Source organism: Lepidochelys kempii, chromosome 1 (assembly GCF_965140265.1).
Source record: "Lepidochelys kempii isolate rLepKem1 chromosome 1, rLepKem1.hap2, whole genome shotgun sequence".
In the NCBI taxonomy this organism is placed as follows: domain Eukaryota; kingdom Metazoa; phylum Chordata; order Testudines; family Cheloniidae; genus Lepidochelys; species Lepidochelys kempii.
The window spans coordinates 342,384,763-342,528,941 of NC_133256.1; the positions used below are offsets into that span (position 1 = coordinate 342,384,763).

At 49.4% G+C, this 144,179-nt stretch overlaps 1 protein-coding gene across 1 annotated transcript; it reads right to left on the reverse strand.

Moving 5' to 3' along the window:
* Positions 1 to 366: 366 nt before the first annotated feature.
* Positions 367 to 90,693, reverse strand: PODXL (podocalyxin like). Its single transcript, XM_073328856.1, has 11 exons — positions 90,163 to 90,693; positions 64,267 to 64,311; positions 62,552 to 62,596; positions 60,837 to 60,881; positions 30,693 to 31,334; positions 28,098 to 28,360; positions 25,948 to 26,019; positions 13,657 to 13,804; positions 10,678 to 10,739; positions 9,930 to 10,097; positions 367 to 2,867 (listed from the first exon to the last, which is right to left on the reverse strand). Exons 1-11 carry the CDS (start codon positions 90,203 to 90,205, stop codon positions 2,673 to 2,675), a joined length of 1,728 nt encoding a protein of 575 aa, XP_073184957.1. The 5' UTR covers positions 90,206 to 90,693; the 3' UTR covers positions 367 to 2,672.
* Between the last annotated feature and the right edge of the window lie 53,486 nt (positions 90,694 to 144,179).

The following is a 144,179-nucleotide window of genomic DNA, read 5'->3' on the forward strand; positions in this document are numbered from 1 at the left end:
TGAGAGGTAAAACGGTAACAGAATTGAGGGAACTGTCTGCATGCAGGTGAGAACACTATCCATGTGCTTTTCTTTGCACTTACATTAACTTTTCACAATAGCTGACTCCATATTTAAGAAAATATCCTATACGCACATCTGTTTGAGGCTTTGCAGTTTGTATCTCTTGTAACGTTTTAGATTAAATATTAAGTCAAGCCTTCAGAGCTTGATGCAACCTTCATTCACCTTTCCTACCTTTGAAATCTGTTGATTTCAACTAGGTGTGTGAATTGGCAGAAATTCACCCGTGCCAACTGGATCTGGATAGGACATTGGGCGAGCTCCTCCCCTGATTGATTGCTGAGTTCTCTTTTCCCTTGCAGCTTGGTAGAGCTTTCAAATGAACTGATTGCACAAAACTCTGCCAGAAATGGGACTAGCTCTCTTCACTCAGACCAGCTCTAATTTTGGCACCGACTTTAGGTTCCCAGTTCCACTGGGCCCTAACATATTCTTCTGCTTATGGCACAGGGAGATTGCTCGTGTGTGTTTCAGCAGGTCAGTTTCGGTCTGTAAAACAGCCTCGGTCTGTTTTCTTCTAATCCTGTGTTGGGGGCCTTTGCAGTGTTTCTGACTGATCTCAGGAGTGAAACAAATGTCCTTAAAGGAAACCTGCAGTGATTCGCTGATGAGAGAAGCGATTACTGCCCACCATGGAACAGGTGACTGGTTTGGCTCTTTCTAGAAATGCCTGTTGCCGTTTTGCTGTCTCTCTAATAGTGACTGGATTTGCTCTGAGAGCTGCCGGTGTTACTAACGCTTTCCCCCTAGGAAGGCATGTGTGATGCCGCAGGGTCAGAGCTGGGGGGGGGCCTAGCCCTGTTCTGGCACATGACAGATTTTCAGGTGTGTAAGAGAATTTTTGGGTTAACAGCAGCTACTTCACTAAGTTTCTCCCCAGCACTAGCCCTTGCCTTACATAATGAGTTTGAATCTCTCCTTTCCATTCATACATTCTTGTCAGAACTGCATTTCCGGACTCTGCCTGCACACCACACCATCAAGATGGTAGTTTCCTATTTGCCTGCTGTTAGATGCCTTTTATCATCGGTGAGAAACTTCAAGGCGCGTTTTGAGTGAGTTTGTCATTAGCTACAATGATGAAACAGGGAGTTCAGTCCTGCTTCAAATGCAGATCTCACTAAGGACCCTTACTGCAACCCTCCCTAAATAAGTGGTGAGCTTCCTACGCACTTGCCCTTTAAACTTCTATGACCTTTGGGCTAGGAGCTAAAAAAACGGGCTTGGGAATTTCATTTGAATGGCAGAGGCAGAGCAGGTACCTCTTGCTTAGCCTGTTTATGGACACGAGTCCAGCCCAGAATTAAATAACTCTGTTTTATTCGCTGTAGTGAGGACACTATGGTATCTGAAAAATGCTGCATTTTAATGGCTTGAGAAGGCAACATAACACGGCAACATCTACCTACAATGGCTAAAAAACCCCAGCAGAAGTGCAGTCTTGGAGCCTTAACATCACCCCTGTCCTGAAGGAAGGGTGTATCTGCAGTGTCAGTCACACTGCAGGCCAGGAAGGGCCATGTAGGACAGAGGGAGTATTAGGGACCCAGGAGTGATCACTGGTGCGTGGCGGGGGAAGCTTTGGTGAATGCAAAGCATTTTCCATAGGGATTCCAGGGAGACTTGGCAAATGACCAGGCAATCATGTGGCTTGGGATGAGGGCAGTCGCTGCTCTTTCCCTTATCTCCTGTGACTTAATAATTGGCACGACTTTAAAGCTTCTCTGCATATAACAAATGGGAAAAACAAAACCACAGAACACCTAAGTGACTTCTTTGAGGTCACACAGAATGGACCCCCCCAAGTCCCCCGATTATCCTACCCCCAAGCTCTCACCACTAGATGGCACTGCCCCCTCATTTGATTGGAGTGGAACCTGGAGGTCTGACTATTGAGCTGCAGGTGACGGTGGAGTTTACATGGGGGAAAGATCCTCCTTCTCCTGGGGAGCAGTGATGGAAAAAGAACAAACAGGATGCAGAGGCTCACAATGTACTGGGCACTGGCACCAGGTGATGCACATGACAGCAGAGCAAAGAGCTGACAGTAGATCGCGAGCCCTTTGCCTCCAGCCCTTCTACCCTGAGTAGCATCCTTCGCTAAGGCAAATCCGCTATGATGCTAACTCGGTTTCTGGAGTACCCCATTAGGCACCAGAGGCTTCTGATCATTCTGTATCCAGGGTTCTCAGCCCGGGCAGGGGGTCATGACCACTCTGCCCTTCCCATAATACTAGATCCAGCTAGACAGAAGGGGTACCAGTATGGAAAAGGATGAGAAGCCCTGCAAGAGGCCGTCAGCTCTCATCCTTTTATGATGGCCAGAAGCTGAACTTTCTTGTCTCCTCTAGTCAAGGCTTAAATACAGGCACTCTCCCGCTATAGAAGCAAAAATACAACCTAGTCTGGACAGTGAATATGTTTTGATTGAATGACGTTTGGGCCAGAGCAAACTCCAGTCATGGTCTCCTGCCTCAACGGGGCATTCAGGCACCAGTGTGTCTCCTTGCTCCACAGGATGCTCCAAGCGATGGCACTTGTGGCTCTGATCATTTTGGGGCTGCTTTTTTGTTTTGTTTTTTGTTTTTGCTGGTAGAGTTTCATGTCACTTATAAATGCGTGTCCTCCTCTCCCTCCAGCTCCTCTTTTGTGAGGTTGTCCATGGGGACAATCCAGCTGTCTCCCAGCTCCCCGTTCAGGTTCACCTTCTTCTCCTGCATCTCTGAGGAGGTCTCCATCACCTCCAGGGTCGGGTTGTCATGGTAGCCATTCTCCATGGTCTGTAGCTCTTCTGTCAGGCGTTGCTGGAAGGGGACAAGAGAAAAAACAAACACAGAAATCTGTGGTGAAAACGAGTGTGTGGTCGGTCTGTGGATAAACGTACAGCATTTCCTAGCTGCCAACCTTATCCTCACAACATCTGTCCACACTGCACAGTCATCTCACAACCAGACATGTTAGTGTGACGTTCCTGGCGATGACCAAAACTAGACTAGTCAGGGGTGCTGTAGGTCAGGGTGGAAGTGCGCAGCAGTGGGGATGGAGGGGCATGGACTGGAGCAGGCCGGGGTACTGTGGGTCAGGACTGAGGTACCGTGGCGGGGCTCTGTGGAGAATCTTATAACACATCTGCCAGCTATGCCTGCCTTTGACGCTAGGCAATCAGTGAATTTTAAAAAGAGAGTGAGTCTGAAGTGCAGTGCAGCTGGTGGCTCGGTTCTACCTCAGCTCCTCACGCCCAGGGCCAGAGACGGGCAGTCTCCCCGGCTCACCTCACTAGCTCCTGATTCCTTCAGCGACGCCTTTCCTGAGCTCAGCGGCACATCGTCATTCAGAACTAGCCTGCTCCACTCTGTTTTCTGCACCTGTCTTCCTGGCATTCCCAAGGCAAGAAAAACCCTGCTCTTCAGGTCTGAACCTTCTTTAACTGGGGCCACCCTTGGTTTACAGTGCACTTAGTCACAAAGTGCCTCTATATAAATAATGCCATGGAGTCCTATCTTAGTCCTCTGTTACAGAAGTCATAGATGGGAAAGGACAAATAGCCCATCCGCTCCATCTCCCCTTAGCCATGAAGAATTGTTCTCCATTCTATGCTCCCCACTGTCTTTCTTGTCCAGGCTCGTCCCAAGGCATTGGGATTCACTATTTCATGCCTGATTCACCTCATCTTTCTAGTGATATGGTGCCTGGAAATGAATCTGATGCTCTAAGAACGGTCACACCAGAGCGGCAGGGATTATTAGTTCCCTGCTCTGGCTGTGATGCCCAAGCATGTGCAGCTGGATATTACGCCGGCTCATCTTGCAGCCGTGTCTCATTGCCCACTCCCGTCTAACTTGCTGTCCATGGTCCCTCTGTTGTCTCTTTGGGCATTGTTGCTCCTCGCAGGTGTCTTGCACTGGTCAGGTGCCTGAGGGAGCATCCCCCAGATATCCTCACATGGGTCTTTCCCAGTGCATATTTCTTTTCTGCCCATGTTTCCGATCTCTCTCGGGCTCTTTAGAGGATTTGTTTGTCCTGGTTGGTTCTTACCACTTCTTCCAGTTTTGTATCATCAGTCTGTGTTCTGAATGGGGTGTTCTAGCCATGCTCCTAGCTCAGCTATGATGCTAACAAGCCATCACTATAGAATGTGGATAGACTTCTGCCCCAGCTACATTGGTTTACCGTTACCTGGGGTTTTGCCTTTTACTAGTTCTTCGAGTGTTTCTATCCAAGCCAGTTCCAATAAGACTTTAAGAGACGCTACATCAAATGCTTTGCTAAAATCCATTTGACATAGAAACATAGAATATGAGGGTTGGACAAGACCTCAGGAGATCATCTAGTCTAACCCCAAGCTCAAAGCAGGACCAACACCAACTAAATCATCCCAGTCAAGGCTTTGACAAGCTGGGCCTTAAAAACCTCTAAGGATGGAGATTCCACCACCTCCCTAGGCAACCCCTTCCAGCGCTTCACCACCCTCCTAGTGAAATAGCGTTTCCTAATATCCAACCTTGACCTCCCCCACTGCAACTTGAGTCCATTGCTTCTTGTTCTGTCATTTGCCACCACTGAGAACAGCCGAGCTCCATCCTCTTTAGAACCCCCTTTCAGGTGCTTGAAGGCTGCTATCAAATCAAAGAAATGCTATCTTCTCTGCTGCAGACTATATAAGCCCAGTTCCCTCAGCCTCTCCTCGTAAGTCATGTGCCCCAGCTCCCTAATCATTTTCGTTCCCCTCCTCTGGACTCTTCAATTTGCCCACATCCCTTCTGTAGTGGGGGGACCAAAACTGGACACACTACTCCAGGTGTGGCCTCACCAATGCCGACTAGAAGGGAATAATCACTTCCCTCCATCTGCTGGCTATGCTCCTACTAATACAGCCTAATATGCCATTGGGCTTCTTGGCAACAAGGGCACACTGCTGACTCATATCTAGCTTCTCGTCCACTGTAATCCCCAGGTCCTTTTCTGCAGAACTGCCGCTTTGCCAGTTGGTCCCCATCTCAGTCCAGAAAGCAAAGCAATTAAGTTTCTGACAGGATTTCTTCTTTATGAAACCCACCGATCATGCTGCTTATTGCTCGTGGCTCTGTATAGTTACTTGGTGTTCCCCTTCTCAGTTTGACACTGGGTGGAAATTGGCCTTCTGGGCTGGTAACAGCCAGGATCACCCTTCCTTCATTTTTTGGGAAATCGGCACTGGATTATACTTGCTCTTCCCCTACAAGCTTCTCCCCTGCCCTGTGGACTACAGCAAACTGGCCACCGGGATGACTGTTCTACCAGCCTGAACGTGGGCGCTGAACCCTCCCGTGTAATGCGGCCTATAACAATGAAAGACACAGCAGGGACCAGGGGCCAGAGCACATGTCAGAATGGTGGGTTCTATCCAAACCTCTGGCACTGACCTGCTGTGGGACCTTGTGCTTCTGCCTCTGATTTGCCTACCTTCCACACTCCGTCTGTCTTCTCTATATGGAAGAGTTGTTGTGTGGGCGGGATATTTGCTTTGCTACAGCCCAAGGAGCAAATTTAAGCTGCTACAGTTATAAGCGAAAGGAATTACTATTAATATAGTGGCATAACGTCTGCCCCATCCCAATCCGGGCACTCATTCCTGTGTGTGGCTTTTTTTTAAATTTAGCTTGTGGTATTTGGGAAGGGGCTTAAGCTAAACCAGAAAAGTTGTTCTTCTACCAGAATCAGAGTGTGCACACTGGCGGGGTGGTGGTGGGGTTATACTGGTCCGACTACATGGACATAACTGGCACAACTTTCCTGTGTAGCCCAGACCTTAGGCAATAAGCTCTTCAGGGCTCAGAACTGCTGTTGGTTATGTGGCCGTACAGCACCTTGCACAAACAGGGCCTACTAGCTGCTACTGTTAGAAATATTAAAAGCCAGGCTGCTGCCATGGCAACTCCTCGGGAGCCAGCGGCTGGAAGTGCTGCTTTGTAAATAAAGCCAGCAGCTCTCATTGGTGCTCACACAACTCAGGCCGGCTGCATTCACTTCCATCACTTACATACTGCAGCAGGAGACTCTGCGGCGCTGCGTCCGCAAACCGCCCGCTTCTGAATGTTTCCCTGGAGATAGATGGGGAGCTGAAGCGGGTGTTGATCCCAGCAGAGCATCACTCAGCCCAGCCCATCTCCCCATATCTCTCAGAGCAGGGTTTCTTAACCCAGGGGTCGGGACCCACAACTGGGTTGCCAGAATGTTTCAAAGGGTCGCGTGGCCGCTCCTGTCCCACAGGGCTGGCTGAGCTCGCCTCCCTGCTCCAGGCACTGCACCCTCTGGGGTCCCAGCGCCCCTCAGGGTTGGCCCAGCCGCCATGATGACGGGAGTCTGGGTAGGCCAAATTTGAGTGTGTGGCCCTGCCACCCCCTGAGCCAGGCCACCGCTCCACTCACACAAATTTAGTCCAGTCAGGGGTGGGGCCAAACCTGAGCCACGCGGAGAGCCAAGCCCAGCCAGCCCCACAGCACTGGAGCTGCCGGAGCTGCCACTGTGGGGTGAGTGCTGGGCAGGACCCAACCCTACTTGGGGGCAGAACAGGTGCTCTGATGATGTCTAAAGAAGGCCTGAAATGTATTTGCCAAGGGGAGAAGAGAGATCATCTGCTTGTCTTTTACATTAGATCTTCAGGCCTCATCTGCCCCGGAAGACTCCTGTGCTCTAGTCCCTTTAGTCCCAAGAGGCTGAGAGCTGAACCGTGTAGCTCAGCTACATGGGAAGGGTTTGCTCTGATGTAGCTGCACCGGTGGAAATCCACGGCGCACGGCTCCTCAGCTGATGGGCAACGGTTTCAAAGAGGGGTAACTACAGCAGGGAAGGGATTTTCAAGTCTGGGTGCTCCACACCCATTGCTTTTTGTCTCTGCTAAGAGCGCCTCTGCTCTAATGAGTGCTTGGGACTGAGTGAGTGAGTGAGAGTTAAAGATGGCACAGCCTGCCTCTTCAGGTGTAAGAACCCACGATACTGATCAGAGCCCCAAGGCCTCCAGCCAAACCCAGGAAGAGCAGATGGGCTGTTCCAATTTCTTAGCTAGCCTTCTAAGTCACCACTAAGGCCTGTCTTCCTCAGGGCAGAGAGAGCCTTTCTTCTCAAGGATGCCAACCTGACTCCAGCCCAGGCCCACGATTACGGATACCTGTTACTGTCTGTGCCTGGCCAGTGGCCCTTTGGCACATGAGTGTGCTGAGCTGCAGTCCAATTCTTACCAGACAGGTGTCCACATTGCCGTGAAAAGGACCTAAAAATCACACTTCTGCCTGAAAATGTGTTTAAACCTTTGAACGACAGTAGGCAACACCCAGTGCTGACAGGTCATGGTGTATAGTCAGTGTCACTCCTTCCCCCATACAGCGAGTTGCACCTGTTGCTGGGCCTCTCTCAGAGCAAGAATAGTGAGAGAAACTTGTACGCTCTAGTTCTGTGTGTACAGTGCCTAGCACAATGCAGTCCAGGGCCAGGACTAGGGCTCCTAAGCCCTACAGCAATACAAGGAATTCACACTGATGGGGGGCTCCAGCCCAGGTGGGTTCTGTAACTACTTCTAATGCCTTTTCATTTTTATAGTTAATTTCAAGCTGACAGTGTCCCTTTAACATCCCTGGATTTGGCCTTGGCACAGTGACCAAAAATTAAATGGACCTAGAGACCAGCCTGTCTTTTCGCTCCTGATCACAGAGGTGGGGCACATGAGAAGCAGCCCCGAGTGTAGGAAGTTGATGCTGTACCGTTCTGTGGATAAACAGAGGACTGTGGTCTCCGGGGCCAGTGATGTGGCACCTTTCATCAGCACATGGGTCTCTAAGGCCTGGTCTACACTAAAGGTTAGGTCAATGCAAGGCTGCTTTATGTCGACCTCGCTGTTCTTTCCAAACTGGTTTTGAAACTGAAGCTATGCCTACACTTAACACACTGCGACGCGATCGCCGTAGCACTTCAGTGCAGACGCTCGCTACAGGGATGGGACGGCCCCTCCCCTTGCTGCTGTTAATCCACCTCCCCAGGTAGCTTGGTCAACGGAAGAATTCTAGTGCTGTCTACGCTGGGGCTTAGGTCAGCTTCACAACGTCGCTCAGAACTGTGGATTTTTCACACCCCGACACGTCATAACTGGGTTGACCTCACTTTTCAGTGTAGACCAGCCCTGAGTGATCACCTGTTATAGACATTTCTAAGCCAATTGAAAAGAGGAGTCTAATTCTCTGACAAATCCCACACTACCCTCAGGATAACTTGTGAAGACCTCTAGTGGTTTTGTCGTATCATAGGATTCTTGCACATGACTGTCAAATTCCTTCTCTTTTGGATCCAACTTTTATCAGTAGCAGTTGGAGCTGTGTAAACCTAGGGAGCAGTGACTTGTACTTTGCTATCTTTTGGCTCTTTATGCTGATTCTACCGCCAGCCTTTTCGCTCACAAGCTTGGCACCAGGTGTTGCCTTTATCTGTTAGGTTTGAGACCCGACTCTGCAAAGGCAGAGCAAAGGGATTTCCCTAGCAGTGCTAAACTAAAGGGTTAAATTGCTACCGCAGCCTTGATCTGAAGTGCGTAGGGCCGGTGCCCTCCTGTGGACATCAGCCGTCTCTGCAAGTCACATCTGCCTTTCCTACAGCACAGAGCGATGCAATGACTCTCCAGCAGAGCCAGTGAGGGGATAGTAGGAGTAACTCAGTCCAGGCCAGTATTCAGATCGGTGGGGAACCTTTGGGCACAACGTTCCAGCCTGTTCTGCTGTGAGCCTGATCCTCTCAGGGAAACTCAAAGGGACATGAGCAGGAGAAACGTCTGACGCCCTGTCAGCCTACTGTAAACCCTACTGTTCTGCTCACAACAGACTCACCCACCTAAGGAGGCACTCAGGCCTCGAGCCCCAAAGGTATTTAGGTGCATAACTCCCGCTGGGGCTTTGATCCTCTGCTACCTTAGCTACACTGTGAGCACCTAGAGGGATGGAATGCAGGCTCGGGGAAGGGAGCCAAGCTGCCCATCACTTCAAAACCAGCTTTTTGGGCTGCGTGCTCAGGGACTGACCCTGTGTGAGCTGGGCTCCAAGGGAACATCTCGGATTTAATTTGGACGGGAACCTGAGGGAAAAGCTTGCCACCCACTTAAAAATGTCAGACATGTGGGAACTGTCAGCCCATCTTGTCCCATATTCTGTTTCTGATAGAGGCGAGCGTTAGAGCCGTTACAGGAGAGCGTATGAAATTGCATAACGGGCAGATTGTTCTATAACTTTCCCCTGGGGGGCGTCTCCTGGTTGATTTCCTGAGGGGGCGGAGTCTGGGGTACAGCTGGTTGAAAAATTATTTTTTACCAGAAATTTAAAAACCCCAAAAACTTTTTGAAAGAAATCAAATCGCTCTGCGGGGGTGGGGTTTCATCAAAAAAAAAATTCAGGGGAAATTTTGAAGAAAAAATCCCCAAAACCTGTTTTTTGATGACCAAAATTTTTACCCATTTTTGTTTTTCTATCAGAAAGCCAGTTTCATTGCCAACAGAGTGATTCCCCAAGAGCATTTTTTTGTGCTTGACCAAAAGCAATTTGCATCAAAACCAGGTTTCCTGGGACGAAATTCTGACCAGCTCCTGCCAGTCTAATGTAAGGAGTAGGGGGAGGGGGATTACTCCCTATCATTTCTCCCAGCCCAGCTATGCTGACCGAGCCGGCACCCCCCCCCCCCCGCTTGTGGCAGAAGCCTAGGCCCCGTTCGGGCACAGGTCCCTTCTCCCCCGCCAGGCAGGTCACCCCAGCCTTCTGTCTGCTGATTGACTAAACAAAACGCCCCTCCCGTGGAGGGGGCCAGGGCTGTAACGGGAAGCCCCCGCGGGCGCACGGAGGCTGGGAGCGGCTTACCTGATCCTTCCTACGGGCGACCCGCTGGTGGCAGCAGCCGTAGATGGCCGCGATGAGCAGCAGGGAGCAGGCCATGCACACGATGGTGATGATCAAGGGCATGCTGAACCGGTCCTCGGTCTCCTCCTTCAGCCACTTGCTGGCATAGGTGACGTTGCTGATGCCAAGCTACCACAAGCAAGAAGGTTGAGGGGGCAGATCCAGCAGCACCCACACTCCCTTCCCTCAGGGCCTAGCCTCCGCTGACAGAGCACCCGCCCCCCCAGGTGTCCCCTACAGTCCTCTTTCCGTGGCACCGCAAGTGGCCCAGCTCCTGCCCGCTCTCCCCAGCCTGGGCCTGCATGTAACAGCTAGCTGCCCGTTCAGCTGGGCGCATGCAACTGTGGCATACATCACCCAGCGCGGCGGGGAGGGGGCCGCTACGCTGTCCTGCCCTGGCAGGGACTCTCTGCAGCCTGCGCAGAGGGGGAGGGATGGATGTCCAAGGACAACAGCTGGGCTGAGTGACACTCCACCCCTGTGGGGAACTGGCTCCTCTTCGACACAGGCTAAAGCCCTTTAGAAATGGAGATGCTGATTGCCCTGGGGCTGGCACGGCAGGGAGCAGTGGGACTGTCTCCAGCGCCTTCCAGCCCCAGAGCTCCAGCCAACGTCCTCTTGGCAGCTGGCCCTGAGCAGCGTTCGCCCAAAGCCTCCTACCAAGAAATGGGAAGTGGAGTTTGTCCGGGGGGGGGGAGGACTCACTCACTTGCTGGAGCTCTCCCTTCTTCGTCTCCAGCAGGTCAAACAGCTCCTTGGGCGCGGCGTTGGCTGTAGGGAGAAACCAGCCAGAGGTGAACGGCGGCCCCTGCGTAACGGCTGCGAGCGGTTGTGCCATGCGGAGTTCGGGCCATTCAGCCTCTGTCTCACACATGAGGAAACGGTGCGACTTGCCCCAGGCCCTGCAGTGAATAAATGGCAGCCCCCTCCCTGCCTGTGCCACCATGATCAGTGCCTTGGGCCTCTGCAGAGAAACTCAGGATTAAACGGGGGAGGGAGACCGCCCAGCCCTCTCTGCTGTTAGGCTTGGTGCATGGGGTTAAGGAGGCCACAGGCCCCAGGAGGCTGTGCTCCTGGTTGTGCTTTGCCTACGACCTGGATGCTTGTTGGCTTGGAGCCCAGGGCTGTAACTCTAATACCTTTCCGCAGCGCGACACCCAGGCCCAAAGCACAGTGGTTCAAAGGAACGTTTAACCAGGGAGATTTTGGGTGCCAGAGCTCCAGCTGGGGGAAGGGCTGCCTGAGCCCTGCATGGGGCGCTATGATGCAAGTGCTGCAGAGCGGGACGATAACAGAAATCAAAGCAGGAGCAAACCTCACAGGACAGCTAGTCCCTGCCCCCGCCTGGGCTGGGCTGGTCCCTCCACGGGATCCCACAGCGCTCTGTCCACTCCAGCAGTCCTGTTTGTGCAGCGGCTTAGGGCCACGTGGTGAGCGGCTGCAGCCCAGGGGCTGGGAGCCGGGGCTAGCGAGATCAGCTTTGGGGGTTGGTTTCCAGCCTCACAAGCACCAAGTGTTTCAAACAATCACCCTAAGCACGTACTTGAGTCCCTGAGGGAAGTCTACACTACAGTTGAATACCTATGGCTGGCCTGTGCCAGCTGGCCTGTGCCAGCTGACTTGGGCTAAGGGGGTCGCTCTAAGGGGCTGTGTAATTGCAGTGTAGACGTTCGGGCTTGGGCTGCAGCCTGGCCTCTACGACCCTGCGAGGTGGGGGGGGATCCCAGAGTTCAGGCTGCAGCCTGAGCCTGAATGTCTACCCTGCAATTAAACAGCCCCTTAGCCTGATGCCAGCTGTGGGTGTCTCACTGCGGTGTAGACATACCCATAGCCCAAGAGGGCAGCTCCAAATCCCAGCCCCTGCGTACCCTGTGCCCATGCCGCGGGAGGGCTGTTACACCCGCCGGCTGTTTCTGGCCATCAGGCAGTGCTGTGTGCGATGGAAGCAGACAGCACTGGGGAAGGTGAGACAGGGAGGGTGGATGGCTGAAGAGCAGCTCACAGGCCAGGAGTCACTTCCCTGCCCCCAAGGACAGGCGTCCTTCATGGAGCACGGGAGGGATCGGATTGTTACCCGCAGTTTGGCAAACAGCCTCTGCCAAGCAGCGGGCTCCTAAATCTCCTGAGGAGGTGGGGCTCTTACTGAGGTGACCATGCAGCTGCAGGGGGGTTGGGAGACGCCGTAGCAGGGCTGTGTGCCCAGAGCGCCAACTTGGATTATCTAGGTCTGCCTGAGCTTTGAGATCCCCTCTCTGCACACTCGCCCGCATGAGACCACTGGCCAGGTCTGGGACCAGCAGCTCTCCCTGGTGGGTAGAGGGGGGAGCACCATGCATCACTCTCACTTTCTCTCCCCCGCCCTCCCCCCGCCCGCCCCTCGCCATGAGTGGCATTAAACAGAGAGGCAGGTGCTACCCTCCTCAGCTGTGAGAGCAAGTCCCCGCTCCAGTACCAGCTGCCTCAGAAGAGAGTAAAAGAGCCCCTGTAGGGGGCAGTTACAGAAGAGCCTGCCCCAAGGGGAGATCTCTTCCTGACCCCAGACAGCTAGCGGTTAGCTTCTGTCCTGAAGCATGAGAACTCTGGCCTGTCCTGCTTGTGTAAACTGGCTGTAAGCTCCTGGCCTTGCTGAAAGAAGGGGAGTGCATCTCCAGGCCCTGTACAACACTGTCCTCACCTCTGTGGGTGCCCAAAGGAGGTCAGTCCTTGTGGGGCACTTTAACCATTGAAGCACCTGCAGCCTGGACTGAAACCTACCACCTCATTTCACGTCAGCAACCCAACAGCCATCGAATTGACGTTCGGTCACGCCTGAGCCAGGCTGGATTTGAACTGGGGCCCTTGAAGTGAGAGATCATTGCACAGCTACTCTCCTGCGCCTCCATGGGGTGAGGCTTTTCCTCCCTGGGCTGGGCTCTGTTCCCTTGTTGATATTGACTAATGAGTCATAACCTTACTGGAAGATGAAATTAAGCTGGTCCCCACTGATCCACCTAGCAACTAGGTTTGGTACCAGAGCAGTGGCCTAGCGGTTCACTGATTACTGGGGCCACTGGGCTTCCATCGCAAGCCAAAGGATGACAGCGGGAACAATGGCGCGGAGCCCCAAACCAGCCCTTAATGGAAAGTACGGGAGTCCCCAGTAAGGCTGATTACACAGCTCCATGATTTCCACCAGGCTTCCCGTGCTTCTCCTGTGCTTCCTGAAAAGACTAAAATAGTGGTGCCCAAACTTCTTCTTGCCTCCCCCGCCTCCCGCAGTAATGGAATGTGTCCGCACCTCCACCTTCCCCCACCAGGCCTGAAGCAGAGTCATGGCCAGGCTGGGGCCAAGAACAGAGGCCTGAGGCCAAGCGTGCGAGCTCAGGCCGAGAGCAGGGGCTGGCGGCTGAGCCACAGCCTGGAGCAGGGCTGCAGCTGGGTGCTGGGAGTGAAACCAGGACCACAGCTATGGCTGAGGCCGGGGCCAGAGCGGGGTTGGGTGGGGCTCCTCCCTGCCCTCCATCCCTCATGGGGGGCTGGCCCGGGCCACTGCCTCCCCCCGCAAGCTGGACATTCCTCCATGCCCCTGTAAGGAGGGGCACACCCCACAATTTGGGGACCACTGGGCTTAAAGGTCTTTAGCAGTAAGATGCCCCCAACCTCTTCCCTCTCCCTCCTGCAGAGCCCGTGGGCAGCAAGCAGGGCTCACTTTGCACAGAAACACCGAGCACAGCAATCCTGTTGGGGGCATTCCCAGCGGTGTTCAGACGCACGGTGCAGATGTCTCGGCTCCGGTTGAACGTGGCCTTCACAGCTTTGCAGAGCATGTTGTGCAGGGAGGGATCCCCAGGGATGCCCTGCAGGGACAGAAAGCACACATCAGACAAGCCAGGGCCAACTGCAGCACACAGCAGATACAGCTTCCAACCAACCTTCTGGGCTCCAGGTCTGCCTGGGTCCAGCTCCCCAGGTCAAATTCCACCCAGCACTGTAGTGCAATGAGCCTGATGGTTCTCAGCCCTGTTCTGGGGGCGAGGGCAGCTGGTTACATCACAGAACCACACCAGCACTGGGCACACATTGGCCCCTTTGTGGGTGGAGTGTGACCAACCCTCTTGCCCCAAGAGGTGGTACCAGTGCTACGGTGACCGGACACCTTTGAAATGGAGGCCTGGCCTGATTTAGTTTATCGCTCTACGGTACTTATACGCCCCCCCCCCCAAAATAACCCCAGTATCTGAGCGCCTCCCAGTCCTTAATGCAGTTATCCTCCCATGCTTTGATGGTTTTAGCCTCATAACACGGATGGGAACGAGACACAGAGAGGCTAAGTGACAAGTCCAAGGTTACATGGGAAATCTGCAGCTCAGCCAGTAATGACCCCAAGTCTCCCACACGCCATGCTAGAGCCCTAACCACTGGGCCAGCTTCCGCTGCACTAAAAGAATATGGTCGGGGGCTTGCTTCTGAGACACTAAAATAGTGGCAACAGTTTCCTGCCTGGGGAGTCCTGGTGATGGTCTTGCTGCCAATAACCAAAAGAGTGCCCTGTTCTTTGCAAACACCACTCCCCTCAGACCTGACAAACTCACTACACCAAACAGGTCTCGCAGGGTATTTGCCAATAAAGAGATGCTCCTAACAGGTCTGGATTCATAATCATGGTGAGCTGTACATACGATAGTTGATAAGGTATTGCTATTGAACGTATGCTTTATGGACTTGGCGTACAAGTTAAGCCACCTGAGGATAATGTATCTGCGCAGAAAGCAGGTGTCACCTGGCCCTGCTGAGCCAGCAAGGTAGTGCCAGGTGCTATTTGTTGACACCCCCCCCCCAGCTCCAACCCAAGACCATCAATGGAAAACCCCCAGCGACAGCTGCAAACAATTGAAACCACTTGGAGGTGAAAAGGAGCATTATAGCAGGCAGGCGTTGACCCTGGCTGGGAATAAAGACAAAAGACTAATTCAGTGTATGGCCGGGGGCGGGGGGGAAACGACACACATGACCTACTTTATTAACTAGGAAAGGGTGTAGCCCCAAGTCTGGGTTGTTATCATTTTGTTTTGTATTGTAGACATGTTTCCACCCCCTCTCTGTTGTTTCTCGCTGACTCTCGGTTCTTTCTTAAATAAACCGTCTTTTATTTCATGACACATGCTGCGTGGTTTACAGGAACGGGGATTTAAGGTAAAACTGGGGCCCTCAGCTCCTTTGGGCGGCACAACATCTGGGATTTCTGCAAGCAGCCGGGGCTGGATAGCACAGGAGAACGATTCGCAGGGACTCAGGGCCTGGGACATCCCTACTACTAACCTGTAAGGAGAAGCCAGGGCGGGCAGAGGCCAAAGGAGAGGGCTTGCGAGGATGGTGGTGGCAGAGATCCCCCTGCATGTTTTGCTGAGACTCTCACACTTGGGAGGCTTGGGGTAACAAGGCTGCTTTCAGGCCCAGGTGCCCCGAGAGGCATCACAAGGTTGCCTTCCTTTCTAGACCCCCACCTCCAACTTCTCCAATGATCCACATTGGCTGCCTCCCTCCCCATGTAAACATGGGACCAGTCTCACTCTGGTCTTGCATAATATCCCCAGAGGAGACTGAGCGCTGTTGGGCACCCCACCACTGGCTTGTTGAGCGGCAGTGGGCTTCTTGCCTAGGGCTTTTTCTCTGCTGCGCCCAGATGCCCCAGCTGCTCAGGGTCCCATGAGCGTCCCTCCTGGCTGTGGCTTCCACTGCCTCCCCGCTTCATCTGCCTTGTGGCTCAGCCCCAAGGCAAGGAAGAGTTTTGAAGCAGTTTCTTTATCACAAGCCAAATCCACTTGGCCGGAGTTCTTCACCAGGGCACGGCCGGCCTTATCTGAGGGCTGCAGCTTTTGGAGTTACAGAAATAGCAACTCCCCGGAGGGGAGCCAGATCACAGGGGTGGGGGGGAGTGTTTCAAAAGGCAAAGCTCAGCCAAGGGAGAGGGTGCGAAAGCCGCCCTGCATCACAATAACCAAGTGCCGCTTGCACGTCCCTGGCCCCGGCTTCAAACGAGCTGGGCTGTGCGATTACTGAGACATGGGTCAGGGGAAAGGATGGGGCAGGGTAAACAGAGCCCTGCAAGAGAGCAGGCCCGACGGATTTGTACAAAGAGCCCCAAGCCCCAGAGGCAAGTAGGGCCCCATTCAGCTCCCATCCCACAGGGATGTGTGAGCAAATGGTTGGGCTTGTGACACGGAGCGTGTGCTGGGCGGGTACCTGCTCGTCCCAGGAGAATGACCAGCCAAGCAGCGAGCCAGCCCCGCCAGCTGGCTTTTAGCGTGTTCCGGCCCGCCACTGGCAATGTACTCTGGTTAACACCACCCTCCCCGCCACCGTGGGATGGGGGCTGCCCTCCACCCCATGGTTATAACCCACAGCACCATCAGCCCCCAGGGAAACCCCAGCACAGAGAGGGCCGAGCTCAGACTGTGCCAGCCAGTGCGGCAGCAGCAGGGGGAATGCTGAGCTGGGGCGCAGAGTGTGGAGGCTGGCAGGAATGCCAGTGGGCACCTGGAACGGTGCCAGGCAGGGCTGGGGAGCAGAGCCCAGGAAAAAGGGGGTGTATGGGAGCTCCTGGAACAGTGAGGGGGGGGGGAGCTGAGATGGGGAGCCCAGGCAAAAAGGGGGTACCTGGAAAGTCCCAGAATGGTGGGGGGGGGGGCTGAGCCGGGGAGCAGAGCCCAGAGGAGAAGGGGGCACCCAGGAGCTCCCGAAATGGTGAAGGGGGGGGGGCTGAGCCAGGGGGAGAAGGGGGCGCCCAGAAGCTCCTGGAACGGTGCGGGGTGGGGGGGGCTGAGCCGGGGGGCAGAGCCCAGAGGAGAAAGGGGAGCCCAGGAGCTCCTGGAACGGTGCGGGGTGGGGGGCTGAGCTGGGGGAGAAGGGGGTGCCTGGGAGCTCCCGAAACGGTGCGTGGGGTTGGGGGGGGAGGCTGAGCTGGGGGGCAGAGCCCGGGAGAGTAGGGAGCACCCAGGAGCTCCTGGAACACTGCTAGCCAGAACTGAGGTGGGGAGTGGAGCACAAACACTGCTCCCCCGTCTCTGTCTGTCTGTCTCCAGCCCCTGCCTGACCTTATGCTCCCACCGTAGCTCTCTGGGGGTAGGGACCGTCTCTCTGTTCTTTGCACACACAGAGCCCAGCGCAACGGGGCCCCACCATCTCGGTGCTACCACAACACACACCGTACTAGGGCAGCCGGGGAAGCAGATGAGCAGTGATGCTGCTGCTGGGAACTGGAGCACAGGGGACAGTGAGGTGGGGAGGAGGCAGCCGGTGTGAGCCCAGAAGAACCGAGCTCCCTAACCCCTCACCTCCTAGTTAATTCCCTTGAGCCGTCCCACTCGGCCTCCCTTTAACTCCTGGGCTAGGAGGAGCCGGGCCTAGCCACACAGCAGTGACCGAGAAGCTGATGCTTCCTTTGCCCGTCCTCAGCCCCGTCCCGTGGAGAGGCAAGCCCGGTCTCTCTGCCAAGCCCCTGGGCTGGCAGCCACCAAGAGCAGAGTTGCTTTATTCCTGTCCTCTGCACCCCTGACCTCCCAAGGAACAACCTCGCCCCGTCTTGTCTAAATATTTGCGAAAAGGCGCCCGTGGCGGTGACAGGATGCACATGCTCCAGAGGAAGGAATGTTCCCCAGCTGCTAGCATGGGGGAGTTCGCCTGCATTGTTAGCCCCCCAGCAGGGATGAGGGCCCTTGGCCTCAGCTCCATGAGACCGGGGAGAGCTCCAGGTGCTGCCCATCTCCTGCCCTTTCGCTTTCCAGTGGGAAAGTCAGGCCCTGGCAGGCTCTTCAATCGCACAGCGAGCTCCTCTGAGACTCCCACCTCCCTCTGACCCAGCCAGCCCTGTCCACTGGTCGAGGCAGGGATCTGGACGTGCTAGGCCTTGGCTATGGCACTCAGCGCACTTGCTGCTGAAGGACCCACAGCAGCATGCCTAGGGGCCTGCTAAGTGCCACGCGGGGCCATGCCTGCCCTGCTGGCAGCTATTGTTCCTGGGCACACTGCCAGGGGGCCAGGCGCAGCTCCCGTAGGAGGGCCGGACGCCCTATCCTGAGAGCTGACAACGGAAAGACGAGATGCAAGCAGTGAGCGGAACCAGCAAAGCGGAGGTAGGGCGCTCGGGTGGCCCCCCGCGTTGGCTAATGACGCACAACGGGACGGGGCTAATCATTTACTTATCTTTTTAAATGACCCCTTTAAAAATTCCCTCTCAAACCACAACCCTTTGTGCTCCCTTACCATCTGCCTCTGTCCCTCCCCGCCCCCCCGCCAAAAAAGGGCCTCGGCTTGGTATGCTGGGGGAAGGGGGAAAAGGGGGAGCAGCACTGGCTGCCTTTCCCCCCTCTCCCACCTGGCATTACTAGGTCCTCTCCCCACCAGGGACATGGCTGCTCCAGGGCTTGGGGTGCTAGCCTGGGATTTAGGAGTTCTGGCTTCAAGTCCCTGTTTGGCTGTAGGCCCTTGGGTGAGTGGCTCAGGGGAAGGTTTTCCGAAGACACCTGTTCGGCCCCTAACGCTCGTTGTTAGTGGTGCTTTTGGAAACCTTCTCCCCTTAGGGGCTGTGGGCCTCCGCCCCCCAGATCATAGCACGGCGCGAGCGCCCAGGCACCTTGCAAGGGGAAATCCTCTAAAGACTGTGAGGCGCTCAGCTAAGCTGGGGAGGGGGTTCAGATGAGAACCTGACTCTTTCAGTGGGGCCCGCTCCATCGCCGGGGGGGACCTGTGACTGTTGGAGGAGATCAGTGAGTATCAGCCTGCTGGATGCTGGCTCCCAGGGGCGCTGACTCCTCTTAGGCTCTCTGTTCGAAGGGAACTTTTCCATCCCTCCATCCCAGCTGAACGGGCTGAGGAAATCAGTGCTGCCCCGAGATCGGCTTTCTCACACACCCCGTGAGCTGAGTCCTGTCCCACACAGTCCACTGGCAATGGGACAAAGGCAAATCAGGGTCCCCCCCTGCTGAGGGACAGACAGCAAAGAGGACACCAGCATGGGGAAAGGCGTGAGGACAGGCAGAGCCCTGCCTGCCTCTGGCACCTCCTGCTGTGGGATCTCACAGGTCTCAGGCAGGCTCAGAGCACACCAACAGGATGGAGCCCTGCCGTTCCCCCACCTACTTTGAGACTCACTTTGGGGCCTCCGGGACTTTGGCTTGAGCGACGACTCTGAACAGCTCCTTGGCAGTGGGGCGGCATGAGGGCTCGGGTGGCTTTGTGAATGCTGATTGCCAGAGACGCTGGTGCACATAGGGATTTAGGGGCCTACAGGGTTAGGCAGCAGGGAAGTGGCAGTTTTGAAAATGCCAGCGGTGTTTAAGAAGTGGCCGCAGGCACCTACCTATCCCGCTGAGGAGCTGGGCTGAAGTGGCTTGCCCCAGGTCACACGGGCAACTTGTAGCAGAGCTGGGAACTGACCCCACTCTCTAGTCTTGGTCTCTTCCCCTCCCTGGCTGCTACAAATGAGCCTGGCCCTGCAGAGCCATTGCTGGCTCGGATGGAGCAGCGAGCGCAGCCGTGTTAACATCAGTGTTGCCAACTCTTACGGTTTTTTCGGGAATGGAAGGATTTTGGTTGGGGCTGGATCCGGGCTTCGGCTGATGTGAGAAGCTCCAGTCCTCTAGTGACCCACCAGAGCTGCTGCAGAAAGAGCTCTCTCTCTCCCCTTCCCCAGGGAAACGCCAAGGGAGGAGGGAGCTAGAGACCCCAGCAGCTCAGCTCCTCTCCTTCCTCCTGTGAGCAACCAGGAGGGGACGGTGCCTCTGCTCCTCCCACTCCCTGCAACACCTCCCTGGGGAGGGGTGAAGAGTCCCTGGGAAGCACCCAGCCTGGAAGGAGGAGAGGGGTCCCCACTGCAGCCCCCCAGGCTTGGGAGAGGGGGTAAAGAGCCACAGGAGGAGCAGAGTGGGCTGAACTAGGGAGGTGGGGGCTGGGTGGGATGAACTGATGGGGCGAGGGCTGGGGGTAAAACTGATGGGGTGCTTAGGACAGGCTGAACTAATGGGGGATGCAGAAATAACAGGGAGTTGGGGGGTTGAACTGATGGTGGATGGAGGGAAGAACTGATAGGGTGAAGTAAGATGGGCAGAACTGATATGGGGACTGGCTGGGACAGGACTGATTTGGAGGTCAGGGGCAGAATTAATTGCAGGGCAGGGGATGGGGAGATGTTGGGGTGAGAGCTCCTGCAGTGGGGGATGGGGGGCAAATCCCCTTACTCAATACATTTGGGAGAGTGAGAGGCACTAATTGTCTCACAGACCCACGCTGGGGCTGGGCAGGGGGAGTTGAAAAATCAAAGGACAGGCCAAAAAACCACACTACCGTCTTTTTAAAAAATCTCATGATATTGTGGGCTGTCCTCCTGATTTGCTGGGGTTATGCTGTTTGATCTCTTGACGTTCCCAGTACTGCAACATTCCCAGAGGGGCCTGTCAATATGATGCTGAATGCCGCAGGAATCGGTCTCCCTAGCAGCTGGCTAATTCTGCAGCACTTACTTAGCGCTGAATAAGGGTGCTGAACTATTTAAACCCTGCATGGGACTCACCAAAGTAATGGAAAGCCTGGCCCCCTCAGGTGAAGGGGGGGCCCACAGAATCCAGAACTGAACTGAAAACGGAGGGCAAAGAATAAGAAACAGGGATGGGGTGCAGCTCACAGGTCAAACTGAGGGACCCAGAGGGGAACGCCATGCACAGAATGCCAGACAGAGTCCACTGCTCCCACAAGGAGTCAATGCAGTCGGCTGATGCCATCCAAGGAACTCTGCACAGACAAGGGACTGGCAAACGGGCCTCCAGTCACAGGAACACTGCCTCCCTGTCCTGCTTTGATGTGTGGCTGTCCTGGCCAGTGCCAGGCGCCTGACAAGGAAGCCTCAGGACTTTGTGGGGCCATGGATGGGTCAGCCCAGGAGACCAAAGGGCTCTGGTTATCTGCAAATGTCATTTAATCACTCTGCTCGGACATGCCCTGGAGTGGCTGCCTGTATGGGCAAGAGGATGGTCCTGCCTTCATGGCCCATTCGGTCACTGCTGCCTCTACAATGACTGCCGGTGGCTATGGATGCCTCTCCACTAGAAACCACCAGGCTCACCACCTACAGGCTCCCAAAGAGCCATGGGACAACTTTAAGTCCCTCCTGACCTGGGCTGGGGTGGGTCTGCTGCCCTCTGAGGCAAACATCTCTGTTCCTCATCCCCAGTCTTCTGAACCTGCCAGTCCCCCATGTTTTCCATCTGCTCCAATGCCTCCCTGCCCCTCGGAGTATTTTACATTCTTTGGCTGGAGTTGACAGGGCCTGACGGGCTGATCTAATCTGGTTCCCACACTGGCTGGAATCTTAAACTAACATCCCCAAATGAGGTAACAGCACTTGAATCAACAAACCGCCCTAAACAGATGGACAGGGAGAGAGAACAGAGATTTCCCCCCTCTGCCACTCTCCAGCTCAGTGAAGTAACTCAGTTCGGCACTGAGCGTGGCTGACGTGGGAAAATCCGGGCTTCAAGACAGGGCTTATAGCATAGCAAGCTTGGCGTGCGCCTGCCCCAGTCGGAGGCCTGCTTTCCCATGTCAGTCGCTGTGGGGGTGAAGCTGCCAGGCTGCGACGATCCACAGATCTCCAGGAAGCAAAGACCTGCTCTCCCAGCCCTATTCCTTTCCTTTTCGGGGGGTGAGGGAAACAAGTTGTCACGGGCCCTTTAAACAACAAATCAAATCAATGAGATGAATGATATGGTGTTTCTGAGAGGCCCTGCCTAGGGAAACCAGCCCAGCTCCGGACATTATACTGAGCAAGGGGCTTCCCCTTTAAAAATTCTTCTTGCTACCATTAAGGATCTGGGTCTGCACCGTTGTGTGATACTGTTTTCCTCTTCCACGCTTTGTCTGGGTTGTCTAGTTAAATCACAAACTCTTTTGAGCAGGGCCCGTCTCTCACTATGTTCATGTACACCGCATAGCACCCTGGAACCCCAATTTGGGCTGGGGCCTGTAATACACATTTGAATCAATTCTGGAACGAAACAGTCCTCGTTGGTAGCTCTTGGTTTGCTGCTTTCCCTTGTGTTACAAAGTGCACGAGATTCTTTCACCTGACTGTCAAAGGTTTGGCTAGAAACTTGTTTATCAGATCATCAGAAGGGGGAAGCAGATGCTGCAGGTTCTCAGTTATCTGCTTAGCTTGGGAGACATACAAATCGTTCTGATTTTCAGGAGTTCCTGTCATAGGGCGTTAAAGGCAGCGGAGCGGGAGGCGTTCCAGGAGCTGGTGAGGCAGGCACCTTCCAATGCTTGTGGGATGCATAATCAAGATCTTACTGCAGCTGCTTAAATATTTAATTAGCGCATCGTATTAACATTTCAGATAATTGCCATGTCTCTAAGAAATTGGAGTTGCAGACTTCCTGATGAGACTGCCAGACAGTGCGAAAGTGCAGGTCCCATAAGCACACAGGAGATGTGGACGAAGCTAACCTATGATGTTCACATGCCGACTACCCGGAAATGAGCCAGAGGGGAGGGTTGGGGAGGTTGGCTGTGTAGAGACAGACACCATCATCAGGAGAGGACTAAGTCCAAGTCCCTGCCGCTAAACTCCTTTAGCTGTGAGTAGCAGGCTGCTACAGTCACGCTCACACACACTAAGCTAGTGTCCCTTCTCTGCACACACACCTCTTCTGAACATCTGAGGTCGATGGGAGTTCACGTCCCTATCTAGGGTGTGATTTTGTAACAAAGATGTATATACAGACAGACACCACAGGGTCTCAGCAGGGATCAAGCCCTGGGACTGTCAGCACCAAAGCACCAACCCTGCCACTTAGGCTAAAGGAGGAACTTACTCCTTGAGCTGTACGAAGCAACAAGTTCTTACAGTCGCTAGGGTCTGCTGCAGGGAGAAGAGAATCCCTGGCTACAGCCAGCGTGTTAGACAAACAAGATTAAAAAAAGTGACAGCCAGTTTAGGTGCAAATTTTAGAGTTTGTAAATAAAATACAGGAGAAACATTTTCATGAATGAATATGTACACAGGGTGGTTGAAAACTAGAGGTTATTTTTGGTCTGGATTTAAAGATTTAGAGATTTAACAGAGATTGGGATGGGACCTAACCTGGGGAACAGATTATCCCACATCTGCCTACAGCAGAGTTCTTACAGCTTCCACTGCAGCACATGGATCTGGCCAGCGTCAGACAGGATACTGAAGCAGATGGACCTTGGTTCTGATTCAGTCTGGCAAACTATGTTAAACAGCCCCCTGCAGTTTGCAAACCTGTCTAGTGCTACTGACTGACAACATGGAAGTGAAACTAACTAGAAACACCAGCAAAACAGGCCAGTGTATCTTCATCCTCCAGTCCAAGTGAAATATACCAGTGGGGAAAAGTAAAGAGGAAGGTAGGAAGAGCCAGACTGGATCAGCCCTGAGGTCCATCCAATCCAGGATACTGTCTCTGGCAGTGGCCAATACGAGTTGTTTCAGAGGAAGGTGCAAGAAACACTAAAGTGGGCAGTTCTGGACTAACCTACCCAGAGAAGTTTCCTCCTGACCTCCGCAGTGAGAGGCTGGCTTATGGCCTGAAGCATGAGAGTTTATCCCTTCCAGACATGTATTGTTATTTTAAATCCTGTTTAACTATGGATGCTTTATCCATATTATCCATGTTAATGCCGAATGCTTTTTGGAACCCTAAGCAATTAAATCATCAGAGGGTGTTATTAGCAACACAGATAAAGACCCAGATGGGGTTTTTAGTCTGATAGTATCCATTTAAGGAGCTAATTTCCCCCCAGTAGTGGCAAGAAAGAGAAGGGGTGACTGATGACCAGGTGGTGGCAGCAGCGAGTCATTTCCCATCTCAGATGTTGCCTCTCAGGCTGCGATTTAGGTGCAAGCTTGCACCAACCCCACAAGAGTGCTTTCAAGGGGCCCACTGGCCAGCCATCAAGCTATTGTATTGCTTGAGAGGCCAGAAGTGGCTCAGAGGCCCTGCATCTCAGAAATGTGCAGGGCTGCCACTCACAGAGTCCCTGCCATTTTCAGGCTCTCGTTTATGTATGTTTTTTAAGCCTGCATGGTAGGAAAGGGGATTGACTGTACTTTCAAAACTACTTCCGGGTCCATCCCTAACATCCATCCCCAGAGCCAGGGGTTCAAGCTGGACCCAACCGGGAACATCTTCACCTCTCAAACCAAGCACTCCCGCCCCGCCCCGCCCCCCCCCCCCCCCTACACACACACGAGTGACAGACAGGGATTAACAGGCTGACAAACAGAAGGGGGAAGGTCTGCTTCCTGGTCCTGGCAGCTTCAGAACTGCCATGATCTGTATGAATGACGATGTGTACTGCACAACAGACTCTTTCATCAGAGGATCTCAATGCATTTTACAGACATTCGGGAATTGCATCTCCCTGCATTCCAGTGAAGTTAGGATTATTCCATTTTACAGGTAACAGGAAGTTTAACTGACCGCTCTGAGGCCACGCAGGGAGAGCCACGAAAAGGACCCAGAAGTCCTGACCCCCTCTGACTCGGTATTTATACTATCATGAGAACCACCGGCGCCAGAAACTAGAGCTTTATACTGTCCGAGAGCAACTCCGAATCTGAACTGTGCTCCAAATCTGAAGCAGCTGCTAGTGTTCTGTGGCAAGTTGGCTGGTCGCATAATGCTGGCTCCTCCTCCTCATTTCCAGGGTGCTACATCATATTACAGACAGCGAGAAATAAACTAAATACTTTCCCAGATAAGCAACTGCTGTGGTAGCCACTAGGATGTTATGTGACAGTGAATGACAAGTGAGGGGTCCCTGAGCTGTGGTGTGGGACACATTAAGAAAGAGTCGAGTACTTTTGGTAGAAAAGGTAAGTGCCGGGTTCTCCTTTCAACCTAAACCAGTTTTACAGCTGGTAACTCCACTCACTTTAGTGGAGTTGCTCCTGATCTTCCCCGGTACAAGCAAGAAGAGAATAGGGACTTTTCTCTCTCCCTCTAGGGTTTTCTCAGAAATTAGCTGTTAAAATCATGTCAGAACTGAAGTGGAGGGAGAGGGAGCGAGAAGGTAATCTGAATGGTGTGGTTTACTGGTCCACCCTCACAACCTGCCATGGCCAGAAATGAATCTCATTTCCTGCTGGAACCCCAGTTTTCCAGAGCTGTAAGGCATGTGGGCCTAGTTCTAACTGTCTGCAAGATACAGGACTGTAACACTGTGCCTGGACCCTTGGTCTAACAGGGCTTTTTGGACCTTAATATAGTGAGTCCCAGATTGCAGGTCATTTGCTGTAAGACGAGCAGTCATGCTACCTTCTGCCGTGACGTTGCTAGGTCTCATAAAATAAGCAAGGTCTGTCTGTGCTAGTACTTGGATGGGAGATCTTCAAAAACCAACCAACAAACCACCTAGCTGCTGCGCTGAATGGTGCTGGTGACTCGGGGGGGGGGGCACTGTTCACTCAATATTGAGCGAGCTCCCCAGCATGCTATTGGAGGGCAGTGCGCCCCTGGAAGTATCATCTTGTAGATGAGATATAAATCCAAGGTCCTGACCACTTCTGGGATGAAATTCTGGACCCAACCAAGTTAATGGCAAAACTCCAACAGACTTTAACAGAGGCAGGATTTCACCCTGGTCTTTAAAGCTCCATCTGCACTTTCCCCAACCAACTTGGGTTGGTTAATGCTTGTTTTCTGACCATCTTCCTACTCTGCTGATTATAGTCTGCCTATCTTTAACTCCTGCACCAGTTTCAACTGGATATGGTCTCTTGCCTTATTGGGAAGTATTGCTGTGTACTGTTAAGCAGTTGCCATTTTCCACCCCAGAAGTGATTGCATTTCAGTAGCTGGTGAAATCATTCCTGTGCCTACAGCTTGTCAAGCGCTTTGAGATCCCTGGGGTTAAAAGCTGCAGGGAAGTTGCTGTTGTAGCCAAGGACAACGGGGTGTTGTGTGTAAAGGGGGGTACTCACACAGCGTATAGGCTGGTTCAGGGTTAGAATGATTGCTGAGTCGCTGGACAAGTTCTGGTTCTCACAAATGAACTGAAAAAAAAAAAAAACAACCCAAGTCATTTCTGCGTGGTGGAAGGACAGCTGGTCGTTGATGCAGCAGACTGATCAGAGACACAGGGTTGCAAACACTTCAATCAGTTCTATAGCCTGTGTTAGGCAGGTCAGACTAGATGACCTAATGGTCCCTTCTGGCCTTAGAAGCCATGAATATGAATCAAGGGGCAGAGATGGCAAAGGCCTGGCAGGTCTACGGGGCCCATCTCCCAACCCTTTATAGGTAAGTGTCCTGAACAGTCTGGGCACTTCTAACCAGGAAACTGTTGTCTGACCTGTATTTGCTAGCATATGTGCCAAAACGGGCTTAGGACCTAGAGCAAGGGGTCAGGTGGAGAGATCTGGGTCTCACCAACGTGTTCCTGCCAATAAGTGGTTCGAGTCCTACACTCCGTCACGTGATTTATGGGAGTCAGCCATGATGCATGCCCACCCATTGTGAAAACAAACCCCCCAAAACGTTTCCCTCTCCCTGCTTCCTGTTATCACGGCCCCCTCTCCTGTGCTCACATCCTAGCCTCATCATCTAATTTCTGTTGTTGTTTATAGCATGCCCAATTTCTAGAGCAAACAAAATGACCAGATATGGCCTCTGTCCAAAGCCATAACAATCTAATTCCTCTCCAAGTCAGTCAGGGCTGGATTCACAAAAGTACCCGGGTGCCTAAACCCCAGATTTAGAAACCCAAGTCCCAGTTTTGGCTCCACGGCAACCCTCAAAACTGCCGCTGAACCCAGGAGATGCCAAAACTCCCTCAGCACCTGTGTTTGCCTTAAAAATTGCCGCCATGCCTATGTTCCTGCCTCTGGGCCTCGGCACTGATGCCTCACTCTAGGTACCTGGGCCTCTATCTCCCACTTAAACTTGGCCGTCTACGTCATCTGTGGGGCCAATCCGAGAGGTGTGCTCAGAGATCGTCTACCAGACTGGGCCCATCAGGTGAGTTCAGTGGAAGGAGGGGAAGAAAAAGAAGAGCTCCCACATAACAGCTGCAACAGGAGAGATTGAGGAAGCCCTACATCAGTGTATCTGGTAGCCTAGTAGTTAGTGGCACTCACCTGGGATGTGGAAGACACCCCCCCCGCCATTCTCCCACTCAGGCAGAGGAGGGACTTGAATTGGGATGGGGGGGGGGGAGTCTCCCACATCCCAGGGGAGTGCTCCAACCACTGGGCTGAGTAGTGAGGGAGGTAGGACCTTTCCCTCTGCTGCTTGGCTTCTTGCAAAAACCGTAGATGGCTAACCCCACAGCTGGGACTCACAAGCGGAGCTAGGCACCTCCCTGCAGCCCAGACAGCTCCAATGCAGGGGCAGGGCTTAGCACCGCCCCCCCCCCCGCTTGGCATCTCCCATTGGCCAGCTTAGGCGGCTCCGTGCCTTGCATGCTGGCTTTTGTGAATTACAGTGTAAGGCACCTGTCTGTCCCCATTCATTGTATAGAGAGCCTGGGCACCTACCTCCTGTGATTTTCTCGGCACCGAGTCACTCGGTGTCACAAAGCCTAAGGACCTTTGGGAATCCAGGCCTCGTGCCCTCCATTATACTCCCCATCCCACCCCGCAAACGAGATGTCTTTCCTGAATAGCTTCCCAACAGTAGTCCTCCTTCGCCCCTATCTCCAAATCTATACACTGCGGGGGGGGGGGGGGGGGTCTGTCCATTCCTGTCTTGCGGGCTCATGTGTTTGTAGAGACTTCCCTTGCAAGAGATCACCCCCTGACGACAACAGAGATACATACGCAATGACACATGCCATAAGGAACCCCTGACCTATGCATACATTGGGTGCTACTTCAAATGAATACGCTGTTTTGGGAATAAAACACAAGCCCCTGCTCCTTGAGCAGAAAGAGGGTCTCTATTTGCTGTCAGCAGCAGTAGTAGGGCTTGTATCTTTTCTGTGGTCCAGCCACCAGAGAGAGACCTGATCACACATATTGAACCTGGCATGTTCCAGCGCCATAAGGCTTGACAGTCTTAGGCCGCCCAAGAGGACTGAGCCTGTTCTTCTGCTGGCTTTGGGCACGCCCACCTACACCCAGGCCCTTGTTACCTGACTTTTGGGCAGGGAGTCAGTGGGCTTGGATTCCCTGCCAGGAGTTGGAGTGTGGCGGTTCAGTGATGTGCTGGCTGTAATAGAGATCACAGTTCCAGAGCTTGAGGCTGGTGGCTGTGATATAACACCCGACTGCCGTGTGGTTGGAACTGCAACTTTCCCATGTTTGGTAGTACTTTCCGTAGATGCCACAGGTTTCACTGACTGATGTCCATTCTGGGGGGTATGTTCCTTGTCCGCAGTAGCACCTGAGCCCCTTACTAGACATCAGAACACAAACAAACAAGACGTTGATCAGTTATAGCGAAGCCCGACCAAAATGCGAAGAGCAGACAGGCGCCACGAGGAGCAATGAACGGTGAACTGCAAAAGGAAGCTTTTGCCTAAACTTTACATGACATTTATTGGCAGCCCTACCTGTATCCTGAAGTTTTTTGTCTAGGAATTCCTTAGTGGTGTTTATTAAAATAAAAGGGGTGGGGGGGCAGGTTAGAGAATACTGATATGTAAAAACTTGCTGTAGATTGTTATATTCCCTTGAGATGAAACCTCACCACTCTGGGGCCTGAAGGCTGCCCTGCTTTATGCCAAGTTAAAGCCACTCTCTGAGGAGATCTGCCAGGGGCTGTGATGGGGGGAGGGTGCCAGCTGAATGCCTCCCATAAATCCCCCTTATAGAAGGATCTCGCTGATTTCTTCCAAGAGAAAACTGACAAAAATCGTGACCTTCCCCGTCCCCTCAGCTCACCTCCTCTCCTACAACTCTCCTCCTTCTCCCCTGTCACAGACGCAGCAGTTTCTCATCTGTTCTCCTCCCCTAACCCCTTCACTTGCCCCAGTGGCCTCCTCCCACTTTATTTCCTGATCTCCCTCATGTCTAGGCTCATCCCCTCCCTTATGCTTCTCCTTAACCTCTCTCCTCCGACTCCTTCTCCTCACAACACAAACATGCTTTGGCCTCTCCATTTTTTTTTTAAAAACCCACCACCTCTGTCCCCACTTGCTGCTCCAACTACTCCCCCCATTTCCCTTCTCCCTTTCATCATGAAGCTCATTTAATGCAGTGTCCACAGCTGCTGTCTGGAGTTCCTCTCCTTCCGTTCCATCCCAGACCCTCACCAGTCTGGCTTCTGCCCCTTGCAATCCACTGAACTCGCTCTTGACAAAGTCTCTAATGACCTGTTCTTAGCCAAAGCTCAGAACCAGTCAGTGCTCCATCCTCACCCTCCTGGAGCGGTCAGCTGCCTTCGATACAGTCAGTCCTGCTCTTCTTGAGATCTTGTCCTCCCTTGGCTTTCATGACTCTGTCCTCTCCTGGTTCTCTCTAATCACTCCTTCAGTGTGTCCCCCTCCGACTTTCTATGAGGGATCCACAAGGCTCTGTCCTGGGTCCTCTTCTCTTCTCCCTCTATCCTTATCCCTGGGTAATTTCATCCGTAAACACTAATTCAACCACCATCTCTATGCTCTCTACCTCTCTACTCCAGACCTGTCTCCTTCTACTCAGAATCAAATCTCAGCCTGCCTCTCTGACACCCTGTGGATGTCTAGCTTTCAGCCTAAGCTCAGCATGGCTAAAAGAACTCTTAAACTCTCCTGCAAAAAAAAAAAGGAAAATCTCCTCGTAACCTCCTCTCTTGATCACAGGCCTGTAACCTGGGCATCATCTTTGATTCAGATCTCTGTCTAGGTCCTCACATCCAGGATATGTCTACGGCATGCCGATTCTTCAAAAAAGAACTACGTAAGTTCATGGAGGATAGGTCCATCAATGGCTATTAGCCAGGATGGGCAGGGATGGTGTCCCTAGCCTCTGTTTGTCAGCAGCTGGGAATGGGCGACAGGGGATGGATCACTTGATGATGACCTGTTCTGTTCATTCCCTCTGAAGCACCTGGCATTGGCCACTGTCGGAAGACAGGATACTGGGCTAGATGGACCTTTGGTCTAACCCAGTATGGCTGTTCTTATGTTCTTTCTGTATAACCTCTCTAAGATGCAGCTTTTTCTATCCATCCACACAACTAAAATTCTCATCCAGGCTCTCATCTTGATTAGAGCAATGTCCTTCATTCTGGCCTTGAAAAATACAACCTTGCCCCATTCGTATCCAGACTGCTTCTTCAACGATCGTTTTCCTAGTCCATTGTGTTGACCATGTTGTCCCTTTCTTGGCATACCTCCACTGCCTTCCCCTTCTCCATCATGTCATACATAAGCTGGTTTCCATGGCATACTTGCTACATTTTCAAACAAGCACAGACGGGGCCCTGGTAGGGACAAGCGAGGAATTTGGCCTCTATGCTCCATTTGGTCCTGAGCCTCTTTTGCTGAGGCTGTCAACAAGGGGGGCACTTGCTAGGGTGGCTTTTGTGATAGGGACCCCTGGCCATTGGACTCCGAGACACCAGGTGATCTCATGCAGGCCGCTGAACGGCTGCTGGGTGGCAGCGACTGCAGCCATGGCCAAGCTGAACTCGACACGAACCCAGGACCTAATCTAGCCTGGAAAGACTCCATGACCCATTTTCTATTCCGGAGTCAGCCAGCATTCCCCCAGCCTCCAAAGCCTACACACAGTCCTGCTCATACCTGTAACGGTTTCTGGTGTTTGGAGCTTCTGCGACGGAGACACGGCGGCCGGATCAGTGGCGTCTCCGGAGCTGGGGATGTAAGCAGTGATGGTAGGGCTCGGGGCAACAGCCATGGGAGCAGCTGGGGTGGCCACGGAGCTGGGGACGGCTGCGGAGGTGAGGACATGGACAACTGGGACAGTCAGGGCACGGACAGTGAGGGGTTCTGCAGAGCCGGCAGTGGTGCTGACCACTGCTGCTGTGCCCTCAGAGGGAGCACTAACTTCAGTGGGCGGGGTGTTGGTGTCGGCAGGGGTCAGAGTGCTTGCATGAGTGCGGGATGGGACACCGGTGGGGGGCGGGGTGCCGGTGCCCGGCGAGGTTCCAGCATCAGCGGAGGATGGGGCATCGGCACCACCTGGTGTACCAGAGGTGGGGTGGGGCAGGGCACTGGCAACAGGCAGGGCCTTGGTGGAAGTCGAGGCAGTAGGCAGGATGCCGGTGGAGGGTGAGGCGTCAGCTTTGGTGGGGGTCAGGGCGTGAGTGGGGGTCGGGGCACCTGTTGCGTCAGTGGGGGGTGGGCTGCCCTTGGAGGTGGCATTGGCAGACGGGGCACTTGTGGTGGAAACAGCAGTCGTGCCTTCTTGTCCAGCTGCACCTCCTAAAAAACACAAAAGGGCCAAATGGTTACAAAACGAAAGGGAGGGTTTCCTGCCTTCCCTCTAGCCCGCCCCTCCACCTGCTCTTCCCATGCACCAGGTCCAGCGCGGACACGTGTGTAAATAGCTAATGTGCAGGAATCAGCCCCTGCCCACTGCTGAGAACACTCGCTCAGCACTTCCCTGGCAGCCCCTATAGGACCAGCTTACTGTGTGGGATTTTCAGAAAATGCCCTAAGGAGCAGCGTGGCAGAGGGGAAGGCTGAGGACGAGGTAAGGAAAAGAAGTGAAGAAACCAGTCTAAAGGGTACAAGTATCATAAATTGCATAGAACTTGGAGGGAGGAGCACAGATTGCAGGAGGGAAGAGTTTGGAGGAGGCACCAGGAAGTCGGTCTGTGGGCACATGGCTGGAATGCCAGGTGCAGACACAGCATCTCTGTAAATAGTTCTTACTGAAGAGCCTGTTGAATTTGACACGCGTTGAGCCCTTTCATATTACCACCTAGACTGGGGCACATGAAAAAACACGTAACAAGCCAATGGAGGAGCACGTGAGACTTGCCCTTGATACCAGGCAGGCTCTTTCCCTCTTGCCACCCCTCTGCATTTTGTTCCCACGTCACCTCCAACCCAATCTTCAAGAATACCCAGTTGAAGACTGAGTCTACAGAGAGGATCTGTGGCAGAGGGCAGCAGCGAGACAGCTCAAAACCACAAAAACCCAGTTCAGAGGGGTGGGCAAAAGAATAACACCAAAATTGATTTAAATTAACAAAAAAAAACAAAAAAAAACAACCGAGCAGCAAACCAGACAGGATACCTTGCACAATATACATTCACCAATGGCTCCTGCAGCTGTCTCCTGTAGCCATTCTCCTCTGCCAACCAGGGGTGCTGGAACAATTTGTATAGGGGAGGTGCTGAGAGCCACTGAATCAAACTGTAAACCCTGTATATGATGGAAACCACGTCAAGCCAGGGGGTGCAGCAGCACTCCCAGCACCCCTCATTCCAGCACCTAGGCTTCCAACTGCCTGAGTAGGGTACGTCTACACTTTCAAGCTGGGGGTGTGATTCCCAGCTCACGTAGGCATACGCATGCTGAAAGCGGAGTGGAGCCGCGGTGGTGCAAGGTGCTGGCCATGCCAAATACATAGGGGGTGGCTAGCCCTACTCACGCTGCCATGGATACAATGTATTTTTAGCATGCTAGCTAGGAATCGCACCCCCAACGCTAAACACAGACATACCCTGACAGACTCTCCCCCAGCTGGAAGACCAGGGGTTTGATATGGAGAGAAAGGAAGTCCCCGCCTTAGGTCTCTACTTGATTGACAGCCCCCTTAGTCAATTGGCTTTACACTAGGCTCACACCCGGGTATTTTGCTGGCTTGGGTCTCACTAAAAGCCTCCCCACCAGTACCATCGCCACCCTCCAAGCCATCAGTCCTGCTCACTCTCGTCCTTGCACGGATTAGGGCCTGGGCTGAGTTCCCAGCTCACCTGCTGAGTGTCCTTGGGCAAGTCACTTCACCTCCCTGTGCCACCTCTATTCACCATCCCAGCTTTCTGTCCGTCCTGTCTTGTCAGCATTTTGGGGCTGGGAGATTACGCGTATGTGAAGTGCCAAGCACAATGAGGTCCTGATCTCCGCTGGGGGCCTCTAGGTATCGCCATACATATTAAATAATAAGAATATGTTGGGGATCTGATTTCCCCCAAAGCTGTGGTTGTTGACCCTGCCAGAGCCAATCAGGTGTCCGCCTGGATCGCAAATGGCCTGTGTCCATGTCACCTCCAGCTGTAGTCATTTCATACCCTCCACCCCCTCACATGTTCCTCCCCAGAGGGGAGCTTCCGTTAACTCATTCCCAGATACAAAAATCTGCAACCTGTGACTTTTCCTGGATGGATGAGAGCTGCAGTTCTCACTCCTCCTGCCCATCCTACGTATCCAGGCTCCCTCGCACAGGGACAGCAGTCTCAAGAGGGACACGGGCTGGAATGTAAGCAATGGAATTCCCCCCCCCCCCCCACCCGCCACACCCTTTGTTGCAGCTGATATCAAAAGGCATAACAGAGAGAGAGAGGAAGCGGAGAACGAGATCTCCCGCCCACCCGCGAGCCCCTGGCAGGAGTGATCTATCTATATAAGAGGCATCTGTTAGGTGGGACCGTCAACCCTGACAAAAGGCCATTGTTTCAGCACAAACCCTGTGATGCAGTCATGGGATGGTGAGGAGCCTTGGGAAGCCCCTTGTTAAACACCCCTCCCCCAAAAATTCATCAGAAGGTGGGGGTGATTTTTTTTTTTAAACCTCTGATGGAGCTCAGCTCAGCCCTGGCATCTGCCCAACCCACCCCACCCCACTCCCCGTCCAAGGACAACTTATCTCTGGGCCTCAGGCAGATTCTTCTGAAGAGCAATTTTTGGCGGCTGGAATGGAGCAGATGCCCTTAATGGTATGCAGGTCCTTAAGCTTCCAGGGGAGAGGAAGTCCTCAACCCCGTCACTTCTCCCCATCTCAGTTGACACACACCACGTCCTGGGATGTATTTTCAATACACTCATGTTGCCAGCAAAGTGCAGCTTAGGCTAAGCCTTGGCTAGAAAGACCAACCAGTGGCTGAGTCTTTGCCACTGGTAGGAAGCCAGTGTGTCCATACCCATGTTTGCTCTAATTTACTTTTTGCCATCCATCTATTGGAGAAAGTTATACTGATGCCCAGCAGGGGCAAGGAAGCTCCTATCACCGTCAGTTCAACTAATGGACTGCCAGCGAGGACGCATCTCACTGCTCCTATGCTAACAGGTTAAACAGTCCTCCTGCTGCTGTTTCACAGACACTGCTAAGGAGGCCAGACTGGACATTTCGGGGTGATAGCATCAGGGTGAGGTTAGTAACACCTCATTAACTGGACTTCCATCTCTTGTAGCATGCCAGGGAAAACTAAGAGATACCCCGTTAGTCCCCAGGTTTGTTGGAAGACAGTATCTTGGAGGTGGAATCGTCATGACAGCTTAACAATAGTTGCGACAAATCCAAATCCTGAAAGCAAAAGGCATGTGGCATGGGAGGCTTTGAAAAGGCAATTAAAAATTCACACACACGCAGCAGTTTGAGGTTAAATAGTCTGGGAGGAATAAGTGCCCTGAATAAAAGCATAACATGATCATATCAGTGTGCATGAGAGATCATTTGTCTCCCTCGAGGGAAGTCCTAGCGTGGATAAGAGTCTCTTACCGAATGCTAGCTACAGGAGTTACCCCCTCACAGCAAATGAGGTGGGTCTCTGGTTGCAATGCTGAAAGTGCCAAGTTCAGTCCTCGCTGATGACTGAGCCTGATTCTCTGTTGCCCCGTGTCTTGTGTAGTCATTCATGGCAGCACAAAGTGGATGTGAAACGCTCCTGTTCTGAACTGATCGTACTTGGCGGTGGTGCGAATGACCATCCGAGCGGCTGGGCAATGAAGAACCTGCTTCTCTGAGCTTCATGTTGTTAGGGCTTGTTCCGTTTATCCAAACCCAACAGAGGGCCACATCATTGATTGGTATAAATTGGCATAGCTAAACTAAGGTCAACAGAGTGATGCTAATTTACACCAACTGAGGATCTGGCCCGGAGTTTTAAAACTGAAGCTCTGGGGGAGGAGGGGGAGAAGGGGGAGGAGGAGAAACTGTGGCAGGATTTATTTGGAAAGGGCCCCCGCCTCCAGACGAGGGAAGAGGCGGGTCCCCTGCTCCGGGAAGAGGTAGGCCCCTGCTCCGGGCACGGAAAGAAAAGAAAAACACACCAGAGCAAAGCGCCTAGAAAAGGAACGTCCCGCCCCTAATGCCATCTAAAGCCACCCCTCTCCTCCTCGCTCCTGCTGCTACGTTCTTTCCCCATCTAAGCCCTTTAATTTCCTCTCTCTGTAACTCTCCCTCCCCCCAGTCACCTCATCGAAAGAGCTCAGATTGGCTCCAAGTCTATTAATAGTGGGAAAAGGAAACACAGAAGAATAACCTAGGAAATTGTGGGCGACACACCCCACTCAGCCTGTCAAGCAGGCGGAGTCCCACTCACAGCGTTGCTGGCCAAGAGCCCCTGCTTCTCTTGAGACCTGATGGGAGACCGAGGGGCATGAGGTCGTGCGGTTAGTGGGAGGGGAGAGACAAACTGGGGCTGAACAGACCTTTGGAAATGCCTGTTTCTCCTTTGCAGCCTTTCCTGCTTAAATAAGAGCAAAGGGTTGACGTCATTAAGGGGAAGATGGGATTTGGAAACCCAGCATTTACAGGGGAGGGAGCGTAGCCTAGAACAGGGGGGTGAGAGTCAAGAGTCTTCAATTCTTTCCCTTTCATCACGCAAGATCCCACAGTGCTTTGCAAACATTACTTACAAAGAGCCACTCCACCTGCCACTGAATGGCAGCCACCGCTGGGCAGCAGCTGTGCCGGGAAGTGAGGAGGAACATAATCTCCAATTGAAACCGGAAGGGAAATTAGACAGAACATAAATTACTCATACTGGAATGTGGTCAGGGCACCGGGGCAAGCGCTCCAACTGCTGACTAACGTGAGTCAGGATATTTACTGATCACATGTGGGCAGGACCACAGTTTTATGGCATTGTAGAAAGACAGCATATCTAGCACAGCGCCCCCTGTGGACCTGCTAGCACACTGGTCACAGTAGTTATATTAGTCATACTCTAAGCCAGTGACACTCAGACTGAGGCTCGGGAGCCGAAAGTGGCTCTTTAATGTGTCTCCCGCGGCTCTTTGCAGCACATGACATTAAAACACGGTGTGATATAACTATTAACCAATCAGGATGCTTTCACTATGTTAATAACCAATTGTAGCTGATAAAAGAATAATACCTGGTCAGTCATTTTGCTGTGGCTCTTTGAGATAATGTTGATCGCTACTTTGGTTCCTGAGTATCACGGCTCTAAGCCAAACGATGGGGTTACAGCGCAGACAATAACCCAGTGCCATTTACCCCATAGAAAAGCAGGTGTCCACATAACAAAAAACCACTCACTAATTGGCATTAATTAATCCCTTTGCGGCTGACCTCATGAGAGGCGATTAAGAGGTGGAGAATGAACTGATCCCCTCACCTCTTCTACTCTGCCCCAAAGAGAAATCACAGCATGTGAGGTCCTCCAAGCAATGATACTTGGCAACACACAGCAAGCACTGTCAAAGCACTTTACAGACAGTAGTTCATCTGTCCAATTATTGCATTGTACAATATTAAAGACAGGGCCTGGCACCCGATAGAATGAGAAGTACAACATCTCTGGAAAGGAAGCTACCATGCTTGGATTCAGATTTAGTGCAATGGGGCCTGCTTTCTGTAGGGGGGGGTCTGTTTACCCACCCCACCCCACGACAAGGACTCACTGATGCGGACCTGACTTTTGAGTCAGAGCTGTTTAGAGCTAGTGTTTGAGCGACACAGAGACAATCAAATCAAGGCAATAAAACACACGGTGTCGTCTCTGCTATCAGACAGGAACAAGTCCAACGCTTGTGCCCAGAAGGCCCCACCTGATAAACCCTGACTGTCTGAATCAAGGGAGAGATAAAGGCAGGGCATTCTTCCGATCCTGAAGCGTCCTGTTCTTATCGCCCCAGTTCAGATGGAGAGCTGGTAAGGGCTCTCAGTGGGTCAGATTTCAATGGGCACCAGCTGCAGAGACCGTCTCCCTTCCTTTTGCCCACCCCCTTCAACAGGTTGATGAATGCTCCAGGCCACCAGGCCACCGCGGGAATGATTTAAACCAATGATGTCCACAATCATGAAAAGGGACATTTACCCACAGGCAGCAGCCGCATGGCCAGCCCTCCCCAATCAACCTCCACATGTGAAAACAGAGAAGAGACGCTTCCAAGAGGGTGGCCTTGTGAGTCAGGCACTCAGAGGGCTTCAGGTCCCAGCCCTGCCACTGACTTCTCCTGTGAGCTTAGGAAAGTCACTTTGTCTCCCAGTGCCTCAGTTCCCATCTGCAAAATGGGGCTAAGCATCCTTCCTTGCTCCCGGCGTCTGTCCTGTCTGTTTGCACCACACGCTCTTGGGAAGCCTGGACTGTCTCTCGCCACGTGTTCGTACAGTCCTTAGCACAGTGAGCTACTGTAAACCAACATCAGGGTTAAATCTAGCCCCTTGCAGTGGGTGAGACTAAATGACCCTTCCAGCCCTATGATTCTACAGTCAACAGCGATGTCTCTGCTAGGATGGGCTGGGGATTTTAGTCTCTGTCACCCGGCAACTGCAACAAGGGGCTGGCTTGTGATGGTGGGTTTTGTTGGGTGAACATGTGGGCCCTAAACTAGACTTAGACCCTCAGCTTGTTTGACAGAGGGTCACAGCGTGGACAGAGCCTGGTGCCGGGAGCCACGAACTCCACTTTATGAGTTGTGTGTGGCACTGGGCAACTCAAATTTAGTGTATTTTAGCTTCCCTCTGTGTAAAATGGGGATCATAATAGCTCAGGGATGCTGGGTGACCTGATGCGTTCATGTTTATGCAGCACCTTGAGTTTATAAAGCACTGTGTAAGTGCAAACTATTTTTATCGCCACCAAACCCCTATCAGACGGCAGGGACTTTGGTCACCACCCAAGCTGGACTGATTCAGGCCACTGACCTAGAGCTAAAAGCCCATCACTGATTCCCTGAGCCAAACACTGCTCCAAAAGAAATAGACTTTACACCTTCAGCCAGACGTCTCCCCTCATCGCACCAATTCTCTGGTACTTCTGGACAACTTCCCTCTGTGGGAGAAGTGTTCCTAGCTTCCCGCGTCCCCTTAACACAGAGTCTGCTTAGTGTGGCAAAAACAGGTCCTATGAAAACCACCCAGCACCCAGAGGGCAGGGACAGCAGCTGTAGGCGGAGGAAGGACAGCCCAGTGCTAAAGGCTGCAGCCTAGACTTAGAAACCCTGGGTTGGAGTCGCTGCTCCACTACAACTCAGTGTGACCTTGGGTGAGTCAACTCATCCCTCTGGGTCAGCTTCTCCAATGGGAATAGCGCTTCCCTGCCTTGCAGGAGTACTGTGAGGTGCTCGTGTACTAGGCTGATGGGGTACCTCAGCCCAGGCCATTTAAAGGTAATCCTGCTTTTACATTTTCAAAATATTGGGGGCGGTGTGCCTAGCTTGGCTTTTCTGCGCCTAGGAAAGCTGGCTCCCTCCCTCCCCCCAAAAAGGCAATTTAATTTTCTTTAATATCAAGCTTGACCTTCCTCCGATTTCACTACAGTCAGGTGATTGTTAATGGAAAATGGAGCCCTTCACTCTTTGGTTGTGGATTCAAATCCTGCCTGTCACAGGGTGACACTGACCCTTTAAAAGGGAGCAGGGCTGGTGCACCTGTGACTGGTCAGCTAACCCCAGCTGAGCTTTGAAAGAGGGCACCTGGGTTTAGAGAGAGACTCTGTCTGACTGATGGAGGGAAAGCCTGGGTGAGACCCGCTGAGAGCCAGCCAGGAAAGGGGCACAGAAAGGGGGGGCATGTGGCTCTCACTGCCTCCTCCGTGGGAGCCCTAGAGAGCAGGAATGCCTGAGTTCCCTTCCCCACCCTGGGGATGCAGGTGTAGCAAGACTGCCAGAGTGCGCTGGGAGGGGGTGCAGAAGGGCAGGGAAAGCCCTGGGAGCTGTAGCCTGGGGCAAGTTGAGGAACTGGATTTTTTGTTGACCTAGCCTAAGTTTGGTCAATAAAACTGCATGAAAGAGCCTGTGGATCTGGCAGTGAGGCTTTAGCAAGCTGGGGGCAGGTCCCTGCCTTGTGACATGTCCCAGGTGGGAAGGGACTGGACAGGATCATCCTCAGACAGCTATTCAGTCAACCTGTGGGTCTCAGTTCAGATGCTGATGGACAAGGGTTGCAAGAAGTGTCTCACCTGGCCCCCTTGATGGCAGCCTCAGCAGCATGACCAAGGACTGAACCTCAGGTCAGAGCTGATGGACACTGGGGGGGATAATGTGATGGGAGCTTGCCCAGATGCTGCCCTATAGATAAATACAGGACTTCCAGGTCCAGTGCTGTGACTCCAGGGCCTTTCCCCAGTACTCCCATGTGCATTCTGCACTTAAAATGTCAAATTAAGTGGGGAAGAGGCAAAAATCAATAGCCTCATCTACAAAGAGTTTTTTTTGTAGCCTCATCTACAGAGTTCTTCATGTGATTGCTAAATAGGAAAACACACACACACACACACACATATACCCCACCATTCTACATCTCAATCCCCATGTCATTTAGGAAATTCTTTTAAAGCTTCTACAGTGCTGTGGTTCGATTTCGGAGTTGATCAAGCTTCCCCCCATTCCAGCCCATCACCATTCCCAGGCTGCTAAACTAAACAGCGAGGGACCCCAGAATAAAAACCCTGTCTACCTAAAACTGCACCACTCAGGAAATGACAGAGGAAAGGCTGGGACCGGAAAAGCAGGGAATGCAGGCCAACAGACCAGCATGTCCCTACTGAGCCTCCTGTTCTCACTGCAGCTCCATAAAGACAAGAGACCCAGGCTTGAAACCCTTGTGAGGGCTTGTCATTTTAGGGGGGTTTCCCCCATGGAAACAAAGTGGTGCCAACCTCTCATAATTTCACAGAGTCTGAGGCCAGAAGAGACAATTTTGGGTTGGCCTTCAGCAGTGATTCTCAACCCGGGGTACGTGTACTCCTGGGAGTACGCAGAGGTCTTCCAGGGGGTACATCAACTCATCTAGATATTTGCCTGGTTTTACAACAGGCTACATAGAAAGCACTAGCGAAGTCAGGACAAACTAAAATTTCATGCAGATAATGTAAGTACAATATTTATATTCCAATTGATTTATTTGATAATTACATGGTAAAAAAATGAGAAAATCAGCAATTTGTCAGTAAGAGTGTGCTGTGACGCTTTTGTATTTTATATCTGATTTTGGAAGCAAGTAGTTTTTAAGCGAGGTGAAACTTGAGGGTGCACAAGTCAAATCAGACTCCTGAAAGGGGTACAGTAGTCTGGAAAGGTTGAGAGTCATGGGATCAGATGACCCTGGCATCTACGATTAGATCATATAGTTAATCAGAGCTGGTGCTGATCCACTGTATCCCCGTTTCAAACTGGTGCAAAATATCCCTCATGTAAACAAGCCCTCTGAGGAGTTTTGCCATTGAAGTTTGTGATGACGATGCTGGTATAATGAGCTCTGAAACCCTTGGATTCCTGCAAGTGCTACACTGGGGCCAACAAGAGAGTTTCCAAGTAAACCAAAACATTATTGAGAACTTAGATCAGAAAAAAAGACCTCCACCACCCAGGTTCACTCTACAGTAATCATGAGTCAAGCCCCCAAAATCAGGAGATCGGCACTACAGTGATACAAATAATAAAACTGCCTTGACTCCACAGGCCAACTACGTCAGCCTCATTGCCTCTTCCTGCCCCAATCTTAACAGAGACCAGCCACAGGGGAAGAGGTAATTGGGTTCGTGCCTTGCTCAGTAGCAATAGGTTATGCTGCAGGCAGGCAGACAGGCAAAGTGGTAGGAAAATCTGTGCTAAGCATGCAGAGGCCAGGGTCACACACTCATAGGCCTGTGTTTGTCCAGTAGCAACCTGGCCACCAGTTTGCATTCTGGGGTGTCACACCAAACTGGGCCTCTCCTGAAATCTGACCCTCTTTCTCCAATCCCACTCACTGTATGACGGAGCTTCTTCACAATACACAAGAAAGGCCTGAAAGGTTGATCTGTTTAAAAATGAGGCCGTTGGGTGAGTTTTTCTGCTTGGTTTTATGTTAGGAAGTGAACTCCTCTGTAACCTGCTTTGCCTAGAGGACTCTATGGAAGACTGAAGATGTAGGACATCCAGAGTCACCATGGAGGCCTGACCAGATTAACTGAGATGGGAAGCAATTTTCATTCAGACTCGCTGAAATGCCAAGTTCTACCCCCATTTGCAATCCCTGCAAACTCAGGGTTTGTTTCTGCGAACACCTATTTAACTCAAACGCCTGAGAGGAAAGGTCTCTTTGTTAAGGATTCTGCACTCTGTAATTAACGCTGGCATTTCCTGGCTCGAGAGTTGAAACAGTGGTCTCAATGTCACATTAACAGATTGTGCTGTGTTTTAATTTCCTGGTTTGTTTTTCTAAAGAATGGTACTTCAGCTTTGTACCTGCAGAGACCTACTCCTACATTCAGAGAAAGAGACCAAGTCTGGTCTCACTCCTCATTGACACCAGGGTAACTCACTGAACTCAACCTTCAGGTGGGCCAAGTTTATATTCAGCCACGCTAAGGAAGGTGGCTCTACCTTTCCTCTCTCCAAATCCTGGGCCATCTCCTGACTGAAACGGCCCCTAACAGACTTTAGAGCAGCTGCTGGGTTGCTCTAAGTTACATAACCTACAGCTAGAGGCGGAGGCAGGTAAGTGCAATATGCTCTGTCCTAACCCCTCCCTGTACCTAGCCTTGAGAGTGGGAGGTGGGGGGTCAGCCAGCCAGCTATGCCTGCTTTTGGCTGCCTCTTTAGGGAAACTCCCAACCGTCCTACTGCTGTCTCAAGAAGCAAAGCAGCTGGGGCACAGGATTGAGCCCAGTGGAGTCCCATTAATGTAAGCAAATGGAGGATCTGGCTTGGAGAGTATACTGTGTATTCCTGTATCCAGGATGTAACTAGCTGGATGGGATGGGGAAATGCAGGGCTGTACAAACCTACCTGTACAGCACGCATTTTTCCTGTCCTTCCCCTGTATTCAAGTCTTCCACGTACTTCCCTCCCACTTGCCATGAGGTTCTTCCTAAGGGACAAGTTCATCCTAAAGGACATTTATGATTCTCATGCCAAGGAGAGATTCCAAGGGTGGGTTTGTACACCGAGCGCCTCTCCTACCATGCACTATCCCAAAGTGCTTTACACTGCAATAGGCACTGGCAGAACTGAGACCATGGAAGAAAACACAGCAACACAAAGCCCACATGCAGCTTGGGAGGTTAGACCAAGAGGGACGGAGGAGGTAATGGACTGGAATTAGCACGGACTCCCTTTCAAAAGTCATCCTGGACTCTGGACAGCAGTAACTGCAGAAAGGCAGAGGGGACCTCTGCTTAATGGCTCATCTGTGAGACGAGGGAACAATAGGGAAAATAAATAAAGGGAATTGGGGCCTAGGATGGAATTTCTGCCCAGAGCGAAGGAGCAAGATCCAGCTTCAACTCCCTACGGTGACTAAGGCATACCACGGAGCTGAACCCACATCACAGGCAAGTGCCCAGCCACTGGGCTATTGGCTGGGCAGGTGGGTGTGTCTGTTTCTCTCTCTCTCTCTCTCTCTGTGTGAAAAATTTCAAAAGGTCTCACCTGAAACCTCAGAATTTTTCACAAAACGGAATTCTTCATTTTCAATCAGCGCTGGAAAACAACGGTGCAGGAAACGTCACACGCTGGGACTGGCTTCATAGAGGAAGCGTTGTCTGTAGGTGTCCCATATTCAGTGTTGCTGATGTCCAGTATTTACAGTGGGGGGGGGGGGGAGGCAACACGTTTGTACGAGACCTGGCATGAAGGAGAGCTGAGCTCCAGCACATGGACGAGGAGGAAATGACCACACACAGCTCGAGAGTTACAACACATACATAAGGGGAGCACAGCTGTGCCCTATCGCTTGTAGCACAAACACAGAAAAAATAAAGGGGGGGGGGGAGAGAAATTCACTGAGATTAGCAGATCCTGTCGTGGAATAATACCCTGGTGCTCCAACCCACTTGTCCTCTGAACCGAGCATGTGTAGGTAACTCTGTGTGCAGGCCCGACCCTTTGTACCTCCCTTCCCCCTTCCTCTAGATTTATGGGCAGGGATCGCTCCCCAGCAGTGGCTATTCCCTTCAGAACTCCCAGCTGCCTGATCATATCGCACAAGAGGAAAAGGAGAAGAGTCTGGACCTAGAGCGCCACAGGCATGTAAAACGCCCGCTGACGTGTCTGGACGAAGTTCAGCAGGGACCTAAATGCTGAGGTGGGCTACACATCCACCTCAGCTGGCCAGTATGCAGGTGTCGGTGACAAAGCCAGGTCACTTTGCAGTGGTTTGGCATCCAGGGGACCTGACTCTCCCCTGCCTTGCTCTTCCTGTACTTGCCTTGCCCCCACCCTCATCCCACCCCCAGTGCCGCTGAAGGGGAACGGGTGGTGTGAGGGCGGGGGCTCCGGTGGAAGGAGTGGTGCGAGGGGGCGGGGCCACGGTTAAGGTGACGGTGCCCCTCCCCCCACTTTTAGGGACCTTCTGTCACCCCGGCTGAGGGAAGGGAGGTACAAGGGGCCTGACCTGCATACACAAACACACACTTTGCCTCTGACGAAGGGTGCCGTCATCCCCAGCTAGAGCCATTCAGCCCTTTATCCCGCCACACCCACCGTCTGTCTTTATTTTAAGCCCTGATGAATGACGCTGGCCACCCTAGCGTTCTCACACTGATCTCATCCATCTTCCTGGTGAACGCTGATGTCAACGGGTGGAGTACATGGACTTCAATGGAGTTATGCTGGTTTACCCCAGCCGAGGGCCCTGTCCCTACGTGAGACTTCACCTTCGCTTTTCTCTTCTACAAATTACACACAATAGTTCTGTACTTTCCCCAGCCTTCAGCTACGGCCAGAAAATGCTTTCGTAGCCTTCTCCCTGCAGGAGGGCTTGAATGGCAGACATTTCTGCCTTCCCCTCTCATCTTTGCCGGCACATGCGGCTTGCTAACTCGGGTCTTGCAGGAAGTGGCGTGGGTGCTCTGTCCCCTGAGTCAGGTCCTAAGGCAGAGGGTGTTGTCATGCCCACACTGTCTTTTGGAGTTAAAAATCAAACCGATCCTCTTTGGTCATTAAAACTCCATGGCACTTCCACAACACTAAGGAAGTCCTGTGATTAAGAGGCAGGAGCTCTGATGTCCTGGCCAAATTCGAATGGTGGTGTATTTACTTTAAATTCCTGTAGTTCCGACTGGAGACAGAACAACTCACTTCCTGCCCTGCACTGTTGTGTAGCGCTGCGGGGTGCACTGTTAAAAAGCTGCTGTGCTCTACCCCAGAGGGGGCTGCATTTCGCTTGTGGCTGCAGTGACTAATAAAGATACATAGCGAGGCAGAGATCGTAGGAACTACATCTGATGGGCGTCTCTGTGCAAAGTGATCATTTCAAAGTACCTCAAAGGCTCTCAGGCAAATGTCGTTCTTTTCCGAGTAAAATACCAGCTCTGCTACGCCACCTACTTTTGCTGCAGTCACTTGAGACAGGTTTCACTGCAGAGAGTTTAAGAAACTCTTGGGGATATGCTAGGACTAAAGATGTTCTACCCGAACGTAAACTCCCACGCCTGACCCTGCAGCCAAACATCAATGGGAGCTTTGCTTGCTTGGGTCCACAGGATCAGGCCCTTTGCTACAGTCACATTGTTTAATGACCTTTGGTGGCTGGGGGTTACTCAGCCAGAAGCCTGGAGATTTCCTGTTAGTGTCTCAAAGAGGGCTGTACATTTCCGTGCAGTCTTTTGTCTGTGGATGCTATTTATAGTCCCACCTTTTTGCCTGTAGTCCCCCACCCACCACTCCTTTGCAGTGGGCTTTACCCAGTCCGTTTTGTTAGCTATATATTTAAAGGCTATGCATGCTGAACCTTCAGGCATTGACAGGACACGGTTGGCTTGGCAAGAGACCATTCTTTAGGTGGGGAAGAGTGTAGGAAGGGAAGGACACAGCTAACTCTCCCTCCTATTCAAAACTATTTAAAGACTGTCTGGCACAAAAGTCCCTTCCCAATGAATGGCTCCAGTGACCATCTCGCTTTAAATCTGCGTAATCAGATCAACTTCTATTGTTGGCAAATGCATAATGGCTTCATTATTTAACTCTTGTGATAGACGTTCCAGAAATAGGAAACCCCTATTCGCTTTATTTCGGTAAAAAGGAGCACTTGGACCAGTGTTCTGTTTGATGAAGAGCTTCTGTTCTCCCCCCTTGTTGACATAATACAGGTCTCAGAGATGGATGAGACCTGGTGTAAGAGATGACCTTACCTAACAAACTGTTAATGCAGAATTCTTCCCTATGGTTTATCTGTGATACTGGTAAACCAAGTGGAGCTCTGGCCAAGGCCACAGGCGTTAGCTAAGAACTGAAGAACTCATAGATGGAATCCAAACCAGTTCACCTCTATGTTAGTTTTGTTCAAAATAGGGATTAGTCTTATAAGAATGTATTTAGTATTTAGACTCTACAAAACGCTTGTAAATTGCTGCATGCACTAATCTCAGTCCTCATCCTAAACGGAAACCTGCACAACCCTTTCAAAAGACGAGTCTGGGACCTTCAATTTCGTAACTGCTAGACACTAAAAATCATGGACTGAACCGAGGGCAGGTCTACACACAAAACGCTGCAGTTTTGCCGCTGTAGCACTTCAGTGAAGACGCTACCACACCAACAGGAGAGCTTCTCCCGTTGGCGCAGTTAATCCACCTCCGTGAGAGGCAGCAGCCTTCCCATCCACATAGCGCCGTCTACACTGTGGGATGCATCGGTATAACTGTGTTGCTCAGGAGTGTGGACGTATTACAACTGTCTGTAAGCCACTTGGCCCCTCTTTTTGTGCTGTGGCTGCAGAGATGTTAACAAGCCTCTCTACCTTGAATGGTCTCTTAAGAGAGTGGTTCTCAACCAGGGGTACGTGTACGTATGCAGAGGAATTCCAGGGAGTACCTCAGCTCATCTAGATATTTGCCTAGTTTTACAACAGGCTACATAAAAAGTACTGGTAAAGTCAGTACAAACTAAAATTTCATACAGACGATGACTTGTTTATACTGCTCTATATACTGTACACTGAAATGTAAGTACAATATTTATATTCCAGTTGATTTATTTGATAATTGCACAGTAAAAAATGAGAAAGTGAGCAATTTTTTGGTAATAGTGTGCTATGACACTTTTGTATTTTTATGTCTGATTTTGTAAGCAAGTAGCTTTTAAATGAAGTGAAACCTAGGGGTACACAAGACAAATCAGACTTCTGAAAGGGATAGAGTAGTCTGGAAAGGTTGAGAGCCACTGTTTTAGAATATACGCTGTTTGTGCTAAACAATCTGTTCCACCTTACATTTAGCAGTGATGCTCAGAGTCCCTTTCCCAGACCTGAAGAAAAGTTGGTCCAATAAATGATGTTATCTCACCCACCTTTTCTCTTTAATCCCATCCATAATGCCTGTATTCCAGACTATAAGGAAATACATACATGTGCATTATAACTTTGAAAGTCTTTGTTCTGAACTTGTGAACCCAGGTAATCATCCCTGCTGCCCACTCAGGAGGCCTATCAAGATTCAGGCTTTGTCTACACTGCACTTTTGTCAGTAAAACTTTTGTCGGTAGGGGTGTGAAAAAAAACCACACACCCCTGACCGACATAAGTTTTGCCACAAAAGTGCTGCCATGTCAGCAGGAGGAGCTCAGCAGCTACATGGGAAGGTCTGTAGTGTAGACATAGCCTAAATGGGCCATTATTCACACCCCTGGGGGACATAAGTTATACCAAAGTAAGTGGCAGTGCAGGCCTGGCCTTAATGTAAAAGCTAAAACAGGGTCACAAGAGAACTTTTCATCTCTTTGCTGATTGAACTGTCATAGGTCCAGAGACACTAAACTGAAGCAAGAGATCCCCTAGGGTTATCCCTGGGTTTGCCCTGATACAGTTTGCAGACATGCCAACTCTTCCAAATTAATCGCCAGAGATGCAATTTCTAAGTAAAATTAAGCCCAACTCATGATCTTGTGATAGAACTCTCAAATGTCAGGATTTTTTTTTTTTTTCAGCAGCTGGTCTCACTCTCAGCCCCAGTCCGGGGGGAAGGTGGGGGCCTCCCACTCTCAGCCCCAGTCTGTGGGCGGGGGGAGGGAAGGCTGCAGCTCTCAGCCCCAGTCTGGTGGGTGGGAGGGCTCCCACTCTCAGCCACAGCCCCAGGGGAGGTGGGTCTGCCCCTGTCAGCCCTAAGGCTCCTCTGCCAGCCTGGGAAGTGGGAGAGGGGACCCCACTTCAGCCCCCAAGACTTGGGGACTGTGAAGAACCCTAAGAGGATCAGAAGTGAGGCAGGGAAGGCTGAACTATGGCCTGGGGACTGCAGGGGGCTGAAATGAGGGGGGCGGGGGACTCTATTGATGATGGGTTCGGAGCAGATGGGGCAGTGCTGGGAGGGTGAACAGAGGGTGGGGGGGGGGGGTCAATGGGTCAGGGGGGCTGAACTGATGGTGTGGTGATGATGGGGGCTGGGGGACTGAACTGAGGGGACTGGGGGCTGAATTGACAGAGGTTGGGTGAGGACAGAACTGATTGCTGGGCAGGAGATGGGCAGATGTGGGGGTGAGCACTCCTGCAGCAGGGGCCAGAATCATCTTATCCAGTATATGTGGGAGAGCGGGCGACACTTACATGCACAGACATTGGGGATGGGCAGGGGGACTTCAAATATCAAGAGATTGACCCAAAAAATACAATATCATCTCTTTAGAATCTCATTGATTTTTGGGGGTCCAACATGATTTTTGATCACCTAGAGTTGGCAATACGGATTTTGAATTAACATATCACTACAACTCTGTCACTCTTAGGATTTACGTTTGCTTGAACCTGTAAATAACTCATTTCTTTTTCCTAGTTAATAAACCTTTCGATAGTTTATTACAGGATTGGCTACAGCGGTGGTCTTTGGTGTAAGATCTTGGGTACCAAGTGATTGGTCTCTTAGGACTGGGAGCAACCTGCATATTTTGTGATTTTTGGCATAAGTGACCATTTATCACTAAGTTCAACTTGCCTGTGTAGCAGGATAAACTAGAGAGCCCAAGGGGACTGTCTGTGACTCTGTGGTAAGACTGATATAGTGATCTACGAGTTCACGTTACTGGGTTGGTGAAACCTTATTACAGAACATACCACAAGTTTGGGGTGTCTGCCCTGTTTTTGACAGTCTGCCCTGAGGTAGGCACTCGTGGTCATGAAGCACTCCAGACAGCATGACATTATCCAGTGTTTTCTCCAGTCTATGTACAAATAACACAAATGAAGGGGCAACCGCCACCTTCCCCACAAGAGCAAGGATGGTCTTGTGGTAAAGGCACTGAACTAGGGTTTGGGTTCAGTTCCCAACTCTGCCCCAAAACTCCTGTAAGGCCTTGGGTAAGTCACTTAACCTCTCTCCATGTATCCAGGTGCCCCATCAGTACAAGGGGGGGATAACGTCCTGTTTAATTAGACTGTAAGAGTATGGGGGCAGGAACTGTCTCTCGTGTGTTTGTACAGAACCTGACACAATGGGGCCTCAATCTTGGTTACGTGCTACTGAAATACAAATAATTAATAAACACTCTCTTGGGCCACGTGACAGATGCAGTGCTTTGGAATATTTCTAAGATTATTATGGCAACTTTATAAATGTTGGCTGTACCTTGATGGGCTGGCTGGGGATTGTATTCTTGGCTTGATGGGCGAGTGACAATCGTGGGGGGTAATTACTGCAAATCCCTAATGCTGAAACAAGGCAGGTCACAGTCTGTGGAAGTTCTGTCCCACAAGGAAAAAGCAGAGATTGGTTTGACTTGGTTCAAAAGGCCTGTCAGAGAAAGAACTTGAAACTGTCTAAAATATCCACCCTGACCAGCTAAGAGGGTCACTCACACTCAATCCAAGATCTGACATGAAACTGTGACCAAGAGAGACAGGTCTGTAACTCCTATCAGGGTCTCCATGTGGAAGAGGGGTGACTGCCTGGCACACTAGACATATATTGTTTTAAAGAGGTTTTCTTTGCAAGACTTTTGTTCTGAATAAATAGTACTTTGGTTTATGAAGACTGGCCGGCCACTGGTTAACCCTGTCATTGCCCTGGAGAGACCAGGACTGCAGGTGCTGAGCTGAAGTCAGACCCACACAGATCATCACAGTCAACTGCAGGAGTCTGCAGCCTAAGTCCCTGGTTTGGAGAGAGAGGTCCCCACCCCAAGAAAGGTGATGGCTAAAAGCCCGAGACCTAAATCTCAGAGGGGCCACAAAGCGGTCAGAGAGGGGCAGTTAACGCAGGAACTGTGAGAGGAGGCTACTGCATTTGGGTAGATCCCATCCTCCCAAACAATTGCTCCCCTTCTGTGCTTTGAACACCCTACAAAGAAGCTGCACTGTGCTTTAGGCTGTGACAGCAGCCTTGGTAAACAGAGACCCAGAATACTCATGCTCAGCTGGACCTGATCAGCAGTAGCAATGTGCAGAGTGAAACCTGTTTTAAGCAACCACTTAAAGGATTAAGAAAAACTGGGTCCTTAACAGGGGTGGGGTCCTAATAAATGTGGCTCAAAATTGTACTCCGTGCATTTGGGGATACTCTGGAGTGTCCCTTTTGGGCAGGTTTACTGCACTGTATATTAATTATTATAATCCCAAACTCTCATGTAATGCTTTTCATCAGTAGTTCTCAAAGTGATTTACAAAGAAGGTCAACATCATTATCCATATTTTACATATGAAGCACCTTTCATCCAAGAATCTCAAAGTACTTTACGAAGACGGGTAAGTGCTAGAAGTTGGGTGACTTGCCAAAGTTCACACCAAGATCAGTGGCAGAAGAGAGTATAAACCCAGGAGCCTAGAATCACACAGGTTCTTGCTCTGAACAGCCTCTGCCTCTTGATTCCTTTCACCTCCCCTGCAAGAGGTGCAGAGAGGGGCTTCGAGCGGAGACAAGCCAGAGGTACAGCCATGAGCGGGTTCCTTTCTGACTCATCTGACTGGTCTGCTGCCTATAGACCACGAGGGTCTTGGTTTGGGTTGGGGTTGCACAACAGGGAAGGAGAAAGAGGCTTCTCATTAATTCTTTGCCCATCAACAGGCCAGAATAATGGCCCAATAAAAATGCTGAATCATCTACCAAGATAGATCCTACCCCGGAATCAGCCATTGTTTTAATTATTCAATTAACTGTGACTCTGACAAGGTGGAGGAACCTCAAATAAGACTTCGCTGCTGTGTTTGGCTCCTGAACGGCATCACCCTTCCAGCCAGCCTGTCCTGTTGTCGTGAGTCATCAGAGGAATTAAATTTACAGGGCAACTGAGCACCGCAGTTGGGAAGGATTCCAGGCACTCGTGTTCGTGAGGGAATCCAGCACCCAGGTTTAGTGCTCAGGGGTTCCTGGGCAGATGCTGGATTTTAATGGTGCAGTTTTGAGCTGCGAGATTCTCGCTTTCGTGGAAGATGGAGGGCTTAGCATCACTCCCCCCAATATAAAATGAGATCTAGACGCAGCTCACAGGGGGCTCAGGTAGTGCAGGGAGAGAGACTACATGAGCATATCACCTGGACAGTTGCAAAGGCAGCCTGGCAAAGTTTGGGCCTCAGGAGAGTCTCTTTGGGGGGGGGGGGGCAGGGAGAGCTGAGTGGTGTCCAGGGAGCACTGAGGTAGGGGAGAAGGGTGCATGAATGGGGGCTAGGAACAGCACAGGGTGAGACAGAGGCACCAACCCCGCCAAGGCAATTCTGGAGCCTTCTATAAGGGCGTGTAGGGTCAGCACTAGAGGATCCTCAGTGCTTCTCTTCTCACCCTGCCCCCTAGATTCCTCTCCTTCGCACCCTGATATGGGGCCATAGGAGGAATGCTATGTGGGCAGTGTGAGGTGGGGGACAGAGAGGACAAAGGAAAGAGGAGGGGAAATGAAGGGGCACATCCTCCCCTAGCCCAAGGTTAACTATCCCCATCTTTCTTTTAGAGAAGTTGGCTGGTTTGCAAACTCCACGCCCAGGTTCCTCTCAAGAGCTGGCTCACGAACCTGGCCACTGCTCACAGCCGCAGGGGAGTTGGGCTTTAAGAAAGTATCTAAACAATTCCGCTCTGGGGACCTTACTGTCTGGTTCCCACCATTCGGCACGACAGTGAAATGTTGACACAGTATGTCTGCGAATTTCCTGAAGGAATGCTGGGCTGGGATAGCAGCAAAGGGGGCTGCAGGCCGGTGCACAGGCCGGGCTGCATAAGGGCCCACAGCTGGAATAAGACAGCGTACCACTAGGCAGGCGCATGCTGCATTAGCAATGCTGGGTGGAGCTAAGGCTGGAATTACAGTGAGTGCTACTGGTCAGAGCATGGTATATTAGCAGGGCTCTGGAATAGCCATTGTGTTTGTGACCCAGCATCCCTGTGAAACGCACCTATGGGTACTATGTAAGGAGCGATGTATCTGTACCAGAAAAAACTGTGTTCTTAAGCATGTGAATGAAAAGCAGGGCTTAGATCGGTTTCTCCAGACAGGAGATAAGAAATGTGTCTCTCTCTGTCAGGATGTAAATTAAGCATTGTAAGAGGACACAATGGATAGCCATTTACATATGAAGTTAAATGTTAACAAAGAGAGGAGAGGTCAATAGGAAAAGAGCACACAGGAAAGAACAAGCCATGGGGAGGTAGGGGTTAGCGGTGAGTAATGACAGTGAACTTTGCAGGTATTTTTAGAAGCAAGACGACTTCCTAGCTTCCTGTACCTAGTTCTGGTTAAACTTGGATTTAAACTTGGAGAGTGGTCAGTTTGGATGAGCTATTGCCAGCAGGAGAGTGAGTTTCTGTGTGTGTGTGTGTCCCCCCGGGAAAAAAAAAAGGGGGGGGGGTGAGAAAGCCTGGATTTGTGCTGGAAATGGCCCACCTTGATTACCATGCACATTGTAGGGAGAGTGGTCACTTTGGATAAGCTATTACCAGCAGGAGAGTGAGTTTGTGTGTGGGGGGATGGAGGGTGAGAAAACCTGGATTTGTGCTGGAAATGGCCGAACTTGATGATCACTTTTGATAAGCTATTACCAGCAGGAGAGTGAGTCTGTGTGTGTATGGGGGTGGGGGGGTGAGAAAACCTGGATTTGTGCTGGAAATGGCCCACCTTGATTATCATGCCCATTGTAGGGAGAGTGGTCACTTTGGATAAGCTATTACCAGCAGGAGAGTGAGTTTGTGTGTGTGGTTTTTGGAAGGGGGTGAGGGAGTGAGAGAACCTGGATTTGTGCAGGAAATGGCCCACCTTGATTATCATACACATTGTGAAGAGATTTCAGAGGAACAGCCGTGTTAGTCTGTATTCGCAAAAAGAAAAGGAGTACTTGTGGCACCTTAGAGACTAACCAATTTATTTGAGCATGAGCTTTCGTGAGCTACAGCTCACTTCATCAGATGTTTACCGTGGAAACTGCAGCAGACTTTATATACACACAGAAATCATGAAACAATACCTCCTCCCACCCCACTGTCCTGCTGGTAATAGCTTATCTAAAGTGATCAACAGGTGGGCCATTTCCAGCACAAATCCAGGTTTTCTCACCCTCCACCCCCCCACACAAATTCACTCTCCTGCTGGTGCTAGCCCATCCAAAGTGACAGCTCTTTACATAATCAAGTCGGGCTATTTCCTGCATAGATCAAGGTTTTCTCACATGTGAGATGTGAGAAAACCTTGATCTATGCAGGAAATAGCCCGACTTGATTATGTAAAGAGCTGTCACTTTGGATGGGCTAGCACCAGCAGGAGAGTGAATTTGTGTGGGGGGGTGGAGGGTGAGAAAACCTGGATTTGTGCTGGAAATGGCCCACCTGTTGATCACTTTAGATAAGCTATTACCAGCAGGACAGTGGGGTGGGAGGAGGTATTGTTTCATGATTTCTGTGTGTATATAAAGTCTGCTGCAGTTTCCACGGTAAACATCTGATGAAGTGAGCTGTAGCTCACGAAAGCTCATGCTCAAATAAATTGGTTAGTCTCTAAGGTGCCACAAGTACTCCTTTTCTTATTGTGAAGAGAGTGGTCACTTTGGATGGGCTATTACCAGCAGGAGAGTGAGTGTGTGGGGTGAGAAAACCTGTATTTGTGCTGGAAATGGCCCAACCTGATGATCACTTTAGATAAGCTATTACCAGCAGGACAGTGGGGTGGGAGGAGGTATTGTTTCATGATCTCTGTGTGTATATAATGTCTGCTGCAGTTTCCACGGTATGCATCCGATGAAGTGAGCTGTAGCTCACGAAAGCTCATGCTCAAATAAATTGGTTAGTCTCTAAGGTGCCACAAGTCCTCCTTTTCTTTGTACCTAGGAAGTCAACAGACAGCACATTTGCATTCAGGAAAGTGGTGTCTCAACCAGCCTGGGTTGAAAATGTTGGAGAACTTTGGGTGAGATAAGTTCACCTCCTGGCTAAAGGAGTTTAAATGCAGTCTCTAGAAAGCATGTTTATGATTTGGTTTTATATGTAACCTTTTGTTTCCAATATTCTTTCTCACTGTCACTTGAAACTGTTCTTTGACAATAAATGCATTCTTGTTTTCACGATAAATGTCTCTCAGTGCTGTGGTGTTAAGCAAAGTGCTGGCTCGGAGTTGAATCTTTCAGGCTGGTGCGTACCATTCCTTTGGGAACAGCGGGCCTGGTAATTCTGTGAGCGTGCAGTGGAAAAGGGACTGGACGCTGCAGGGAGGGCTCTGAGTCCTATGGGGGTGCACCGGCCCCGAGAGAGCGAGGTCCGCAAAGGCCAGGAAGGCAGTGCTTGCGTCGCCCCGGGCTGTTGGTCTCAGAGAGCTGATCCGCAGCAGGCGCAGACAAGACTCCGTCACGCTAAGGGCAGGCTGTGGCGAGGTGCCCCTCAACCCTGGCTACCTTTGGGGAGCATCCCAGCGCTGCTGGTCAGGAGTGGGGTGCATTGGTCAAGCTGGGTTCTCTGCACACATCTCATCTCTGCCGCTACACAGGCAAGTGATTGATCACCAAACCAATACACGCTTTGTCGCATCAGATTCTGTAGCACTTTAAGATAAAAGACAATTCAGAAAAACCTCTTCCCTGACCCAAGAATGGCAGGATGGAGCACGGAGTAAGTTTTGGGACAACCCTAAAATATTCATACTTTCTGAGGAGGATCTAATCATTCAGATGCTTGGGGAGACACCAAAGCGTACCTGTATCGCTAATTATAAAAGCGCCACATCGCAAAATTGTTACTCAGGCAAAATTGCCACAGACTCCAACTGGAGTTCCTGTGCGTGCTCTCTAAATCAGGCCTCAATGGTCCCAAACCATACGCAAAAAATGGAGTCTTATTACAATAGCACCTAAACACCCAGCTGAGATCAGGGCCCATGGCGCTAGGCACTGTACAAACTCACCGAAACCGTATCTGCCCCCAAAGAGCTTACAATCTAACTAAACAAGACAGAGTGAGAGGGGAAACAGGTACAGAGAGAAGAAATGACTTGCCCCAGATCAGCCAACAGGCTGGTGGCAGAGCTGGGAATAGAGCCCAGTTCGCCTACTCCCATCTTCTAATCAATCAATAGACCATCATGGCACTGCATGACCACCTCTCCCAAGGTAATGTCTCTTCCATGTCCTTTCCCATAGGGAAGCAGACAGGGGTTCATGGGGAGACGGGAGGAAGAAGGAAATATATTTTCAGGCCTCCAAAGAAGTTGAGATTTGAGTTCTGGGAGAGGGTTGGGAGTTGGAGTCATTCTTTATACTAGCTGAAGTCATCTGCCCGACATGAAGTCATCAGCCTACCCCCCACAGCCTTCCACTGCACACGGTAAGTCCTGTAAAAGCCTTTTAAGCTAAATCTCCCTTTCTTAGTGTCCGTGTCTTGTATCCCTTGCCCAAGCCAAGAAGCGGTTTCAGACCACGCTTGCTCGAAGCACAGTCCAGCTTCTGATTTTGTAAATAAATTTCAAGCCACTGGGGACTGACCCAGCCTAGAAGACAGAGCTGTATGTCTGTCCATAGACAGGCAGCCTCTCTCACCACTGCCCCAGCCACCCACTGTAGCAAGACTGCTGACCGCTATTCCTACCTGCATGCCTCCAGCTTTCACCCTGACCACACCACACGATCCATCGTCTACAGCCAAGCTCTGCGATACAACCGCATTTGCTCCAACCCCTCAGACAGAGACAAACACCTACAAGATCTCTGTCAAGCTTTCTTACAACTACAATACCCACCTGCAGAAGTAAAGAAACAGATTGATAGAGCCAGAAGAGTTCCCAGAAGTTACCTACTACAGGACAGGCCTAACAAAGAAAATAACAGAACGCCACTAGCCGTCACCTTCAGCCCCCAACTAAAACCCCTCCAACGCATTATTAAGGATCTACAACCTATCCTAAAGGATGACCCAACACTCTCACAAATCTTGGGAGACAGGCCAGTCCTTGCCTACAGACAGCCCCGCAACCTGAAGCAAATACTCACCAACAACCACATACCACACAACAGAACCACTAACCCAGGAACTTATCCTTGCAACAAAGCCCGTTGCCAACTGTGCCCACATATCTATTCAGGGGACACCATCACAGGGCCTAATAACATCAGCCACACTATCAGAGGCTCGTTCACCTGCACATCCACCAATGTGATATATGCCATCATGTGCCAGCAATGCCCCTCTGCCATGTACATTGGTCAAACTGGACAGTCTCTACGTAAAAGAATAAATGGACACAAATCAGATGTCAAGAATTATAACATTCATAAACCAGTCGGAGAACACTTCAATCTCTCTGGTCACGCGATCACAGACATGAAGGTCGCTATCTTAAAACAAAAAAACTTCAAATCCAGACTCCAGCGAGAAACTGCTGAATTGGAATTCATTTGCAAATTGGATACTATTAATTTAGGCTTAAATAGAGACTGGGAGTGGCTAAGTCATTATGCAAGGTAGCCTGTTTCCTCTTGTTTTTTCCTACCCCCCCCCCCCCCAGATGTTCTGGTTTAACTTGGATTTTAACTTGAAGAGTGGTCAGTTTGGATGAGCTATTACCAGCAGGAGAGTGAGTTTGTGTGTGTATGGGGGTGGGGGGGATGTGAGAACCTGGATTTATGCAGGAAATAGCCCAGCTTAATTGTCATGCACATTGTGTAAAGAGTTATCACTTTGGATGGGCTATCACCAGCAGGAGAGTGAATTTGTGTGGGGGGGTGGAGGGTGAGAAAACCTGGATTTGTGCTGGAAATCACTTTAGATAAGCTATTACCAGCAGGACAGTGGGGTGGGAATAGGTATTGTTTCATATTCTCTGTGTATATATAAAGCCTGCTGCAGTTTCCACGATATGCATCTGAAGAAGTGAGCTGTAGCTCACGAAAGCTTATGCTCTAATAAATTGGTTAGTCTCTAAGGTGCCACAAGTCCTCCTTTTCTTTTTGCGAATACAGACTAACACGGCTGTTACTCTGAAACCAGTAACAGTTATGTCTACTTCGTCTCTCTACTGAGACTGTCAGCCACTAGGACTTCTTTGCATCTATGCATTAAGCTCTAGACTGAAACTAGCAAGCCACGATTCAAACAAGTGGGATTTCCCCACCTAAAGTTAGATGTTAGAGTTGGACTCTTTCACTGCAGCAGATGGTAAATTCCTTCATTGCCAGAGGAAGTGCTTCAATATACTTCCGCAAATGAAGCAGAAGCGAGTGAGCCAGACGCGGGAGGTCAGGAAACGTAGCTAGGTCGTACATCATAAACACGGGAAGCTTGATAGACCAAGTTCCCCGTTGGTGTAATTCCACGGGTGTCAATGGAGTTATATTAGGGACAAACTTGGCCTTTATGTCTCAGATAACTGGCAATGGGACATGGAGCCTTTTACCCACAGGAAGCTGGCTCAAAGCCAGGTCAAGTCAGCTCAGCTGGGACCAAAAGCTGTTACCATCAGACAGCTGTTTAGCGGTAACCCATACGGGAAATGAGTTTGTTGGTCTCAGCCAATTGCTGGGGAGACTGAGCTGCCTCTATCATCAAACCACCAGCATGTTTGGCTCTCCTTGAGCCTCTTGTTGGCAGACTCACTAGATGGGGCCCAAACTGAATTGGGTCTGGACAATTAGCTGCCCATGGACCCCATGCACCCAGAGGCAGGGCATCAAAGTTAAAGCCTATTAGCAGGACATTCTAGTCTAGGGAGGCTTGCCGGTGCTCTGCCTGTTCTGGGGCTAAATGCAGGAATCCAGCCTGCCTACCTGTCTGCTCAACACTTTGTTTTATACCTTGCTGGTCCTGGTCCTTAACAGGAGAGGGTGGCCTTTTTGCTAAACCACAGCTGGAGAGCAGAGCTCTGTTCCTGGCTCTGCCAATAACTTCCTCTGTGATCTCAGCCCCCTCTCTGTGCCTCAGTTTCTTCATCTATAAAATGGAGCTAGTAATAACTTGGGCGTCTGTTTCTAGGGGTTTATTCATTTCATTTTTCAGGGCTTATTTTTAGTAATCTTTGAGTTTTATGTAGATGTCCAAAAATTGGGGCTTTTTGGAGCTCTCTCTTTGAGCATACTGTAATGAGTAATGTAGATCATACACATTACTCATTACAGTAGTATATACTGTACAGCAGTGGTCTCCAACCTTTTTACACCCAAGATCATTTTTTGTATCTCAGGGCAACTCAGGATCTACACCACGCCACTCACTCCATCTCCCCCCAGTTGCTCTCTCTCCCCCACCCTCACACACTTTCACCGGGTTGGGGTTCGGGTAGAGTGACCAGACAGCAACTGTGAAAAAATCAGGACGGGGGTGGGGGTAATAGGCACCTATATAAGGCAAAGCCCCATATATTGGGACTGTCCCTATAAAATCGGGACACCTAGGTTTGGGGTGGGGGGGGGGTTGCAGGCTCTGGGCTGGGGGGTTCACAGTGTGAGCGGGGGCTCTGGGATAAGCCTGGGTCAGGGGGTTGGGGTGCAGAAGGGGGTGAGGGGTGCAAGCTCTAGGAGGGTGTTTGGGTGCAGGAAGGGTCAACGGGCTGGGGCAGAGAGTTGGAGTGCAAGAGGGGGTACAGGGTGCTGGCTCTGGGATGGGGGGGTCAGGGCTGGGGCAGGGGATTGGGGTGCAGGACGGGGTATGGGGTCCTGGCTCTGGGAGGGGGATCAGGACTGGGGTGCAGGAGGGGGTTCGGAGTGCAGAAGGGGGTATGGGGTGCTGGCTCCAGGAGGGGGCTCAGGGATAAGAGTTGGAGTGCAGCCTCCTGCCAGGCAGCACTTACCTCTGGCGGCTCCCGGTCGGCAACAGGCACAGCAAGGCTAAGGCAGGTTCTCTGCTTACCCTGGCCCCACACCACTCCCGGAAGGGGCCAACACATCCCTGCAACCCCTGGGGTGGGGAAGGCGGGGAGCACTTGGCTCCCCACACTGCCCCTCTCTGCAAGCACCGCCCCCGCAGCTCTCCCAGCAGTGGCCGCTTCCGGGAGCGGTGTGGGGCCGGGGTAGGCAGGGAGTCTGTCTTACTGCACTGCTGCCAGAGATCGCAATCAACTGGGAGATCATCTAGGATCGACCGGTTGGTGACCACGGCTGTACAGAATAATCTCGGTCATGTTCCCTAGTTCACTTGAACTGTTTCAAAGTATACTACATTCAAGCACGCTAGGGAACCTTCAGCGTGCACCAGCAAGGTCTACATAGACCAGTTAGCGTGCGACATGTTAATGTGCTTTAGAAATCACATCCTCATAGTCCACATTACTGCTCTGAGTGGACAAATCCTTAGATACAAGTACCTTTTTCCGGTGTTTTTCCAGTATTTATTGGATAAACACCGATTTTATATATATATATTTTTAATAATGGGTGTTTTATTGGTGTTTATCAGTTAAAACTGAAAATCAGAAGCCTTATAATACCTCAATCTGCCTCAGGGTTGTGAGGGTACCTTCTTTGATATTTAGCACTTAGAGCTCCTCAGATGGAAGGCACTGCAGAAATCCAAAGCACCGTTATTCATTGGTGTTCTTTGTCCAGGGACATGGTTTAACAGGGTACACGCACATCTGTTCAAGCTGTACAGATGTTTCTGAAAGCATGGAAATCTGTTCCCCACCGCAGTGATCACAGAAGGGTCAAACTGCAGGATGGGAATGAAATAATAATAATAAAAATGACAACAAACATGGCCTTAATGTAAATTAGCTTGCAAAGCTTTACAGTCACTTCCCCGTTCACACAGCTGCTAACAGGGATATTCCTGCCTCAGAGCTCTGTCGTCTTAGGCTGTTGAGTTTCTGTGCCAAGACAGAGATAAGCCCTGGAAGTCAGTGCCCCAAGATTGCTGATCTGAGCTGGATCATGAGGGAACCTTCTCTAAAAAAGACCAGCTGGACGCACTTTTCCTAGCGCATAGACCCCTAAGCATGCTCAAGAGAAAATCAGCTTATGGCTTTGCATTGCTGCAACCCCTCATTAATGAGCCCCCTTCCTAATCGGATTGGAGTTGTCCCATCACACATGCAAAGAGGACGAGCAAACAGAGAAAGCAATCATAGGAAAAACAAAACAGAGGGCAGAAATCCTATTGCGTTTGCTCCACTCTAACACAAATAAAAAGCAAATAGCTGGCATTCTTTTTGCATGGCTGTTCCAGAACTATTTCTAATTAACTGACATTCTCAAGGACGAGCCAGCTTGTGGGCTGAAATTCAGATTGCAGAGACCTTTTTTTGTTTTTTCACTGAGATTGTTACTCCTATTACTCTGTGTAACAACACTACTACTACTGAAAGCAATGGTTGGTAACGGTGATGCTACTGCTGAAAGGAGCCATATCAAGAGCAAAAACAACAGATAAAAGAAATCATCTCTTAGCATTCTGTAGTATCTGTCCTCCAGAAGGAGAACTCCTGTGTAAATGAAGTTCGTGAAATGCAGGTACCTGAGGTAGAGCAAGGCAGCTGTTTAACAGTTTAGGACTGGAAGTAAAGAAGAATACCAGGTACAATTGGAACTGTAGGGGAAATCAGGGAGGCTGAATGTAATGATCCATATTACAACTGGAGCAAGACCAATGTTCCTTCTCTTGCAGACAGTGCCTCGAGATCTTTAATGATCACAAACAGTCAGGGCTTGGGTTTCACGTCCCATCTGAAAGACAACACTTTCAGCGGCATACAGCCCTCTTAGCAGCACACTGGGGCACTGGCTGCCTAGCGATGTCATCTCTTGAATCATTCGCACCACTTCCTGTATAGGCTGGGGTTTCCTTGCAGGTTTCCCATGCATGTGATGAACAGCCCCGACGCTGCTTACAAGATCAGACACAGTCACGACTGAATACATTAACCAAAGCTGAAGCGTAGCTCGTCGGAAATGCACGTTTGCTTCTTGCAAAAACCAGATCAGGTAACCATAATCGCTTTTTCTGATCTGATCAGTGGAATGGAAAGCCCCAACCCTTCCATTGCCGACACTGATGAGGAGCTGGGCCTGGTCTTAAACTTAGAATCTGTGTACACCAGAAATATAATGCAACCTATATTAGGTCGATTTACAGTAATTACTGCAGTAGTGCATGTCCACTGTACCCTCCTTGGGTAGACGTGCACTCCCGGACTCGATCCGGTTAGTTAGACCTGACACTCACCCATAGACGACGCAGCGAGGGATAGGGTGGGTCTGAGACAGGGTGACTTACCTCCCTTTGATCCATCGGATTCTGCAGCCTCGTTACCGGCAGTACCTGAAGGAGGCAGAAAAACACCTTTGCTTTATTGAGGGTGTGTGCGCATGTGAATATTTTAGTATTCCAAATCTCCAGGGTCCTTAATCCAGCCCCCTCCCCTTCCTTCCTTCTCCTTTAGTAAATAGAGTGTTATTGTGAGTTCATATCCGTGTGGTGGTTTCTTTTATTCCAGCTCTGAGAGATGGGCTTAAGGGGGGGACTCGGCGGGAAGTATACTGTAAGGCTCCCCAAAGTCTTCTGCTCAGATAGGCTCCCTAAAAAATCCTTACAAGAGGGGAAGTATGGGGAGCTGATCACTTGATCGCTACCTGTTAGGTTCACTCCCTCTGGGGCACCTGGCATTGGTCACTGTTGGAAGACAGGATACTGGGCTGGATGGACCTTTGGTCTGACCCAATATGACCGTTCTTATGTTCTGAGAGCCTGGTCTCTCAGCTCTGCTGGCAGCTCCCTGGGGGGAGCCAGGCTGCCCCACAGGCTCCTGGTGGGCTGATCCTTGTTCCCCACCTAGGGCTTCTCCCTTCCCCGTTCCCAGACGGGAGCCAGGGGAAGTCGCCTGGGGCTTCTCACCCTTGGGAAGTGGGGTCCAGCTGCCTGGCTACTCAGCCCCTCCCCCCCAGAGCTGAGCACCCTTGTGAATTGTGACATAATTAGATTGACATAAGCGGCCTTATGTCGACCTAAGTGTGCAATGTAGACCAGCCCTCAGACTGACTACTTGATTATACGCAGCCGTCACCCACCAAGGGACAAACTTCCCAGCTGGTAGAACAAAGGAACTAGGGCCTAGGTCCTCAAAGGTATTTAGGTGCCTCATGCCCAGTGATTTCAGTGGGAGTGAAGTACCTAAATGCCTTTGAGGATCAGGGCCTACGTTTTTCTCACAGGTAATGGAAAGCCAAAGCATAGCTTGTCGGACATGCACGTTTGCTTGTTGCAAAAAACCAGATCAGGTAACCATAATCTCAGTTTCTGATCTGATCAGTGGAATGAAAAGTTCCCCCCTTCCGTTGCTGACACTGATGCGGTGCTGTGCCTTGTCTTAAGTTTAGGGTTTGTCTACACTAGAAATATCATGCGACCTATATTAAGTCAACTTACAGCCATTGCAGTAATTACTGCAGTGGTGCATGTCCACTCTACCCTCCTTGGGTCGGTGGTGCATGTCCTCACCAGGAGCTCTTCCCCCCATCTAAGAGTGTTAATTAAAGCCTTGGCAAATTCTTGGGAAGGCACACACCCAGCTGGATTTTAGGGCTTTGTTTCTTAGGTGGCCATCTTGGTCTGGATAAGAACAAGGTGACTTCTTCTTGTTCCCCTATTCTGGGCAAAAGGCGGGAAAGTGAAAAGAGCGGGAATCAGTTGTTGCTAAGTAACCGGTTTCTATACAAACAAATGAATGGAGGGGCCGGGGCTCTTGAGCGCTGAAATCTTTGGGGCTCAGGTGTCTAAAAGCTCGCTCTCTCTGTGGGGTAGTACACCTTCCACATTGGTTACTGGCCTGCAGTAGCCACTCACTGAACGAAGTTGTCATCTTGGGGTTTATTAGTTATTTTCTTTTGGGGAGCAGACGTGCACTCTCGGACTAGATCCGGTTACTTAGACCTGACACTCACCCATAGACGACGCAGGGAGGGATAGGGTGGGTCTGAGACAGGGTGACTTACCTCCCTTTGATCCATCGGATTCTGCAGCCTCGTTACCGGCAGTACCTGACGGAGGCAGAAAAACACCTTTGCTTTATTGAGGGTGTGTGCGCATGTGAATATGTTAGTATTCCAAATCTCCAGGGTCCTTAATCCAGCCCCCTCCCCTTCCTTCCTTCTCCTTTAGTAAATAGAGTGTTATTGTGAGTTCATATCCGTGTGGTGGTTTCTTTTATTCCAGCTCTGAGAGATGGGCTTAAGGGGGGACTCGGCGGGAAGTATACTGTAAGGCTCCCCAAAGTCTTCTGCTCAGATAGGCTCCCTAAAAAATCCTTACAAGAGGGGAAGTATGGGGAGCTGATCACTTGATCGCTACCTGTTAGGTTCACTCCCTCTGAGGCACCTGGCATTGGTCACTGTTGGAAGACAGGATACTGGGCTGGATGGACCTTTGGTCTGACCCAATATGACCGTTCTTATGTTCTGAGAGCCTGGTCTCTCAGCTCTGCTGGCAGCTCCCTGGGGGGAGCCAGGCTGCCCCACAGGCTCCTGGTGGGCTGATCCTCGTTCCCCACCTAGGGCTTCTCCCTTCCCCGTTCCCAGACGGGAGCCAGGGGAAGTCGCCTGGGGCTTCTCACTCTTGGGAAGTGGGGTCCAGCTGCCTGGCTACTCAGCCCCTCCCCCCCAGAGCTGAGCACCCTTGTGAATTGTGACATAATTAGATTGACATAAGCGGCCTTATGTCGACCTAAGTGTGCAATGTAGACCAGCCCTCAGACTGACTACTTGATTATACGCAGCCGTCACCCACCAAGGGACAAACTTCCCAGCTGGTAGAACAAAGGAACTAGGACCTAGGTCCTCAAAGGTATTTAGGTGCCTCATGCCCAGTGATTTCAGTGGGAGTGAAGTACCTAAATGCCTTTGAGGATCAGGGCCTACGTTTTTCTCACAGGTAATGGAAAGCCAAAGCATAGCTTGTCGGACATGCACGTTTGCTTGTTGCAAAAAACCAGATCAGGTAACCATAATCTCAGTTTCTGATCTGATCAGTGGAATGAAAAGTTCCCCCCTTTCCGTTGCTGACACTGATGCGGTGCTGTGCCTTGTCTTAAGTTTAGGGTTTGTCTACACTAGAAATATCATGCGACCTATATTAAGTCAACTTACAGCCATTGCAGTAATTACTGCAGTGGTGCATGTCCACTCTACCCTCCTTGGGTCGGTGGTGCATGTCCTCACCAGGAGCTCTTCCCCCCATCTAAGAGTGTTAATTAAAGCCTTGGCAAATTCTTGGGAAGGCACACACCCAGCTGGATTTTAGGGCTTTGTTTCTTAGGTGGCCATCTTGGTCTGGATAAGAACAAGGTGACTTCTTCTTGTTCCCCTATTCTGGGCAAAAGGCGGGAAAGTGAAAAGAGCGGGAATCAGTTGTTGCTAAGTAACCGGTTTCTATACAAACAAATGAATGGAGGGGCCGGGGCTCTTGAGCGCTGAAATCTTTGGGGCTCAGGTGTCTAAAAGCTCGCTCTCTCTGTGGGGTAGTACACCTTCCACATTGGTTACTGGCCTGCAGTAGCCACTCACTGAACGAAGTTGTCATCTTGGGGTTTATTAGTTATTTTCTTTTGGGGAGCAGACGTGCACTCTCGGACTAGATCCGGTTACTTAGACCTGACACTCACCCATAGACAACGCAGGAAGGGATAGGGTGGGTCTGAGACAGGGTGACTTACCTCCCTTTGATCCATCGGATTCTGCAGCCTCGTTACCGGCAGTACCTGACGGAGGCAGAAAAACACCTTTGCTTTATTGAGGGTGTGTGCGCATGTGAATATGTTAGTATTCCAAATCTCCAGGGTCCTTAATCCAGCCCCCTCCCCTTCCTTCCTTCTCCTTTAGTAAATAGAGTGTTATTGTGAGTTCATATCCGTGTGGTGGTTTCTTTTATTCCAGCTCTGAGAGATGGGCTTAAGGGGGGACTCAGCGGGAAGTATACTGTAAGGCTCCCCAAAGTCTTCTGCTCAGATAGGCTCCCTAAAAAATCCTTACAAGAGGGGAAGTATGGGGAGCTGATCACTTGATCGCTACCTGTTAGGTTCACTCCCTCTGGGGCACCTGGCATTGGTCACTGTCAGAAGACAGGATACTGGGCTGGATGGACCTTTGGTCTGACCCAATATGACCGTTCTTATGTTCTGAGAGCCTGGTCTCTCAGCTCTGCTGGCAGCTCCCTGGGAGGAGCCAGGCTGCCCCACAGGCTCCTGGTGGGCTGATCCTCGTTCCCCACCTAGGGCTTCTCCCTTCCCCGTTCCCAGACGGGAGCCAGGGGAAGTCGCCTGGGGCTTCTCACCCTTGGGAAGTGGGGTCCAGCTGCCTGGCTACTCAGCCCCTCCCCCCCAGAGCTGAGCACCCTTGTGAATTGTGACATAATTAGATTGACATAAGCGGCCTTATGTCGACCTAAGTGTGCAATGTAGACCAGCCCTCAGACTGACTACTTGATTATACGCAGCCGTCACCCACCAAGGGACAAACTTCCCAGCTGGTAGAACAAAGGAACTAGGGCCTAGGTCCTCAAAGGTATTTAGGTGCCTCATGCCCAGTGATTTCAGTGGGAGTGAAGTACCTAAATGCCTTCGAGGATCAGGGCCTACTTTTTCTCATCGGTAATGTAAACTATTCTCTTTCCTACATGCATTTCTTCCCACAATGCTGGGCCCCAGCCCCACACACACAGTGACAATGGTGTAGCATTTTTTGGCAGTTGAGAGAGAATCCCCTACGGACACTGACAGTCCCCTACGGACAGCTTCTCCAATTGCTCCACCTAAGGTCAGGATTGACGTGCGGCAGCATCCCGGGCAGTGACAAGAATGATGGTACATCTTCCACCAACCCCTGTACCCGACTCCCTCCCAACCAACCTCCCCTTCCTCTCCCTGGGCCACCTCCTCCTCCAAAAGGACAGCTCCATTTCCGCTGAGTTGTCCCATTGTTCGTGTGCCTTGGTCAAACCAGTGCTTCAGAGGAAACACCACAGCAACCATCATGCAAGGGATTCTGGGAGGAAGCTAAGCCCAAGAGCAGCCTGTCATACAACAGCATGCAGCAACCGGGAGAACACCTATTTTGGAGGGGGAGACCAAGCGGGCAGAAGCTCGACAGCCAGAGAAGAGCCATTCTTTCAGGGCTGGTTCCTCGGATGTGGTGCTCTACATGATCACCTACATAGCCCATACCTAAGGCCTCTCCTCCTAAGCTACAAGCAAGCAAGCCTGATCCTTAGGTCCGTGTCCCCCACAGAAGGGACCTTGATGTGCGATGGGACACTGAAGGCCAAATCTTGAACCCCTTACTCAGGCAACACTCCCACTGGGAAGGCAGCCATCTGGGAAGCTTCCTAATGGTAGCTTTGCCTGAGTACGAAACTGAGTAAGGCCTGCAGGAGTTGGCCTGTGAACGAACCAGAAGTGGGTGCTATAGCAACGTCAAGATCGGCTAGCACAAATAGGCAGGACTTGAGCTGCTGGGCCAACATGCAATGACTTTGATAAGGAGTTGACATGACTGTGCATAGGCAGAAGGCCAGGATCCTGTGCTGATGCAAACGCTAGAATATCTTTGAGCACTGGCGAGGCTGTAGGACCCCAATCCAGTAATTACTGGTGGGGGGAAGAAGTACACAATTGTGTTGGAGGAGAAGACTGCTTTGAGCAGTTGACTGCATAATGAAGACGTTTCCTTTGAAAGGTGCCTCCCATGGCAAGGCGCCCGAGATAGATACATGGGCAGGGATGTGTCACTTGTTGAGACAGGCTACTTCATGATCCCAGAGTGTTGCGTTAAGCGGCAGCATTTGAGATGTCAGGCTGCAAGGGAGAACATTCTTCTGCTGCGCTGGAGGTGGGGGATGCATCCAAACAGGGCTGGGTGGGGAGAGCTGGTCTCAGACAGGTCTTGAGGGCTTGCGGTTTGTTTTGCTCTGTTCCTTTAGAGACAGTGTGAAATGGGCTTGTGGCCTTCATTACTGTATAGAGCCACACAAAGGGCTGGCAGTGCACAGGCTGCCTGGGGCATGCCAGGCTTGCCTTCAGGGAATACACGACAGTAGAGGCTTGCCAGGCCAGGCCTAGTGTCATAAGAGCCAGGATGGCAGGATTACACTAGGCTAGCCCTGCTGGTGAGCAGCATGCTCTTGACATGAGACGCAGACCAGACCAGGACAGGTACATTGAGAAACATTTCAACACAGATCAAAAGACCCCAGGCTGGTTGCACCTGGAAACTACAATGCAGGACAACTGTCAACTGCTGACCTGCCCTTTCTCGGTAATCAAGCATTTAATGTGCACACCACTGCCCTCTACTGAATGGACTTGGGATTACTCAGCTGTGCCTCCTAGGTCCTATATTGTTAACAGCTGATGGAGATTCCCCTTTAGGTCAAGTGATAGAGCCTGAGCTTTATGGAGCTCAGCAATATCTGAGTTTTATTCCTGCTGCTATTTAAAGTTCCTAAGTGGTCACAATGATTGTTACATTTTAAATCAATATAGCTGAAGGTCACATCCCCTTTTAGCTACCTGCCAAGACCTGAGTTCAGGGTTCTCCATTTGCCCTTTGGCAGCAGACAATGCGGCAGGCACTGTGGGCAGAACACCCTTCAGGCTGCTCAGACTTTTGTGATGTCATCTACCTGCTGGGGAAAACACAGAATCCCGAATGTGGGTCCTAGCAGGAAAGAGGATTTTAAATGTATTGTAACCAATCCATGACCAGTTAGGACTACCTGGCATCATGCAATGGTGCATAGGATGGGAAGTTGGGTTTTCATGGCAACCATAGGACTGAGCTTGGATCCTCCTCCTACACAGCACTGGTAATCTAAGATAGACATAGGAAAAACTCCTTCTCTCTTCTTTAAGCATCATTCCATCCACACGCGAGACCAACTACAGATCCAGGGCATCTGGAACACTGAAGTGGCGAGCATTAAAAAACCCTAAAACTTTCCCTAGCTTCATTGGGAGTAAACTGTCTACATTCTTCAGATTCCAGGGGCAGGAAAATGCTCCCTAGTCACAGAGACTCGGGGTTTGGACTCTGTTGATGTTGTACCAAATCTGCGGTCACGTCATAGCTGTCACTGTTGCAATGTCCCATCCACATATCAAACTATCAGGAGTATGCTAGGCGGATAGGATAGGACAAGATCGCTTTGTTATGGGAAGAGAAGGGAGAGGCCTTTACGGAAGGTCGGATTCTGACGCCCTTTACTACTAGCTCACCAGCAAGAGGAAGGGCTTCATGGTCTGGCTAATAAAATTTCGTTAATAAGGAAACTAATAGGATTATATAGCCATTTCATTGGATTCTATAGAAATTACTTCAACCACCCCATCGAATTGAATAGAGGAGCTCTCTCTATAGGGCTTTTTGAACCATCCTATAGAATTCCAAAGCAGGGATATAGTATTCTACTATGTTCTACAGAACAATTTTTAAAAAGTCTATTTTTTATTAGATTCCGCAGACTTTTCGATAAAGGAAGGACCATCATTGGTTCAAATGGTGCAGGCATCTCTCTCACACTGGCTGCCTTTTTTTTCCCCTGGAACTGTAACTAGACAGCAGTCCCGGGAAAGACTAAAAGTATTCTCCTGTCAGAAGCTGTCACACACGTGGGCAGAAGACTATAAGTCAGGGGTTCTCAAACTGGAGGTCGGGACCCCGCAAGGCGTCACAAGGCTATTACATGGGGAGCGGGGGAGGTCGCAAGCTGTCAGCCTCCACCCCAAACCCCACTTTGCCTCCAGCATTTATAATGGTGTTAAATATATAAAAACGTGTTTTTAATGGATAAGGGGGGTTGCACTCAGAGGCTTGCTATGTGAAAGGGGTCACCAGTAAAAAAGTTTGAGAACCACTGGTATAAGTAATACTTTTCACACACACACACAGCACTTTCTGCCTTTGTTTGCTGTCAGTAACATTCATTAGTCACCGCAGTGTGGGCTCACGTTAATTCCTGTATGGACAGGAAATTACGGAATGTGCAGAAGAGAGCATTCGGAACAATAATTCAGGTCACCAAACAGGGTGAGATTCCTTCTTTCACAGCTCACACAAAACACAAGGCCAGGTTCTGTTCCTCCCATGTTTTGTTGCAGTCCTATGTAGCTTGAGTCACTCCACACCTTGAGCACCACGCATGTGCAGCCCAGCACAAATAACTGAAGCCCCTTTCATCAGACGCTCCCAACACACTTTACCAAAGTTAACAGAGCCTCACAGCACCCTGAAGAAGTAGTTAAGTATTATTCTTACCCCAGTTTTACTGATGGGGAAACCAAGGGACAGAGAGGTTAAGTGATTTGAGTCCTGACTCCACACTGCGCTACTCTAGCCGCTAGACATGCTCTCAGGCAGGAACAATTTAAGTGAATGTACTTGCCAAACTGGGCTTTGGCTAGGATGCCATGCCTGCTCCGCGGGACCGCAAGTAAGCAGACCTCTGTTTTATATTGGAAGATATAGCACCGCCAGCAGGGTGGCCCCAACTCATGCTGTGGCCCAGGTTCAGGAACGAGCAGAATGCACCGTTACAGAACTGCCAGCATGGCCGTGATCCCTCACACCACATCAGAGCACGCACTTAATATGGCCCCAGAGGGAAGCGTGCCATCTGCTGAATACTCAGCATCGCTTCCTGCGGCAGCTGTGCTTTTCGAGGGAGGACTCCCGCCTGAGTCCGATTCTCTGCTGCCTTACATCTTGTGTCGTCGTTTACATCCGTGCTATCTGATCTGGTACCGTTTTACAACGCAAGGCAGTGGTGACTCTGGCCACAGCTATCTAGATCAGCATTTGAGAAACTCTGGCAAGCTGTGCCACCCTTCAGGAAAACAAAACCAACTGCCCCACCCCACCTCTCTACCAGACAAGCTGGGTAACATGGGGGAACCTTTCACTGCCAGTTTGCCATGCCCCCAGGTGGTTCTTTGAACACCCCTCCCTACTCTCTGGGAAACACTGATCTATGTACTCATGTACCCTTGGTATCAGTGAGATGCTGCTGCTTCTTCACCAGAAAAATCAGATGTATTCTTCACTCAAGTTAACTGATCCCAGGTAAAATCCTAGTGATGACAAAGCACAAAAGGGAAACAAACAGGATCAAAGTCAATGCCATTTTACACATTCTTTCACTCATTTCGGTGATCACCGGCATCAGGTGGCATTTTCATTTAGGTTTAAATAGTAATATTTTTAAAAAGCTTTCGATAGGTGTCAGGTGGCCCCCAACACATCATTAAATAATACCATCAAACCCCAGCACCATTCACATATCAGCACATAACAGGTAAGGCTCATATTACTAGTGGGTCTTTAACACACCAGAAGGCCTGTACCAGTCTAACTATTTTGATTAGAGGTGTGCATTTTTACTGATACAGTGACTCTGCCAGCAGTACAAACTCCCCGGTGGGCATGCAGTTATACAAATAAAAAAGTGCTTTCTCCTGATATAACTTATTCCCCTTCTCATATGAGACTAGCTAGAGCACTTTAAGGACTTTTATACCAGCATAGCTGCTCGGGTTGCCAACTGTCTAATCACACAAAACCAAATGCCCTTGCCCCACCCCTTCTCTGAGGCCACACCCCACTTACTCCATCCCCCTTCCTCCACTGCTCGCTCTCCCCCACCCTCACTCACTTTCACTGGGCTGGGGCAGGGGGTTGGGGTGCAGGCTCTGGGAGGGAGTTTGGGTGCAGGGGGGTTTCAGGGCTGAGGCAGGAGGTTGGGGTGTAGGAGGAGGTGAGGGTGGAGGCTCTGGGAGGGAGTTTGGGTGCGGGAGGGAGCTCAGCGCTGGGGCAGGGGGTTGGGATGCAGGAGCAGGTTTGGGCTCCGGGAAGGGGCTCAGGGCTGGAGCTGGGGGTTGGGGTGCACGAGGGGGCGAAGGGTGTGGGCTCAATCCATGCAGTGCTTATCTCGGGCGGCTCCCAGTCGGCGGGGCAGTGGGGCTAAGGCAGGCCCCCTGCCTGCCCTGGCCCCGCGCCGCTCCCGGAAGCAGCTGGCACGTCCCTGTGGCACCCAAGGATGGGAGGGCGCTCTGCATGCTGCCCCTGCCTGCAGGAGCTGCGGATTTGGCACTAGGGGCGGGGGCAGCATGCAGAACCCCCTGGCCCACCCCCAGGTGCTGCAGGGACATGCCGGCCACTTTTGGGAGTGGCACAGAGTCAGGGCAGCTAGGGAGCCTGCCTGAGCTCTGCTGTCCCGCCAGACTTTTAGTGGCCTAAAATCTCCTAGTTTGGCTTCAGTAGCCTCCGGAAGATAGAGCCCAGTTCTGGGAGACTCACAGCAAAACTGGGAGGGTTGGCAACCCCAATAATTGCATCCAGGCTAGAGGGGTTGTACTGCTTTCCCTATACTGGTACTTGTTTGTCTAGACAAGGCCTACATAGGCTTGATAATGTTATACACAACACACAGTGGCCACCCTTAAAAACAATCCATTTGCCTTAGTCGCTAACAAAAATACTGAGGTCACATTATTTAAAGTTCCTAAATTGTCCCTCATTTGGATACACATGGGGATTGCTCACCCCATATTCCCGCACTCCAGACCCAGGGGAAAACTCCCTATTGTTATGTTTCAAAGAGAAAGTCTTCAGACGATAGTTTCTCAAAACGCTTCTGCCCATATATATATATACAAAATTTAATTTATTTATTTAAGGCTCCTTTCTGTTAAGCTATTCAGAAACCAGTAATTTTCTTTTCATCAAGGTGTATGTGGACCCTGTACAGCAAAAGCCACTTAAATCAGTCCCCTGATATATGGCCTGCCTGCTAAATTGTGATAATAACTAGTGCATAGACTTAATATGGCTCCAAACAATGGTAAAAGGGCAAATCTGGTTAATAACTTTAAGCCAAGTTCCCTCCTCTGTTCAACCAGATGAAATCCACTTGGAAGACAGCATTTGGCCCTTTATTATTAATATTATAGGTCTGATCGTCGCACTGCAAGATACAAGACGCCCCCACTGATCTCAATGGGAGATACTAGTACGCAAATGTTTATGCTAACATAATTCTACCCACTTGACTAAGTCACTCATGATTCACACCAGTGTAAATGAGAGGAGAATCGGGCACACTTCAAAATGTCTGATTCTCCACTGCCTCGCACCCCCATTTACACCTGTGCAAGTTGGATGTAATGCGCTACCAACGCAGACAGGTAGAATTCTCCATGCACTTTGCGATCACTCTGCACAGGAGTAAATCAGCAGGAACAGTGAAGGCCCTGGAAAACCAGGCCCTACTATGGTTTCTAAACCAGTCTATCGCCCCTTGCTTAATTGTACAGCACTTCATGAAATAACAGTGAACCTCTCCCAGATCAACAAGAGCCCCTTGAGCTTGTGAGACCTGGGACAATTAGATTATCACTCTGCCATTAACATTGTCAGAGCACAATACAAACTGGAACTGCCTAATCCCTCCAGCACCACCATGAAAAAGTGAGCAAGCATTATTATCCCCAGTTTACAGTTTGGGAAACTGAGACACAAAGAGCTTACTCTGACTTGTCAGAGATGTTGAGTGATTTGACTAAGGCCACAAAAGGAGCCAATGACAGAACCCAGGAACTCTTTGCTTCTAGTCCACGGTTCAGACCACTAGACCTCATTGCTTCACCCCTCTGACTTGTTCCTGGGTCAGACAAGATTTGCGCCAGGGAAGCCAAATGTGTTGCATTTACCTGTTTCATGCAAATGAACCAACACATATTAAAGGGATTAGCCAATGAGAGTGGGGGTCTAGAAGAAAACATTCTGATATAAAGGGCTGGTAGTGGGGTTCAGTGATTAGAGCAGGGGGCTGGAAGCTAGCTGTTTTGCATTCTACTCCTGCCTCTTACTCACTGTGGGATTTTAAGTAGGTCACATCCCCGCTCTATGCCTCTGTTTGCCCATCTGTAAAACAGGGACAATAATTCTTATTTACACGCAGGCATAATGCAAGGATCAATTCTCTACTGTTTATAAATTACCTTGCAATCCTCGCATGGAAAGAGTGTTGCCATTTGAATCAGCAACAGTCACTTCCCAGAATGCAATCTGGGTTTTCCTTGGTATGCAATCAGCCATGGTGCATGCAAATTAGACACATAACTGCATCGCACGAAGATTTTGTGCACACTCACTACCTTCATGAGGCTTCCTGTGGTCAATTGTTCTTTTTTCAGAAGAACAACAATGTGGCTCACTTGCTTTTGGTTATTTGACGGAGCAATTCATTTACAAGCTTTGCAATTGTCATGAGAGTGATAAACGCACTAAGTGCACAGAGTGTAAAAACCAGCCATTGGGAAGTACTGGATGCAGTACTGCCAACCTCAAACATTCAAAAATCACGAGATTGGCTTAAAAATCATGCAATTTAAAAAAAAAATACCGGGTTCTTTTTATTTGCTTTCTGTTTTTTTGCAGATGTTAGGGCGACCTTGCTTCATATTTTCAAGCTTTGCTCTGCAATCATGAGGGCTAGAAACTCTATTTTAAATGAAAGTTGTGCTTCTCCTGCAGTACTAGGATTCCAGAAGCTAGGGCTTTACGAAAAAACACTAAATTATGACACCTGCAATAAAATCACGAGAGTTGGCATGAAATGGATGAAATTCAATAAGGACAAATGCAAAGTACTTCATTTAGGAGGGAACAATCCGTTGCACACATACAAAATGGGAAATGACTGCCTAGGAAGGAGTCCTGTGGAAAGGGATCTTGGAGTCATAGTGGACCAAAGGCTTAATATGAGTCAACAGTGTAACACCGTTGCAAAAAAAGCAATCATCATTCTGGGATGTATTAGGAGGAGTGTTGTAAGACACGAGAAATAATTCTTCCTCTCTACTCCGCACTGATTAGGCCTCAGCTGGAGTATTGTGTCCAGCTCTGTGTGCCACATTTCAGGAAAGATGTGGACAAACTGGAAAAAGTCCAGAGAAGAGCAACAAAAATGATTAAAAATCTAGACAACATAACCTATAAGGAAAGATTGAAAAAATGGTTTTGTTTAGTCTGGAAAAGATGACAGAGAGGACATGACAGTTTTCAAGTATATAAAAGGTTGTTACATGGAGGAGGAAGAAAAACTGTTGTTCTTAACCTCTGAGGACAGGACAAGAAGCAATGGGCTTAAATTGCAGCAAGGGCTGTTTAGGTTGGACTTTAGGAAAAACTTCCTGTCAGGGTGGTTAAGCACTGGAATAAATTGCCTAGGGAGGTTGTGGAATCTCCATCATTGGAGATTTTTAAGAGCAGGTTAGACAAACACCTGTCAGGAATGGTCTACATAACACTTAGTCCTGCTATGAATGCAGAGGACTGGACTAGATGACCTCTCGAGATCCCTTCCAATCCTATGATTCTATAACTAGAGGACACATCTTCTCTCCAAGATAAAGTGATGCACTTAAAACACAGGCCGAATTCCACTGTCACTTAGGCTGCAGTAAACAAACTCCCAGGGAGTCGGTGGAATTAAACCTCTGTGAGGGGAAATTCAAACCCACAGCATCTACCAAAAGTAGCAGAGGGCTGGAATTATACAGAGAGGCCATCTCCTCTTGGAGATTAATTACACACAAATTGATAGGCCCTGAAAGCCAAATTGCAATTTAGGGGAACAAAGCGAGATCAGTTAGCATTACAGCAAGTTCTCTTCCAACACATGCTTTATTATGGATGTGCATCTAGAAGCAGATGTTCCGGCACCCTGACTGCCAGCTCCTAGAAATAAAGACACCCCTTCCAACTCATTATCGCGTGCCTCTCCTGCTCCAGGCGGTCTGAGTGCTGCATTTTACAGTAAGTGGCACAGAGATAGTTTTTATAATTCATTTGCCCTCTCTTTGCACCCTGAAGTACTGTCACCAAGCTGTCACCAGCATCTGCGACACAGAACTGGAGCTCTCTTGGCTTGTGGCCATACAGAGCAGCATCACGTCTGTTCCGTATGCGATTGTACAGCTTTTCGCACAATGGAGCCCCAAACCCGGATTGGGAGCGCTGGGTACTACTGCAATACAAATACATAAGAATAAGACACTATTATAAAGCAGCCACATCTAGGTAGCCAGGGAATCTAGACTGAGGACCTGCCAGGCCATAATCTCCCTCTCAACTGAAGGCATCTGTCAGCCACAAGGTCCCCTTGGATGCCCTGATATTGGGTGTCCCTCTCGATCCCCATGTAACAGCTTCAGTCCATTTATAACTGGCCAGGAGATTGCTCCCTTCTCTGACAGACGGGCCCTAGCCACAGTGATCTACACCTTTCCCACCTCCACCCTACTCTGTGCAAGATTCGACACCTAGGGCTGGCCATGAAAGCCACGTGACAGTTCCAGCAGGATCAGATGCAGCAGCCCACCTCCTAAGTGACACAGGCCATCCACAACTCATCGCCCCGGAGCTTTGTCCCCCACAGTGCTCACCCATCCAAGGCTGAGTCCAAATCAAGTTCCCGGGCCTCAGCTACAAAGCCCTAGCTGGGTCAGATGCCCATTTATCCAGGCGACAGCCTCTCAGAACGGCAGCTCCACTCAGCCAGCACAGACCATAGGGTACACCTCACAGGGGCTAGGGGAAGAGCTTTTACAGTCACAGAGCCAGCGTCTGCCGGAGACTAGGCTGGACAAGTCCTGGGCACATGTTCTGGGCTGGGGTCCCATCTCCACCTGGAAAATGAGCCTTCTCATAAGAATCTCTGAAGGGGAAAGAGGCAGGAAAGCTACAGTCCTGTGCCTTTAAAAACTGTGTAGGAAGGTGATATCTAAAACATTTGTTCCTCTGTAGAAACAAGGGCTACTCCCACCCCAGACACTTCCTTTTTTAAAGGCTTGCTTCCCTAATTGGGCCTTTCCTCCCAAGCCTGGCAGGTCATATATTTCCTTTGGGGCAGGTTGCTGTCCTTTTTCCTCTTAAGGGAAGCTCACTAACCCACTCTGTAGATTGCTGGGTTCAGGGCACAGACATCCTGTCAGGTAACCTATCTAGCATACCTTACGTACAATACATAACCCACATTTATCCTTTCTTTCCTCCTGCTCCAATCATTGGCTAGAAGGCAGGTCTGAGATATTATTACATCCTTGCAATTCTTCTTATAGCCCAGGTCTTCACACTGGAGCTGGAATGGGGGGTGATAAAAGATCATAGAATATCAGAGTTGGAAGGGACCTCAGGAGCCCGGTCCAACCCCCTGCTCAGAGCAGAACCAATCCCCCAATTTTTGCCCCAGATCCCTAAACGGCCCCCTGCAGGATTGAACTCACAACCCTGGGTGCAGCAGGCCACTGCTCAAACCACTGAGAAACTCAACGTTGTTCAGTAGAATTCACCCTACAGGGGAGAAGGATTTTAAAAAGGGCCAGGACTGCTCCTCTGCAGAGGTCACTCTTTATACTACACTTTGGGGTGTGTGCACCTAAATATTGCGGTGACAAGCACCTTCAGAAGGTATAATAAATATTAACCAATCATTAACAACAGACCCTCCAAAGGTGCCCAGGATGCAGGCAGTGGCCTACCCCAGTTTTTACTTTATTACTGGTATTTTCCCTTCAGTGCTCTTTATTCCCAATTTGATTTGCATTTTGTACTGAGTGGAAGACAGGTCAGTGCTCTGCTGATGCCGTTGGGAGCCGAAACATACCTGTGGACTTTGTATTATTCCATCAAAAAATGACTACATTTGAAAGGACGTTAAGCACTCCAGACTCAGGCAACACCAGAGCCCCCTTATGCATTACAATTCTGCTGGTCTGACATGGTGTAATTCTTCTGGGTCTGATTCTCCACTCACTCCCCACCTTGTAAATCGGGAGTACCTCCACTGAGGCACACGTCCTCCGTGAGGGCTAGCTCCCTGCCAAATTTAAACCCTCTAGTCATGGTCATTTTGTTATTATTGTTTGTATTACTGTAGCATCTAGAATAGGGTTGCCAGGTGTCCGGTTTTCGACCAGAATGCCCGGTCGAAAAGGGACCCTGGCGACTCCAGTCAGCACTGCTGACCGGGCTGTTAGAAGTCCAGTTGGCGGTGCAGGCAGGCTCCCTACCCAGATCCGTGCAACTCCTGGGAAGCTGCCAGCATCTCCCTCTGGCTCCTAGGCAGAGGGACGGCCATGGGAGCTCTGCACACTGCCCTCACCGCCAGTGCCAGCCAGATCCGTAGCCAATGGGAGCTGAGTGGGCAGTGCCTGCAGGCGTAGGCAGCACGCAGAGCCATGTGGTCACGCTTCCACTTAGGAGCCGGAGGGAGATGTCGCTGCCGTCTGATGTAAGCACCACCCGGAGCCTGCACCCCAAACCCTCTCCTGCACCCTAACCCCCTGCCCCAGCCCTGAGCACCCTCCTGCACCCCAAACCCCAACCCCACCCCAGAGCCCACACGCTCAGCCAGAGCCCTCAACCCCCTACACCCCAACCCCCTGTTCCAGCCTGGATCCCCCTCATTTCTGGCCCCATCCCAGAGCCCACACCCCCAGCCCAGAGCCTGTACCCCCCTCCCACACCTCAACCCCCTGCCTCAGCCCACTGAAAATGGGCAAGTGAGGAAGGGTTGGGGAGAGCTAGTGACAGAGGGAGGGGGTATGGAGTGAACAGGGGCGTAGCCTCAGAGAAAGGGTGGGGGGCAAGGGTGTTCAGTTTTCTGCAAAGAGAAAGTTGGCAACCCTAGCCTAGAGACACCAGTCGAGATCAGGACCCCATTGTTCTAGGCACTGAACAGACACATCGTGAGAGACAGTCCCTGCTCCAAAGAGTTTACAATCTAAATCAGGGGTCTCAAACTCAAATGACCACGAGGGCCACATGAGGACTAGTACATTGGCCCGAGGGCTGCACCACTGACCATGCCCCCACACCACTGCCCCGGCCCCGCCCCCACTCCACCCCTGCCCCGCCTCTTCCCTGCCCCATTCCAACCCCTTCCCTGAAATCCCCACCCCAACACCACCCCCTCCCTGCCCCCAGAGGGTGCAGGAGGGCTGCAGGGTGCGTCAAGGGGCTCAGGGCAGGGGGTCGGGGGGCAGAAGGGGTGCGGGGTGCAGCAGGGGCTCAGGGCAGGGGGTCGGGGTGCAGCAGGGGGCTCAGGGCAGGGGGTTCAGTTGCAGGAGGGGTTCGGGGGGCGGGTCCAGCACCTGGAGTGGAGGGGCACAGGGGTCTGTACCTGGAGGAGCAGCCAGGGCAACACACAGAGCCCTTGCCACCCCACCTCCCCCAGGTGCTGGCCGCTTCCCGGAGCGGCGAGGGGGCAGGGCAGGCAGGCAGGGCGCCTGCCCAGCCCCCAGTGCACGCCAGGCTGGAGCTGCTCTAGGTAAATGCTGGGGGGGCGGGGTTGCCACGGGGAGCTGGCGGGCTGCAGAAAATAACTCCGCGGGCCACATGCAGGGTTTGAGACCCCTGATCTAAATAGACAAGACAGTCACAGAGTGGGAGGGGAACAGAGGCACGCAGAGATGACTTAATTCGCCTCAGGGAATGTAACAGGTCAGTAGCAGAGATAGGACTAGAACTCACATTTCTTGACTTCCAGGCCACTGCTCTACCCACTAGACTACACTGCCTCTTAGCACTAGGGTTGATCACAAGAAATTTTTTACATGACGGAAAAGTTCATTATTCCCCCCACATCTCCCCCCGGAAAAAGGGCTAATCCCATTTTTGCTCCAGCTTGTCACAATAATTCACCTTCAGACAGAGACCACGGCCAAAAAATTCCAGCTCATAAAATGAAAGAGCAACTGAAAATGTTGTAATATTAATGCCCAAGCAACCTTAACTAGAGTTACGGCTTGTACTCCAGCTGGAATAGATAGTGAGAATTTCCCACCAGTCTATTACTGTTTTTAGGTAGGGATACATCTTCCTGGAGGACAGAGGGAAACATTAAGAGATCTGAGCATAGCACTAAAGCAAATAATTATGCAATCAGAACTACTAAAAGTTGACAAAGCTCCAGGCGCAGATGAATTGCACCCCAGAATAATGAAGGAAGCGGAAAGAGAAATAGAAAAACCTCACTTCAGTGGCAGGGGACGCTGGGAGAAGGGACAAAATTATAATATTTAGTACAAGAAAAAGGAGAGGGATTTTAAATTAAGCTCATGATTGACATATGGTACGGGCTGTGCCTGTGAGGTGCTGGCAAATCCCATTGACTTCAGTGGAAGTAGCAGGACCTCAGCATCTCTCAGGTGCAGACTCAAGTCTGCTTGAGTATCTGTCTGAGGGACTGTCTACATTGCAATTAAAAACTCACAGCTGGCCTGTGCCAGCTGACTTGGGCTAAGGGGCTGTTTAACTGCAGTGTAGATGTTCAGGCTGAGGCTGCAGCCGGCGTTCTGGGACCCTCCCACCTCGCAAGGTCCTTGGGCTCGAACATCAATACTACAATTAAACAGTCCTTTAGCCCGAGCCAGCTGGCACAGGACAGTCACAGGTTTTTAACTGCAGTGTAAACAGACCCTTACAGACAGGAAACAATTACAGCATGGGAACTAGGTGGCTCAGGGGCTTGGCTGCAGCACTTCTAGGCGTCTGATTCAACTCCAGCCTAGGTTAGGAGTGCAGAATACCCGCCATCATCTGACAGCTCTTGGTGATCTACTACACAGCATTAGTCTTGCAGAGAAGTGTCCATCCACATCACAACCCCCACCCCCAAAAAGAACGAACTCTGGCCACCCCCGGTGAAAGTCTTAAAGAGAGTTTTCGTTCTCCACACACAAAGCACAACCACGAACTTAGAGTTTACATGAAGAGAAAAAAAAACAACAAAGCAAGAAAGAACAGAAGTAAAGTCTCCACCAGTGCGAGCAAGAGCACAGTGTCTCCTCTGCAACAAGCTGCAGCTGAACCAACCACAAAATGGCTGCTATCTCCAGCAAACTCCTAGGGAATTAAAAGTGCAGTGCAGCCAATAAATAAAATGACAAGAGTACATAATCTGTCAGTGCAAGCACGGAACCACGGAGGGTGACCAGACTGCCCATCCATATGGTCTCTCCAGGTCAAAGATGAGGCACGTTGGCAGGGCAACAGAACGGAAACTTACCCCGAGGCTGCCCATTCTTTGGCTAAATAGAGAGCGTCAATCTCCAGGTCTTCACGCCAGCAATTCTCACAGGCACTTAATGCCCTTAAAAATGTAAGGGGAAAATCCTGGCAATGGCAAAACAATCAGATGGGGCAGTTATTCAAAGCAGGGGGAAGGCAGCAGGTCGGGGTTGGGGAATAGCCACAAGAGTCAATCTGAGGGCCAGGATGTTGTATATAAATGACCACAAAGTGTTAGTTTCAAGAGTGGGACAAGCCTGATGATAATATTGGGGAAAGGGGTTTGGGAGGAAACAACAACAGAAAGACAGATCAAATCAACTGCAGGTGGAGCCCATATATTTGGCTTCAGGCAACAATGCAGCGGAGAACTGCTAGATTTTAAAATAAGAATTACCAAACTGGATCAGACCAGCGGCCCATCTAATTGTGTTTCCTGTCTCTGGCAATGGCCAGCCCCAGATACCTAAGAATGCACTGAAATCCCTGTAATGGACAAGTAATAGAAATTGGAGAAGTTTTTCCAAAGCCCCCCAGTGAGCATTTGGCTTATGCCCTGAAGCATGATGCTGTATGACCCTCATCATTGTTATCCTACCTAATGGGAACAGTGGATGTGCTCAATAGGTCCATCAATGGCCGTTAGCCAGGATACATAGGGATAGTGTCCCTAGACTCTGTTTGCCAGAAGCTGGGAGTGGGTGACAGGGGATGGATCACTTGATGATTACCTGTTCTGTTCATTCCCTCTGGAGCACCTGGAACTGGCCACTGTCAGAAGACAGGATTATGTTACGGTTATGTTTCAATATCCCCATCCCCATCCTTTCTTTAATGGATCAATGGACTCCCTTGGCAGTGAGTTCCACAGGTAGCTAGGCACTGTGTTAAAGTACTACCTTTTGCCAGTTTCAAATTTGTTGCCTTTCAATGTAATTGATTGTCGTCTTGTTATTATATTATATTATTATATTGTCCTCTTGTTATTATATAAAGGGCGAAAAAAGGGATGCCAAATTTACCTTCTCTATGACATTAATTTATTGCAAAGAACATCACAAGAGAAACCAGAAAAATAACCTGAAGCAGCTGGTAACTGACTATTATGCTAAGAGTCCATCTGCAGAGACAAATTTATCACAATAGTACACAGTTATAACATAGCTTAGTCTTGCCTGTGTGGAAAGCACCAGTCCATGCTATAATACGAGATTCCATTAACATGCCTATAACACAGCTGGGTCCTGCCGACTCAGTGGGATATAGCCTGGTGTCCCTTGGATGGGGACACACAAGATTCAACAGCAGGTAGCTATTAGCAAGGTGCACACTGCCTGCAGCTCAGCTCATCTTATTATATAAGAGAGGGAGGGAAAACGTAAGTGACTTGGGTACTCCAGGATGTTAGCAATTCAATAAAGCTAAACAAACAAGGTCACCATTCTGAAGAAAATAGGACATTGAGAGACAACCGCTGGGAGGTGCACAGAATTCACAAGAGGGGGAACGGAGACAATAGACGCCCCAGAGCTATTTGCGCCCCCGTCAATGAAAATAACAAGAGGGTGGGGTCGTGAACTCTTCCTAAAGGAAAGGGCAGGCGCTCCAGGAATTCAGAAACCTTTTTTTTTTTTTTTTAAACAGGGAAAAGTGGCTAATTATGGAAGAAGCTACCTAGGGCAGCCATAGGAGCAATGGGTATAATCAGGCTCTTAGAAAACAGACATCGGGGCAAGCATGTAAAAGGAAAAAGTTACCAGGGTTTCAAACAAGTGAACAGAGCTAGATAGGGCCAGACATTCTCCTACACCGAGTAATTTGGCTGGGTCTGTTCCCTGCTTCCTTCAAATTCTTAACTGTCCCAGGATGTTTGGATCTTGGATGATCTGAACTTAGCCAGGAGCAGCATGAGTGATAGCCAGACATTTTGGGGGACTTTTCAGCCCCGCATGTCATTAGCTCCTAGCAGTGTAGGGCCTATCACACCCAGCAGAGCTGTTCTGATCTCCCCAGGCTATCAGCCTCCTTCTCTGGTCACGGAGACAGAAGTTCGCAGAAAGAAAGAGGGTGGTATACACGCACTCAGCTTGGGAGATAAGAATGGTCTGAGAAGGAATCAGCTGGAGGGTGAAACAGGTCCAGGTGTTGGGCGAGGTAAGGCAGGTGGCAGCAAAGGCAGAATTCAGATCCTCCTGCTCCAGAAGCACAACCCCCTTCTATTTGACGTAGAAGGCAAATCTCTATCTGGTTAAGTAGGGTGACCAGATGTCCCGATAAAACCAAATGTCCTGATATTTAACCCTTTGTCCCACTTCCCGACTGATGTATGATCAGGACACCATTTGTCCCGATATTCAGGTAAGGAGGTAAGCGGGAGGGAGGCACCGACTCTGTGGGTGCTCCAGGGTTGGAGCACCCACCGGGAAAAATTAGCGGGTGCTCTGCACCCACCAGCAGCCAAGCTCCCCTCTCCTCCCCCTCCTTCCCAGCGCTTCCCGCCACCTAACAGCTGTTTGACGGCACTTTGGACTTTCCGGGAGGGAGGGGGAGGAGTGGGGATGCGGCGCGCTCAGGGGAGGGGACGGAGAAGAGACAGGGCAGAGGCGGGGACTTGGTGGAATGGGGGCAGGGCGAGGGCAGTGCAGGGGTGAGCACTCACCGGGCAGAGGGGAAGTCAGCGCCGTAGGGTTGAGTAGCAGGCGGGGTGGGTGAAGAGGCGAGCCAGCAGCGGGAGGGGTGGAGGGGAGTGAGGAGGCGAGCGGTGGGTGGGGGACTGAGGAGGAATACAGCAAGCCAGCAGCAGGTCGGGGGATGATGAAGGGCGTGCTGGAGGGGGGGCGAGCGGGACCTGGAGCAGGATCTGGGAGCAGTGGGGGTGGACTGTGGGCAGGGCTGACAGCACCCCAATGTGTCCCGATATTTCACTGTTCTGATCTGGTCACCCTGAGGTGAAGGGACCTATGATATACAGTTGGGCCTTTCCAGGTCCATTCAGCAGAGGGCTGCCCTGCACGTTCTCACTAGCCAGGCCATCACAATGACCCTCAGGTGAATCATAGAATATCAGGGTTGGAAGGGACCCCAGAAGGTCATCTAGTCCAACCCCCTGCTCAAAGCAGGACCAATTCCCAGTTAAATCATCCCAGCCAGGGCTTTGTCAAGCCTGACCTTAAAAACCTCTAAGGAAGGAGATTCTACCACCTCCCTAGGTAACGCATTCCAGTGTTTCACCACCCTCTTAGTGAAAAAGTTTTTCCTAATATCCAATCTAAACCTCCCCCACTGCAACTTGAGACCATTACTCCTCGTTCTGTCATCTGCTACCATTGAGAACAGTCTAGAGCCATCCTCTTTGGAACCCCCTTTCAGGTAGTTGAAAGCAGCTATCAAATCCCCCCTCATTCTTCTCTTCTGCAGGCTAAACAATCCCAGCTCCCTCAGCCTCTCCTCATAAGTCATGTGTTCCAGTCCCCTAATCATTTTTGTTGCCCTTCGCTGGACTCTCTCCAATTTATCCACATCCTTCTTGAAGTGTGGGGCCCAAAACTGGACACAGTACTCCAGATGAGGCCTCACCAATGTCGAATAGAGGGGAACAATCACGTCCCTCGATCTGCTCGCTATGCCCCTACTTATACATCCCAAAATGCCATTGGCCTTCTTGGCAACAAGGGCACACTGCTGACTCATAGCCAGCTTCTCGTCCACTGTCACCCCTAGGTCCTTTTCCGCAGAACTGCTGCCTAGCCATTCGGTCCCTAGTCTGTAGCTGTGCATTGGGTTCTTCCGTCCTAAGTGCAGGAGCCTGCATTTATCCTTATTGAACCTCATCAGATTTCTTTTGGCCCAATCCTCCAATTTGTCTAGGTCCTTCTGTATCCTATCCCTCCCCTCCAGCGTATCTACCACTCCTCCCAGTTTAGTATCATCCACAAATTTGCTGAGAGTGCCATCCACACCATCCTCCAGATCATTTATGAAGATATTGAACAAAACCGGCCCCAGGACCGACCCTTGGGGCACTCCACTTGATACCGGCTGCCAACTAGACATGGAGCCATTGATCACTACCTGTTGAGCCCGACAATCTAGCCAGCTTTCTACCCACCTTATAGTGCATTCATCCAGCCCATACTTCCTTAACTTGCTGACAAGAATACTGTGGGAGACTGTGTCAAAAGCTTTGCTAAAGTCAAGAAACAATACATCCACTGCTTTCCCTTCATCCACAGAACCAGTAATCTCATCATAAAAGGCGATTAAATTAGTCAGGCATGACCTTCCCTTGGTGAATCCATGCTGGCTGTTCCTGATCACTTTCCTCTCATGCAAGTGCTTCAGGATTGATTCTTTGAGGACCTGCTCCAAGATTTTTCCAGGGACTGAGGTGAGGCTGACTGGCCTGTAGTTCCCAGGATCCTCCTTCTTCCCTTTTTTAAAGATTGGCACTACATTAGCCTTTTTCCAGTCATCCGGGACTTCCCCGGTTCGCCACGAGTTTTCAAAGATAATGGCCAATGGCTCTGCAATCACAGCCGCCAATTCCTTCAGCACTCTCGGATGCAACTTGTCCGGCCCAAGGACTTGTGCACGTCCAGCTTTTCTAAATAGTCCCTAACCACCTCTATCTCCACAGAGGGCTGGCCATCTCTTCCCCATTTTGTGATGCCCAGCGCAGCAGTCTGGGAGCTGACCTTGTTAGTGAAAACAGAGGCAAAAAAAGCATTGAGTACATTAGCTTTTTCCACATCCTCTGTCACTAGGTTGCCTCCCTCATTCAGTAAGGGGCCCACACTTTCCTTGGCTTTCTTCTTGTTGCCAGCATACCTGAAGAAACCCTTCTTGTTACTCTTAACATCTCTGGCTAGCTGCAGCTCCAGGTGCGATTTGGCCCTCCTGATATCATTCCTACATGCCCGAGCAATATTTTTATACTCTTCCTTGGTCATATGTCCAACCTTCCACTTCTTGTAAGCTTCTTTTTTATGTTTAAGATCCGCTAGGATTTCACCATTAAGCCAAGCTGGTCGCCTGCCATATTTACTATTCTTTCGACTCATCGGGATGGTTTGTCCCATGGATAAGGCATCTGGCACCTTCCCCCTAGGGCCCTCCGTGCTCGGAGCCGGCACTCTGACAGGGCAGCACTCACCTCCGCTGCCCTGAGTTCTAAAGGGTGCAACATCTCAGATGACGCTCACAACATCCCCCCAACCTGCCTTGGTTTTCTCTGCTCGGTCAGAGCCCAGTCATGCTCTGCGTGCAGCTGCGGTTTCCCCTCACAGGCTGGCACAGGAGCAAACTGACAGCTTGATGGCTCGATGACAGAGTAAACAGAGGACCTTGGACACAGGGACAGCAGCTGGGCACAGACAGAGACTCTTGCATGGGACGGTTGGTGCCCCAGATGAGGTGGAAACAAAGTCAGAATTGCTGCAGGCAGATGGAACTGCGCTCGAATCAGTGGAGTGGCTCAGAAGCGTAGGCTCCATGCACTCCTCTCTGCTCCCGTCAGAGCAGGCCAAACCCATCAGAATCCAGCCAGGGTGTCCACTGCAAGCAGCCTCCTTCTTCCTGATCCTGCAGACGCTCCTCTGACCCAAATCAGTGGGGCTCTGAGGCATGTGTGCGGAGGGGAGGGGAAGCAGCCATTCTCCCCACTCTCATCTCCCCTCCTACCCACAGGGATCTCCCCATTGTAGATAATAGTGATGGGGTTCAGCACTGTCTTCTGTGCTGTCCCCATCTGCCAAAACACTCATCTCCCCCACGTACATGCAGTGGATCGGCTCTCAAAGGCGCACCATTGCCATAGGAGAAGGGGGTTCCCCTGGGAAGTAGCTAACCAGCACCACGTCTCTTTCTGCAAGTCTCAAGATCTGCAGGATTTGCCACGTTGGGTGGGTTTCACCCCATCCACTGTTGGGGGGGGATCTATCTCTTGACTGCAAGCTCCCATGGTTTTAATGTCACAAGTGATGGTGAAACTATTCCACAGCCTAAGAGATCTCACTGACCCTAATTAATCTCATACACCTGCCACAAAGCCCTATGCACACAAGCCCCACAGGGTGTATGTCACAAATGCAAGGGCTAGAGCCCCAAAGCTTCACAGAGCTTCGAACAAGGTGCCAGGCTCATGTACAGTGTTTAGAAAACAGCTGCAGCATCACTTCAGCCACCGGCATGAATAATAATAACAATTCTTCAAAGAAACCCCCCGAAATTAAAATAAACTACGATGTCGCATTGCTACAGGTCCTTTCATCCACGGACGTCCAGGTGCCTTGCAAACCATGCGTTAATTAAGCCTCCAAACCGCACGGGGGAGAGGGGTATACTGTTACTGTATTCATTTCACTCCTTGGGGAATCACCAGCACAGCGCAATTTCAGGAACTTGCCGAAGGTTACACCGGGGACAGAATGCTGGAGTCCCAACTCCACCTCCGCCCGCTAACGCAAGTTACAACCACAACTTGTGTTGTCCACATTACAATTTAATGTGTTAGTTAACACATGTCTGCCAATGTGTTTAAAAAAAAAAAACCATCTTTGTTCCTAGTGTAACCCTACCCTGGCGACTCTCCTGTTTTGACCACAATCCCCTCCCAGCGGCCTGTTGCCCCTTCCTACAATGCAATAAATATCGTGAATATTTGAATGAAAAGCAAGATCACTCAAAGTTTCAGCAGTTCATGCACAGACCCTTAGATCGAACCAACCTTTGGCTTCTTTGGAAATGCTGTAGCTCTGGGACTGAAGAGGGGGAGTTTTAGAGACACGAGTTTAAACCTTGGGTGAAGGGACTGTGATGGCTTTAGATTAGGCGAGCAGCGGGCCTATAGGGAAAATCCAGTCCTGCCATTTCCAGTAAGGATTATTTGAGGCTTTGATTCTTTTTATCCTAAAAATAAAGGGGTCAAATTTTTCCTCCCATGTCAACACCACCCCCATATCCTCTAATGGAATTTAAAAATCTAACAAGCGTCCCATGAACATGCTGAAACAGGCATCTTTGGGCCTCTCTCAACAGATTGTCTAAATTTGAGGCAATTATGCTTCAGACCATCTCCATGTGTATGCTGTGCCAGCCGGACTCTGATCTGACCTACTCCAGTGTCAATCAGGAGTAGCTCCATTGAAGCTAGTGGATCACCCTGGTGTGAGCTCAGCATCGGGCCCAGATTACATAGGAAAACAGCCTTAGCAGAAAACAGCGGTGTTCTTAAACCTGCAACACCATAGTCCTGATGCTGAGCTGCCTTGTGCACTGTGCTGTCATTTATTTACAGCTGTGCGAAGCCAGGGTAGAACACTGCCAAATCAGAACCCTCCACTCGTGTGCACAGGTGATAGTGTTTCACACCCTCTCTGCACAGCTATAGCTGGCCACACACGCAGTCAGGCAGAGGGCAAGCAAGCCCCTTGCGGTTTCCAGTTATTTCTTTTCCTTAAAAAAAAAAGTGCACATTTTAATTCCTTCCCCCACAATTCTTTCCTCCTTTAGGAAAATAAGGGACAGGGTTGGCCACCCTTCCTGACACGAGTGGGTCCTTGCTCCTTGAGCGCACCCATTGATTAGAACGGGTTCTGCTCATGGAATTAGGTATGGCTCACAAAATGGTGTAATCCGCTGGGCAAGCTGAAGTCAGTGTAAGAGAGGCCCAATCTGGCCCTTTAAAAAAAAAAAATTAAAAAAAAACATCCACCCTTTCTACAGAAGGGAAAGTACAAGAGTACCTGCAGTTGACAGATTTCAAACCGTAACAGCAGCAGCTTATGGAAGGAGACGCTGTGAGACAGCCAAGAGGAGCCCAGCAGGAAATGGCCCACCTGATGATCACTTTAGATAAGCTATTACCAGCAGGACAGTGGGGTGGGAGGAGGTATTGGTTCATATTCTCTGTGTATATATAAAGTCTGCTGCAGTTTCCACGGTATGCATCCGATGAAGTGAGCTGTAGCTCACGAAAGCTTATGCTCTAATAAATTGGTTAGTCTCTAAGGTGCCACAAGTACTCCTTTTCTTTTTGCGAATACAGACTAACACGGCTGTTACTCTGAAACTTGACAGAGAATATAACCGAGCCATCAGAACGCCTCCCCTCATCACCATCACCCACCAGCACAGCCCTAAACCCCACTTCCTACAACTCAAAGTGGATTTGACGCGAAACCCTGGGAAAAAAATCTTCCGAGGCGTTGCTGGGCCAGGTTCTGTCTGGTGTAAAGTGCAAGGGGCTGCATGACTTCAGTGCGGTTACTCCTGATGTACACCAGCATCACTGAGATCAGAGTTTGGCCTAATCCTCTCATGTTAAACAACAAGAGAAATCATTTTTTCAACACCTCAATCCTTTTCATAACAGCCTGACCTCCCTGCACTTGTTGACTCAGGGCTGGTCTCCACTGCTAAAAGAGTGGGGCTTTCTGTACGGGGGATAACTATACCGCAGGATAGCTCCTGCGCTGAAAACACACTGAAGACAGGGCACTTTAGTTTTAGGGGAAGATTAAACTCGCTGAGCTCAACCCTGCACCTCTGCCTGGGGCAGACCTTCACTGTGCTTTGAACTCGGGATAGTTACTGCAAGGTAAAAAACCGCAGCTTTTAGCAGTGAGGGCAAGCTGTCAGATGGGCAGAGAGTTCACTGCAAGACCTCCTCTAGCACAGGACTTCACTCACTGTCTTCCATCCTTTCTCCCTCTCAATGTCAAGAAATATTGCACGCCTTCGCTGTTCTCACCCTTCCTCCCGTTTTCAACAAAGGGAGGAATTCCCTTTCCGACTATTTTTCTTTTAAAATGGTTCATGCTGTGAGGGCATTTTAAAACACACCTTTCAGACGAGACATGCAACTGAGGTCTTGGTGGCGTGGGGCCCATTAAAGATCCTACGGCAATTTTCACAAGAGTATGGGGTGTTAAACCCAAAGTCCGGGATAAATCCAAGTCTGGATCATTACTTCCTCTCATCAGATCCCCTGGTATGGGGTCCTGATTCCAACTGCACTCACGCCAGCGTAAGTCAGGGTAAGCGAACAGAGGTGCTCTAGCTAGGGCACTGCACGGGAAGTCAGGAGATCTATTCCTGACTCTGCTACCCACTTGCCATGACCTCAGGTAAGATGCTTTTCCTGTTTCCCCTCCTACCTTTTATCTGTCTTGTCCATTTACATTGTAAGCTCTGCATGGCAGGGACTGTCCCTCAGGGCTTGTCTACACTCACTGGGCTGCAGCCGGTGCAGCCGTAGGGCTTCATGAAGACGCTCCCTACATCGAAAGGAGAGCATCTCCCATCGGCGTAGGTACTCCACCTCCTGGAGAGGCAGTATCTGTGTTGACGGGAAAAGCCCTCCTGTCTACAAAGCGCTGTCTACACTGGGAGTCCAGTCGGTGTAACTGCGTCGCTCAGGGGTGTGGATTTTCCACACCCTTGAGCAAGGTAGGTATACCGACATACGTTTGTAGTGTAGACGAGGGCTGTGTTTGTACAGCATCTGACTCAGTGGGGCCCTGATGTTGTTTGGGGTGTGCAGGCATCCTGCAAAAAAAAGTAAAAAATAATAACTCCAGCCAAGTCAGTGGAGTGATACCAGCATGAAACTGGAACTGGTGTAAGATCCAAATCAGAACAGTGTTCTTTATTTCCTGCTCTAAGCTGCTAGGTGGGCACTGTTAAACAGCTGCTCCATTCCAACCTGGAGACGGCTGCATTTCAGCATGGGGTAAATTGATTCCTGTAACAATTACTGAATAACGGCATAAAGTGCTCTGGACTCCTCTGGGATGAAGAGCACTATATAGATGCAAAGCATTACTATGCAGACAGGGTAACCTGTGTTCCTACTTTTGTCTGGCTGGGCCATTTCCACTTCAAACTCAGCAAAACCAGGAGTGTCTGCTGGACGTGCAGCACACGCCAACAGATTCGCCAGCTTCAGAAGAGCCATTGGGCGAGAGAGAAACACCTTTTCCTTGTTGCTAAATTTCCACTTGCTTTGCTCCCCTGGAAGAGGATCAAAGCCGCCTGCAGCCTGAGCTTTACTCTGCCCTGCCCTTCACTCAGCCCGGACTGCACTGAGCCAATGCCTCCTAACGCAATCTGGGGCTGCTACGATCAACTGCAGCATAAACTAACCCATCTCTACCCAAGAAAGCTGGATGGTTCAGGGGCTCGCCAACGTGATGCTAGACCCCTTTCCCCACCAGGTTGCCGGTTCAGCTCCGGCGTGCGTCAGTAGTTACCCTTTGGTGGCGTACATGCAATGAGTTGTTGGGTCTCAGCCTGGTGCCTCTCTGAGGGGCAGGGGAGGATGCAGCCTGGGGCTAACTCCCTCTCTCCTCCCGGAGCCGGTCTCCTGGCCCCCACCCGGCGCAGGGAGAGGGGCAAGGCTGCCGTTGGGGGTACCCACGCACCAGCGGGCTGCGGGGCCGGCACCGCTGCCCCCCGGGGAAGGGGCAGGGAAGGAGACTGGCACTTACCCCTGCAGCAGAGCAGGACGAGCAGCAGGAGCGGGCAACGCATGGTGCCTCCCTGGATCGCCGCTGAAGGTTTCTCTCTCCCGCAGCCCTGCGGGGACGGCCGGCGCCGAGGCTGGGCAGGGGGCTGGCTCTGCGCGGTGCAGCGGGGCTCGGGCGGGGTGACAAGCGCCCGTCGCCCGTGGAGCCGGGGCGCTGCTCGGCGCCGGTCCCTAGCACCGCTTTGCAGCCCCCTCGCTTCCCCACCCCCCCAGCAGCCTCTGCGACCCCCGCTTTGCACGGGGCTTGGGGGGCTCCGGGGAGCCGGGCTCGGGGCAACTCGCCTGCTCCTGCGCCCGGCGCTGCGCTCCAAATCTCCCCGCCCGGCAGCGCCCTCTGCCCGCCGTGCCCCGCGGCTCCCCCTGCCGGGTTCCCTGCGCCGCCAGGCGCCGGCCGCAGCTGCCTTTGCCGAATGCTGCAGCCGCCGCCGCTGCCCTGCGTAGCCCTGCGGGGTCCCAGCCCGGGCACCGCTCCGCACTCCCGTGCGGCTGAGCCAGAGGCGAGCGATTGGTCCGCTTCGCCCAACCCTGCTTCCTGACTGGCTGGCCCCCCCCAGTCCGGCCCTGATTGGCCACAGCAACGGCCTGTCCACTGCGGGTCCCACCCTCCCACTTGCTGATTTTAGGGCTGGTGGTAGGGGCCCTACCAAATTCACAGTCCAGCTGGGTCAATTTCAGGGGCATAGGGTTTTTTAATCCATAAATTTAATGATTTCAGCTATTTACATCTGATATTTCACAGCCTTGTGATTGTTGGGGTCCTGACCCAAAGAGGAGTTGTGCGGGGAGGGAGGTCACAAGGTTATCGCACAGGGGGGCTGCGATACCATGACCCTTCCTTCTGCATGGCAGCTGGCGGTGGCCCTGCCTGCAGAGCTGGGCGGCTGGAGAGCGGCGGCTGCTGGCCGGGAGCCCAGCTCTGAAGGCAGAGCCGCCGGGAGCACCAGCGCAGAAGGAAGGATGGCACGGTAGGGCATTGCCACTCTTTACTTCTGCGCTGCTGACTGCAGAGCTGGGCCCTCCGTCAGCAGCCACCGCCCTCCGGCCACCCAGCTCTGAAGGCAGCGCAGAAGTAAGGGTGGCAACACAGCAACCCCCCTAAAATAACCTTGTGACTCTCCCTTTTGGGTCAGGACCCCCAATTTGAGGAACATTGGTCTCCCCCATGAATTCTGTATAATATAGAGTAAATTTTCCAGGGGAGGCCAGATTTCACGGGCCGTGGCATGTTTTTCATGGCCGTGAATTTGGTAGGGCCCTCCCCGTTTGCACGGGTGCAAAGGTAGCAGGGAGTATGCAGGAGGCTCACTGCTATTCCCATACATTCCCCCACTGCTCACTGATGTGTGAAGCTTTCCCTTGGTGGTAACAGAAAAACCAGAAGGATTATGGGGGCTGGAGTTGGTTCTACTTTCAACAGCTGAAACTGTATGAAAAACGTTATGAATCAAAGTTTTACACACATCACCTCTGATCGAAACCAGACTGAACGATACCAACTCTCAGTAGTACTTAAGCTGCCAATTCCTTGAGGCAGGGACTTTTAGCTCTGTGTATGTACAGACCCTAGCACAGTGGGGGTCCAGATCTATGACAGGCTCCTAGGTGCAACCGCAATACAAATAATAATATGCATGTTTTTAAGTATATATTATCTGAGATCCAGAAACAGCCTTCATCCCGCACTGTGCAAAATTCCTCTTAATTTGAGTAACAGATTTGAGCAAGTGTAAATGACACAATACTTCTAAGGCCACCCCAAATGACATGGCTCTGTGATGGCGAGACAGTTCGGAAGCGTCCAAGGCTTTATTTCAGTGCAAAGTACTGCCCCATCTAGGGTGATCAGATGTCCCGATAACATCAGCATTGTCCCAGTATTAGGGGCTTTATCTTATATACACAACTCTATGCCCTCTTGAAAAGAATGTGTCCCGATTTTTCACACTTGCTATCTGGGCACCCTACCTCCATCAAACTCCCTGCCCACAAATTGCATTTTCAAATGTTGCTTGCATAAACAACTGGGATTTGAACATTTAAAAAACCCCACATTTTTATTGGTTCAAGAACACAAAAATAAGCAATATGTGAAAAATAAACTTAGCAATAAGGCAACATTTGCTACATTTATTTGTTGCTGCTGGAAGGTCTTTATCTAACATTTAGCGACGTCGTATTTTGCTGCTACCAGGAGACTAGAAATAAGCTTAGAGGTTTCCACTGAACTATCCCCTCTCTCTGGGAAGTCCAGACATATCACTAACATGTCCAGTGACAATCTGGATTTAGTGATATCAAAAATTAAATTAAGGACAGATGTCCAAAAAGCAGCCAGCCTTGGATACTGCAGTCTGAGGTTTTTACAAGGTTGTTACCATGGGCAGTGAGTAGCATAGGTTGGGGGAGGCTGTGCCTCCCCAAACAGCCTGACGTGACCCCGCCCATGCGCCCCAGACCCCTCCTACCCGCTTCCAGTTCCCTTCCCAGTGCTCTTCCACGGCTGAGAGGCTGGAGCCAGTGCTCACAAGGCCCGGGGCTGTGGGGTCTGGGGCTGGGGCCACGCCACACTGCCCGTCTGCCCAGCGCTGGGGTTGGGGGTTCGCCAGCTATGTCGCCCACCTGGCACTGGGGTTAACGGCACTCCAGGCACGCTACCCGCCCAGCACGCTGAGGCTGGGGGCGCTCTGGCAGCTCTGCCTGCCCACCGTGTTGGGGTTGGCGGTGCTCCAGCCATGCTTCCCACCCAGCACTCCAGGACTGGGGGCACGCGGCGGCATGTGCTCTGGGCTTTGGCAGTAGTGGAAGAGGAGGGGCGGGGCCTTGGGTAGAGAGGGAGGGGCCAGGGCTTAGCCTCCCCCAATGGCTCGTTCACCAGCCGCCCATGGTTGTTACAAGGTTACAAAGGTTGTTACAAGGAGGAGGGAGAAAAATGGTTCTTAACCACTGAGGACAGGACAAGAAGCAAGGGGTTTAAATTGCAGCAGGGGCGGTTTATGTTGGACATTAGGGAAAACTTCCTAACTGTCAGGGTGGTTAAGCACTGGAATAAATTGCCTAGGGAAGTTGTGGAATCTCCATCATTGGAGATTTTTAAGAGCAGGTTGGACAAACACCTGTCAGGGTGGTCTAGATAATACTTAATCCTGCCATGAGTGCAGGGGACTGGACTGGAAGGGACCTCGAGAGGTCATCTAGTCTATGATTCTATGATTTTATGTTGCAAAAGGTAACTTTCCTTTTCATACACACACATTCTCGACAGCAAGTCCAAGAATTTATTTTTATTTATTTTAATGTGAAGAGACTTTGAAACATCACCTTATAGTGTTCTTATTTTAATGGGATCATATACTTAGACTGTAAACTCTTTTGGGGAAGAGACTGTCTTTTTGCTTTGTATTTGTATAGCACTTGTCACAATGAGGTCCTGGTCCCAGGGCTCCCAGATGCTACTGCCATAGAAATCAATAATGAAGAATTCATAACTTCATAGATTCTAAGGCCAGAAGGAACCACTGTGGTCATCTAGTCTGACCTCTTGCGCAACACAAGCCATAGCACTTCCTGCCAAATAATTCCTGTTTGAACTACAGCAGATCTTTTAGAAAAACGTCCAATCTTGATTTAAAATAGCCAGTGAAGGAGAACCCTCCACAACCTTTGGTACCTTGTTCTAATAGTTAAATTACTGTCACTTACAAATGCACCCCTTATTTCCATTCTGAATTTGTTTAGCTTCAATAAATAATAATAGGATGGAGGCAGGTATTTCCCAGTCTGGGACCACTGCTCAAAGGAGATTTCTTTTCCTTTAAAGTTTTGCCTGTTTTAACACATGCCAACTTTTCTCCTATGTATAAATTTTCCATATAAACTGGAAATTGAATGTTTATAGCCTGAGAACCAGGATATTAATACTGTCACTCTTGTAGGAGGTCTTTGGAAATACTTTGCAACCTGGGGGTTGGTCTCCATGGGAAAATTAGCTTGACTTAACTACATGACTCGGGGTGTGAAAAATCCAGGTGCCAGAGCGGTGTATTTAAGATGATTTAACCCCCCCAATGTAGACAGGGCTAGGTTGACGGAAAAATTATTCTGTCAACCTAGCTACTGCCTCTCTGGGAGGTGGATTCCTTATGCCGATGGGAGAATCCCTCCTCCCCTGTTGGCATAGGTAATGTCTACACTGAAACACTACAATGGCGCAGCTATGCTGCTGCAGCATTTCAGTGACAAGCCCTGCGTATTAAGGACATATATCTGAAGTGTAGATGGGGAGAAGAGGCATGTGGGTAAATTAAACATGATTATTATTTACTATTTGCATTGAGGTGGCACCTAGACACCACCAATCAAGGATGAGGGCCTCATTGTGCTTGGCACAGTATATGCATATAATGAAAAAACAGACCCTAACTAGAGAATTTACAAATATTCATGCCCCACATCTTTCCCTTATCAAATAAATGACTCTCAGAGTCTGGCCATCTCTCAGAGCGCAAGTGTTGCATCCTGATCCCTAGAGGGAGAATCTGGATTATTTCGAGTTGGAGTTAGGCCTGGTCTACAATACAGATCTATATCAGTATAACTACATTGCTCAGAGGTGTGAAAAATCCACACCTCTGAACGACGTAGCTCTACTGACTTAGCCCCCTCACTCCCGCCCGGTGCAGACAGTGTGATGTGGATGGGAGAACTTCTCCTGTGAACATAGCTACCAGCTCTTGGGAAAGTGGATTAACTATGCCAATGAGAGAAGCTTTCCCATTGGCATAGTAGTGTCTTCACTAAAGTGCTACCAGAGCGCAGCTGCACTGGTGTAAGTGCACCCTTGTAGCGCTGAATGTGAAGACAAGCCCAAAGAAGGGAAGGGGCAGTATTAATTCTCCTAGGACATTACTTCTCCACGAGGACTGACTGCTGAGGATCGAGTGCTTTTCATCAGCCATTTGGGGAGTGAACAAAACACGTATCCGTTTTAAAAATCGGAGTATATTTTAATTTGACGCTTTGTCCTCCAACTCTCTAGAAAAATATCACCTCTGGGCTCAGACCAAGCATGGAAAGTATTTTCAGAAGGTTGAGCGGTTTCAAATGAGCGCAGATAACAGAACCCCGGGTGGATCCTTAATGCCGAGGAATTCCATTGTGGTACAGTGTCAGAGATGTTCATTGCACAGGCATGGCCAATGATTTTGCAAAAGGACTTTCTCTTAGACAGCTTTCTCTTAGACAGCTTAGACAGCTGCTGATGCATCCACCGGGAGACGTTACAAAAGCCAACTCAAGACAATAAAGAAAAGACAAAAGAAAAAGAAGATCCAAGGAGAAGAAAGAAAGAATAGAGAATTTGGGGGACTCCAGCTTCCAGCCCAGGATGCCACTAATGTAACAGCACAACATGTGTATCGGCTGCCTCTTTAATGAAATCATTTATTACACATAGGGCCAAAACCAATAGAGCTATGCTGATTAACTCTAGTGAGAATCAGGGCCCCTTAGTGCTAGCGATGGGCACTTTTTTTTTTTCACTACATATGCACCCCATTGGGCCAGAGCCACCAGCATGTTACTTCAGGAAATTAGTGTACATGCACTGGAATCAAGAGATACACAAGCCCATCTGGATCTATGCCATGCTGAATCAGGCCCACTGTATGTAGCTGTGCCATACTGCCTAGTAATGTTTATGCCAGACATTTATTAGCTGCTCTTGGAGCCAGATCAGTGTATTAGTCGGTGTACGTATCATTTTGAAGACCATGAGACTTTTACTTGCATAGGAACTACAGGATCAGACAGATTTTCTGCACCAGTTTATGTTTTTTGTAGGCAGAATTTTGTGCTCTTGATTAACTGTCCACACTTGTCTGATTGTGCCCATTTACATGGGACTCTGAGTGCAAAAATGCAGAAACAGTCAATAGCCCGAACAAACTTCTGCCCGTGGTAAAAGCAGGCCAGTTTTAAAATCACAAGTGGCTCACAAGGCTGCTGTGGATTGGGAAATGGAGTGTTAATGCTGCAGCGGTTGTACTGTATCGGCACATGGAGAACAGGGAGAAACCTACTGTCAAGGCCGATTCCCCACTCGGGCACTTTGAGTGCAGGTGGGGGCCCACAAGGATTCTAAAAATTAATACTGGCCACTCCAGGCTTGGATTAAACTCCCAAGGTTGCAGCTTTTCGCTGACCTTGGATGGGTAGATGCTGCCACCACCCAAGTGCAAACCCCCCTTTTTTAGAACCCAGGAAGGCGCATTTGGGAATTCCTTCCTGTCAGGTACCCTCAAGCCCTTTCACGCCTCCTCTGGGGAAGAGGTGATAAAGAAAACAAAGGAAATCAGCTGTTGCCACCAGCTAAGTAAACAACATATGCACAAAGTGCTCTTAGGACACAAAAATCCAATCCTGTTCTTAAAAAAGGCAAATTTTATTAAAAACAAAAAGAAAGAAAATACATTTGGAATTTAGGCTTTTTGCTAGATAAAAGAAAAAACAATTACAAGAATTAAGCATCAAGATAGCTCTCTTGAGGTCCAGCTTAAAGGTTACAAACAAAACAAAAGCACCTGAAGTTAGCACAGAGGAATCCACAAGCTACAAAGAAATAAAAGAAATAAACCTAATTGTGTCTTCTTAGACATTCCCTGATCTACTTACATATCTGGGGTTTTAAATGAGTAGTTTCTAGGTATGATCTGATGATCTTTCATACCTGGCTCAAAGCTTTTTACAGCATAGTTCCAGCCCTGTCTCTCCTCTCCAAGAGAACAACCACAGACAGACAAAAGGGGAATCTTGTTTCAATTTTAAAAAGTTCTAGCCTTCCCATTGGCTCTTTTGGCCAGGTGCCCACTCACTTCCTTTTACCTATGCATGCAGTCAGATTTTTTAACCCTTTACAGGTAAAGCAAGTAGAGAACAGCTACCAAGAGGGATTTTGTAGCTAACTGGCTGGCTGGGTCTATAAAAGGGAGCTACCCCCGTCCCCTTCATTTATCACACCTACTCAAATGGATTTATTGGGAGTTGTATGCAGAGCAGCCAGAACCATGCTCATTTGCTGGCTTTGTGCAGAGAGGGGTGAGTTACTTTCACTAGTTGTGTTGTAAAGCTGGTAACAAATAGCCTGAGTGGGCGTGGCTGTGTAGTGCTATCTCATGCCCTAGGGAGTGGCCTGCGGGCAGGCAGTCTCGTCCTCCCCACGGGAGGTTTGTTTCTATTTAGGCCATGCAACAGGACACATGGGCACATCAAAGTCTGGAACTTATGCCCTAAGGCAGTGGTTTTCAACCTTTTTCCATTTGCGGACCCCTAAAAATTTCGAATGGAGGTGCGGACCCCTTTGGAAATCTTAGACATAGTCTGCAGACCCCCAGGGATCCGTGGGCCACCAGTTGAAAACCACTGTTCTCTGGTTGTGACAACCTTTCGCAGACCCCTTAACTCCACGGCCGTCCATGGCGAATTTGCAGTCTGGCCCTAAGGTAGCTGTTAGGCTGGTAGATGAAATCCCAATATAGACACAGCCTCAGATTGTATAGTTTTGCCATATGCATCAACACACAGCCAGAAAAGGAGAGGCATGCACTGATGAATCCCCCGGTGGAAGATGTTCACGCAGGGTGACCAGAATATTTGTCTATGAAAGGTTCTGCCTGGACTTTAGGATGGCCATTCGATCCCCTTTCTCTTCCATTTTGGGAGGGAGAGAGACGAACATTGGAGGGCTTTTGTGTACATAATAGAAACACAAACACCTCACCCCACCTCTGAAGCAGCATTATGTCCCCCTTTTTGGCTGATCACCTTTAAAATGGGGGCTTTGTTTATTTCTGTTTACTTTTGCAGCCCGCCCCATAATGCAGCTGTACAGAGCTATGCAATCTTAGAAGTAGTTCCAGTAGCGATAGATTAGTGGGCAGAGTGCAGGTGAGGAGGCCAAAGATACTCGGTCAATGCAGTTAGGCAGTTCCAGAGTTTGTCACATGGGTATCACCGCCTCTTGCATGGTGTTTATACATTTAACCTAAACACACACACAGTAGCCAGGTCACAGTGGCCAGGTCATGATTTTATCAAGAGTGTCACAATATTTTACGGTTTTCTGGAAGCCCCAGCTCATGGAGTCAGTTGACTGCATGAGAATCTCATCTTGCTTTTTTTTTTTTTTTTAAATGTAAGTTTCCAGACCTCATGGTGGTGGAAAAAACTTGAACCATGATCCTAGTGCAGCATTTCTCAAACTGGGATCCGTGGATGAGGGTACTCCAGGGGGTCTGCCAGCCCCACTGATTAACTCCTCCTGCTCCCTCCCTCAACTCCTCACCCTCCCTCCCAGTGCCTCTTGCACACCGCGGAACGGCTCGGGGGAGGGGGTGGAAAGAGGCAGGGAAGAGGAGGGGATGGGGTGGAGCGGGGGCAGGAAGAGGTGGGGTGGGGGTGGGGCATTGGGGAAAGGGGTGGAGTGGGGGTGGGGCCTGGGGCTGAGCAGTGGGCTTGAGGGGTACATGGAAAATTTTAAATCAAAATGAGGTCCTCGGGTTGCTAAAGTTTGAGAACCACTGCCCTAGTGGGGCCCAAGGTCCAGAAGGCACATAAACAACTCCAACATGTATTGTTATTATTTTGTTAAATCTCATGATTTTCAAGACAATCTCATCATGTTTAATGCTTGAGATTGGCAATACCGCGCACATGCGTGTGCACGTGCATATACACTCATCTGTGCACACACGGAGGTTTCGTAGAAAGCAAACCCCCTGTGTTCTACTTATTTAGTTAAAGATTCTGTCAAATAGCAGGACTGGGATGTGAAATGGAGCTTTACACAGGTAGACCCCATGGTTGCTCAAAGGAGTATAACAAGGAATGATGGGACTGAAATTACAAAAAGAAGAATGGTGGCGGCATTTTAGGGAAAACTTCTTAACAGTGAAATCTGTTAGACTCTTTAATAGTCTCCCCAGGGAAGTGATGGAAGCCTCATTACTTCAGACATTTAGAACTAGACTAGACGAAGCACTGGAAAATAGAATACAGGGAACAATGCTGCCTCAGGGGAGAGATGGGCCACATGACCTAACAGAGCTGTACTTTCTCTGTCCTGCATAATTCACTTAGGGCTGCATTCAAGTTTGCGATCAGATTTGACTGACATTGACAAAACCACTGCTGTATTTACCTCCATCGGCATGTAGCTAGCGAGGAAAACCTCAAAAAGAAAAGGAGGACTTGTGGCACCTTAGAGACTAACAAATTTATTTGAGCATAAGCTTTCGTGAGCTACAGCATCCGATGAAGTGAGCTGTAGCTCACGAAAGCTTATGCTCAAATAAATTTGTTAGTCTCTAAGGTGCCACAAGTCCTCCTTTTCTTTTTGCGGATACAGACTAACACGGCTGCTACTCTGAAACGAGGAAAACCTGTACATCATGGAAGTGCTAGCTCCTGAGTTTGGGCTGGGATCCAGGCTTGGATAATTTAACTGTCTGTCCAAGCTTCCCTGCAATCCAATTTTATTGAATTTCACCACCTATCTTATTTGTGCAATAGGGCCCAAAGTAATAACGTTTGGAATTCAAACTTGGGATTAAGGCAGGATGATGAGCTGAAGTGCGCCAACCTGCTACCTATGGGATGAGTAACAGAATGAAGAACACTGGCTGCCACTGGGGGTCAAGATAACCACAGGCTATTTCAGGAAGATAAAGAGATCCCTGCAAAAGGCAAACACATCTACAGTCCGACAGCTGGCTGGCAGATAACCCCAAGGAAAAGAGAACATTTATGGAAGGGAGCCTTCAGAAGCAGAGTTGCAAAAAAAACAACAACAGGTAATGTAGTAAAGCAGGAGGGGCAGAGGGTCTTAAGGTAGAAATTAGGAAGGAGGTTTGGTGTAATAGTCAGAGCACAGGACTGCGAGTCAGGAGATTTGGGTTCTATTGTGTAGGACGCATCCCATGCAGCAGAAGAAACTTTTGTCATGTCCTGATATGCACAATGCCTTGTAAGTAGGAACTGTTTCATAAAGCAATCCCGTTAGCAACGTAACACAAGGCCCTCGCTGATAGCCATGGGGAAGCCTTGGGGCACACTAGTGAAGAAGTAATAACAACAGGAAGGATGGTGCTGTTAAGACATCGAGCTGAACCCCAAGAAATCTGGGTTCAATTCCCAGCTCTGTCACAGACTCCTGGCCATTGAATCTCTCTGAGTCTCAGTTCTGCATATTTACAATGGGCACAATAGTACTTCTATTGTTCCACCTTTTGTCTGTTTCGATGGTGAGCTCACCTGGACGGGGACTGTCTCTTACTCCTATAGAACCTAGTGCAACGGAGGCCTGGTGTCAACCGGAGCCTCTAAATGCTACTGTCAAATAAATAATAATAATAATTCGATCACACACGCATCCCACACTGTGGAAGACACTTTTGCCATGCACAGTACATTGTGTGTGCTGTGTATTAGGAGCAGCTTCATGAAGCAATGCCAGCAGCAGTGTAGCCTAAGAACCAAACTGATGTCAGGGACAATCCTTGGCACATATCAGATAAACGGACTGCATCTATATTACATTTACCTAGCACCTTCCATACTGAATAATTTCAAAGTGATTTACAATCTACAATATAAAGAAGTCAAAATTGCCAGTTCTTTGGGGGCAAGGACTGTGTTCCCAGCTGTGTTTGGGAAGCAGCTAGTACTTGGTCCACAACACTGCAATATAAATTATTAATGATTATTATTATTATGCAGATCTAACTGGACCCAAGACCTGGGTCAAATCAGAATTATGCCCAATAGAAATGACTTTGGTGATCTCAGTCCAGATTCTAGCCTCAAGATTTTCATCTGCATCACAGGAATGACTAGACTGTTGATTGGATTGAATTAAATTGATTGGAAGAGCAGGCCAGGACTGAGGGGCACTGGCAAAGCTGTGTGTGGATGAAATCCAGTGGAATAGCAGGGGCTGTTACAGGTCAGGCTTGGTTTAAACTGGCAGGGATGTGGTGGGTGAGTAAGGACTGGCATATCAGAAGCTGCTGCATGTCAGGATTCATTCGCATTGGCAGAGAGTCTGGAGGGGCAGAACTGGACTAGTCTGCAAGGGTAGTCAATAGGCAGACCACGGGCCAAATCGGGACTGCTAGGTGCTTTTGAAAGGACTGCGAAATCCTTTTTATTTACTTATTATTATCATTACATAGTTCTGTTCGATATCTGCATCAACCAATTAGATAATGGCATGGAGAGTACACTTATAAAGTTTATGGATGATACCAAGCTGGGTGGGGTTGCAAGTGCTTTGGAGGATAGGATTAAAATTCAAAAGGATCTGGACAAACTGGAGAAATGGTCTGAAGTAAATAGGATGAAATTCAATAAGGATAAATGCAAAGTACTCCACTTAGGAAGGAACAATCAGTTGCACACATACAAAATGGGAAATGAATGCCTAGGAAGGAGTCCTGCAGAAAGGGATTTGTGGGTCATAGTAGATGACAAGCTAAATATGAGTCAACAGTGTAACACTGTTGCAAAAAAGCAAACATCATTCTGGGGTGTTTTAGCAGGAGTAAGAAAGTTGTAAGAAAGACAGGAGAAGTAATTCTTCGGCTCTGCTGAGTTAGGCCTCAACTGGAGTATTGTGTCTTGGTCTGGGTGCCAGATTTTAGGAAAGATGCTGACAAATTGGAGAAAGTCCAGAGAAGAGCAACAAAATTTATTAAAGTTCTAGAAAACATGACCTGTACGGGAAGATTGAAAAAATTGGGTTTATTTAGTCTGTAGAAGAGAAGGCTGAGAGGGGACATGATAACGGTTTTCAAGTACATAAAAGGTCTCTACAAGGAGGAGGGAGAAAAATTGTTCTCCTTAACCTCTGAGGATAGGACAAGAAGCAATGGGCTTAAATTGCAGCAAGGCGGGGTTTGGTTGGACATTAGGAAAAGCTTCCTAACTGTCAGAGTGGTTAAGCACTGGAATAAATTGCCTGGGGAGGTTGTGGAATCTTCATCACTGGAGATTTTTAAGAGCAGAACCTGTCAGGCATGGTCTAGAATACGTAAGCCTGCCATGAGTGCAGGGGACTAGACTAGAGGACCCCTTGAGGTCCCTTTCAGCCCTATGATTCTATGATTTTTGTTATTGGGTTGTGGCAAATGATTCTCCGGAGTCTAGACCTTGATGTGGTGGGGAAGGATAGCTCAGTGGTTTGAGCATTGGCCTGCTCAACCCAGGGTTGTGAGTTCAATCCTGGAGGGGGCCATTTAGGAATCTGAGGCAAAAATTGAGGATTGGTCCTGCTTTGAGCTGGGGGTTGGACTAGATGACCTCCTGAGGTCCCTTCCAAACCTGATATTCTATGATTATACCTTGACCAAGAATTTGGACCTGGACAAACAGTAACTGACCACCCCTGGACTAGTGGGAGTGCTGCAGATTAGCGATCCATTGCACTGGGAGAGCTCAATGGGGGCATTCTATGCAGCATCTGCTGTGCTTCCTCTGTGGCTGCCTAGTGTGACTGGTGTGCCCCTTTCATAAGTGCTAACTAACATTTGCATAATGTAAAAAACGGGGAGAGAAGAGAGAAAAGCATTAGAAAAATAAACAAGCAGTCCATTAAGAAGGGCGGGCAGGCGGCTAGACACATTTTCCACTGTTAAAAATAGCCATTTGAGGAGGCCTGTATTTCTGCATGTCTCTTTCACTCGTGCAGCTAAATAGGTGTCTCTTTTACAAAGCCATTGCCAGTGGAAAGTCACATTGCCGCTTTGACAAATTATGTAATTCCCATCACAAAGGCCCCAATTCAACACCCCCGGCCAGTTACTGCGGAGATCCGTTTGCTGGCAGGGCCTCTGGGCTTTTCGTCTCCCCCTTCCCCGTTGCTGAACTAGGGACCGTCAGCATCCCCACCAGCTGAGTTAGGCCTTTTGGGCCCAAACCCAAAGTCATTGAATTCAGTGGAAAGGTTCCTATTGAGTTCAATGGCATTCAGATCAGGACTGAAATGAAAACTGCCCATAGAGTGATGTGTATCTCTCCACTCTGAGCAAACATAAACCCACCCGGCTGGGGAAACCCTGCTCTCAGAACTCCTTAGTCACATTTCTTTCAATGATACTTCCCTCCCTCCTCTTCCCTCTTTGACTAGGATTTGCCCACAAACAGCCTGGAAGTTGCCACAGCAACACCTTAAACCCTGGCGGAACAGATCATTGTTTAATTCCTCCAGCCGCCCGGAGGAATTCGCTATTTGTTTTAGAGAGAAAAGGCACAAACGTCCCACATTCTTCTCCAATTTCACTCTCCATTAACCACATTGCACAGTTATAACAAAGAGCATTAGGTTACTAGAAATGAGCTTGGTCTCTTTAAGACTACAGCATGGGGAGAGAGACTTTGTGGTTTTCTTTTTATTGTCCCCGAATGAACATCCATTGATAACGTGGCTGAAGCTGATACTTGATTAGGGCTTTGCCAGAGCATGAGAGGCAATGTTGTCCAGTGGGTAGAGCACTGGCTTGGTAATCACAAGACCTGGCTTCTATTCCTGGCTCAGCCATTGATCTCCTCTGCGTTTCCTCTTCTACCCATTGTCTGTCTTACAATCTGCAAGACTGTGAACTCTTCAGGGCAAGGACTATCTCTTCATCTGGGTCTGTACAGTGCCAAGCACAATTCAACAGCGGAGCAGAGCTGGAACCTGACACAATGGCGTTCTAGCTTCACAACAACACTGAGTGCACTGTTCGCCAGTGACAGTTATTATTCATATTGGGGTAGTGCTTAGGAGCCCCAGTCCCAGACTGTGATCCCATCAGACACACACTTCTTTTTCAGGTGCCTCAATATAAGGATGCCCCATGATGAGCGACCGTCCCTGGCTTCTGGTTCTTAACCTTAAGGTCCTTCACAATTTGGCTGCAGTCTCTTATCTCGCTGCATTGTGATATGCCGCCTGCTCTCGGGCAATGGTGGCAGACACTTTCATCCGCTTCTCCCCCAAACACCTCCTACAGCTGTCCCTAGTGCCTAGAATAGCCTCCCTAAATCAGTTTGCACAGCCACAACCCTGTCCTTTGCAAGATTCACTTCTCCCAGGATGTCTAGCCATGATAACGGCCCAACAATACTGTCAAAAAAAGGTGGCCCGTCAGTGATTCATTAGTATCTCTTGTCCAATAAAAAAAGAAAAATTCTGTTGAATTTCCAGTTGTACACATAGATGGGATTTTCAAAGGCCTCCAACTCCCATTGACAGCTGAGCGCTTTGGAAGATCCCATCTCTAGTATATAAATGACAACATCCTGGCAAACAGGCTTAGGCTGAAATTTTCAGAGGGGCATAAGAGGGAGTGAGGAGTCCAATTCCCACTGAATTAATGGCCTTTGGGCTAGCAGGCTTTGTAACGCTGAGAAAACAAATTTAATGTTGCCGTCGGAAGGATAATCCAGTGTTTAAAAACACAGGATGAGGAGTCAGGAGACCTAGGTCATATTTCTAGTCCAGGTACTGACTGGCTTTGAGACCTTGGGCAAAGGGCTTCCCCACGCCCCTTTACTCTGTACTTCAGTTTCCCCGTCTGTAAAATGCAGATCATAGTACCCTCCTGCACAGTGGGGTTAACCAGAAACAATTCATGGATGTTTGTAAAGTGTTTTGAGCGTTGCAGAAATGCAAAATATTATTATTCCATGAATTGGACGCTTCTGCATACACACTCCTCCATGTATTCCCCTCCTTGTTTGTTAGCATCTCAATATTTTATGTTGAAGTGGCCTGTATTAAAAAGCACGCATAAAAAGCAGATTAGAAGGGAATTGCGAATTGAAGTATGTTTGTAATGAAAAGAGCTTCCTACCCCTTCCCTCTCATTTTAGTAAAGATTAATTTTCGGGGACAATCATCCAGCTAGTGGGACACTTGTCAGCATTAATGGGAACTGCATGCAGCCATCACTAGCAGAAAGGACCCTTTAATCCCTTCAACCCAGTAAAGATAAATGCAACTCACCGCACATTTTGTTTTTATGTGGCATTTTTAATGCACAGGAACACAAAATGGGGCTTCACTGAGACCTGCTCACTAACCACTGACATGAGTCATAAAAGAAAATGAAATCTCCTGGCTGGGTTGGGTTATTTTACGGCATGAGAGACAATTAATTCTTTTTAAACGCGCACAACATTGTTAAAAAGGTGCCAGATTTATAGCCCAGGAGACTCAAGCCCAGTGTTTGCCCACAGGACATGTACAGAGCAGATGATGGCAGTACCTGTGCCTATCACAGCACATCACCAAGGTACTCAGCTCCACCCTGGAGCTCATTCCGTCCATGGCCCAGTCAGTCCTTGGTCTGTCTGCTCAGACAGCTGGCAAGATGCAAAGGCAGTTTTGGGGATGTCGACTGAGACCCACCAAACTCATTTCATATGGATGGTAACAACCTAGACCTGCTACTGACCCGTGATGGATTCAAAGGGCTTTCCCAGAGCAAAAATGGTCAATTCATAGCCCATCCGCTCAGCTATCTGTCTTCCCTGGGAGGTGATTTTAAAATATGTTGTTGTAATGAGAACCCATAACAACAAGTTGTAAGAGCAGCAATAATTTCTCCAGATTTGGGCTGCATGGAACCCCACCCCCCACTTATAGCCTGATCCTCCTCTGACATTGGTGTAAATCAGGAATAACTCCATTGAGCCATGGGCCAGATCCTCAGCTGGAATAAATCACAAAGCTCCATTGAAGTCTGCTTGCACTTGAAGAAAATCTGGCCCATCAGTTATACTGGTAGGAAAACAGATTCAGGCTCACTTTCTTTTGGATGACACTTAAATCTCAGGTGCTGAGCACACCTGGTAATTAAGTATCCCCATGAACTGTTCCCTTTAATATTAATATATTAAATGGGTCACATTTTGTTTCATTGTTCTAAGGCAATGTATTGCAAAGCAATTTGGGCTCGTGGTTTTAATCTGAGGTGTTTTTTTAAAAAATTAATAGCATATAAAGCACATTATGACAAACATTATTTTAATTAATTAAAACAAACAATTATGGGATGAATTATAATATTTAAAACTGATGTTTATGAGGGGGACCAGCCTTTAAAACTGTTATACTAATGGTGCACCATTATTTGTTGAGCCTGTGTGGATATTTTTAGAATTTTAGTTTTCTGGTGCAAAATCGCTAGACTTTGTGTTGGTATTTTTGTTTGGGTTGCTGCAGTTAATTGACTAATTTGCTTATTTTTTTGCTAGCTATTGGTATGAGGTGGTTTAATTAACCCCCAAAGCAAAATGAAAATTTAGAGCATTATTGGTATTTATTAGGTTATCATTTTTATTGTTATGCATTGGAAAACAGTAAGTTATTGTGGGGGGTTGCAGTATTGTTACATTGCACAGACATTGTTGTACAGGTGGCTTTTGAGGGGTTTTTTTTTTTTGCTATATAATTTTTAAAAATTTAATCATATTTAAGTGGTGCTATTATTTAATTCATTTTAGTAGCATGTTGCTAAATGTTTGTTTTGCATGAAGCAAGGCTTTTTTCAAATTGGCAAGGTGGGGCATACCATTGTCGGGTAGTTTATTTCTTTCATACCTACAGTGATTACTTTTTTTTAATTTAAATATATTTTTGCTAATTGTGGGGCTTAAATATGCTAATAGGTATAAACCCAGCACCGGAGGTGTTCCAGAGAATACTTGCCTAAGTGCTGGAAGGGCTGCCTGGGGTGAAAATAATGGCAGATGTTAACCTCATTGTTGGTGAAGGGAGCAATAATACAGAAGCTGAATGAGGCCATGACAGAACACTACAAGCTTTTCTACAGTGATGCAGGGACAAGACTAGAAAACTCACAACCCAGAAAAAATGTGACCCAAACAACGTGAGGTGACATACATTGGACATCTGTTCACAGCAGAGGGACTGAAAGCAGTTCCCAGTGAGATCAAGGTAGTCGGAGACATGCCAGCTCCAGGGATGTGAAAGGAATGCAGCGTGTCATAGGAATGTCACATTTTCTGTACAAGTTTTGTCCATACCTGACTGCAGCTGTCTCCGCCTCCCTGATTAGGGCCAGGTTACCTCCAGCCCACTCTAATTTGTCCCCCTCACGAAGAGCAGGCGTGACAGAGGCACCCAGGTCATGTGAGGTGACTATGCCAGAGGGACACGTGATCCAAAGGAACAGGAGACACTTATGAGCCAGCAGACACAATGCCCAGAGAGAGCGTGCAGAGGCAGAGAGATCATCACAGCACAGAGGGACAAAGAAACACCCAGAGGCTAACCCCCCAGGGAGGGAGCAGACTCAAGAGAGATCGTTTGCTAAACTTGGAGACATAGGTGCTGACTCCGTGGGTGCTCCGGGGCTGGAGCACCCACGAGGAAAAATTAGTGGGTGCTCTGCACCCACCGGCAGCCAAGTTCCCCTCCCCGCCCCCCAGCCCCACCTCACTTCTGCTCCGCCTCCTCCCCTGAGTGCGCCGCATCCCCGCTCCTCTGCCTACCTCCCAGTGCAGGGGCCGGGGCAGGGATTTGGGGAAGGAGTCGGAACAGGGGCATAGAGGGGGCGGGAAGGGGCGGGGCAGGGGTGGAGTCGGGGCGGGGCCGGGGGCAGTCGAACACCCACTGGCGTGAGCAGAAGTCGGCGCCTATGTTTGAAGACAGGTGTCAGGGAGACAGAGATGGATCGTTACCGGTGTGGTCACCTGTTGAGGAGACCAAACTATCTTAAAGAGGACGGAACCCAGCTGAGTCTGTGGTAATGACAAGATAGCAACTTGGCTGTGTGCTAGCAACCTCTGGTTGAAGGGCCACAGCGTGGGACTCTGGGCATCAATTATTTGTTTTTAATGTTAATATTAAAATGTTTGTAAAATAGGGACGATGTATCCTGATCAGTGGAACTGGAGTCAGAGGACCCATGTTCCCTCGAAGGACTGTTATTGATGGGACTCAAGAGGAACAAGGAAATGGTGGAGTTAGAACACGGCCACATGGAAAGAGTGGTCAACAAGTTTTAATAAAGTTAAAGTACCTTTTGATGTTAAAGTACATCAAAAGTGTTCATCTTTTGCATTCAGCTTCACTCTTTGCTAATGACACAGTATTCCATTATGGTAATAAGGTTTAGGTTACATAAATTCCCTCTGTAGTTTCTAGGGTTGCCAACTGTCTATTTGCACAATCGCAAAACCTTGCCCCGCCCCCTTCCCTAAGGTCCCGCCCCTCCCCTGCCCTTTCTCACTCCATCCCCCCTCCCTCTGTCAATCTCTCTCCCTCACCCTCACCCACTTTCACCAGGCTGGGGTGGGGAGTTGAGATGCGGGAGGGGGTGCGGTCGAAGGGTTTGGAGTGTGGGAGGGGGTGCAGGGTGCAGGCTCTGGGAGGGAGTTTGGGTGCAGGAGGAGGCTGGAGCAGGGGGTTGGCGTGCAGGAGGGGATGTAGGGTGCAGGCTTTGTCTGGGCAGTGCTTACCTCAGGAGGCTCCTGGAAGTGGCCAGCATGTCCCTGCGGCTCCTAGGCTCAGGGGAAGCCACCGGCTCTGCGCACTGCCCCGCCTGCAGGCACCACCCCCCAGCTCCCACTGGCTGCGGTTCCCAGCCAATGGGAGCTATGGAGCCATCGTTCAGGATGGGGGCAGCGCGAGGGACCTCCCTGATTGCTCCTGTGTGGTGCTTAGGGGCTTCAGGGATGTGCTGGCCGCTTCTGGGAGATGCGCGGATCCAGGGCAGGTAGGGAGCCTGCCTTAGCCCTGCTGTGACGCCAACAGGACTTTTGGCCTATTAAAATCTGCTGGATTGCTTTCAGTAGCAAACAGGATATTGAGGCTGATTCCTGGAGACTCCTGGACAATCCGGGAGGGTTGGCAACCCTAGTAGTTTCACGAAGTTATGGTATTCTTCTTCACTGAACTCATGTGTAGTGCATTGCTAAGCAGTGACTGAATTCCACCCCAGAAGTGGCTGCATTTCAGCTGAGAGCGAAGCAATTTCTTTCACTCAGCGTGAGTTCACCTCGCTAGTTAGAGCAACAGTCTGCCTTCATGCAGCTGCACTGACTCCAGAAGAGATGCAAATGAGGATCTGTGGCCAGATGAAAGGACGTGTGAACGGGCCACATATTATTAATTTATTCTAGTTATTTCTTAATTATTTATGATCATTTCCTGTTTCCACTCTTTGGCTATTAACTCCCCTCCCTCTGCCCCTTTTGTTCACAGCTGCATCCTATTGCAGCTGAAGATTGACATCTTCTCTATCCCTAGAGCAGGTTGTGTGCGTGTTTGCAAGAGAACATAACATATGAACATCAGAACGGCCATACTGGGTCAGACCAATGGTCCATCTAGCCTGGTATCCTGTCTTCTGACAGTGGCCAGTGCCAGGTGCTTCAGAGGGAATGAACAGAACAGAGCAATTTATCAAGTGATCCAGCCCTGCCATTCAGTCCCAGCTTCTGGCAGTCAGAGGCTAGGGACACTCAGAGGAGGCGAGGTTTTGAATTGGAGGCCAGACCAAAGCCCACCCTCCATATCTAACACTCTAAGCATTACGGAGGACTTCAGATCCAAACTGACCTCCATGCCCAGAGCCCCAGTCTCCCACCTGAATGGAAGGAGGACTGTGTGTCAATGAGACTAGTGCAGCGGGTTTCAGATCTACAGCACTGAATTGTGCCTGCGATCAACATGATTCATCACAGCTCAGTGCTGCCAAGGAAATGGAAAGGATGAAAGGTTCTGGGGAAACAAAGTCCTGGCACTGTGCAGCTTCTGTCCCCTAGAGAATCACCAGCAGAGGCAAATCACTTGAAAGATCAGGGCCTCCCCCTGCCAATCACATCATTCAAACACGAGTCTTGCCTTGCAAGGCGCCACTTTCCTCTAAACAACCCTTAATTAGAATGCCCATCAGGTGACTTATTTTGCCTAACTGTGGCCTGATTCTGCTCTCTGCTCCCCTGGCTTAAGTCATGAGCAACTTCAGGGAAATCACTGAGTTCCACCAAATCAGGCCCTTTGCATTTGAATTTCAACTTCTGTATGAGGAGAGGTTAAAAAAAACGGGACTTTTCCGCTTGGAAAAGAGAGGACTAAGCGGGGATATGACAGAGGTCTATAAAGTCCTGACTGGTGTGTAGAAAGTGAATAAGGCAGTGTTACTTACTCCTGCACATAACACAAGAACTAGGGGTCACTCAATGAAATTAATAGGCAGCAGGTTTAAAACAAACAAAAGGAAGTATTTCTTCACACACCGCACAGTCAACCTGTGGAACTCATTGCCTGGGAATGTTGGGAAGACCAAACTGTAACAGGGTTCAAAAAAGAACTAGATAAGTTCATGGAGGATAGGTCCATCAATGGCGTCCCTAGCCTCTGTTTGCCAGAAGCTGGGAGTGGATGATGGGATGGATCACTTGAGGATTACCTGTTCTGCACATTCCCTCTGAAGAACCTGGCACTGGCCACGGTTGGAAGACAAGATACTGGGCTAGATGGACCATTGGTCTGACTCAGTATGGCCGGTCTTATGTTCTTATGTTACTAGAATGTTAGTGGGTTCTTGTCCCTCCCATGAGAGCCTATGAAGAAAGGAGCAGAGAGGGGTAAAGAGAACGAGTGTGAAGCAAATATGCACACAACTTACAGGCCTAATCCAAAGCCCACTGTCTCCAGCCCTGTATATGCGCTGTTAGGGTATTCAGCTGAGCAAGCTTTCTGGGTGCCCTGTGTGGAGGTACCACTGTCACAGGTATGTCGGAAGGAGTCACAAACAGCCCTTGCAGGCTACTCGCAGTTTCAACCACTGCTGCACCCAGTTCAGGGATAATATTTCCTGGGAGGAAGTGGGACCATGAGCTTTCCCATTCGCCACACCCTCCCTGATCTGCAAGGCTGACTGACCTTGAAAGGGGATGGACACCACACTCTCCCCTGGGTAGTACAGCAGCTGCATTCCCCCTGTGCTTCCCCGTGGAGCAGCCTGGCTTCTCAGTGCCCTTACTTAGAGCTGTGCTTAATGGGATAGCTCTGAGCCAAAATGCAGCTTTCTGCTGGCCACAGAAAGGGGGGAGGGGGAGGGACGGGGAGTCAGGTTCTTATACAGGATTTGTGGAGAGATGGAGACCCAAGGAGGCAGATGGCTGATCTGTGGAATCATAGTTCATCTTCAACAGGAAGCTGTTAGTAAAGAAAACAGCTGCATCTACAGAAACAAACAAACAAGCCTCCACGCAGCATGAGCTCCAACTCTGTCTCCCTTGTTTACCAGGGTCTGTATACTGCCTGGACTGCTATACAGCACATGGATACATCTAGTGACTGAATAATATACTGAATATGAACATATCCTTACTGCTATGGGGCACAGGGAAGCTGTTCCAAAGACCAGGAGCTGCAGAGGAGAGGACTGTAATAATTAATACCAACACTTACTTCGCTTTTCATCAGTAGATCTCAAATTGGTTTGCAAAGGAAAGGAAGTAGCATGATTCCCATTTCACAGATGGGGTTATGGGGCACAGACAGCTTCAGACTTACCTTATCAGTGAGGTACTGCAAAGCCAGGAATGGTGGAGCCCAAGTCAGACTTACAGTCCAGTGCCCAATAGCTCGTGATGCTCTCTTCATTCAAAATAATCCAATGAACGTATTTGTGGTAACAGGGAGAAGGGCAGATTGTGCCCTTTGTTTACAGCCATGCAGCTCCAAGGACTTCCCTGGAGCTGAGGGCCAAGTTTGCATCCAGAGATTGGCAATATAATGAGCCCCTGAATGGATCAGTAACAGGATTTGAACCTGTGACCTTACGAACCACAGCAGAGATCCACTTACCACTTGAGATAAACAAGTAACGCTGTTGGCCATTAGCGGTAGTAAGCTGTTACCCTCTAATAAACCAGCCTCTCAATGGGAATAAGACACACAGTTTGCCAGTCTGTTGCACAGAATGAATTGGGTTCAATAAGAAATTGACTCAAACCTTCAACTCAGGCTTGAATAGAACCTGAGTCAAACTTTTTCCAGATTCATGAAGTTTGGAGGATTTTATTTCTCTGCTGTTTTCCATTTTGGAGAGAGGGCGAGGGCAGGGCTGCTGCCTCATTTTCTGCTTCTGGCTACGTCCGCAAGTGGAAGCGCCGCAATCTCACAAGAGAGGCAATTTCCATGGTGATCCCAGCCCGCTGCCAGCAGGAAGGCTTGCCGGAATGCCTGTTCTCTTGGGATTTGTTACAGACTGAAGGGGCTAGATTCTGATTCTCCTCCTGCCCCAGCCTTATGCTGGCCTAACTGTGCTGAGTGTGGTGGAGTCGCTCTTGATTTATCTCAGTGTATGTGAGAGGAAAGGACCAACTGCTTAATTAATTGAGGACAGTACAATGCTTTGATGACGAAACAGGCAATATTAGCACTAATAATTATTAGCATTTATAATTGGTGTTTTGGTAGGTCCTAGACTGAGTTCAGGGACCCACTGGGCTAGGAGCCGTATAGACACACGGCAGGAGATAGACAAGATAGCTTCTAGATAACTGTACATGATGTAGGACTGTGATCAATGAACCCTCTGAGATTTTGTGATCTGCCTCAAACTATTCCTTGGAGTTTGAAAGGGGTTCACACCAAACTTCCATTCTATTCCTCATGTTTTACGTAAGGTACATTCACTGCATAGCAGTCACCCTGTAGTTACATGTATGTTAATGTTACATATGCTCAAACTGACACCATATTACTGTTATGATGTGCCTGAAAAATTAGTTCTATGTAGTTGCACTTGTGAACATGTACTAAACATATACTTACGACAGTGTTCTGTTTCCAACGCTAGGCACCTGTTTATGTCATTAGCAATGTTCACTAGTAGCTCCTCTGCATCGGCACTTAATCAATAATGCAACTGCACTGATTTTTCTGTGCAAAAGAGATGCCTTTTTACGCGTAACCTGCGGCAGGTTCTCGGACCCGGCATAAAGATGCAGAGCTCTTTTGCTGACTCACCCTGGTATCAGATGCAAGGATGTTGCACAGAAATGCATTTATTTTTGCTCATCCAGGAGTATAAAAGGGGATTGAATCTCTGAGCCAAAGGGAGCTAGGAACAGGATCAGAGAGGGCCCTGCAGGAAACACCCAATCTCGGGAGAACACTCAAGCTGGGGTTTATGTTTTGTTTGTTGTTGAAGGTAACAATAAAGGGAAATTCCAGGGAAAGGAGAATAAACTGGACCGGGTCCTGCATGTGTGTTTGGGCATGCTGCATTAGGAGCAGGACGAGAATGCCACCTGCTTACAAGTACTTTGCTCAAATTTCTGTAACTAGAAGGAAATTCTTATTATATTGCTACATCCTGTCAGGGAAAATATTCAGGCCCACTTATACATCTGTAAAAGAGGCAAAACAAACTGAGCGTGTTTCAGCTAGGAAACCTGCAGGTTGTCTGGGAATATTGATTTTCATCCTTCCGAATGACAAATCCCCTCAAAGGAAATCTGGGATCCATTCCCAGCTGACTTGCAAACAGCAAAAAGCTCTAACCCCATAACAAATAACGATCACGCTGAGTAAGTCACCCAGCTTCGGTGAAGAATGTTACATGCAGAGCAAGGAAAATCAGAGGTGGGGGGTGGGGTTGGATAGGAGGGGAGGGGAAGGAGCTTTTTACACTTGGGCTGACTAGCAATAAGTCGACACCATGATCTTCTGATCCAGATCCAAAATTCTCCCAGCCTTGGCAACATGGGCATCTATGTTGAGCCCCATCCTTAGTGATGATCTATCTGCGAGGGCATCTTGTCTGCTTCCACTCCTGGTTACTAAGAAGTTCTACATATTCTACAGTGGTGTTCCCAAGCGATGCGGTTTACCAGAGGTTAAAATTTGCAAAAGTGCCTAAGTGACTTAGGCCTTTAGGAGGAGCTTTTCAAAAACAGGAAGGACAATTAAGCAGCCAGCTCTCACTGAAAATCAATGGGATTTAAGGGCCTAACTTCCATCTGTGCTTTTGAAAATGTCTCCAAAGTCCCATTATTAAAAGGGACGTAGGCCAAGATTTCCAGAAGCGACTAATGAGCCTGACACCTCCGTTTTTGGGGGCCCCACAGGAGACACCTTAAGGGCCCTGATTTTTAGAAACGCTGAGCATCCACCCTCTGAAAGTCAGACCCCTTTAAGGGGTCGCAAGGCGTGCCTCCCAAAACAGGGCGCTCCAGCTCACTAGCCACTTTTGCAAATCTTGACCGTAGGCACTTAGAAGCCAAAATTCCATGGACTTTCAACGGGACTAATACTATGCCTACACTACAGCTTACGTCTGTAGAACTTACGTCGTCCGGGGGCTGAATAAACCATCCCCTGATCGACATACGTTACGCCGACCTAAGTGCCAGTGTGGACAGAGCTGTGTCAGCGGGAGAAGCACCAGTATAGCTTCTTCCACCCGTGGAAGTGCTTTTATTGTGCCGACAGGAGAGCTCTCCCGTCGGCCTAGGGCATCTTCCCCAGATGAGCCACTGCAGTGCTGTACAGGTAGACAAGCCCTTTAGGATCCTGAGTCACTCTGGAAAATGGGACTTTGGTTCCCATGTAACTTTTGAAAATGTTACCCGATGGCCTGACTGTAATATTTTGGACCGTTACCCTAGAAAACTGTTGTGTATTTCTTAATAAGGGCTAGAGATCACTTGTCCTTCTCAAATCTTACCTTCCTTCTCCCTTCAATTTATTATTAATCATTTGTACTGTGGTAGCACCAACGGGCCCCTAGTAAGATTTGGGCCTACTGCGCCAGGCTCTGTACATAGCAAGCAACAGCCCCTGTCCCAAAGAGCTTACAATCACAACAGACAAGCCACATGAAGGAAGGAGCATTAGCCCTGTTGCACAGACGGTGAGCTCAGGGACAAAGAGATGAAATAATCTGTCCAAAGTCACACAGGGAATATGGCGCTAACATGTCATTTGCTGCCACCACTTTGTTCACTCTGCTGGTGTGCTCTACCCTGTCCCTCGCCCTGCATCTGTACTGTCTATTTACATTGTAAGCTCTTCAGGCCAGTGGCTGTCTCATACTCTGTGTGTGGCCAGTGAGGCCCCATTCTTCACTGACCCTTAGGCTCTATGGTAATAAATGTGATTAATAAATAATAATAATTAATAATAATGATAAGTTGGAAATTGGAAACAGATTGCCTGGGTCTTATTCTAGCTTTTTATCCACAAGCCCAGCCTTCCTCTCTGATTTGCTCTGTCCAGTATCTTTGAGTTGCTGTATGATCCACATGTGATTTTTAATGTGACTCACAGTCAGGACCAGCTGGTCTCTGTGACCCAGCTGAAAACAAGGGAGAGAGGAAGAGGTGAGGAGTTCCCAGGTACCCTGCGATTGTTGTTAGAAGGTGTGGGGTATGTATATGTGTGGGAGGGATAATATGGCAGCAGTCACAGAGAAACAAGCTTCATTCTGCATCTTTTCCGCTGTCCCTCGTCCTCTCTAGACAAACACTTGTAGATCACAGCGCTTGGCCCTGTTTGAGAGTAACTGTCCCTATATTTAACAGAAAAGTTTCCACTTTTTCCATTGCCCTGCTCCAAAAACATACCACCTATGTGTGTCTCTCTTTTTCCGATTCATCTGTTTCTATTTATAGCTTTCCCACACAGGCCTGGATGCATTTGCCAACAATCCCGATTTGCTCTTCCATCCAAAGGAGCTGGAAACAGTTCACAACATGTATGAACCAAGGCTCACAGCCCCTTGTGGGGGTTAGGTGAATATTATGAGCCACATTTTACAGCTGGGCTGAGGCAAAGTGACTTGCCGAAGGTCAGTGAGTCAGTGGCAGAGATAGAGATAGAACCCAGCTATCCAGGCTATATCCTTTTGGCAACCTGGAGGCAGCCTTCACTGTTCTGCAGCACCCCTTGACTTGGGGCAGCGGAGGGTAGATCATACCCTAACAGTGGGGCTCTAATAAGGTTTTAGAGAAGAGTTTGACACAATTTTCTTCTCTTCCCGTGGAAAAACCCGATATTCCCCCTTTGTCACATAGTGAAATAAAATGCAGTGTGAATGGCGTGTGGAATAGTCTCCGAAGAGCAGAGGGAAGAGCTCCAGCATGTGGGACTTTTTAAAATGAGAAAAGGAGGACTTGTGGCACCTTAGAGACTAACCAATTTATTAGAGCATGAGCTTTCGTGAGCTACAGCTCGCTTCATCGGATGCATATCGTGGAAACTGCAGCAGGCTTTATATATACACAGAGAATATAGAATCATAGAATATCAGGGTTGGAAGGGACCTCAGGAGGTCATCTAGTCCAACCCCCTGCTCAAAGCAGGACCAATCCCCAATTTTTGCCCCAGATCCCTAAATGGCCCCCTCAAGGATTGAACTCACAACCCTGCGTTTAGCAGGCCAATGCTCAAACCACTGAGCTATCCCTCCCCCCGAAACAATACCTATTCCCACCCCACTGTCCTGCTGGTAATAGCTTATCTAAAGTGATCATCAGGTGGGCCATTTCCAGCACAAATCCAGGTTTTCTCACCCTCCACCCCCCCACACAAATTCACTCTCCTGCTGGTGATAGCCCATCCAAAGTGACAACTCTTTACACAATGTGCATGACAATCAAGTTGGGCTATTTCCTGCACAAATCCAGGTTTTCTCACATCCCCCCCACCCCCATACACACACAAACTCACTCTCCTGCTGGTAATAGCTCATCCAAACTGACCACTCTTCAAGTTTAAATCCAAGTTAAACCAGAACATCTGGGGGAGGGGGTAGGAAAAAACAAGAGGAAACAGGCTACCTTGCGTAATGACTTAGCCACTCCCAGTCTCTATTTAAGCCTAAATTAATAGTATCCAATTTGCAAATGAATTCCAATTCAGCAGTTTCTCCCTGGAGTCTGGATTTGAAGTTTTTTTGTTTTAAGATAGCGACCTTCATGTCTGTGATTGCGTGACCAGAGAGATTGAAGTGTTCTCCGACTGGTTTATGAATGTTATAATTCTTGACATCTGATTTGTGTCCATTTATTCTTTTACGTAGAGACTGTCCAGTTTGACCAATGTATATGGCAGAGGGGCATTGCTGGCACATGATGGCATATATCACATTGGTGGATGTGCAGGTGAATGAGCCTCTGATAGTGTGGCTGATGTTATTAGGCCCTGTGATGGTGTCCCCTGAATAGATATGTGGGCACAGTTGGCAACGGGCTTTGTTGCAAGGATAAGTTCCTGGGTTAGTGGTTCTGTTGTGTGGTATGTGGTTGTTGGTGAGTATTTGCTTCAGGTTGCGGGGCTGTCTGTAGGCAAGGACTGGCCTGTCTCCCAAGATTTGTGAGAGTGTTGGGTCATCCTTTAGGATAGGTTGTAGATCCTTAATAATGCGTTGGAGGGGTTTTAGTTGGGGGCTGAAGGTGACGGCTAGTGGCGTTCTGTTATTTTCTTTGTTAGGCCTGTCCTGTAGTAGGTAACTTCTGGGAACTCTTCTGGCTCTATCAATCTGTTTCTTCACTTCCGCAGGTGGGTATTGTAGTTGTAAGAATGCTTGATAGAGATCCTGTAGGTGTTTGTCTCTGTCTGAGGGGTTGGAGCAAATGCGGTTGTATCGCAGAGCTTGGCTGTAGACGATGGATCGTGTGGTGTGGTCAGGGTGAAAGCTGGAGGCATGCAGGTAGGAATAGCGGTCAGTAGGTTTCCGGTATAGGGTGGTGTTTATGTGACCATTGTTTATTAGCACTGTAGTGTCCAGGAAGTGGATCTCTTGTGTGGACTGGACCAGGCTGAGGTTGGTGGTGGGATGGAAATTGTTGAAATCATGGTGGAATTCCTCAAGGGCTTCTTTTCCATGGGTCCAGATGATGAAGATGTCATCAATATAGCGCAAGTAGAGTAGGGGCTTTAGGGGACGAGAGCTGAGGAAGCGTTGTTCTAAATCAGCCATAAAAATGTTGGCATACTGTGGGGCCATGCGGGTACCCATAGCAGTGCCGCTGATCTGAAGGTATACATTGTCCCCAAATGTGAAGTAGTTATGGGTAAGGACAAAGTCACAAAGTTCAGCTACCAGGTTAGCCGTGACATTATCGGGGATAGTGTTCCTGACGGCTTGTAGTCCATCTTTGTGTGGAATGTTGGTCTAGAGGGCTTCTACATCCATAGTGGCCAGGATGGTGTTATCAGGAAGATCACCGATGGATTGAAGTTTCCTCAGGAAGTCAGTGGTGTCTCGAAGGTAGCTGGGAGTGCTGGTAGCGTAGGGCCTGAGGAGGGAGTCTACATAGCCAGACAATCCTGCTGTCAGGGTGCCAATGCCTGAGATGATGGGGCGCCCAGGATTTCCAGGTTTATGGATCTTGGGTAGTAGATAGAATATCCCAGGTCGGAGTTCCAGGGGTGTGTCTGTGCGGATTTGTTCTTGTGCTTTTTCAGGAAGTTTCTTGAGCAAATGCTGTAGTTGCTTTTGGTAACTCTCAGTGGGATCAGAGGGTAATGGCTTGTAGAAACTCGTGTTGGAGAGCTGCCGAGCAGCCTCTTGTTCATATTCCGACCTATTCATGATGACAACAGCACCTCCTTTATCAGCCTTTTTGATTATGATGTCAGAGTTGTTTCTGAGGCTGTGGATGGCATTGTGTTCCGCACGGCTGAGGTTATGGGGCAAGTGATGCTGCTTTTCCACAATTTCAGCCCGTGCACGTCGGCGGAAGCACTCTATGTAGAAGTCCAGTCTGCTGTTTCGACTTTCAGGAGGAGTCCACCTAGAATCCCTCTTTCTGTACTGTTGGTAGGGAGAACTCTGTGGATTAGTATGCTGTTCGGAGATATTTTGGAAATATTCCTTGAGTCGGAGACGTCGAAAATAGGATTCTAGGTCACCACAGAACTGTATCATGTTCGTGGGGGTGGAGGGGCAGAAGGAGAGGCCCCGAGATAGAACAGCTGCTTCTGCTGGGCTGAGAGTATAGTTGGATAGGTTAACAATATTGCTAGGTGGGTTGAGGGAACCATTGCTGTGGCCCCTTGTAGCATGTAGTAGTTTAGAAAGTTTAGTGTCCTTTTTCTTTTGTAGAGAAGCAAAGTGTGCGTTGTAAATGGCTGACATCATAATCAAAAAGGCTGATAAAGGAGGTGCTGTTGTCATCATGAATAGGTCGGAATATGAACAAGAGGCTGCTCGGCAGCTCTCCAACACGAGTTTCTACAAGCCATTACCCTCTGATCCCACTGAGAGTTACCAAAAGCAACTACAGCATTTGCTCAAGAAACTTCCTGAAAAAGCACAAGAACAAATCCGCACAGACACACCCCTGGAACCCCGACCTGGGATATTCTATCTACTACCCAAGATCCATAAACCTGGAAATCCTGGGCGCCCCATCATCTCAGGCATTGGCACCCTGACAGCAGGATTGTCTGGCTATGTAGACTCCCTCCTCAGGCCCTACGCTACCAGCACTCCCAGCTACCTTCGAGACACCACTGACTTCCTGAGGAAACTTCAATCCATCGGTGATCTTCCTGATAACACCATCCTGGCCACTATGGATGTAGAAGCCCTCTAGACCAACATTCCACACAAAGATGGACTACAAGCCGTCAGGAACACTATCCCCGATAATGTCACGGCTAACCTGGTAGCTGAACTTTGTGACTTTGTCCTTACCCATAACTACTTCACATTTGGGGACAATGTATACCTTCAGATCAGCGGCACTGCTATGGGTACCCGCATGGCCCCACAGTATGCCAACATTTTTATGGCTGATTTAGAACAACGCTTCCTCAGCTCTCGTCCCCTAAAGCCCCTACTCTACTTGCGCTATATTGATGACATCTTCATCATCTGGACCCATGGAAAAGAAGCCCTTGAGGAATTCCACCATGATTTCAACAATTTCCATCCCACCACCAACCTCAGCCTGGTCCAGTCCACACAAGAGATCCACTTCCTGGACACTACAGTGCTAATAAACAATGGTCACATAAACACCACCCTATACCGGAAACCTACTGACCGCTATTCCTACCTGCATGCCTCCAGCTTTCACCCTGACCACACCACACGATCCATCGTCTACAGCCAAGCTCTGCGATACAACCGCATTTGCTCCAACCCCTCAGACAGAGACAAACACCTACAGGATCTCTGTCAAGCTTTCTTACAACTACAATACCCACCTGCAGAAGTAAAGAAACAGATTGATAGAGCCAGAAGAGTTCCCAGAAGTTACCTACTACAGAACAGGCCTAACAAAGAAAATAACAGAACGCCACTAGCCGTCACCTTCAGCCCCCAACTAAAACCCCTCCAACGCATTATTAAGGATCTACAACCTATCCTAAAGGATGACCCAACACTCTCACAAATCTTGGGAGACAGGCCAGTCCTTGCCTACAGACAGCCCCGCAACCTGAAGCAAATACTCACCAACAACCACATACCACACAACAGAACCACTAACCCAGGAACTTATCCTTGCAACAAAGCCCGTTGCCAATTGTGCCCACATATCTATTCAGGGGACACCATCACAGGGCCTAATAACATCAGCCACACTATCAGAGGCTCGTTCACCTGCACATCCACCAATGTGATATATGCCATCATGTGCCAGCAATGCCCCTCTGCCATATACATTGGTCAAACTGGACAGTCTCTACGTAAAAGAATAAATGGACACAAATCAGATGTCAAGAATTATAACATTCATAAACCAGTCGGAGAACACTTCAATCTCTCTGGTCACGCAATCACAGACATGAAGGTCGCTATCTTACAACAAAAAAACTTCAAATCCAGACTCCAGCGAGAAACTACTGAATTGGAATTCATTTGCAAATTGGATACTATTAATTTAGGCTTAAATAGAGACTGGGAGTGGCTAAGTCATTACGCAAGGTAGCCTGTTTCCTCTTGTTTTTTCCTACCCCCTCCCCCAGATGTTCTGGTTTAACTTGGATTTAAACTTGAAGAGTGGTCCGTTTGGATGAGCTATTACCAGCAGGAGAGTGAGTTTGTGTGTGTATGGGGGTGGGGGGATGTGAGAAAACCTGGATTTGTGCAGGAAATAGCCCAACTTGATTGTCATGCACTTTGTGTAAAGAGTTGTCACTTTGGATGGGCTATCACCAACAGGAGAGTGAATTTGTGTGGGGGGTTGGAGGGTGAGAGAACCTGGATTTGTGCTGGAAATGGCCCACCTGATGATCACTTTAGATAAGCTATTGCCAGCAGGACAGTGGGGTGGGAGGAGGTATTGTTTCATATTCTCCGTGTATATATAAAGTCTGCTGCAGTTTCCACGGCATGCATCCGATGAAGTGAGCTGTAGCTCACGAAAGCTCATGCTCTAATAAATTGGTTAGTCTCTACGGTGCCACAAGTCCCCCTGTTCTTTTTGCGAATACAGACTAACCCGGCTGTTACTCTGAAACCTGTAAAATGAGACTGGGCAAGATACTAACTAGAGAGACCCAGCCTGCTCTGGTTGCAGGCAGATAGACTGGATGACCTGTTCCATCTCTAGCTTCTCGGGTTTTTCATGGCTTAACAGGGAGGCCGTTTTTAAAAGTGCACAGGGCAGAAAGATCCAAGCGTCTGTTTCCTCATCGGCTGCTCTGCCAGAAAGAAAAAGCAATTCTATCTCATTTTTTAAACAATCCTACGAAAGGAGCGAAAAGGCCTCGTTGCTAGAAATCCCAATTCCCTTCCTGTGCTGGTAGGGCAGGGGGAACCTTTGTCTGGTGAAATCTCAGCAGTTTGCATCTCTGTTCAGTTCAGTGCCCAGAAACAAAGGCAGAAAAATCCAAAGAATTTCCAAGTGGCTTCTTCAAACCAGCTTCCCTCTCACCAACCGGCCCACGCATGCACACGCCCCAGTCTGCCTGCTGTTAGCATTTGGGAAGTGGAATATTAATGTGGAGGAAGCAATCTCTGACGGACGCTTTGGCCAGTAACTGAGGGTTACACTGAAAGGCGCGAACATAGCCCAGAACTGGCAATGGGAGTCCTTCAAGACCTTTTGTTAATTTCAGCTCCAGTCATTTGGTTCCTGATTTCTCCCTATTGCCACTTAGCATTGAAAAGTCCTTGAGCCTTTCATTCCATCCCCTAATTGGAGTCAGTCCCCAACTCACAACTGCTCCTCGGTGATTAGCATATGAAGGGAGAAGGAAAACAAAATCATTACTGGCCACTTGTGGATCAGGAGCTGCTGTCTGCAGGCTTATTGGCATGCGTGTTATTCTCTGGTCTGGTACTCGGTTCCATTGTGAGTGTTTTCCTGTGAGAATATGAAAACACTGGGGAGGGGAATGGGACACAGAGGCTGGGTGGAAATCAAAGTAATAGCAGGTGGAGTGTTTTTAATGGAAAAATCCATCCTCTCCCTCACTTTGGAGCTTGGGTAAACTTCTCTGCTCTCCATGGCTTGAATGAAAGGACAATTTGTAACAGAGATCTCAACAGAACTCAAAGACAGAACAAGGGGCTCTGAGAGAAGAGGATCCTTAGCTGAGGATGGAGGGAAAAGGACAGTGTCATTCCCTCACTGCCACCAACACAATGTAATCGCCGTGCCTTGAAATGACCTGGTGGGGAATAAATCCAGGTGTGCACATGGGATTGGGTGCGATGCTCCAATGTGCTTTGGCAGCCAGTGTCACAGTTTGCAGCTCCTTGTGCAAGTGCCTCAGTTTCCCTGCCTGTAAAACAGCTTGAGACGTCCCGCCCTTGCAAAGCATTTTGCGATCGGTGGATTTAAAAAGGCTGCAGAAGGTTTTAAAGGGATGTGCCATTCAAGTGGAAAATGGTGTCTGTCATTTGTTATGAGTGTGTGATGGGAACGTCGATGCCTCGGGAGCTGGCACGTTGTCAGTCCAACCCCACTGGCTGAATTCAATTCCCCCAGCTCAAGGTGTTTCCTTTTCTGCACTCGATAATGAAATCCACAAGCTCCAGACAGTTATTTGTAGTTTCCATTGCTGTTGGCGATGTTCCGCAGATACTGGACAAACAGCAGCAAGTCGCCACCAAGCACTTGCCAAGAGCCTCTGGCCCCAGAGCAGTTCACAGGGTGGAAAGATGCAAGAGAAGGGGAGATCACCAAGATCAGGGAAGGGAGTTAATCAAAACACGTGTTCTTTGGATCCACGTCCTCCTTGGCTGGGAGGGCTAACTAGAGACACAGATCTGGACAATGCTGGAGGCCGTTGTCCACACGTCCATCGGGGTGCGAGGGTGGTGCTGGCTACTCTTAAAGAAGCTGTGATGTGTCCTTTGCTCAAGAAACCACCACTAGATTCTGACAACTTTCCATTTCTGGGGAAGACCATAGAAAAGGTTGCAGTGAGTCAACTCCAAGTACCTATCTGTCTCAGGTCTACATGATCCTTATTAATGTGGGTACAGAACTGTGTACGGGACAGAAATAGCAGTGCGGGACAGGTAGATGATCTCATCCTGGTCTGTGATGATATTGTTAGACTTTCCAGCAGCCGTCCAGCCCTCTCATCCCAAGGTGGTGTTGACTCACCTGGCGACTGCAACAGGAGGATGGTCTAGTGATTAGAGGACTGGACTGGTGCTTAGAAGACTTGGACTCTGTTCCAAACTCTGCCACACATGCTTCTTGTGTGGCCTTGGTCTCATCACTTACCCTTATTTCCCCATCTGTGAAATGGGAATAATAATGCTTCCCTGCCTCATAGGGGTGTTGGGTAAATGCATGAATGATCCTGAGGTGCTGAGATAATATGGCAGGGAGGTATGTAAAGGACCAGAGGGGATGGTGCTGCTTTTGGCAGCACTCCTCTCTCCTAGCTGAGCATTCCCGGGGGTGGTGCAGGGAGATTGCTCCTTAGAGTGCTATGTGGTGGCCCCCAAGAATCAGTCTTACCTCCTGTCCTGTTCAATGCATATGGCAGGCTGTTAGTGAGGAGTGAGGGGCTACCATGCTAATGACACTCAGAGCTTTACCTCTATCACTCTTGGCTCAGGGCTTGTCTACACAGGGACACTTGGGAAAGTTAGCTAAAGGGGTGGAGTTAATGGGGAATTAAGATGAAGCAAAGGAAGCTGCTTCACAGAGCATGAACATGAGGTTTAATGTGCTTTAACTAATGCATTTTAATTCATACCTCAAGTTGATTTGCCTTCACTTTCCTGGGTGCCCCTGTACAGAGAAGCCTGCAGACACGGCTGATGACCACCTGTCCACCCAGGGCCTACAGGAGACCAGAGCAGGGATAAATACTAGCCGGCTGAGCTGCAATCTGGATAAGACTGCAGGGATACCGTGGGGAGTGGGGAGTGGAAAAGGAAGCAACCAGAGTATATGGCCAAGGTGATTCATCCACCTTTAACTAAAGATGCATGCATGTCATGGGCAGCAGGTGACCTCCCCTTGGGGGAGGCTAGCTTGCCGGCCCTGCCCCTTCTGCCTGAGGCCCCGCGCCCCCACCTGGAGGAGCTCCAGCCCGCCTACCCCGGCCATGCTGCCTGGCCCCGCCAGCGCTGGGCTGCCCGCACCAGCTGGCCCACCGCCCCAGTAATGGGCTGAGCCACCGGCCCCCCCAGCCCTGGGTCGCTGGTCTGATCCCCAAACCCAAGCCGGCCTGAGTGCTGGACATTCCCCCCCGGTCTGCCCCTGGCCGACACCAACAGATCCGAGCTCCAGGCCGCCAGCTGGAGCTGAGCTCCTGCTGGCTTCAGGGTAGAGGGGGAGGCAGGGCGGGGCCTCGGGGCAGAACATAGGTGGGGCCACGGCCTGGGTCAGGGGAGGCTTAGCCTGCCCTGGCCTTTGATACCCAACGCCCATGCCTGCCATTTGTGACCAGGGTTCACAACTGGGAGAATAGTGTTGAATCCCCAGCACTTGTCAGCTGCTATAGGAGTCAATGGGAACTGCTGGGTGCTGAGAAAATATTGTCCCTAGAGGGTGACCCGGTGCCTGCCCTGAAGGGTTTGCAATCTAAGAAAGGCGGATCACGAGCATACAAAACAGTCAGGCCGCAGAGCCAAAGGAAAGCTCTGAGCGTTGAGATCCCTGCAGCTGTGCCTTAATCATCTGCCTTTGCTTTGGTGACTCACCAGCCCATTCGAGCTCTCTTTGTCGGCTAGGATTATAATATATAATGAATCGAATATACGTCAGGAGCTCGAGATATTCTCAGAGCATCTATTGAACTGGAGGTCACCTTGGGCTGATGGAGGTGAATTATTGCAAATAGGGTTATTTTTCCAGGCTTTCTGTTGTAAACAGGGTAAAACCTCACATAACAGCCCCTTTGGCCCCCGAGTGCAAGACCGACAGGCAGGGAGGCATGACAGTAGCACTAGGCAAAGGCTGTGAAACATTTTCCAGTTGATCTTTTAACACTTGTTCACTGCAGCTGGGTGTGGCTTAGCTTTCCTCGGGCGTGCTAGCAAATAGGAGGGAATATCGGCGGGAACAGCATATTTTAAATGAGTGTCACAGCCTGTTTGTGGGAAACCCATTTCAAATGCACAATCTCAAGTATTTGCACTGGAAACCTGATTCTAAGGCCCCACTTTCATCCAACTAGAACAGGAGGGCTTGTGGCACCTTAGAGACGAAGCAGTTTATTTGAGCGTGAGCTTCCGTGAGCTACAGCTCGCTTCATCGGATGCATTCAGTGGGTCTCCTCACTGTATTTCCCACTGCATGCATCCGATGAAGCGAGCTGTAGCTCACGGAAGCTCATGCTCAAATAAACTGCTTCGTCTCTAAAGTGCCACACGTCCTCCTGTTCTTTTTGTGAAGACAGACCAACAGGGCTGCTCCTCTGAAACCTCTCATCCAACTGCGTAACAGAAAAATACCGTCCGACTTGCAGGCCCAATCAAAAGAGCCGAAGAGATCCCATGTTGAATACTGACTAGTCACAAGCAGTTGCTCACAAAAATAATGGCAGGGCAGGGAATGAGTCCGAGAAATTATTTTAGCAAATAATTGTGGTATTTTTTATGAGCTGTACTACAGTAGCATGCAGGAGCCGCAGGCCTGGCTAACCAACCCACTCAACAAAAATCGCAGCCAATTGGACAATATGGAAAGAGAAAAAGATTAAATTCACTGAATACCACACCTGTTGCAAATCATTTCTCCAGTCCTAAGTGTCACCAAAATATAGCTCCTTCTGGGGTGGAAGACACCAGCTGTTTAAGTGTGCATAGAGACATTGCACAGCAGTGGGGGGATTTGGGTAGGCAGAATGGAATTGTCCATTTTAGACTTTGGCTAAGATGGCATTTCTTTGTTGGATGGTTATGCCCAGAGGACTCAGCTCCATTGCGCTGGGCACTGTACAAACATATAGCAGATGGTCCCTGCCCCAAAGCGCTTACAATCTAAGTATAGAGCTATAGGGCAACAGGTAGATACAGCAAACAGCCTGTGTGGGAGCCCACGGGGGCAACAAGATGATAATGAATTATGATCAGAGACAATGATAAAACATTGGGGTTGACATTTTTACTCTTGGAAAGCATGACAAGGAGTCCTTAAATGCCCATTCATTCTCACAACCTTGGCTTCACACACTTCAGCTAAAACGCACTCAACACAATGCTGGGGCATAATTTCAGTATGGAAGAACAGCAAAATGCATTCCTTACTCTCTCACTGATAAGCTTTCTACATAATTAGGGAATATCTGAGAGCACCCATCTCTGATCTATTTCTGGCAGGAGCGGTCATGGTCTGCAGACATCTCTTTCCAAGTAACTTCTATAGATTAATTTCTGCTAAAATCAAGATTTCATTTAGCAACACAGTTCATTATATGCTCACATCCCCTTTAAAGAAAGGCAGTACACAGAGTATAATGGAGGATATAATGAAATGCTTTGCAGACAAAATCTGGGGTTGAGTGGAAATTAATCTGTAACAAGCCACTTGGAAAGTGGCTTCGGTTTTAAAAGTTTTTAAAGCTAATCACTGCAGGTTTCTTTTCAGATACATTGAAAATGTTCTCTCCCTAGTGTATAAATAGCTGACACTCTCTCCCTAGTGTATAAATAGCTGACACTCTAAAGAATAATCTAAGCAGATTGACCACTGAGGTTGGATGTAAGCTTTTGCTGGGTAAAAAGGATTTTTAGAAAACTCTAAGCAAATGTAATGGTGGTACACAGCTTTGAGCTCTGGGCATGAAAGATACTACAGAACTGCCAAGTATTGTGGTCATTTGTGGGAGGGTGGGGTAGAAAGGTGGTACTATTATCTATCAAGTGTTCAGAAGGATTTCATCAGGGTCAGCTTAGGGTTTAACAAATGGAAGGTGCTTGGGCCCTTGAAATTCATTTTTCAAGCTGTGGGGGATCACGGGGGGCCACCGGTTGGGGAGAGAGTAGGTTTGAGATGCTTGCCCCCTCCCAGAAGGACTGCAGTTGCACAGAGACAGCATTATTCTATTCACCCAGTGATAGCTAAGCTAATCACACAACCCATCCTAGGCTCCCTCATGGGTGGAGTGAGAGAGGGGATGTGCTGGGGAAAGCAGCCTGCTCTCCTGCCAAGGTATGGCAAGGAATATTCACTGTAGTTGGGGGACAAAGTGCTTGATAACGGAGCTTGAAGACTTACTTATTGGCTAATGGAGCCTCCTTGCTACCCTGATTGCCTGGCACTACCCAGCTAGACTTGGGCCAGGGCCTGCCGGCAGCTCAGCGTGTGAGCCCGCAGTTCGAACAGGCCATCACATTCCACTGCCAAGGATTTTTGCTGAATGCTGCAGCAGCAGCTCTGATTATGAGCCAGCAAACGGGGAACACGCAGCACAAGGGCCATTTGCAATGCTTAATTATTCATCCCTCCTTTATGGGTAATAGTAACTAATAAATTGTATCACACATATCTGTGCAGTGCCTTTCCTTCCCAAGCCTGCACTCAGGACATGCAAAAAGCACCAGGCTGATGCAGCTGCTTCTAGGCTGGAATGCAGAAGGTGTTCACCAACCCAGAGCAGCGATATGTTGAGAGCTTAGGACAGGCAGCGAAGAAGAATTCTGTAGCCAAATGAAATTGCAGACTGCAAAGAGTTACAAAGGGATCTCACAAGAGTTACAAAGAGTTACAGACTGAGAAGAGTTACAAAGGGATCTCACAAAACTGGGTGACTGGGCAATAAAATGGCAGGTGAAATTCAATGTTGATAAGTGCAAAATAATGCACATTGGACAAAATAATCCCAACTGTACATACAAAAGGATGGGGTCAAAATTGGCTGCTACCAAAAGGGATACCAAAGTGATCTTGGAGTAGGGTGACCAGACAGCACATGTGAAAAATCGGGACGGGGGGGGGGGGGGGTAATAGGAGCCGATATAAGAAAAAGGTCCAAAAATTGGGACTGTCCCCATAAAATCGGGACATCTGGTCCCCCTATCTTGGAGTCATTATGGGTAGTTCTCTGAAAACATCTGCTCAATGTGCAATAGCAGTCAAAAAAAGCTAACAGAAAGTTAGGAACCATTAGGAAAGGGATAGATAATAAGGCAGAAAACACTGTAATACGACTGTATAAATCCATGGTACGTCCACACCTTGAATGCTGTGTGCAGTTCTGGTTGCCCCATATAAAAAGGATGTAATAAAATTAGAAAAGCTGCCGAGAAGGACAACAAAAATAATTAGGGGTATGGAACAGCTTCCATCCATGGAGAGATTAAAAAGACTGGAACTGTTCAGTTTAGAATAAGAGATGACGAAGGGGAGTTAGGATAGAGGTTTATAAAATAATGAATGGTGTGCAGAAACTTAATCGGGATGTGTTATTTACCCCATCACATAAGACAAGAACTAGGGGTCACCTGTGAAATTAATAGGCAGCAGATTTAAAAGAAGCAAAAGGAAGTGCTTCTTCACACCACGCACAATCAACCTGTGGAACTTGCTGCCAGGGGATGTTGCGAAGGCCAAAAGTGTAACTGGGTTAAAAAAAGAACTAGGTAAGTTCATGGAGGACAGGTCCATCAATGGCTATTAGCCAGGATGGTCAGGGACGCAACCCCATGCTCTGTATGTCCCTAAACCCCTGACAGCCAGAAGCTGGGAGTGGATGACAGGGATGGATCACTCCATAATTGCTGGTCCACTAGAGGATAACAGCTGACTACTGCCACCAGCTAACAGAGTGACTTCTCTAGCACAAGTGGTAGGTGTCTGTGCTGTGGTGCTAAAGGTCTCAAGTTTGAGCCCTTCTGGCAATGCATGGGGAGTCAAACTTCCCCTGCTGCCTCCAGGAATAAGACCATTCCTACCTCCAACACAGCAGCAAAGAACCGCTGCTTGCACTAGCTTCTGAAGGGGACTTGAGATCAGGGGCTCCGTCATGACTGAAAAAGGAGAAGAGGCGTTATCAGGGGCTTTTTCTAGATGATTGAACATGAGCTCACATGAAACTGGAACTATCTGAATATTCACTTTGGGCCAGACTTCTCCGTCTGTATGTGCCTCTGTGTATGTGGGAGGGTTGCCGGTCGCTGGATTTCACCGCACACATGCCAAATGAAACTCAGCCCCAGATGACAAGCCACACATGATGCAGCAGATTTCATGAACCCTGAACCTGCCCACGGTTCGGTAACAGCTGTTTCACGGCATGCAGGAGGCTGGGAGGGAGTGGGGAAGAGTGAGGATGCGGCCCTCTCAGGGGAGGGGGCGGAACTGGGCAGGGAGAGGCGGGGTGGGAGTGAGAAGAGGCGGGGTGGGGCTGGGGCCTGGGGGAAGGGGTGGAGTGGGGGCAGGGCCTGAGACAGAGCCAGGGTTCGAGCACCCCCGAGCACTTTGGAAAGTCGGTGCCTGGGCTAGTGGCCCTGAGAAGGAGAATGTTTCCTTTTGTAGCCATAGCTATCTATCCAAGTGGTGCTTTTCGCCACCCGGGTCCAGTCCATTTAAATTGCTCATTTTAGGGCTGTGATGGTTTGAAGACAGACTGAAGCAATCCCCAAGAGTCATAAGTATAAATATACTTATATGGTATTATAAAGATTGGAGACCGGAGACCCCACAGGGCCAGGTTCTCTGCTGGTGCAACCCCACTGAACTCAGTGTCGTTCTGCCACCACCAGAGAATTTGACCCACACTGTGCAATCAAAAAATTGGGCCCCATTCTCCGTAGTTACTGAATCGCTCGTAGGAGGCCTCTGATGTTTTAAATTACAGTACAGTCCCCATTTATCTGAATGGACCAAGCAACAAAGGATTCATTGGGAGAAAAGAGGAAAGATCTTATTTAAAGTGAACTTGTACATACAGCGTAAGCTCTTTGGGAAAGGGACTGTCTTTTTGCTCTGTGTGTGTGTGTGGGTGTGTATACAGAGACAACTAATGGGGCCCTGATCCCTGAGTGGAGCCTTATGGCACCACCATAATGTAAATCAATAGTAAGTGACGTATGTTGGGGACAGAACCCTAAGTGTGGGCAAGGGAAGATTTTAAAAGTCAGAAGGGTTCAGGCTTCCGCTGACTATATGAAACATCATTCTAGATCTGAATATATGGATAGCATCCACCTAACTAGCTATCTGTCTGCATGGATCTTCCATATACAGACGCACGCACACTTATTCCTTGAGCTTGTGAGCTCAGGCAGGAGGAAGGAATGTGCTCGGTGGGAGGTGGAGCAATTACCTGCATGCCAGTGAGTTGAGGCAAACGTGGACGGCACCTCACTTATCAGGGGGAGCTGGTACACGGTGGAACTGTGTTTAGACGTGAAATCCCATCCATGTCAATGAAACAGAGGAGCATAAATTACAGGGCTGGGAGGGGCGGGTGTGCTGTGAAGCAGTGAACAAGAAAGGAAAGGCACAGTTTGCTTTTAACTCAGCCAGAGGCCTGGATCCTGGAAGGTGCTGAGCACCTGCAGCTTCCACTGGAGTCAATAGGAAGGGAGGGTGCTCAGCTCCTTTGTGGCCTGGACCAAAGCTGATGGACAGCTGGGGAATTATATCCACCTATGATTATTTGGAGCCCCAGTCATGTCCAGGGCTCCGTTGTGCTGGGTGCTGTACAAACACTGAAAAGAAAGACTCTCCCTGCCCCATCTTTCCGTCCATCTCCTCTCCTGCTCCCTTCTTTCCTTCCTTCCCCTTTTCCACACGATTTTTAAAGCATTTATCCGAACCCTGGACTCTGTAAAACAACCACCCTGAGATAATCCCTATAACAAGCCACCCCTGCTACTGAAAGCTGCCTCACAATATTAACAAGTAGCCCGCGCTATCCCAGACTCCAGATATCCTCTCCCAGCCCCTCGACCTCCCCCTCCGGCAACTGCCCTCAAGACAAGATGACCCTTGTCTAGCGCCCGGAAAGTGGGGACATCTAGACCCTGCCGGACCCATATTAATAAGAAAGGTTTCAGGGAGTTGCTCCCATTGTCTGGGAATATAGAGGATCCAAAGAGCTACCTGCTCACTGGGAGGCCTCGTCTGTATTTGGAATTCAGCAACGGGTGGTGCAAGAATCAAGTGTAAACAAGAAAGCTACCATTTACACTGGTCGAGTTCACTCCACCAGCTAGTGCAAATTGTAGCTTTCCTTGTCTACACTTGGTGTTTGCCTTGGCATCCCAGGCCTCTGAATGCTGAGCCAGGGCTGATCCTAAGTACTGATCCTAACTCTCGGGAGAAATAATCTCTATTCAACTGTGTGGGGGCTAAGGGCCAGACCCTGCTCTCAGTGACACCGAGGAAGCCAGGAGCAAATCTACTAAAATCCTGATTTACACCAAGGTCAATGAGAGCAGACTCTGGCCCTAATAGTCCAGTGCTATTCTTTCTGTGGTTGTTTCAGCTAAGTGTTCAGATGGCCTGACTTTCCTGAGGTTTTAATTTTTGGACCTAGCTAAGGGAGAAGCAGCCAGAGCAAAATGGAAGGACAGGCCGTCAATAGAGGCAAAGTCTTGTCCTGCTGGGATGACCATGAGTCTGCCTCAGGGCCCCCTCTAGATCAGGAATAACAACACAGTAGGCTTTTGAGGCAGCAAAGTTCTTCACAAGCATTGACTTAACTAACCCTCCCTAACACCCCGGTGAAGGGTTAGTTTTTACGGAGTCTCAGCTATGCGCTCAACCTTGTGCCATTCATGGAGAAAAACACAATCTCTGCCCCAGTTGGGATTATTAGTCCTCGGGGCCCCAAAAATGTGCTAGGCACCTTACAATACAAGCAGGTATTTATTAGCCCTAGTCTACCAATGGGGAAACTGAGGCAGAGTCCTGACAGCCCAGATCAACAAAGCTTTTTAGGCTCCCAACTTTCACTGAAATCAGTGGAAGTTAGGAGCCTAAATACCATTGTGGATCTGGCTGTGAGTGACTCTCCCAAGGGTGCAGAAGGAGTCAATGGCAGAGCTGGAATAGACCCCTAGTCCTGTGCTCAGACCTATACACCTTATGTGTGTCACAGTTACCAAGTTCCATACTGCTGATAATCCAGTAGCCGAAGAGGTTTGATTGCAGGCTGCCCCGACTCTTGGATTTGACAGTCCTTGTCTGCACTCCAGAGCAGGGCAAAGCACAGTAACCCGTCACACCTTCCCAGCGGCTGGAATAGCTACAGGGACGTCAGATGGCCCGTGCTACTGACATCACACGGATCTGGCTGGGCAAAACTCATGTTGCAAATGCTTCCCCCCTCTCTTTGGAGCAGAGTGACCTTAAAGGGCAACAGACACTGCTCTGTCTGGTCTGCAGTCAGATAACAGACAGATCCAAGCTCTGGGTAGATAATTTACTTTCCTGAAGATGCCAAATTATCTCCTTGATGGGCTCTTTGCTGTTTCTCCACCCTAGCAGGGGTGTGTCTCTGGCAGAACAAACGCATACTAGCTCTCATATTTATTGCGCGTGAGAGGACAAAGATGCTGTATAAGCACATCATCGTGGGCTATTGCCTTTCCGGCTGGCGTGCTCATTCACCACTCAGCGAGAACACCGGAGCTTGCTACATGGACAGCAATGCACAGAAGAGCAGATGCAGTGGTTTTCTGGTGCACCTGATTTCCATAGTAGCCGAGCTACCGAGGGGTTATGTTCATGTTACAGAGGCTTTGATGAGATATGGAATCCTGGTATCCTCAGTAAGCAGGTGCCTTTGCCAGCACGCTCTAACACCATCCATGCATTTTGTGAAGTCCAAATTAATCCCTTCCTTAGGCCTTGACTTTGGTAGCCAATGTGTTCTAGTGGACAGGGCATTGGGATAGGACTCTGGAGACCCGGGCTCCATTTTGAGCTGTGCCACTGACCTACTGTGTAACCTTGGTCAAGTCACTTCATCGCTCTATGCCTCTGTCTCCCTTGTCACTCCTTATCTTTTCTAATTAGATTGTAAACTATTTATAGCCAGTATTGACCCTCATTATGTGTTTTATGCAGCACCTAGCACCATGTGGCCTTCATGTCATTTGGGGCTTCTAGATGCTATTGTGATGACGGTTAGGTAAGAAATCAACAATAAGGTAACAAAGCTGCCTCAACCCCTTTCCTCAGGCCTGACTGCTCCTAGGGTTCCTCCCTCGGAATTGCTCAGCCCACACCCTAGATCAGTGGTGGGCAACCTGCGGGCGGCACACGGCCTGTCAGGGTAATCTGCTGGCAGGCTGCCAGACAGTTTGTTTACATCTGCACAGCCACCCACAACTCCCAGTGGCCGTGGTTCGCCGTTCCTGGCCAATGGGAGCTCCGGGAAGCGGGGGACAACCAAATGCCAGCCAACATCATCTGTTTTTACATAAACTGCTTGGGACACTCTTTAAAATGGCCAACCTGGATTAACATGCAATGCTGTTTTTTAATTTAATCCTTGGAGGTTTCTTGAGAGTGCTTTGTCCGAAGGGACTGAATAGTTTATTGATCTTGCCATTCGTGGTTCTTCATTTTTGGGTACTTTGGATGTTTGTTTCCAGGTTCTGCTTCGTTCTTTGTAACATGGAATCAGTTAAAAATAAAAATAAATCCCCCTCAATGTGTCTTACATGAAAAAACCAACAACTCAGAATTTAACTCAATGTAGCCCAAGGGCTCGATGACCTGCTCCTCCAGAGGTACTTGATGGAGAGCGTCTGGGGGAGGAAAGGTCTGCCAGGAGAGCCTCGAGGTGGGCTTGGCGATGGAAAGGGATCCTGCCCATACCAGAATCTCCATACAATGGGTCTCCTGGATCCCAGATAGTGGGGGAGGGGGGGCAATACAGCCAACTCTGTGGTACCAAACCTTTTCACTGGCCCATGTCTCTCTGCTAGTGCAGAGAGATTCACACAGAGTGGAGTGGGGGCTGGGTAATGGGTGTGCCATGGGAAGGGACATGCATTGTCCCTCCCCCAGCCCGACAGAGTTTACAGGGAAAAGAGAACACATCCTAGGGCTGTGCTATCTTTCCTCTGGTCCCCTCCTGCTCTGTGGGACCCCCGAAGGCACTTGCAGACAGGGGAGTCTCTGGTAGCGCATCTCCATCGGAGGCATACAGAGATGGTGGAAGAGGTGTGGCATGGGAACTGAGACACAGAGCCTCCATGTGGATGGCTCTGGCCAAATATGGATCCATGGTGGTGGAAGGGGAGGGCTTGTTCCCGGCAGACATTTGCTCCTGCTTCCCCAGGTTTTAACACAGCCAACCCAGCTCCCTCCCCAGACTACTAATGAAATAGCTACGTGATCCAGTGCTGCGAGCTGGCGGGTTAGCCAGCACTCATAATTAGGCCCTCCAGAGCGGTCTGATTGGGATGTAATTAATCAGGGTGGCAGGCTGGGGGTGCTATTAATTAGCTCACCAGCTGAGGACTGATAAAAAGGCACAGGAAGGAAGCATGAGTGGGGAGGAATGGGGCTAGTTGAGCCCAGATTTGGAGAGATCTTAAGAAAAGGAGACCTATTCTCCTCTCCGGCCCTGAGGTAAGGGCTGTAGGTACAGGGGACACTGAAAATAGCCTTGCAGCACGGCACTGTGAAGGTGGTGGAGGGAACTTGGATAAACTGTGTAGTGTGGATAACTAACCAATGGAGTCTGAGCGGTTTCTGTGGGGCAAAGAGGCAGTAGCCTTGTTCCTTGCTACCGGAGATGAGACATTTATATGCCAAACCACATGCCTCAAGCTCACTTCGCTTTCTCTGGCTTCAAGAGTGTCTAGCTGTTTGATACAGTTCCTTTGTTTTTACAATCCAGGAGGATTTAGCAGCTCTTCGTATAAATCTTTCTGCTAGTCTGGATCACTTGTTGTATAATCAACAGGTTTTCTTTACCAATGGTGCAACTGTAAACTAAAAAGCAATTAGAAAACCACACGGGATTCATAGTTTCAAATCCAGTTGAAACTCAGTGGGTCTGGCTGAGTTACACACGGTGGTACTGGATTTGTCCGGTAATAGGTCTGTGGCCACATAGGGCTTTGTGGTTGCCTACCACACACTGTGCCTGCTTAAGGCCGACTGACCATAAACAAGGATAGGATTCAAGGCCTTCTCTGCTTCAAAAGCACAAGACCTTGCCACTCACACGAAAGGAGAATCTCCATTGACTGCAATGGCTTTAGGGCTCGTCATGAGTTTGCTACTCCAGCCAGCAGAGGAAAGCGGTGTATACATGTGTATGCACAAACCTCTTGAGCGTTGTCATTCAAATCCATAGCTACAGCTGCTCAAAAATGTCTATGCAAACTTCCCATCAGTGGGAAAAGGCTTTTTCGAAGAAATTCACATTTTTGTGAAAAAAAAATCTGTTTTTCTTTGAAACGTTTAAGGTTTTTGTTGCAAAAACCAAAAACAAACGTTTTGGGTCTGCGGCAAAAACCAAAATGTCAAAGAACAGTTTTAACGACAAATGTTGGTTTTCATTGCATTTTTCTTGAGGAAACACCAAATCATTTCCCAACCGGCTCTATCTAAAACTCAGAGTAAAACGTCAGAGGTAATGAACCCCTGTGCTAAAAGTATCCCCAAATAATAGTCACCCAAACTTTGGGGAAGTGAATCCATCCAGCTTCAAGGAGTTCTAATAATTCCTGTTTTGTTCAACCCTTTAAAGAACTTGGCCAACACATTTCCCAGTCCTTTCTTTGCAAGACTATGTCACAGTACCCTAGTCTCTATATGTTCTTATATCACACTCGTCACTGTGGTACCTGAGCACCTAACACTGTAACCCCTCTCACAGTGAGGGACATTTTTAATCCCCGATATTCACCCTACATTTTTCTTAAACTCCATCTTTCTTTGGAGCACGAGGGAAGGGGGAATTTGCTATTGTAAATGTGTGTGTTACGCTGTGGACAGAACGGCTTATTTGGTAAAACCTTGCTGTAAAGTGTCATTGTTTGTGTAACCTTTTACAAAAGAAAGGCAAATAGAAATCCAAGCTCAGCTGGCACATGGGTGCATTACGGCTTCATCTTTAATCTTTGTTCTCATAGAGGTGGCTGGGAGCTTAGGTTGAAATTAACCTTTCCCTGCTTTTGAATGACCACAGCTATCTGCTTACTGGGAAGGATATTTTTTTTTAATTATGGTGATTTCATGCAGCTGTTGTTGACTTCGTTCACCTCCTATTAACATAACATTCATTAGAGGGTCTCCTTTAAAGGCTCAAAGGAAACCAGCTGTTTTTTCTCATTCTTCCACTTAATTAGGACGGAAGCTTCGACTCCAAAAGACATCAAAAGTCACATTAGACTCTGCATCAAGGAATCATGGGACTAGGATGAGAAAGTCCTACTCAGCTGAACAGCAGTGTTGTCCAGGAACTCTGCAGTACACGTGTCCAGGAGGCTTAAAGTTAGAAATACTCCAGTCTCGTAGCACTTTCCCAAGGGATGTCATTTATACACATCATCAACATAAATGCACATGACGATAATATCTGTTCATAAAGTTATCATCCTCACAGAGCAGAACCTGACCCAACAACCTGGATCTGACCACTGCAAATTTGGGGGTGTTCAAAATCTGGATGGGAAGCTGTGATCTCGAGTTTCCCCTCAGGAACGGGGACTGTCTATTCCACGTTCCTGAACGATCACAGGGGAGACTTTCTCCCATTCCTGCTGAGACAGGACACTGGGAGCTTAGTGAGTGCTGTGCGGGGCACTCCTGCAGCTTAGAGGTGCTCAGTGCAGTTTATGGAGAGCTCGGCGCTTTGCGGGTGGCTGGGACAGAGGGTTGCGCTGTCATTAGAAATGCTGAACCTTGGTTTCAGCAGTGCTGAGCTCTCCCAGCTCTGTTTGAAATCCATGGGAGCTGGGAGGGCTCAGCACCTCTGCAGAATCAGCCCCTCTGCTTCCCAGGGGTTTGAGAGAGAGAATTTGTCCTACCAGCTGCAAATCACAGTGTTTGGAATGGAACAAGGACATTCTCTTGCTCCTGGATAACCACCCTCCTGCCTCCAAGTCTGGTATCTCTTGCAAAAACCAGATGCCTCAATCACCTGAGTGCTGATCCGCTTCAAAAGGGTCTCCCTGGGAGAAGGCATTTCAGATACTACTGCTTTGTAAAAAGGGGCCTGCCCAAGGGCCTGTGCGAATTATCTATCTTAAGGTTTTCTGTCATGCCCCGCGCCCTACTAGCTATGAACCTAGTGTTTATCATCAAAATATATGCCCAGCGAATGTGCGGACTATGAGATTGGCTACATATAACCTCACCGGTTTGGATGAGGTTATAGTGCCAAGGAAATGTTTATAGTATTTGCAAAAAGAAAAGGAGGACTTGTGGCACCTTAGAGACTAACCAATTTATTTGAGCATGAGCTTTCGTGAGCTACAGCTCACTTCATCGGATGCATACCGTGGAAACTGCAGAGGACATTATATACACAGAGACCATGAAACAATACCTCCTCCCACCCCACTCTCCTGCTGGTAACAGCTTATCTACCAGCAGGAGAGTGGGGTGGGAGGAGGTATTGTTTCATGGTCTCTGTGTCTATAATGTCTTCTGCAGTTTCCACAGCATGCATCCGATGAAGTGAGCTGTAGCTCACGAAAGCTTATGCTCAAATAAATTGGTTAGTCTCTAAGGTGCCACAAGTACTCCTTTTCTTTTTGCAAATAGAGACTAACACGGCTGTTACTCTGAAACCTGTCTTTATAGTATATAGCTGGGAAGGGGGATAAACTATACTACTATGAATGCTTTTATACTGCTATAACTGTGTCCAGCCTGGGGCTTTTACAAGTTTACATAGTTCTGTAAACCTGTCACACCCCTAAACCAACATAGATCTACCAGCAGCACTTTAAAAGAATAGACCAGGGCTTATCTCCTCAAGCTGTTGGCTTCTGTAGCCACAGATCCCTTTGAAATGTATTCCCAAGACAGACCAACTTCCCTCTTCTAATGGCATATTGTCTGCTGATGGAGGCATGGCCAATCGGTTGATTTCAAAGGAGACTTGCAAAGGGAAACTGAGATGTTGCCTGTGATGTATAACGAAAGCCTGAAAGAGGTTGGAAAAGAAAAGGCAAGTTGTTTTGCTTTTTTTCATGCTTTGGAGAGTCTTTGTTTCCTGTCCCCCTCTGCTGATTGGATGGTCCGAGTGAGTTCGTTTCTCTGTCTCAAGAGGCTGAGGCTTTCAGTGCCAAAGTACTTGCATCCCTGCATGGCACGTGTTTATTACGGTGGGCGGCCTGGCTCAGTGGATAGGGACCTTGCCTGGGATTCAGAAAACAGGGGTGTGAGTCCTAGCTCTCCCACTAGCCTCTTCTGGGAGGTTGGGCAAATCGCACAATTTACCCTCTCCCTCAATTCCTCCTCTGAAGAAAACCAGGCTAATAGAACCCTGCCTCCCAGGAGTGCTGGGGGAGGACTGTAAGGTGCTCAGATACTAACACGACGAGGGCTCTGTTTATACTTAGACAGAGCGGCCCTGTCTAGGCTGGATGGCTCTGACTGGAGTACGTGTGAAATGATGAAATTAGAAGCCAGAGTGAAAGCTGAGCTACTGAGAGGGGAAGGGTTTTTTAGCTAATATTTAAAGCTCACAGGCCCTAATTTTGAGAAGCGGGTGGCTAATGTGAGCTTATTTAGCTGCCTAAAGATAGATTTAGATCTTCAGCCTTAGGCACCCACTTCAACAAATGCTGACCTTTGGCTTTTGCTAACATCTATTTAACGTCAATGACTAATTAACATTTTGGAGAAAGGGATGTCTTCTTAAAGATTCAGCAGTCCATCCCTTCAATTGCAATGTGAGCACTCACAGCGCACAGGGCCTGAGACACGTAGGAGGCAAAAATGGAGAGGGCCAGACATTCATGATATTTCTAAGATAAAAAAGAAACAGGAAAAAATATTCCAGACCTGTTGGGATTTAATTTTTTTTAAAGTGGGAAGCCCGTTCCCCCCCTCGCCCCCAAACCTCTCTCTATCTTTAGGTGCCTACATGGCGCCCATCACCGTAGTATCTGAGCAACTCACAATCTTCACTGTGTTGATCTGGTGAGGCAGGGCTGTGCTATGACTCCCATTTGATGGATGGGAAACTGAGGCACAGAGACACAAAGCAACTTGCTAAAGATCACGCAGGGAGCCTGTGGCAGAGCACAGAACCTCCCAAGTCCCAGGCTAGTGCCCTAACCACTGGGGCATCCTTCCTCCTCATCTCACTCAGAAAGAAGCAACAAAAAAAAAATAAAGCATAAGTCCAGTTTTTGAGAAGCGCTTTGCAGGTCACCTTTAACAGTTGCTCAGACTTGAGCTGTCTTCAAAGTTAAACAATTCAATGCAGGTGTTATTGATAATGTCGCAGGAATGTTTTGAAAGCAAGCCGCAGCAATAATGCTGAAAGCTTCGTGGGGGTTCAGAAACTCTGTGGCTTTCCCAGGCATGGAAGGAAAATCTGGAGTGACTCCACTGAAGTCGCTCCAGATCTACATCAGGGTAAATGAGAGCAGAATGTGGCCCAGTGACTTCAGTGAAAGCAGCCTTGAAGCTGGAGGTAGTGTTCACCCGAGTATGTTGAGAGACGTCTCCCGTGGCTGCACTCCACTGAGGTAAGCAAAGGTGGGAACGCCAGTGCACACAGCATGCAGGCAGAGCTGTCGACTCGCGTGGTTTATGACGTTGTTCTTGAAGCAGCAGCTGCTGGAATTATGATATTTCATGAGACCCTCAGCTTTCATTTTAAAAAGAAGGGAGTGTCTGGCCCTCCTGTTTGCAGAGAAAAGCTTGAAAATGTGAAGCAGGTGCACCCTAAAGGTGCAAAAAACCAGGAAGCAGATAAAAAGAATCCAACATGTATTACTTTTAAATAAATCTTGTGATTTTTAAACCAATCTTGTGATTCTGAAGGACAGGTAGGAGTCATGATTTGTAATTGTTTAGCACGGGCAATACTGCACGGACCTTTTCACCTTCATGTCATAACCCTGCTCAGAGCAGATCTAGACAACATGACATATGGGGGGCTTCTGAATCGAAGAGCTTTCCCTGATTTACTGGCCTCCATGGCATGCCTCTCTCCAGCTGTTCTTCTGAACAAGCCTCAGGATGCACAACCTACCAGTAGCTGTGTTGTCCTTTGGCTCATTCACTCACCATTCTGTTCCCACGTAATGCACCCTTTGGAAGCTGACTGATGGATTTGGCACTCCTGGGGCCTGATCCTGAGTGGCGCGGGGCACTTGCAATGCTCAATGAAGTCTGTAGCATCCCACCAGGAACTTGGAGGGCAGAGCACAGCTTGCAGGAGGAAAGAGTTTGGAGATGGTGGCATGCCAGGAAGTCAGTCTGTTTGCACATGGCTGGAATGCTAGCTGCAGTTGCAGCATCTCTGTGAATAGATCTTTTTAATAAAGAGCCAGTTTAGTTTTAGAACCATAGAGTCCTCTCATGTGATCACTCACCACACAGGACATGAAACAGTGAGTGGGTATGTACTTTGATTATCTAGTGATTATCTAGATCTATATTTCAGTGTAACAAATAACAAAACAATACCAAAGAGGGCTACATTTAAATTGTTTCTTCTACACAAAGCTGAGAAAAAATGCCAGAGCTCTGTATTTCTACTCTCTTTCTCTACTCCAAGGGCAGCAGCCAGCTCTAGGAGCAGGGCTGTGTTATGTTGCAGGTGGTCAGGTTCCCTGTAACACTTCATTAGTGAACTGTAGCTGCTAATAACACACAGCTGATTCGGGATCACCCTGACATATGAATGCAGTGCTTGTTACAGGCTTGGGGTCCTGGCATGTGAAGCGTTTTGGGATCCTTCAGGATGCAAAGCATTGCACAAATATAAACTATTAACAGTAGAAAGTCATAATAATCATCTGCCTCCATTATTTCTGTTGAGCAAATATCACAGTCATGTTCAATGTCTTGGTCCTTATCTTCAAGGCACTCAGTGGCCTGGCCCAGGATACCAAAAAGATCCCTACAGTTCTAGGATGAAGACTGTGGTCAACAACTCTGCTCCTCTGGCTCAATGGAACCATCTACTACAAGAGTCAAACTCCTCTGTGCAGGAGACAGAAATTTCTCGGGGGCTGGCCCCAGAATATGGAATGAACTTCCCCAGGGACTAAGGACCGTCCCATACCTCCCCACCTTCTGCTCCAAATGCCAAGTGCACTTTTTCAACCTGCTTCCTTCATAGAATCATAGAATATCAGGGCTGGAAGAGACCTCAGGAGGTCATCTAGTCCAACCCCCTGCTCAAAAGCAGGACCCATCCCCAATTAAATCATCCCAGCCAGGGCTTTGTCAAGCCTGACCTTAAAAACTTCTAAGGAAGGAGATTCCACCACCTCCCTAGGCAACGCATTCCAGTGTTTCACCACCCTCCTAGTGAAAAAGTTTTTCCTAATATCCAACCTAAACCTCTCCCACTGCAACTTGAGACCATTAGTCCTTGTCCTGTCCTCTTCCACCACTGAGAATAGTCTAGAACCATCCTCTCTGGAACTACCTCTCAGGTAGTTGAAAGCAGCTATCAAATCCCCCCTCATTCTTCTCTTCTGTAGACTAAACAACCCCAGTTCCCTCAGCCTCTCCTCATAACTCATGTGTTCCAGACCCCTAATCATTTTTGTTGCCCTTCGCTGGACTCTCTCCAATTTATCCACATCCTTCTTGTAGTGTGGGGCCCAAAACTGGACACAGTACTCCAGATGAGGCCTCACCAATGTCGAATAGAGGGGGACGATCACGTCCCTCGATCTGCTCGCTATGCCCCTACTTATACACCCCAAAACGCCATTGGCCTTCTTGGCAACAAAGGCACACTGCTGGCTCATATCCAGCTTCTCGTCCACTGTCACCCCTAGGTCCTTTTCCGCAGAAAAGTATAACTACAGAGCAAGTATAACTACAGAGCAACATGGACATTCAGTATAACTACAGAGCAACATGGACATTTAAAAAGTCCTCCCGAACTCCCAACTAAAACAAAACCTTCCCCTGTACACACAATTCTCCCCCTATGGAGAGGATGAGGGAGAAAGAACCACACATGACAGATATTAGTCACGTTGCTCAACGCACGACATGAAGGTGCTCAGATACAATGGTGATGAGGGTGGTTTAAGAACCTACAGAGATCAGAACAGACACAGATTTAATTTCACTTTGCATACAGCTTTATGCCTCCTTTATCTGTTCTAAGTTTGATATCGCTGGATGAATGAGAAGCTAAGAGATCTCTTTAAAGCATCGCTTGCGCAGGAGGAGTTCTCACGTGGCCACTTTTTATGCTTTTTCGTTTACAGGCTCTCCTCCTCCTCCCACAGCCTGATGGGGTTAAACACCTTTGAGGAGACTGGAGGGAGGCATGTTTTAATTCCGTTGATTTATTAAAGGCATCTAAAGATAGCCAGCTGCAAAAGTTAAAACTGCTGTCCTCTGCACTTCAGAAATATCCTCCCAAGTCAGATCTGCGCAGAAGGACTTGGTAATGGCTCAGTGCCCATGGGACATGGTGGGTGTGACACTCTATACTTCAGGGGAGCACCCTGTAACCCCCATATTCCTCATTTATATATAATTGTGATCATGCATGTAAAGCATGCCATGTAAGGTATCAGAGGAAAGGTTATAATCAGCTGAAAGTAACTGTTCTATTTAAATATGCATATCATTAGTGCATATGAAGTTATGAGATTGTGTTGTATGGTTGTCATTAAAACATGCTGTAAATTGGGGGAATTGGCCAGATATTAGCTCCCCAGAGACAACAGCAAGGAAAGTACCCAGTGCCCAGGTTGGTGTTGAACAACCATCAACAGCCATTGTTCGTCAAGGGAGCTACAATTCAATGACTCACCTGCATAAGGCCACCTCAGAGGAATTGCTCAGCCTTGCCTGGGGACTCAGCAATGCCCACCCAGACATGCCCAGACTTGTGTTCTTCAAGCACTTGGACTAAGGGTATAAAACAGAACACAGTGGCCCCATGCTTGGCCTTTTCTCCTCCCCTCACCTATACTGCAAGCAACAAGGACACTCAAAAGACTGAAGACTCCAACAGTGGGGACTGGCCTAGGTTTCAAGAGTGAAACCTGTGTACTATGAACTGCAATGTCCAGTAGAGTGAGAAAAACTGCTTAATTTAGATGTTGCCCAGTATAATAGGGTTGAAAGTTTAGACTGAGTGCTTATATTTTCTTTTCTTTTGTTGCCTATCACTTATAATCACTTAAAATCTATCTTTTGTAGTCAATAAATTTGTTTAACTGTTTATCTTTACCAGTGAGTTTGCCTGAAGTGTTTGGTAAGGGTATCTGCTCAGGTTTACAAAGGCTGGTGTATGTCCACTTTCCACTGATGAAGTGGTGAACCAATTAATAAATTTGCACTGCTCGTCTTGAGCAGTGCAAGACGGTAGATTCCTGAGGTGCAAGGCTGGTAGTTGCGGGGATTTGGCTGGTGCCTTTCTCTGTGTGATTCATGAGT

What these genes read in the sequence shown, in the direction of transcription:
- PODXL (XM_073328856.1), bottom strand. Translation starts at nt 90,205, where the DNA reads ATGCGTTGCCCGCTCCTGCTGCTCGTCCTGCTCTGCTGCAGGG. An exon ending in ATCCGATGGATCAAAGGGAG is followed by an intron (nt 62,597 to 64,266) that starts GTAAGTCACCCT and finishes TGCCTCCGTCAG; the next exon opens with GTACTGCCGGTAACGAGGCT. An exon ending in GCTCGGTGTTTCTGTGCAAA is followed by an intron (nt 10,740 to 13,656) that starts GTGAGCCCTGCT and finishes TTCTCCCTACAG; the next exon opens with CCAACGCCGCGCCCAAGGAG.